General features: G+C 42.0%; 5 protein-coding genes and 2 long non-coding RNA genes across 12 annotated transcripts; 2 read left to right on the top strand and 5 right to left on the bottom strand.

Moving 5' to 3' along the window:
• Window positions 1–4,322: 4,322 nt before the first annotated feature.
• LOC103477544 (uncharacterized) lies at window positions 4,323–16,062 on the top strand. Its single transcript, XM_008430702.2, has 7 exons — window positions 4,323–4,482; window positions 6,832–6,902; window positions 8,493–8,612; window positions 10,443–10,889; window positions 11,960–12,114; window positions 12,224–12,333; window positions 15,887–16,062. The coding sequence occupies exons 2-7, from the start codon at window positions 6,833–6,835 to the stop codon at window positions 16,032–16,034; spliced, it is 1,050 nt and encodes a 349-aa protein (XP_008428924.1). The 5' UTR covers window positions 4,323–4,482; window position 6,832; the 3' UTR covers window positions 16,035–16,062.
• Window positions 16,063–19,978: 3,916 nt separating this feature from the next.
• On the bottom strand, window positions 19,979–30,517 carry LOC103477537 (uncharacterized). 3 transcript variants are annotated; one of them, XM_081616925.1, is made up of 9 exons: window positions 30,363–30,517; window positions 28,783–28,861; window positions 27,299–27,355; window positions 26,925–27,029; window positions 25,462–25,587; window positions 24,752–24,906; window positions 24,527–24,642; window positions 22,338–22,473; window positions 19,979–21,661 (listed from the first exon to the last, which is right to left on the bottom strand). In XM_081616925.1, exons 2-9 carry the CDS (start codon window positions 28,838–28,840, stop codon window positions 21,527–21,529), a joined length of 888 nt encoding a protein of 295 aa, XP_081473051.1. In that variant the 5' UTR covers window positions 28,841–28,861; window positions 30,363–30,517; the 3' UTR covers window positions 19,979–21,526. The 3 variants fall into 3 exon arrangements, with proteins under 3 accessions (XP_081473051.1, XP_008428918.1, XP_081473052.1); XM_008430696.2 differs by having other exon boundaries at window positions 22,358–22,473; XM_081616926.1 differs by having other exon boundaries at window positions 27,299–27,352.
• Window positions 30,518–32,716: 2,199 nt separating this feature from the next.
• LOC103477713 (dromaiocalcin-1-like) lies at window positions 32,717–63,412 on the bottom strand. Of its 2 annotated transcripts, none has more exons than XM_081616943.1 (7): window positions 63,264–63,412; window positions 51,484–51,554; window positions 36,199–36,297; window positions 35,020–35,145; window positions 34,379–34,533; window positions 34,155–34,270; window positions 32,717–32,886 (listed from the first exon to the last, which is right to left on the bottom strand). In XM_081616943.1, exons 2-7 carry the CDS (start codon window positions 51,551–51,553, stop codon window positions 32,745–32,747), a joined length of 708 nt encoding a protein of 235 aa, XP_081473069.1. In that variant the 5' UTR covers window position 51,554; window positions 63,264–63,412; the 3' UTR covers window positions 32,717–32,744. The 2 variants fall into 2 exon arrangements, with proteins under 2 accessions (XP_081473069.1, XP_081473068.1); XM_081616942.1 differs by lacking the exon at window positions 63,264–63,412 and adding an exon at window positions 56,732–56,886.
• Window positions 63,413–65,207: 1,795 nt separating this feature from the next.
• Window positions 65,208–88,997, bottom strand: LOC145555308 (C-type lectin domain family 10 member A-like). 2 transcript variants are annotated; one of them, XM_081616947.1, is made up of 7 exons: window positions 88,842–88,997; window positions 83,807–83,859; window positions 73,153–73,248; window positions 68,087–68,212; window positions 67,448–67,611; window positions 67,224–67,339; window positions 65,208–65,446 (listed from the first exon to the last, which is right to left on the bottom strand). In XM_081616947.1, the coding sequence occupies exons 2-7, from the start codon at window positions 83,856–83,858 to the stop codon at window positions 65,305–65,307; spliced, it is 696 nt and encodes a 231-aa protein (XP_081473073.1). In that variant the 5' UTR covers window position 83,859; window positions 88,842–88,997; the 3' UTR covers window positions 65,208–65,304. The 2 variants fall into 2 exon arrangements, with proteins under 2 accessions (XP_081473073.1, XP_081473074.1); XM_081616948.1 differs by lacking the exon at window positions 73,153–73,248.
• LOC145555311 (uncharacterized) lies at window positions 79,507–80,573 on the bottom strand. The gene is made up of 2 exons (XR_014091440.1): window positions 79,723–80,573; window positions 79,507–79,690 (listed from the first exon to the last, which is right to left on the bottom strand). It is a non-coding gene; the product is annotated as an uncharacterized LOC145555311 (long non-coding RNA).
• Window positions 88,998–89,505: 508 nt separating the features above from the next.
• LOC145555310 (uncharacterized) lies at window positions 89,506–92,533 on the top strand. The gene is made up of 3 exons (XR_014091439.1): window positions 89,506–90,134; window positions 91,090–91,351; window positions 91,497–92,533. It is a non-coding gene; the product is annotated as an uncharacterized LOC145555310 (long non-coding RNA).
• An 11,738-nt stretch (window positions 92,534–104,271) lies between these two features.
• Window positions 104,272–119,256, bottom strand: LOC145555307 (C-type lectin domain family 17, member A-like). 2 transcript variants are annotated; one of them, XM_081616944.1, is made up of 7 exons: window positions 119,110–119,256; window positions 114,082–114,134; window positions 109,809–109,904; window positions 107,092–107,217; window positions 106,453–106,616; window positions 106,229–106,344; window positions 104,272–104,456 (listed from the first exon to the last, which is right to left on the bottom strand). In XM_081616944.1, exons 2-7 carry the CDS (start codon window positions 114,131–114,133, stop codon window positions 104,315–104,317), a joined length of 696 nt encoding a protein of 231 aa, XP_081473070.1. In that variant the 5' UTR covers window position 114,134; window positions 119,110–119,256; the 3' UTR covers window positions 104,272–104,314. The 2 variants fall into 2 exon arrangements, with proteins under 2 accessions (XP_081473070.1, XP_081473071.1); XM_081616945.1 differs by lacking the exon at window positions 109,809–109,904.
• Between the last annotated feature and the right edge of the window lie 4,590 nt (window positions 119,257–123,846).

Genomic DNA, 123,846 nt, shown 5'->3' with positions numbered 1-123,846 from the left:
TTCAGAAGGGAGGCCCAGACTTCCCTCTCCCCAGCCACTTCTTCCAGCTCCTCTGGAGGAATCCCAAGGTGTTCCCAGGCCAGCCGAGAGACATAGTCCCTCCAGCGTGTCCTGGGTCTTCCCCGAGTCCTCCTCCGGGTGGGACGTGCCCGGAACACCTCACCAGGGAGGCGTCCAGGAGGCATCCTGACCAGATGCCCGAGCCTCAACTGGCTCCTCTCGACGTGGAGGAGCAGCGGCTCTACTCTGAGTCCCTCCCGGATGACCGAACTTCTCACCCTATCTCTAAGAGAGAGCCCAGCCACCCTGCGGAGGAAACCCATTTCAGCCGCTTGTATCCGTGATCTCGTTCTTTCGGTCATGGCCCAAAGCTCATAACCATAGATGAGGGTGAGAACGTAGATCGACCGGTAAATCGAGAGCTTCGCTTTTTGGCTCAGCTCTCTCTTCACCACGACGGACCGGTACAGCGCCCGCTTCACGGCAGACGCTGCCCCAATCCGCCTGTCGATCTCCCGCTCCCTTCTTCCCTCATTCGTAAACAAGATCCCCAGATACTTAAACTCCTCCACTTGAGGCAGGACGACCCCCCTGACCCGGAGAAGGCACTCTACCCTTTTACGGCTCAAGACCATGGCCTCGGATTTGGAGGCAATGAGCCTCAACCCGGCCGCTTCACACTCGGCTGCGAACCGCTCCAGTGAGAGCTGCAGATCACGTTCCGATGAAGCCAACAGGACCACATCATCCGCAAAAAGCAGAGATGCGATCCTAAGGCCACCAAAACGGATCCCCTCAACACCTCGGCTGCGCCTAGAAATTCTGTCCATAAAAGTAATGAACAGAATCGGTGACAAAGGGCAGCCTTGGCGGAGTCCAACTCTCACCGGGAACGAGCCCGACTTACTGCCGGCAATGCGGACCAGACTCTGACACCGGTCATATAGGGACCTGACAGCCCGTATCAAAGGGCCCGGTACCCCATACTCCCGGAGTACCCCCCACAGGCTCCCCAAGGGACACGGTCGAACGCCTTCTCCAAGTCCACAAAACACATATAGACTGGTTGGGCGAACTCCCATGCACCCTCCAGGACCCTGCTGAGGGTGTAGAGCTGGTCCAGTGTTCCACGACCAGGACAAAAACCACACTGCTTTTCCTGAATCCGAGGTTCGACTATCCGACGGACCCTCCTCTCCAGGACCCCTGAATAGACCTTACCAGGGAGGCTTAAGAGTGTGACCCCTCTTTAATTGGAGCACACCCTTCGGTCCCCCTTTTTAAACAGGGGGACCACCACCACAGTCTGCCAATCCAGGGGAACTGCCCCCGATGTCCGTGCGATATTGCAGAGTCGCGTGAGCCAACGCAACCCTGCAACATCCAGAACCTTAAGGAACTCCGGGCGGATCTCATCCACCCGCGGGGCCCTGCCACCGAGGAGCTTTTTGACCACCTCGGCGACCTCGTCCCCAGAGACTGGAGAGCCCAACCCAGAGTCCCCATGCTCAGCTTCCTTAACAGAAGGCATGTTGGTGGGATTGAGGAGGTCTTCGAAGTATTCCGCCCACCGGCCCACAACATCCCGAGTTGAGGTCAGCAGCACACCATCCCCACTATAAACAGTGTTGGTCCTGCACTGCTTCCCCCTCCTGAGACGCCAGATGGTGGACCAGAATCGCCTCGAAGCCGTACGGAAGTCTGTCTCCATGGCCTCTCCAAACTCCTCCCACGCCCGAGTTTTTGCCTCAGCGACAACTCGAGCCGCATGCCGTTTCGCCCGCCGGTACCCATCAGCTGCTTCTGGAGTCCCACAGGCCAAAAAGGCCAGGTAGGACTCCTTCTTCAGCTTGAATGCATCCCTCACCGAAGGTGTCCACCAACGGGTTCGAGGGTTGCCGCCGCGACAGGCACCAACAACCTTCCGGCCGCAGCTCCGATAGGCCGCCTCGGCAATGGAGGTACAGAACATATTCCACTCAGACTCAATGTCCCTCACCTCCCCCGGGACGTGCTCGTAGTTCTGCCGAAGATGAGAGTTGAAGCTCCGTCTCACAGGGGACTCCACCAGACGTTCCCAGCAGACCCTCACTACACGTTTGGGCCTGTCAGGTCTGACCGGCTTCCTCCCCCACCACCGGAGCCAACTCGTCACCAGGTAGTGGTCAGTGGACAGCTCCGCACCTCTCTTCACCCGAGTGTCCAAGACCTACGGCCGCAAATCCGATGAGACGATGACAAAGTCAATCATTGAACTGCGGCCTAGGGCATCCTGGTGCCAAGTGCACATATGGACGCCCTTATGCCTGAACATGGTGTTCGTGATGGACAATCCGTGATGAGCACAGAAGTCCAACAACAGAACACCACTTGGGTTCAGATCGGGGGGGCCGTTCCTCCCAACCACGCCTCTCCAGGTCTCACTGTCATTGCCCACGTGAGCGTTGAAGTCCCCCAGTAGAACAAGGGAGTCCCCAGGAGGGGCACTCTCCAGTACCCCCTCTAAGGACTAAAAGAAGGGTGGGTAATCTGAACTGCCGTTTGGCCCGTAAGCACAAACAACAGTCAGAACCCGTCCCCCCACCCGTAGGCGGAGGGAGGCCACCCTCTCGTTCACTGGGGTGAACCCCAACATACAGGCGCCCAAATGGTGGGCAACAAGTATGCCCACTCCAGCCCGGCGCCTCTCACCATGGGCAACTCCAGAGTGGAAGTACGTCCAGCCCCTCTCAAGGAGACTAGTTCCAGAACCAGAGCCATGTGTCGAGGTGAGGCCGACTATTTCTAGCCGGAACCTCTCAGCCTCGCACACTAGCTCCGGTTCCTTCCCCACCAGAGAGGTGACGTTCCACGTCCCAAGAGCTTCTGCAGCCGAGGATCAGACCACCAGGGTCCCCTCCCTCGGCTGCCGCCCATAGCACAATGCACCCGACCCCTTTGGCCCCTCGGACAGGTGGTGAGCCCATCAGAAGGGGGACCCACGTCTCCTCTTCGGGCTGAGCCCAGCCGGGCTCCGTGGGTAAAAGCCCGGCCACCAGGCGCTCGCCATCGTCCCCCACATCCAGGCCTGGCTCCAGAGTGGGGCCCCGGTGACCCGCGTCCGGGCGAGGGAAAACGAAGTCCAAAGTTTGTGTTCATCATAAGGGGTCTTCGGGCTGCGCTTTGTCTGGTTCCTCACCTAGGACCTGTCTGCCTTGGGTGACCCTACCAGGGGCATAAAGCCCCAGACAGCAGACAGCATAGCTCCTCCACCCCTCCACCACGATTAGGTGGCAGCCCAAGGAGAGGAGAAGATACAGTAAATATTATTCTCTTAATTGAAATATAAATAAAGTTCAGCGATTTCATTCAAACGGTTGCAGATCATTTTTTATTTAACTCATTGTTGCAAAACGTCAAGAAAATCTGTCATCTTTCTGGTCTGATGACAGTTTCCCACAACCAGGATAGCGGATTAAGCCGGGATTTTCCGCAAATCCTGGCTGAATTAAGCCTCGATTTGGTTTTCACAACAGCACTTTATCATGTGCAGCTAACCTGCTTCAGACAAGGCTAACAGCCAGGAAGCCTCCGTTCAGTCAGCGGTCAGAAACCATGTGTTTTTTTTCCGTTATTCCGTTTTAGAAAAGTGAGATTGGCAAAAGAAAAATATAAAATTTTCAAATTTAAAATAAAAATAATCTTGCATTAAATATAAATTTTTTCTTGCCATTATGCAGTTGAACTGATTAAAGGATAATTAAACGTTTTAATCAGTTGAGGTTAAATTTGAAATATAATTTGTCCATCAGAGCTATTGCCTTGCAGCAAGAAGGTTCTGGGTTTGATTCCCGGCCCCGGTCTTTCTGCATGGAGTTTGCATGTTCTCCCTGTGCATGGTGGGTTTTCTCGGGTACTCCGGTTTCCTCCCACGGTCCAAAAACATGACTGTCAGGTTAATTGGTCTCTCCAAATTGTCCCTAGGTGTGAGTGTGTGTGTGCATAGTTGTGTTTCCTGTGTGTCTCTGTGTTGCCCTGCGACAGACTGGCGACCTGTCCAGGGTGACCCCGCCTCTCGCCCGGTACGCCAGCTGGAGAGATACCAGCAACCCTCCCGACCCCACTGAGGGGCAAGGGTGCAAGAAAATGGATGGATGGATTTGTCCGTCTGACACTGAAGGATTCAATACGTCACAATGAGGGGCCGAAGAACGGCTTGAAAAGAGCGCCTACGTTGTGCACATCCACCTAGCGTGCGCAGCGGTCCGCTGTGTGATAGAACACTGTCTGGAGGCGGAGTGATCCGCTGGTCAGTACAGCGGTCCGCTGTGTGATGTCTGGAGGCGGAGTGATCCGTTGGTCAGTACAGCGGTCCGCTGTGTGATAGAACACTGTCTGGAGGCGGAGTGATCCGCTGGTCAGTACAGCGGTCCTGGCGGCTATTCCGCCCCGGAGTGCTCGGCTATCTGGGATCAGAGAAGAAGCTGATTTCTGTTTTCACAGGTGGGTCAAGTTCACAAGTAATATGTAGCACTATTAGAAGTGTTTGTTAGTTCAGGTCAGTTTTTTTGTTTTTACTTAAATCGATTGTATTTTGAGATATTTCTCTGCATTTGAAGTGTCTGTTTACTGGCGCTAGCCTAACTGCTAACTACCGTTAGTATAGGATTGCCAACTCAGCATCTCCAAAATACAGTTCAGCTCAACTGTGACATTATCCTACAATATTTGTTTATTTCGCCAACATTTGAGTTGAATCCATGTAAAAAAAAAATGTGTATATATATATATATATATATAGATATATATATATAGACATCTTTTCAGCTGGTGGTGACCTCAGTAAAAAGAAAGATGTTTGAAAAGCAAGATTGCAACTTCAAGTAAAGTGTAAATAGATTTAAAAACAAATGGAATACCAATCCGCATTTTTACTCAGAAGCATCTAATTTATTTATCATTAAGCTTTACTTAAATCTTAATGATCAATGAAGTTTTCAATAAGCTTATTTATTAAATACGCTTATTATAAGGTTAATCTCCACGAGAACGATTTCATGGAGATTAAATCACCCTTTTGTCCATTTGAAAACTTTATGGCATAACTACTAAAACCCTTAAACTATCATGTTCCCATTTCTTTTTGCAACTGCATCGTCTCATTTTCTTTGTTGGAGTGCCATCTAGTGTTTGTAAACACAAATTGCAGGCTGCAGTCAAACACGAAAAACTGAAGACTTCAGTTTGACTTAAAATACGGTACATGATGTTTAATACGGGACAGCTGGAAACTACGCCCGTTAACTGCCGCCAGCCTAAATTCTAACCGCTGTTACTCTGAATGCTACACCGTTAGCACATTTGTAGAAGAAGTTGGGCCGGAACTATTTGCTGCCGTTAGTATGAAAGCTAACGACCGTTAGCGCCTTTGTAGAAGAAGTTTGGGAGCTTTACGGTTAATCCGTCCTTGATTTTTAGGCTAGAAGATAGTTAGAAGGTATGTCGTATCTTATTTCAAACGATTTGATAATTATACGTTTAAAATTGCGATTTATTTCTATTATTAGTGTAAGCTAAGTTTATGTCTACTAATTAGCATGTTTTATTGTATTCATAATATGTAACAGTCTAGACAAACTGTAATTATTGACATTTTAGTCTAACCCACAAGAAGCTGAGTGTAACCGCCATTACTGAAGAAACGGATTCCAGTTTTCACTGAGTAACAGATACTTTATACCCAAATCAGTGGGTCTGCAGTGGGTAACAGAGACACTGACAGGCGGTCCGATCCTATTCGGTGCCCTGGGCGAACATGCTGTGTTGTATCAACCTTCCAGACGTCTCAGGTCTTCTGGTTCTGGTTCTGGTTCTGCATTCTCAGAACCAGAACCAAACATGGAGAAGCAGCACTCGGGTTTTAATGCGTCTCTAATCTGGAAAAACTGTAAAACAGCTGAAACGCTGAGTTCTTTTAAAGTTGCAGTATAGAACTTTTATAAAAATATATTTTTAAACATATTGGTTAAAAAAATACAAGCAATAAACATCACATTTTGTCAAATGAGTGTTCCAGTTATTATTAATCACAGACAACTCTAAACAGGTGGGTGCTTAGGACAGTCTGATTTTTAGACTGTTTCTGAGGTACATAAGATTGGTGGACAAAAACAACCCATCAGAGCCAGGAGGAAGGTCCTAGTGCTGTCAATAATCCTCATGTACTCGCTGCTCAGTGTGCTAATGGCGAAGAAACAATTTACCATTTTTCCACTGTCATTGGTGGCCATGCTAACTATACTGAGCATTCACAAAATTCTCTGCTAACTGCAGCTTAACAGAAAGCAAGTGGGGGAGAAGAATGAGCAACGCTACACAAGGTTGGGATTGACAGTACTAAGACACGGCTCCTGGTTCTGATGTTTTGTTCGTAGTTAGCACTCAGAGAAGGTGGAGATCAATTTCTTTCACAGGTTATCTGTCTCATGCTATACTGTTACAGCACAGTGACCCAGCGTTCTGGATCAGCTGCAACTGTCCAAATGATTTTATTTTTTTTAGTCAGACCTGTGAAGACACAGTTGCAGTAATCAACACAACTAAAGATAAATACATGGATGAGTTTCTCTAGATCTTGTTGCAATATTGGTCCCTTAAGCCTGGAAATGTTCTTCAGGTGATAGAAGGCTGACTTTGTAACTGTCCTTGTGTTGTGATGCTGCATCAAACGCTGACATCTTTTAAAAAGCAGAAGAGGAACCTGCCTGCTTCCCTATGAGCTACAGCTGAGATCATTCAAGCAGATGTTGGACATTTTCTAAAATCTGAATCTTTATGATTTTGCCTTTAAAGGATGGACGACAGTGGGGGCAGTGACTCCTATCCTACAGTCACGAGTAACAATCGCAAGTATTCTCGTGAAAGTAAGTGACTCCATATATATTCTATGAGTATTAAAAAGTAACAGTACTGCCCAAATGTATGTAATGCATTATTATTTCCTCTGCAAGAAGCTGCAGTGTTTTTTTTACATCACATATAAACCTTGAGGCTTAATCTCTTTGTATCATTGGAGAAATCTCTCGGCAAGGCAACAGTGCTACCAACTGCACCACTGTGCAGCCTAGGGGTGTAGTGATGCAATACAATATACGATATTCTGATTACGATACTATATATATATGGCAAATGATACAATTCGGTACTGTTCATTGCACTTTTACGATTTTCTGAAAGATTTTAGAGGTACGGAGTGATTTTGGTGACATTTTATATTCCATAGACTTGGATTTAATTAGCTGAACTGATTAAAGGTAACAACTACATAAAAACTGGCTGATTGGACAGAGACTTAGAATCTACAGCTGGACAAAATGAATCAAATATGCAGTGAGAAAATTAGTTTCTGTAATTTAATTCATGTGGATTTGACATAAAACTAACATTTTCAACAGTGGCCTTCGAGCTGAGTGGGGAGATTATCAGCCTCTGTAGACTCAATATGTAAATTATTGCACTTATGTTTTTTGTTTGGACACTGTGGCTGCATTTTGGACCTTGAGTCACAGAAAAACAAAACCCAATTTGGAAAAATGTTACGTTTTTTCCACTGTAAAACAAATATTCATAACAAATGGTTTTTATACTTTAGAATGACGATATATATCGTACATTTCTTAAACTGATGTAAAAATATTGCAAGCAGCACAATTTTTTAACATTAGCATGAAAATGAAGGGAATTTCTCATTCGTTTGTAATTTTTGACAAAACATCATGGGTCAAAACAAGATGCCAAAAAATTTATACTTGTGTGTTTGGGGATGGGGGTTAAAAAGGTCCTTTGGACTATAGGGAAAAGGCTTTTCTACCTGGGGTCCTGGAGTTAGCCGTGGCTGTAAGCTGTTTACTACTAGCTGCTGGGGCAGTGGCTCCACCTCACCCCGTAGTGATCGACTCCTGCCAGCTGCGCAGCGCCGCTATTCCCCTGCTTGGGTCTCTGAATAGCTGCCTCTCAGACTGCCAGGATCTCATCGTTCTCTCAGTCTCTGATACTGTTTGTCAGTTGCTAATATGAATGATCGATCCGCCATCGTCATCATGGCAATCCTCACAGCACTGCGGATTCCTGCTGTGGTTTCCCCTCTTCGCCTTCCAGCTCAAAACAGAGCGCCACTGAATGCTGCGCGTTCATTCTTCAGGTAATCCTTTATATACAGAACAGAAACCACTACGCTAAAAACAAATCACGAAGTGGATGCCACCGATCGCTCCGATATCCAAACTTTGCATTAATTTCACGATCTCACTGTATTTGGCACTACTCCATTCGCGCCGTCTGGTCCGGTCTGACTCAGCTGGTTGTGTTTACCTAAACCACTGAGTCACAGCTGATTTTCCATGTTTTCCTGTCCTGTTAAACCGGCATTAAGAAAATAACTCCCCTCTACAGGCCTCCAGGCCCCCTGGTGAAATACAACTCTTATACCTTAACAAGTTCATTGTTTCTTTCAGGTGAAACAGAAGAAGAAAGAGAAGAAGAAGAAGAAGAAACATCATCATCCCTTAAGTCTCGAATGTATTTGGCGGGTTTGGGGATTTTTTGTATACTGGTAGCTGGAACAGCTATCTACTGTGAGTTTCATTTCAGCTCAATATATTTTAACTATCTTCCTTTATGACGAGTTTTTAGAGGTTTAAACCAGTGGTCCCCAACCACTGGGCCGTGGACCGGTACCGGTCCGTGGACCAATTGGTACCGGGCCGCGCAAGAAATAATTAAATATTTCCGTTTTTTCTATTATTTGAGTCTGGAGGATCTTTTATTTTGAAAATCCTTTAACCGGATTCTCTCGGTTACTTGCGCGCCAACATTGAGCCCACAAGCAGCAAAATGAGTAGGAAACAGATCAGATGTCTTTGGAAAGTTTCTTTGCAAAGGGGAAAAGGCCCAGAGAAGAGACAGGAGAATGGATTTATCCCGGACCAGTGGGTGAGTCCCACATTACAAGCCGCTCTGCGTAACATACGGCGACCGGCTGCTAATGAGGCAATGAAGCTTCAAGCTGCTTCACCACGTAGAGACCAAGCAGGCTGTGGATATAAGCAACACTTTGGGTGTTATTGTCTCTCATCACTCCCAGATGGGACCGTCTTGTTGCAGAGAAACAAGCTCAGGCTTCCCGTTAGTCATTATTGTGAGTAAAATGTTCGTTTTTGTGGCGCATCTGTATCTTATTTTGAAGGGATATGTAAATGTTACCATAGCGACCAGAGTCAGAGCGTTTGGGCTGCGGTCGAGAGGAGATGAGTAGAGCTTGTGAGTCTTAAGTCTGGTTTAGATGGAAAGATTTAAGAATGTCGGCCGATTCTCCAAACCTCTGTGACCACAGAGCTGATAAAGTCCAACAGGTTCGAACGGTTCGTGTGTCCAAGGCAGGAGCAACACGAACCGATTCCAGTCACGAACATCCCGATTCCAGAGGATAATTCAGTAAAACCCCCAACATAGCGGGAATTTAGAATAACCAAACAGTGATTATTACTCTGTAGAAGCAATAGTGATAATTTGTGGAGTCATTTTAAGCGATAAACGACGTTAGAAAAAGAAAAGGCGGTGGTTGAAAGTCGAGAGCAGCCGCTCTATTTGCTGCACTGTGATTTGGAGGTGACTATGTTTTTTCGTAGTTAACATTTTTAACTGAATAAACATGACCAGACATAATTAACATATATAATAACGACCTTTACATATAATAATAAGCATTTTCACATATCACCTCCGATGTCAGCGATATGTCAGCTGTTTGGGATTCCCCTCTGTTCTTACGTCACCGCGCTTTCTGATTGGCTACCTGTCACAGTCAGCAGGCTGCATGCGTCCTCACTCCCAGTCAGGGAAAACCCCACAGGCTGCGGTAATTGATCCAAGATGATGACAATGTTGATGAATATGCCTGATTTTAGATCACATCACAAAGTAACACACCACACACTGCAGGACGTTGTAAGATTGTCGTAAAGGGAAAAGACTGACACCGACCCCCCCCGTCTGACATAAAAGCACCACACACGTATATACATAGCAATAAAATTTTAATAATAAATGTAAAATTATATAAAACATAGTATTACAAAATTAAACATCCAAACATTCACCGTTTAAACTTGGCTGTCAGTGCAGAGTTGTTGGGCAGGTTGATGTCGTATTTCTACTGGTCACTGGGCAAGAGTGTCCATTGGTAAGCTTTATGCATACAGACTCCAAGGATTCAAACCCTGGACCTTATTGCTGCAGGGCAACAGTTCTACTGTTGAAATATTAAATCAGTTTACTGCTCTTTGGTTCTAAACTGAGAATACTGTCTGACATCCTGAAAAGATCTGAGAGAGAAACTGAAAATGTTGATGCTCCTCTGATACAGATGGATTCACTGACTTTCTGACTAATTTGTGTTTTCATAGTGAGCGTAGAGATTAACAAGCAGCAAGAAAATATCAATGATCTTACAACAGAAAAAAAGAAAATAACCGAGCAAAGAAGGATAATGAAGAACCAGGAGCTGGGCCGAATGAGCCAAGTGGGAGAAGAGCTGTTTCGAAAGAAGGAGGAGCTGAGCCAGATGAGTACTACGCTGCAGCTAGTGAACGGAGACAGAGCGTTGCTGAGACGAGAGATGGAGGAGCTGAGCCGAGAGACGGAGCAGTTGAGCCAAAAGACAGATGAGCTGAACCAGTTGTACAAAGAGAAAGATGAGCTAAGCCACGCTAGAGAAAAGTTAACCCAAGAGATGGAAAGGCTGACCCAAGAGAGAGACGAGCTGAGCCAAGAGAGAGAAGAGCTGAAGGAGACTCTGGAATTCATCCAGAAGTTTGACACCTTTTCAGTTAAAGACAACTGCCCCAACAAAAGTGATTAGATTTATACACTACCTTTGAAACTCTGGATTATTCATTTTATTTTTTAAATGTTATAATCTTCAGTTATAAATAGCTGTTAAAAACATAGCTAACCATTATTATCACAGGTACAGTGCTGATGTCTGACAACGTGAGCCAGCGCCTTGGCTGGGGTGGAGAGAACTTGATTCATTAGTAACAGGTTTACAGTAAAGCTTTGATTTCAGAGAATACTGTTGTTTTTGAGAGAACCGAGCACCGAGCCCTGTGGTACGCCACTTCTACCTAGAATGGTAGCTTATCTTAATCACTCTCCATTATCTATCTGCACTTTACCTTTGAAATTTTTGTTTGAGCTATTTTGACTATAGAAACATTAAAAACACACACAGGGATATCTTTTGTGTGTGCGTGTATATATATATATGTATATATATATATATATACATCAGTCAGTCAAATTTTATTTGTGTAGCACATTTCAGCAGCAAGGCATTTCAAAGTGCTTTTCATCTTTAAACACAGTCATGCAACATTGAATAAACAATCTATTGCAATAGACAATATATTGCTATGCGGACAACGCTGCAGGGAAAAAAGACAATTCTTTTACATGCCATCCATAGCCGCACTGCCGCGGTTCAATAATTTTGTTTACTCAATGATGACACTTGGAAATTTAGAGAGTATTTTGTGCTATGCTCCACAGCAAAGTGGCAGAGTGGCAGCCGGTGCAGTTAGCTAGAGGTTGATCAATCCCAGGTGAGGCTCGGCTCGCTGCTGCCTCACCGGCTTCGCTTCTGAGCATTTGAATGGGAAAATTAGAAAATGCAGCGATTTTGTAGAAACAAATAATCAAAAAAAACTTTACAGTACAAACCACAGGGGGAAAAAAGCTATATTAATTATTCTGTCATATTTTTCCATTATGACAGGTGAGGCCCTGCCTCTGTTGCCAATCAAAGTGATTGGCAGTGATCGGCCCTCAAGGTTGATCAGAATCAGAGTTGGCAGTAGAAAACCTGATCAGAGCATCTCTTATTTATATCTTTCTGTTCTTTCCCCTTGTCTAATGGGTCCAGGGTGTAAGCCGTGCCTGCAAGACTGGATTCTCTTCAAGAAAAAATGCTACCAGTTTCATGACAAAAAAGCTCCTTGGAAGACCTGGGAACAAAGTCGAAGGTTCTGTCAGGACAGACGAGCAGATTTGGTTGTAATTGATGATCTGGAGGAGCAGGTAAAATCTAACGCCACCCACAGCAGCTTAAAGCTAATCTGGAAGTTTATGAAAATTCATGAATGGAAGTAAGAATGGTTATGATAATCAAAAAAAAAAACGTTCACAGGAATTTGTCAACAAACACATAGACCATGGTCAATACAATGGATACTGGATGGGATTACAAAATCTTAACAGCAAGTGGACCTGGGTTGATGGACGTGCAGACACTCTTGGGTGAGAATTATTACCTAAAAATACAATTCAAGTAGAAATGTAAATATATTTTGTCAAGCTTGTAGAAGAGTTAAATGTACTGAGTGACAACGACTCCAGGATTTCCAGGACTTCTTCTAAAACCAAACCTTGGTGGACTGTGAGACATGATTGGGTTCATTGTTCTGTTTGGACATCCAAACAGTCTAGAGTTATAGATCTAGAGTTGTAGATCTATAACTAGTGATAGACTCCGACCTGAACCTTCAGAGCCACATTAAGCCAAGCAAGGAGAAGCAGCATTCAGCTTCTATGTACCACAAATCTGGAACAAACTTCCAGAAAACTGTAAAACAGCTGAAACACTGAGTGGCTTTAAATCTGAACTAAAAACCCACCTGTATTTGAAACATAATCAATTTACAACTTTGACATCTTAATGTAATGTTTTTATTGTTGATTATATGTTACATCACTTTGTGTTTGTAATGATGTAAAACCTTTGAAATGCCTTGCTACTGAATTATGCTATAAAAATTAAATTTGATTGATTGTCAGTGGGTCACATGACATGTGAACTATTAAACACCAATTATATTTTTTTAAATATAAAATAATGTAAAAAATGTAAAAACATCTAAAATGGGGAAAAGTGAGTGTACCTCACCTGTACAGACTGGTAGAAGAATCTCACACTGATTTTGACTCAATAGGTCACATGAACTAGAAGCTATTGAAGAGAAATACTAAATTTAAACATAAAAAAATAGGTAACAAAAATAAAAATGTCAAAATGGAATAAAAATGCATGTATCTCATATATAGAGTTTGGTACAGCAATTACACACTGATCTCTACTCAATGTGGCACACAATATGGAAGCTATTGAAGAAAATATAGGGGAAAAAATTTTACATTTCTTGATGGAAACTCATGTATAAGAACAAGGAAAAACTAAATATATTTATGCTTTTATTTCTTATCATGTCCTTAGACTTGTTCTTAATCAAAGAAAGCAAACAAACCTAAGCTACTGGGGGTCTGCTTACTGGAACGTCCTCTGGAAAAGTGGGTTTGCAGCGCATAGGGGCGCTGCAGCAGAGGGGGCGTCAAAAGGGGCGCTGCAGCAGAGGGGGCATCAAAAGGGGCGCTGCAGCAGAGGGGGCATCAAAAGGGGCGCTGCAGCAGAGGGGGCATCAAAAGGGGCGCTGCAGCAGAGGGGGCGTCAAAAGGGGCGCTGCAGCAGAGGGGGCGTCAAAAGGGGCGCTGCAGCAGAGGGGGCGTCAAAAGGGGCGCTGCAGCAGAGGGGGCGTCAAAAGGGGCGCTGCAGCAGAGGGGGCATCAAAAGGGGCGCTGCAGCAGAGGGGACGTCAAAAGGGGCGCTGCAGCAGAGGGGGCATCAAAAGGGGCGCTGCAGCAGAGGGGGCATCAAAAGGGGCGCTGCAGCAGAACCCCGTCTGGAGGGGGTGGCGCGCCGATGATGTTTTCCCACACACTTCAGCACGCCTTACGCTCCTTCACCTCCTTCAGCTCCTTCACCTCCTTCACCTCGAGGTAAAGGTGGCAGGTTTTACCCTTCACCTTTCGTCGTCTCGGAGGGGGCGGGGCAGGGCGGGTAGAGCGAGCGTATGTTTTCCATGCTTCTTTAATCTTCCTATGTTTTCACATCCACCTGAATAATGTGTAGTTGCACCACTGACTGTAGAGCATTTATTAATCTGGCACTCTCCATTAAAATGCAACTTTTCATCTGAAGCCTTACACACTTACAGTGTTAACATAGTATAGCCAAATGATTCACATAATTGCTGCAACGCAGCGATCATGATCAAAAACTGTGTTTCCTGTGTAACTACTGCAGTCAGCAAACCTGCTGAGAGGTTGCCTGTCCTGCCGTTTAACACGTGATGCCACCCTCTGTTATTTTTGTTTGGTATTAAACCAAACAAAAAATAAACATATAAACTCTAAAAATATGTCTCTCATTGTTGGGTTTTATTCTTCCAGCTGTAACTCTATGAACGTTCAAGTCATTTGCCATCTTTGTGCTTCTCTTAATGGTAATGGGTTTCTCTGAACCTTCTGGAAGTTTCCTTGGACTAGGCCATTATTGTAGCATCCAATGAAGCATTGAGGTCAGTAATCAGGGCATTTGAAGTGTTCTTCCTCAAACAGGATGGGTGAGGGTCGTCATTGTTACATCAGGGGAGATCGAGACAAAACACCTGGTTTACTAACGCAGAAATCTGAAGAAATCTGTTCAGAGGGAGGAATAATTTTAATACTGCATCATTGAAAGAAGGATTTCATGTTGAATTTGGATCAAATATATTTTCATCCATCCATCAATCCACCCATCTTCTTCCTCTTATCCGGGGTCGGGTCACTGGGGCAGCAGCCTAAGAACGGAGGCCCAGACTTCCCTCCCCGGCCACTTGTTCCAGCTCCTCCAGGGGAATCCCAAGGCGTTCCCAGGCCAGGCAGTGCAACAACCAAACAGTTGTTGCACTGCTTCCCCCTCATGAGACGCCGGATGGTGGACCAGAATCGCCTCAAAGTTGTGTGGAAGTCTGTCTCCATGGCCTCTCCAAACTCCTCCCACGCCCGAGTTTTTGACTCGGCGACCACCCGAGCTGCATGCCGCTTGGACTGCCTGCAGCCATCAGCTGCTTCAGGGGACCCACAGGCCAACAAGGCCCAAAAGGACTCCTACTTCAGCCTGACAGCATCCCTCACCGAAGATGTCCACCAACGGGTTTGAGGGCTGTCGCCCCGACAGGCACCGACAACGCTGTGGCCACAGCTCTGATAAGCCTCGACAATGGAGGCACGGAACATGGTCCACTCAGACTCAATGTCCTCTACCTCCACGTTTTCAAATATATTTGTTGGAGTAATTTTATTTTAAGTGTTTATCTTGAGGGCTGCACAGTGTTGTAGTTGGTAGAGCTGTTTCCTTGCAGCAAGAAAGTCCAGGGTTCGATTCCCGGCCCCGGTCTTTCTGCATGGAGTTTGCATGTTCTCCCTGTGCATGTGTGGGTTCTCTCCGGGTACTCCGGTTTCCTCCCACAGTTCAAAGATATAACTGTCAATTGGTCTGTCTAAATTCGCCTGAGGTGTGAGTGTGTGCCTGGTCATTTGTCCTGTCTGTCTCTGTGTTGCCCTGTGAAGGACTGGCAACCTGTCATGGGTGACCCCGCCCTCTCGCCCCCTGACAGCTGCAAATAGGCACCAGCAACCCATCAGGCCCCAATCGGATAAGGGTGTAAGAAAATGGATGGACGGAAGTGTTTAACTTATTTTACATATTTATTTAAAGGAAAGTTTGTTTTGTCAAAAATTTAATTTTCTGTTTAAGATTAACAGTTTTAGATCCAATTGTGAAAACAAAAGACATCTTAAATCTTGCAAGTACATACAACTCCTTTAATTTAATCACTAGTCGGGCTTCTTTTTAAATCCGTCTCTATTTATATAGTGATAAAACATGTAGATGCTGACAGTTATCAGTTTGCTGTCAATGAGCTGCTGTGATTTTATTTTATGTTCTGAGGTTCATGTTTCTGTTTTAAAGGTTCTGGATGAAGCAGACGGCCGCCCCTCCGGGTTCAAAAGCTCTGGTGATTCCAAGACAAAACCCCTCAGAGAGCTGGAAGAAAGCAGATAATAAGTTTCTGAACAAATTCATCTGTGAGCATAACGCTCGACTGAGGTCCAACTGACTGCTCTCTTAAAGTTTCATGCAGGAAATCTCAACTGTGTCATCATTTCTATATACAAGTCATCATCATCACCTCAATAATCTGCTGGTCATTTTGTCTCTTCATTCTTAGTGTTCATGAACTCTCACCTAATGAACCTGTCTGGTTTACACAGCCAGGATGAGATGTTGTTTTTCTGCAGCTGCTCAGAGACCAGACTGTCTCTCCATTGTTCAGGATTCCTTCTCTTTGGTATAAAACCCACATGTGGACTCTGACTGACAGAGCAAATGCACATCATGTAATTAATTCAAAATGCAAAAATACTTTTATTGATCTGAAAGGGAAATTAAATGTTGTAACTCGTATTAATTCAAATTCTTCAGTTATTGTAGATAATGATGGCTGTTGGCAGGAAAGCTCTTATAGCAGTCTGTATTACAGCAAATTTGAAGAAGCCTCTGACAGAAGACTGTTTTTCCAAGAGCAACCTGTCATGAAGAGGATGGTCGGGGCTGTACATCATTTTCTTGATTTTATTGAAAGTCTCCTATTATGCAAAACTAATATTTTGCATGAAACCTCTAAATTGATGCATCACAACTTTATACCTAGCAAACCCCGAGCCAAACACAGTCTTTCACCTGGTAACCCAAGTGGTCCTCCACCCACTTCATTCCAAGCTACCGCAGCACAATGGCTGCTGGAGAAGGAAATGTTTTGCTGTTGGCTGCGGTACAGAACGTGGGTCCAGGCATTCCTCTAAAACTACCAACAGAACAGCAGGATTTACCACCATACCTGGACTGAAGGAAAGCTCTGTCCCTACGGTTGGTCACAAATCTGCAACCGTGTGTGCTTTGTATTGTTGTTCGGCATGAACATGATATGTAATTTAGCATAAGCTACGGCTGAACGGTAGCCTCTGCTAGTCCTGTGTCTGACGTTACTGTCGGAGTTGAACTGGAAGTGATGGTCTAGTTCAAGGGTGGGCAATCCTGGTCGAGGGCCGGTGTCCTGTAACTCTTAGATGTCTCCCTGGTAGAACACACCTGGATCCAACAGCTGAATCACCTCCTCAGTGCAGGCAGGTTCTCCAGAGTCCTGCTAACGACCTCATTATTTGACTCAGGTGTGTTGAAGCAGAGACGCATCTAAAAGTTGCAGGAGGCCCTCCAGGCCCGGAGTTGCCCATCCCTGGTCTAGTTTGAAAAGATACAGGGTCGCAGCTACATATTATTCAGGTGGATGCGAAAACATAAACCCCCTCCTCCCTCGAAGGAAGGTACGTCAGGGTGATGGAGCGTAGAAAACATAAGCTCGCTCTACCCCCTCCGCCCCGAGACGAAGACACGTGAAAGGTAAAACTCGCTACATTTACCCGGTTATGTGCGCGAGGTGAAGGAGCGAAAGGACGCGCTGAAGTGTGTAAGCCAAGACATCGGTGCGCTGCTCCCTCCAGACGGGGTTTTGACGCCCCTTCTGGTGCAGCGCCCAATGCGTTGCATGCGCTGCATACCCACTTTTTGCGCCACGATAGTGTTTGAGGTCAGCAGCGCACCATCCCCACTATAAACAGTGTTGGTGCTGCACTGCTTCCCCCTCCTGAGACGCCGGATGGTGGACCAGAATCGCCTCGAAGCCGTACGGAAGTCTGTCTCCATGGCCTCTCCAAACTCCTCCCACGCCCGAGTTTTTGCCTCAGCGACAACTTGAGCCGCATGCCGTTTCGCCCGCCGGTACCTATCAGCTGCTTCTGGAGTCCCACAGGCCAAAAAGGCCCGGTAGGACTCCTTCTTCAGCTTGACAGCATCCCTCACCGAAGGTGTCCACCAACGGGTTCGAGGGTTGCCGCCGCGACAGGCACCAACGACCTTGCGGCCGCAGCTCCGATAGGCCGCCTCGGCAATGGAGGTACGGAACATGGTCCACTCAGACTCAATGTCCCCAACCACCCCCGGAACGTGTTCGAAGTTCTGCCGGAGATGAGAGTTGAAGCTCCGTCTCACAGGGGACTCCGCCAGACGTTCCCAGCAGACCCTCACCACACGTTTGGGCCTGCCAGGTCTGACCGGCTTCCTCCCCCACCACCGGAGCCAACTCGTCACCAGGTAGTGGTCAGTGGACAGCTCCGCACCTCTCTTCACCCGAGTGTCCAAGACATACGGCCGCAAATCCGATGAGACGATGACAAAGTCAATCATCGAACTGCGGCCTAGGGCGTCCTGGTGCCAAGTGCACATATGGACGCCCTTATGCCTGAACATGGTGTTCGTGATGGACAATCCGTGACGAGCACAGAAGTCCAATAACAGAACACCACTCGAGTTCAGATCGGGGGGGCCGTTCCTCCCAACCACGCCTCTCCAGGTCTCACTGTCATTGCCCACGTGAGCGTTGAAGTCTCCCAGAAGAACAAGGGAGTCCCCAGGAGGGGCACTCTCCAGTACCCCCTCTAAGGACTCCAAGAAGGGTGGGTAATCTGAACTGCCGTTCGGCCCGTAAGCACAAACAACAGTCAGAACCCGTCTCCCCACCCGTAGGCGGAGGGAGGCCACCCTCTCGTTCACCGGGGTGAACCCCAACGTACAGGCGCCCAAATGGGGGGCAACAAGTATGCCCACTCCAGCCCGGCGCCTCTCACCGTGGGCAACTCCAGAGTGGAAGTACGTCCAGCCCCTCTCAAGGAGACTGGTTCCAGAACCAGAGCCATGCGTCGAGGTGAGGCCGACTATTTCTAGCCGGAACCTCTCAGCCTCGCACACTAGCTCCGGCTCCTTCCCCACCAGAGAGGTGACGTTCCACGTCCCGAGAGCCAGCTTCTGCAGCCGAGGATCAGACCGCCAGGGTCCCCTCCCTTGGCTGCCGCCCATAGCACAATGCACCCGACCCCTTTGGCCCCTCGGACAGGTGGTGAGCCCATCGGAAGGGGGACCCACGTCTCCTCTTCGGGCTGAGCCCGGCCGGGCTCCGTGGGTAAAAGCCCGGCCACCAGGCGCTCGCCATCGTGCCCCACCTCCAGGCCTGGCTCCAGAGTGGGGCCCCGGTGACCCGCGTCCGGGCGAGGGAAAACGCAGTCCAAAGTTCGTATTCATCATAGGGGTCTTCGGACTGCGCTTTGTCTGGTTCCTCACCTAGGACCTGTCTGCCTTGGGTGACCCTACCAGGGGCATAAAGCCCCAGACAGCATAGCTCCTAGGATCATTGGGACACTCAAACCCCTCCACCACGATAAGGTGGCAGCCCAAGGAGAGGAACATGGAGGGTTTGTGGAAACATGGACACTCAGATATTACCGACAAACATTGTCTGAATCTTTTTTTTTTTTTACATGTTGACAGAAGTGCGTCTCTAACCTGGCAAGTAAATAGTTTTTTAAAAAGTTGAATTTGGAGAGGCTGCGCAGTGGTAGAGCTGTTGCCTTGCAGCAAGAAGGTTCTGGGTTCGATTCCCGGCCCCGGTCTTTCTGCATGCGTGGATTTTCTCCGGTTTCCTCCCACAGTCCAAAAACATGGCTGTCAGGTTAATTGGCCTCTCCAAATTGCCCCTAGGTGTGAGTGTGTGTGTGTGTATGGTTGTGTGTCTCTGTGTTGCCCTGCGACAGACTGGCGACACGTCCAGGGTCCCCAGCTAACGTTCCGGCCTCTCGCCCGGAACGTTAGCTGGGGATGCACCAGCAACCCTCCCGACCCCACTGAGGGACAAGGGTATAAAGAAATTGGATGTATGAATTTGGAGATGAGGACGTTTTTTACTGCTGAATTGTTGTGAGCACCCCGCCGAAGCGACGCAGAGTCTTCAGAGTTTGAACTAATAATATAAATGTTCATCAAATCCGCAGCGTTTAATCCTTCAGCGTTTGTGTCTATGGATGTTCAGGAGACTCCACTTCTTCAGCCTCTGGGTCAGGATGTGTGTTGGTGTTTTCCTAACATTCACTTGTGAATAAAAACGTAGATCTGATGTTGAAGTTAGAAAACTTTATTTTTTGTAATTGTCCTGCAATAGCAGGGAAACCCTCCTTGCCCCCAAACACCGAAATGGTTCGGCTGCAGAGAAAACTTCAACTTGATCTGGCTGCTCCAGAGCTGCACTAAATGCAGCCCGAGTCGGTTCCACCGACGGATATGAAGAATGCCTGATTAAAGAAACTGTACCGGATTGTTACCGCAACACAGCTCAAAACCCCGTTACCACCTGCTCACTGTTCGCTCTGCTTCACCTTTACGTTTCTGCCAGGCGGGTTAAAGCCGCTGCTGATCTGGGCTGGAGGTGAGCGGCTGTGAAGAGAAGTTACTGCAGAACCTCAACTGTTAAGGGAAGATTCGGTCCCTTGCATGTGGAGCTCACAAAATATCATATAAACATCAGCAAAAAAATACTGTAGCAATAATTAGAACTGCAGCATAAAACCAAACATGCCACAATTAAAGAAATCTAAATGTCCCAAACGCATCGGCGGACTGACATCAGGGTCACCGGAGGATTCCTCTTCAAGCAGGGCCGGCCCAAGTTAATATGGGGCCTGGGCAGAATCATAATTTGGGCCCTGCCCCTCCTACTAAGAACCTCAGCATCACTAACATGTTTAAATGTAAATTTAGTGAAGTCTGTGAGAGGGAGCCCAGGTTAAGTGGCTGAGTTTAAAATCAATAACTGATTATTGGTTATTTTTTGTTGTGATGAATTTGTGAACAAAAGCAGCTCAAACACAAAGATTACACAATATTGTAGCCATGGTACCACAACAATTAAGATTATTCCTAATTAAATCCCAAATGTACTATTTATTTTAAATTTTCTTTGAATGCATCAAGTAAGATTTAATAGCATTATCATGCTCAATAAATGAATGCTGCAGGTTTATATCCATGGTCTGTGTTACAATTCAACCATGTATAAGAGCCCTGAACGTCTGGAAGACATGGAAGAAAAAGAAACAAAGACTTAACACAACTGTGTGAATATTGTCTCAGTGGCATCAGCAGGTATGCAGAGCAAAGGTTTTCCACATCTGTTCTATTAGAGGAGGCTGATATCAATGTAAGGATGAAGCTTTAAGGTCCAAAACGTTCTTTAATAGAGCTGAATGTGATCTAAAACAAAAAGAAAATAAAAATCAACGGAAAACTATTAGTTGACACATTGTAAAGTCATTTCTGATTTCTCCCAAACGCAAAACCAACCACGCCTTTCTGTAATCTGAACTCTTAAAATTACTATATTTAGGTTGCAGATTTACAGCCTCATTTTCAAACGTAAAGAAAACTTACTTCATCTTTACACATTCAGCCTCCAACAATTTTTTTTCTCCATCAACTTGATATCCCATAAACTTCATCTCCCATAAATCTAACTTACTACTAATGTATGTCTTTATGTATCTAACTTGTACACCTGTAGATTGAAAACTGTATTGCTATTTTTTTTTTTTAATAAAGCCTAACTTTTTATTTCCATGAACATCAAAAATATTTAGTTAATCTGTTTCTTTTGCATCCTGCTCCGTCACCTCAGACCTCCAGACTGTACTGAGCCTGGTTCTGCTGGAGGTTTCTTCCTGTTAAAGGGAGCTTTTCCTCTCCACTGTCACCTTGTGCATGAGATGCTGCTGGTCGTCTCTGACTCGATGCAATCCGCCGGGTTACCTTAGGAAACATTTAAAACACTTTGAATAATTAAGTGAGCTTCCTGCACTGAGAACGTGAATCAACTGGAATGTTTGGTATGACTGAACTAAAATTATTTTTTTGTAAAGTGCCTTGAGGCGATATTTGGTGTGAATTGACGCTGTGTAAATAAACTGAATTGAATTAGTGATTAGTTTACTTTTATTAAACTTATTGCACTTTTCCATTTTTAACTTAAATGTATGTATTTTGCATCTAATTTCAGAGTGAGTGTTTCTGGTCATTTTAGCTGGTTTAAATGTCCAAACTGTTTAGCGGCTCATAAACTCAGATTTATGTTTTCTTAAATGTATGTTTCTTATGTTAACTTAAATGTATTTAACATTTAACTATGACACTTCTATGCCCTTTTGGAAAGACTTTGTTACTCTGACGCTGGAAGTTGTTATTCTGTATTTCTGTTTCACATTAAGCCTCAGTTTTCATTTTAATGTTGACATTCTGCATAAAAATGTTTAATTTTTGTGTTGAAATGATATTCATTAGACTTGTTTTGTCTCTCCATTTAGAACAAGATAATATAAAATGACCATCAGATTATTAGAGTAAAGATGTAGTACCTTGTATACAGAAATTAATGACACAGTTAATATTCCTGCATGAATTTTTAAGAGAGCAGTTAGATAGATGAAACCTCGCGAGAGTGACGCTCACAGATGAATTTGTTCTGAAACTCATTATTTGCTTTCTTCCAGCTCTCTGTGGGCTTTTTTTTTGGAATCACCAGAACTTTTGGACCCACAGTGGCGGGCGCCTGCGTCATCCAGAACCTTTAAAACAGAAACATGAACCTCAGAACATAAAATAAAATCACACAGCAGCTCATTGACATCAAACTGATAACTGTCAGCATCACATAATTATTATTTTTTTAATCATAAGAACTACGGTTACATTATGTGGAAAAAGGAACCATGAATTCACCTTAATTTAGATAAAAGCTTTTTAATAACTTTTTCCAAGAAGAAAACTCAACAAAACAGGCATTGTGCAAATTGTCCTGCTATCAATAATACTATCTTTAACAGACTGATAACATATGGAGGCTCTGAAGAGGCTAAATAATGCAAAGAGCCAAAATAAAACCTCTCAACATTGCCAAAAAATTCAAGAATAAAACATTCAAAGGCAAATACAGGTTCAATAAACAATCCAGAGTTACTGAATGAAAACTTCCTGTTAGCATGGCGGCTAGCTGATTACTGCTAGTTCTGATTGGCTGTTTCTGATTGAGCGGAGTAATTATGCACAGCACGGAGGAGATCGATTATTTATTAGAGTTTATCTGTCTCATGTTAGGACAGCGAAAGTTTTAATACGTATGTAAAATAAATTTTTTAAGTTAGATGCTGCAGCTTTAAGCAGAGGTTCGGTGTGAGAGTCACTACCAGGTGGAGCAGAAGCGGCGCTCCGTCTGTGAAATATTACTACCTGTAGCGTAGCAGCGGTTCAACAGCAACAACAGAACCAGCGTCTTACATCGCAGCTCGAAGACTTAAATAATTTTGCGGGTTATTTGTTTAGCTTTCCGACTGTCATGCTAATCCGGGTGAGTGTTTGTAGCTGTGCGCTGCTTTACCTGCTATCTGATCCTCCATATGTCTTTTTTACTGCAGTGAGCCTCGATGTAGCCAAACTCCGTCTAGTATGTCATTGTTTTTATGTCGTATTAGCTTCGTTGTGTTGATGCATTGTGACGTGCTTCACCCCACGTGCTTCAATTTTCCACCGCAACACGCAAACTTCCCCATTCACTCAGTGCGTCATAGTTCCACATCGCTTAGGATTTGTTGCTGCGCGTTTGCGCAGTGTGAAGGAAAGAGGAGACCAGCTGCACAGGCAGGCTGTTGAGAAACTCTTATATATTTTTAACAAATTATCTAAAAAAAAAAAAGTCAAATTCTTAATCAGAACTAATCTAACAATATATTTTATCCAAATTCAACATGAAATCCTTCTTCCAATGATGCAGTATTAAAATTATTCCTCCCTCTGAACAGATTTCTTCAGATTTCTGCGTTAGTAAACCAGGTGTTTTGTCTCAATCTCCCCTGATGTAACAATGACGACCCTCACCCATCCTGTTTGAGGAAGAACACTTCAAATGCCCTGATTACTGACCTCAATGCTTCATTGGATGCTACAATAATGGCCTAGTCCAAGGATACTTCTTGAAGGTTCAGAGAAACCCATTACCATTAAGAGAAGCAAAAAGATGGCAAATGACCTGAATGTTCATAGAGTTACAGCTGGAAGAATAAAACCCAACTTTAAAGTTACAGGGACAAAGGCTACGCCCCCTGGTGGCAGAAACAGAAAGCCGCCAGATTCCTAAGGAGGCAGGTGGTCAAAAACCATTGACTGACTGCTAAAGACCAGCAGCAAGGATTGGTGGCATCAGACACAGAGGTTTCAGGTCCCACAGTGAGGACAGACTGAGGACTGAAGGTCTCCATGCCTGAACTCAACCACCTGCAGCACCACTGACCCAAAGGCACAAGAAAACCCAGCTGCAGTTGCTCATAGCTATAATAGGAAGATAAAGAACGTTTTTGTTTTTCCACAACTGGAACTTCTTGAGCCTGATCAGACGTCTGAAGCTTGTGCTGAAAAGAGGAAGCCCAGTAAGCTTTGACATCATTGGACGTCCAAACAGAACAATGAACCCAATCATGTCTCACAGTCCACCAAGGTTTGGTTTTGGAAGAAGTCCTGGAAATCCTGGAGTCGTTGTCACTCAGTTCATTTAACTTTTCTACAATCTTGACAAAATATATTTACATTCTTACCTAAATATGTATATTTTTAGATCGTAGTTCTTACCCAAGACTATCTGCACGTCCATTAATCCAGCTCCAGGTGTTGTTAACATTTTGTAGTCCTATCCAGTATCCGTGGTGTTCACTCTTGTAGTACTTGATGTTTTTGCCGACAAATGTCTATGAACAAATTTTGTGTACATCATCATAAGTCTTCTTACTTTAAGCCCTCAGCTTTTCATAAACTTCCAGATTAGCTTTAAGCTACTACAGATGCGTTACGTTTTACCTGCTCCTCCAGATTACCAATTACAACCAAACGTCCCAGTCTGTCCTGACAGAAAGTTTGACTTTCTTCCCAGGTCTTCCAAGGATCTGGTTCTTCGTAAAACAGGTAGCATTTTTGCATGTAGTGCATCCAGTGATCCGGGCATGGCCCACACTCTGGATCCATTTGACACGAAGACAGAGGAGAAAAAAGGGAAACTTTGGTAAAATAATATCAAATAAAGTGTACATTTTTAATGTTTAAATAGTCAAACTTTCTCAAGCAAAGAGGTAGAATGCAGATCAATATTGGAAGGTGATTAAATGAAGCTACCATTCCAGTTAGAAGTGGCATACCACAGGGCTCTATGCTCGCTCAAAACAAAACAAAAAATCTCCAGAATCAAAAGTTTGCTGTAACTCTGTTGCTAATAAATCACTTTTACTGGATCAGTTTGTTGTCAGACAAGTGGTCTTCTGTGCTCTACTGGTGATAATAATGATCAGGTAAAGTGGCTTGCAGAAATATTCATGCGCCTTAAACCTTTTCATATTTTGTCACATTACAACTACAAACATAGATAAATTAAATTGGAATTTAATTTGAATCCTGAGCACATTATGGGGTGTGAATACTTTTGCAAGTCACTGCAAGTATTGAAAATTGTTTGTAATTGAAGATTATAACAAAAAAAATGAAGAGTTCCAAAGGTAATATAGAAATCTAATCACTTTTGTCGATCTCTAGGTTGAGTGAGTTGATCTTGCTCTCCATCATCTTAGTTTCAATAACCAGCTCCTTTTTTGCTGCTGTAAGGTCACTGATATTTTCCAGCGCAGTGATCGTCCTTATACTCACTAAAGAAAAACACAAATTGGTTAGAGAGGCAGTGAATCCATCTGTATCAGAGACACATCAACATTTTCAGTTTTTCTCTCAGATCTTTTCAGGATGTCAGACAGTATTCTCAGTTTAGAACCAAAGAGCAGTAAACTGATTTAATATTTCAACAGTAGAACTGTTGCCCTGCAGCAATAAGGTCCAGGGTTTGACTCCTTGGAGTCTGTATGCATAAAGTCAGATTTTCTCAGGGTACTCCGGCTTCCTCTCGGAGACCAAACTCATGACTATCAGGCTAATTGGTCTCTCTAAACTGCTCTCAGTATGAGTGTGTGCATGGTAGCTTGATCTGCTGGTATCCGTGTTGCCCTGTGATGGACTGGCGGCCTGTGAAAGGTGTAACTTGTCTCTTGCCCAGTGACCACTAGAAGTAGAACCTGCCCAGCAAGCCTGAATTGACAAGCAGTGGATGGATGGATGTTTAATGTGCTAATATCGTGTGCTATACAATTTAATTGCTAATTATACTATTTTATACATGTGTGGAGCTTCTATGCTGGAAGTCTTCACTTTAATTGAACTGATTTTCCTCCACCATGAACAAGAAACCAAGATCCTTAAACTCCTCCACTTCAGGCAGAGACTACCGCCAACTCAGAGGGCAAAGTGCAGAGTCATGGCCTCAGACTTAGAGGAATTTACTGCCACCGTGGCCTGAAGAAACCAGCAGAAACGCATCGTCTATGAAAAAGAGGAGATCCTGAGGTTCACAGCCCAGACAACATCGTCATCTCCACAACTTTAGGTCTTCCATATTAAACTTTAACACCTTGACAGGTTTCAAGCTGGGCAGCATTAAGTTAAATTGATTCTTGGTGACACTTCAGTGTCCCTGACGTTTTAATCGACCTTCATAACTCCTCCTACCAAGCCGGCCCAAGGCAAATTAAGTGACTGCTTAGGGCCACTATGGTGCCCTCAAGTGGAACCGATTTATTTTTCAAGTTGTAACATAACCACTATGTTTGTTTTCTTTCCTGGATAAATATATTGAAGAGTAAATGTATCATCTGGTTTGTATAACAGCTGCTGTTATTTCATTGTAGAATTATTCCAAATTTCCACTTTAAAAACAGATTTTTTTGGGCAGGACATGCTGGGTTTTAGGTGTGGCTGATATTAGTGTATAAAAAGGGGCGTGTGCGGTGTGTGGATGATCTAATCATCTCACTGTTAGCAGAAAAGCCAAATTTGGGCCGGCCATGCCTCCTACTGTTAGACACTTTTATCTCAATGCTTTAAACTATAAACTCTTCATATAGGAAGATATATATTGTGTTGAAATGAAACTTACTGTAGATGAGTGGTCCAGCTACCAGGGCAACAAAAATCCCCAAACCCACCAAATACAGACGAGACTTCGTGAGAGCTGTTGTGTCGTCTTCTGCTTCTTCTTCACCTGGAAGAAACAAAGACGACTCCTTCTGGATTGTTCTGAACAGTGGCTAGACAATTTATATTGATAATACGGCTCATCAATGAAGTATCTATTTAGGACACCCACCACTTGGGTAATACCATGGATCATGCTATGCATCAGTGAGAGCAAGAAATAAGCACGTATCTAACAGAGGGGGTTTGATGTCATTCTAAGGTAAATAATTAACCTCTCAATGTTAGAACATGGCCTTCCTCCAGCCTGGGACTGTTCATCACTTGAACCTGTACCTGAACTCTGATGTTCCCGAATAAACGTCCAGATAGGAATCAGCCGTCTCTCGTCTCCTTAATCAGAAACAAACAGTTTTTAAAATGTAACAAAATCAGTATCATTGATGTCATTTTCAATCAGATTCCTTTTGACAACTTTACATTCTAACATGTTTTTTTTATTCTGCCAGGTTTATAAATAAATACAACAATTTTAGATTTAAGTTTGTACCTTAAAACTTTCCAGTAAAATTTTACCTCTCTGCTGAAAGTTAGATCAAAATTAAATGTAATAAGAGTATTTTGCCTGCTGCTGTCTGATGGCTCAATGCATAGCTACTTTGGGGAAAACGTGTGCATAAAACGGTAATAATCATCATTTTGTACTGGATAAGAAGTGCAGGATTCAGAGAGAGAAGGAATTATAGAAATGCTCATTTCTACTGGCTAGTCTGAAGGAGCTGCGTGGGGAAGTTTTCGCTCAGCTGAATGGTTGGCATGGGAGAGTAAAGGATTTCTCAAACATTCATGAAAGAATGAAAGCAACACTCCAGACATGTTTTGGATGAAGCAATAACTTTGTATTACTACTAATAATAATTGATTTTATTTATAATGCCCGTACATGTATCTAATTGAGATGTCAAAGGGCACATTCACATGCTGATGATGGGTAGCTACTGGGTTGTAGCCACAGCTGTCCCCGGGCAGTCTGACAGAAGCGAGGCAGCCATTTTGAGCCATCGGCCCTGCTGACCACCATCAGCAGCCGAGACTGGTGATGTGTCTTGCCCAAAGACACAAATGACAGGGACAGGCAGCCTGGGAATTGAACTGGCGAACCAACATAATTGGTTGCAGTGGGAGATTTTCGCTTCCTCTTCTTTGGGGCTTGTTTGTGTCAACAGGTAACTTTACAGTGGAGTTTAAAAAGCTCGCGATGTTCCATGTTCTGGACTCTTATTTAATATGTACATGCTCCCATAATTAATATGTTATAATCTGACCTCCGGTTGTAACAACAAGATGAGTTTCCATTACTATGCAGGTGATGCAGCTCTACATTACAATGTCACCAGGTGGCTGTGAACCAATGAAGCGCTGAGCAGATGCACAGAACAAATCAATGAGTGGATGTGCCATAACTTTCTTCAGCTGAATAAAAACAAAACTGAGGTCGTTATTTTTGGGCCAAAGGAGGATTGACCAAGAGTCAGCATACAGCCCAACATTGATTTAAGTCTATTATCCAAATCGTATTTAATTTCCTTTATTATGCCACAGCAGAATAGCTTCTCCACTTTTTATGTTATCATATGAAGGACTTTGAATTGTCTTAAACTTGATTTCTGTGATGACATAAAGACATTAAAGCTTATATGTGATGTAAAAAGAAAAAAAACACTCTAACGTCCTACATAGAAAAAATTATTAAGTGCATTTGGGTAGCACTGCTACTTTTCAGTCCTCATAAAACATACAATATATAGAGAGACACTTACTGCGACGTTTGCCTTTGGTGATGGCTGTAGAAGAGTCAGGGTTCACTCTGTGCCCCATCTTTCACAAATGTGTTTCTTCCTATTGAGCAGTGAAAATAAATAAAAGGTGCTGCATGTCTTTTGCTTTCAGTATTTACTTACTGGAGGGTTTTTTGTTTGCACTGCAGAGCCAATGCTGTTGTTGCTCCTCCTACACTTTGGACTAAATCATTATTCTAAGAGTGGCGGGGCAAAGGAAGGGGACAAAAAAAATATTTTTTTCTTTGATGAAAATGTCTGATTTATTTCGTTCTTCGTTTCTTTCACATTTTCATATTAATATTGTTTAAATTCAAGGTTTCTTGAATGATTTCTTTGGGAGGACAATTCTAGATTTTTCCTAGATTGAGTGGGTCCGGACTCACTAAACCCCCGGGATTTCTGCCCATGCAAAGAACATTTCCAGGCTTAAAGGACTAATGTTGCAGCAAGATTTAGAGAAATTCCCCCATGCATTTCATATTGATTACTGCAAGTGTCTGTCTAAAAAGAAATAAAGTCAATCCTCCAGCTGCAGTTGATCCAGAACACAGCTGGTGTTCTGACTAAAACCAGGAAGATAGAGCACATCACCTAGAAAGCTCTTACAATGGCTCCCTGTAGCTAAGAGAATAGACTTTAAAATAATTGTGTTAGTTTTTAAATTACTGAATGGCTTAGCATCAAATCTGGAACAAACTTCCTGAAAACTTCATAACAACTGAAACACTGAATTTCTTTAAATCAAGGCTTAACCACCACCTGTTGAGAGTTGCCTTTGATTAACAATAACTGGTATTAACCAAAGGCAGTGATATTCTGAACCTTCAGAGAGGTTGACTCATTTAACCACTAACATTTTAACCCATTTCTTTTTGTAGTTATAGAAATGAATTTATTTAGTAGATTTCTATAAATTAATCTTCAATGTAAAATGTTTCGAATTAGCTGCGACTTTGGTTGGAAAAGCCTTTTGCAGATGAAGCACTGCTACGCCGCGCTTTTTACTTCATATATATTTATCGATGCCTCGGTTTGTGAGGAGCGGAGCGCCATCTACTGTTTGTAAACACAAATCGCAGGCTGCAGTCGAACACGAAAAACAGAGCGTCCCGTACAGACGACTTGAATTTGGTTTAAAATACGGGACGTGACGGTTAATACGGGTCAGTTGGTAACCCTACATGAACTCCCGCAAGTCTAAATGCTAACTACTGTTACTCTAAATGTTAACCGTTAGCACATTTGTAGAGGAAAGAGGGTCGTAACTGTTGACTGTCATTAGTATGAAAGCTGAAACAGTTGTGTTAACATTTGGTTGGAGTTTCACAGCTCTCCTCGTGTGGGTGGATAATAAGCTAAATTTCTCTTTAGGTGATTCAACTCCCAACTCTTCTGCTTCTCCTGTTAACAAGTTACCATTCAGGCTAGCGGCAGTAAACAGACAATTCTAATACACAGAAATATCTCAAAATACAATCAATGTCAGTAAAAAAAAAAAACTATCCTGAACTTACAAACACTTTTAACAGTGGTACAAATTACTTGTGAACCTGACATACCTGTGAAAGCAGGAATCAGCTTCACTGACCCCCAACAGCAGAGGCCTGCGTGATGGATTCGCCGCCAGGACCGCTGTACTGACCAGCGGATCCCTCCGCCTCCAGACAGTGTTGTATCAAACAGCGGAACGCTGCGCACTATAGGCGGATGTGCACATCGTAGGCGCTCTTTTCAAGCCGATCTTCGGTTACAACCGCAGACAGCGAGATTTCCCCAGCGGAATAGAAATAGTCGCGTGAATTAAAAAACCCAAATAAAAGCAATGTGATCGTTCACGAACGATCAGATTCTTTTGAAAGGTTCTTTACTATGAACACAGGACTCGAGTATCAGTGAGAGCAGTTTCTTTTTGTTGTTTTAGTGAGTCTTTTCACACACTACAGTCAGGGGCGCCGCCAGGAATCGTGGGCCACCTGACAAAAAAATTGTTTGGGCAATCAATCTCCTTCACCTCCTACCTGAATTACTATTACTGGTTAAAGTAATGCACCGTTCTGACCAAAGCAACCAATCAGAACTAGTAGGACGCTCTTAGCACTGTCAATTAGCCTCATTCACTCACTGCTAAATGTGATAATGGAGGAGAAGCAACTTATCATTATCTGTCGTCATAGCTATGCTAACTAAACTGAGCATTCACAGTTTGTATCTTCACAGCTCTGTGCTATGCTAGCTGCAGCATGGCACAAATCGAGGGGGAGGAAGGGTGAGCAGCATCACATGAGATTGTGATTGACAGCACTAAAACTTTCCTGCAACTGACTGGTTGTTTCTAGCACCGGGAGAAAGTAGAGGAAATAGATTTTTTACAGATTATGATCTCATAATATCATACCATACTGTCACAACATAAGTTTTAAAAAAATATGTGAAAAAAATATTAATATAAAAGTTACATACTGCAGCTTAATTCCACTCAGAAGAGGATGGATCAGACTCAGGAGGGACATGTTTTAGAGCTGCTGCTGACTGACTCATCTGTTAAGTGGTAAAAGGTCCAAGGGACAAGTTACATTTATGAATATGTTGGTCATTTTTTCCTTAATTCATTAAATGCTAGTGAAATGGAGGCAAACAGTAGTTTGTAGCTAATTATGCTAAATGGTTGGTAATCTCACATAGTCTACTCACCTCTCGGAGAAAAACTGGGTTATAAATTAACACTCTTGCCTTTTTCTCTCTCTCCCTCTATTTTGTTTTTGAAAACCTGATTTTATAACTTTTCTTAGCAGCGTAGTAACTGCCACAGTCGTTCGTGGAAGCTGTATTCAACTGCAGCTTCTACTGACTGAGGCTGAACAGCGTCACGGTGAAGCGCTCCAAGCAAGAACGAACCATTTAAGGGAGATAGGGGGGTTCCGGGCAAATATGGATGTGTGTTTTTTGGTCTGGGAAGGGTAACATTTAATTTTTACTGCTAAAAAAAAATGTCTTTGAAAATACAATATGATTAATGTTGTATTTGACAGGACCCCGATTTTTAAATTTTTTTTTTATTTCTATGAACAAAAAATAGATAATTAAATTGTGGAGGGTCCCCTGTTGGTCAGGGCCCCTATAATGGTCATCACCTTTCCGCTCTATACCGCGTCCCTGGACGGAGGAGACCAGCGCCTGACAGAGGACCAGACAGAGGCGCAGTGGTTCCTGGGCGTATGTCAGTGTGTTTGTGCAACCGCCCACGTCCCCTAAACTTGTTTTTTAAGAATAAATGCCTCAAAAGGGCTTAAAATGGCTTTTGGTGTCATGTCAGCCCATTTTCTTGTTGCAGACTTCTGAACCGGGCCGTAAGTTTATTTTTAGATAAGCCTATAATTTGAAAACTTGTTACACTCAGTGAGCGTTTCACCAGAAAACAGAGGATTTACTTTGAGTTTGTTGATCGCAGCGCTGGAGCTGACGAGCCAGCCCTCTTCTCTCTGAAAGCCTCAGAGAGGTTTGAGGCTGCAGCTTTGTGCTCATTGGGTGTCCAGCCGTATTGTGGAAAATAATTAATTTCCAAACACTTTTTAAAAATGCATTTTTAAACAAGCACATGGTGTGAGAGCCACAAGATCTAACAGGTCAGATTAAAGCTCCAGGTCAGAGTACGCTCTGAGTTTGCTCTGTCAGGAAGTCCACACATGGGTTTTATACCAAAGATAAGGAACCCTGAACAATGGAGAGACAGTCTGGTTCCTGAGAAGCTGCAGAAAAACATCTAAACCTGGCAGTGCAAACCAGACATTCGGTGTCTAGTTTCATTAGGTTAATAAACACTTACAATGAAGAGACAACATGACCATCAGCTGAATAAAGTCATGATGAAATGCATAGTATATACACATTCATGACACAGTTGAACATTTCTGCATGAAACTTTAAAAGAACAGACAGTTTAATTAAATTTTGCGAGTGTCACGCTCACAAATACATTTGTTCCGAAACACATTCTGTTCTTTTGACCAGCAGTTGTTGGGATTTTGGTCTGGGAGCACCAGTGCATACGGTCCAACAGCAGAGATCCACTTCTTCGCCCAGAACCTTTAAAACAGAAACCAGAACCACAGAACATAAAATAAGCCACATTGACAAGAAACTTATAACTATCAGCATCAAATGATAGTTATCACCATCAATCAATCAAATTTTTTTTGCACATTTAAGCAACAAGGCATTTCAAAGTACTTTACATTATAAAAAAACAAAAACACAATGTCATGCAACAGAATAAACAATCAAAACATTACATTAAGTCAAGTGCCATCGTTAAATTCTTAATCGATTATGTTTCATAAGCAACTCTAAACAGCTGGGTTTTTAGTTTAGATTTAAGGGCACTCGGCGTTTCAGCAGTTTTGCAGTTTTCTGGAAGTTTGATTTGTGGATCATAGAAGTTTAATGCTACTTCTCCAGTGATTTATAAACTAACATCAGTGTCTAACATCTAAAGACCTAAAGACCAACCTGGAGTCATCTGGTGTGATTGTTTCAACAAGTACCATACGCCGCACACTAAACAAAGTGGGGCTTTATGGGAGCAATTTCTGCGTTAGTAAACCAGGTGTTTTGTCTTGATCTCCCCTGATGTAACAATGACGACCCTCACCCATCCTGTTTGAGGAAGAACACTTCAAATGCCCTGATTACTGACCTCAATGCTTCATTGGATGCTACAATAATGGCCTAGTCCAAGGAAACTTCCAGAAGGTTCAGAGAAACCCATTACCATTAAGAGAAGCACAAAGATGGCAAATGACCTGAATGTTCATAGACGAATAAAACCCAACAATGAGAGCCATATTTTTAGAGTTTATTTTTGGTTGGTTTAATCCCAAACAAAAAATCGACTGACTGCTAAAGACCAGCAGCAAGGATTGGTGGCATCAGCCACAGAGGTTTCAGGTCCCACAGTGAGGACAGACTGAGGACTGAAGGTCTCCATGCCTGAACTCAACCACCTGCAGCACCACTGACCCAAAGGCACAAGAAAACCCAGCTGCAGTTGCTCATAGCTATAATAGGAAGATAAAGAACGTTTTTGTTTTTCCACAACTGGAACTTCTTGAGCCTGATCAGACGTCTGAAGCTCGTGCTGAAAAGAGGAAGCCCAGTAAGCTTTGACATCATTGGACGTCCAAACAGAACAATGAACCCAATCATGTCTCACAGTCCACTAAGGTTTGGTTTTGGAAGAAGTCCTGGAAATCCTGGAGTCGTTGTCACTCAGTTCATTTAACTTTTCTACAATCTTGACAAAATATATTTACATTCTTACCTAAATATGTATATTTTTAGATCGTAGTTCTTACCCAAGAGTATCTGCACGTCCATCAAGCCAGGTCCAGGTGTTGTTAACTTCTTGTAATCCTATCCAGTATCCGTGGGACTTATCATAGTAGAACAAGATGTTTCTGTTGACAAATTCCTGTGAACAAATTTTTTTAGATTGTCATAAATCTTCTTATTTCAAGCTATCAATTTTCCAAAAACTTCCAGACTAGCTTTGGATTTTTAGCTTGGCGTTAGATTTTACCTGCTCCTCCAGATCATCAATTACAACCAAATGTGATCGTCTAATCTCACAGAACCTTTGACTTTCTTCCCAGGTCTTCCAACGAGGTGGTGTATCATGAAACAGGTAGCATTTACCCTTGTAGAGAATCCATCCAAGTGGACACAACTCGCACCCTAGTTCCATTAGACAAGGGGAGAGAGCAGAAGGAAGTGAAACTTTGGTAAAATAATATCAAATAGTACAACAAATACAAAAATATCAAAGAAATCATGGTGTGTATATTTAATGTGTCACTCGTCAAAATTGATCAAAGATTTCAAAGGTAAAGTGCAGATAGATAATGGAGAGTGATTAAGATAAGCTACCATTCTAGTTAGAAGTGGCGTACCACAGGGCTCAGTGATCGGTTCTCTCAAAAACAACAGTATTTTCTGTAAAGTTCTGAAATCAAAGCTTTACTCTAAACTTGGCGCTAATTAATACATTTTTCTCCACCCCAGCCAAGGCCCTGGCTCACGTTGTCAGACATCAGCACTGTACCTGTGATAATAATGATTAGTTATGCTTTGAAAAGCTATTTGAAGATTATACCCATATTTTAAAAGTAAATATAACACAAATAATCAAAAGGTTCAAAGGCAATGTAGAAATTGTAGCACTTTTGTCTTTCTCTTCTGTCAGATACTTGATGTCTTCATTCAAAGTCATCCTTCTCTCCATCAGGTTCTGTGTTTCTGTTGTAAGGTGTTTGATACTTTCCTGGTGTTCAGTCGTCTTTATACCCACTATAAAAACACAAATTAGTCAGAAAGTCAGTGAATCTATCTGTATCAGAGGAGCATCAACATTTTCAGTTTCTCTCTCAGATCTTTTCAGGATATCAGACAGTATTCTCAGTTTAGAACCAAAGAGCAGTAAACTGATCCAATATTTTGTTAACATTCTTATTTTTTGGGCTGCATCGCTGTTGGAAAACCTGGAGCGGCAGAGATATCTGAGGCTTATATGTGTATGTTTACTGGTATAAAAAAAAAAAAATGAGGTTGTGGCTTATAGTTCGGAAAATACGGACTATAATCCTTCCTGGATTTTTTCTGTGAAGAACCCAGAGAGGGTTATTTGATTGTGCTTTCTGGAAAACAATATATTTTTACATTTAGGCACTCCTGCAATCATCACATCTTTTCTGCTACAAACAGACTCCGGCCCCCCACAAGAGAAGGAAAACATTACGTGGCCCTCACAGGAAAAAGTTTGGGGACCCCTGATCTAGTTGATGTAAAAATAATGTTTGTTTTACATGCTCAGCAGAAAACAACATATCAGCAAGTACAGCTTAGAGTAGCTCATTGAAAAGTTAATGCAATGCAGCCTGATGCAAAAACATCTTGCTATTCAATGTCAAACTTTGAGAAGTTTTAATTATTGTTAACAAACATTGTGAGGCCAAAATTAGGCTCACTGACTGTAAGCAGTAAGCTCCTCAATGCTGAGTGCTTCACACTTAGCATTGAACCACTCCAGTGCACAGTGGGAGCGATGGCCTGGAGAAACCAACAGAAACACACCATCTATGAAAAGCAAAGATGAGACACTGAGGCTCACAAGCCAGACATCATCCTCTGCATGGCTTTAGATCTTCCATATTAAACTTTAACACCTTAATATGTTTCAAGCTGGGCAGCATTAATTTGAATTGATTCTTGGTAACGCTTCATTGTCCGTAACTTTTTAATCAACTTTCAGACCTGAGACATTTGCATCCTAATGCTTTTAACCTCTAAAAACTTGTCATATAGGAAGATAATTAAAATATATTGTGGTAATGTGAAACTCACTGTAGATAGCTGTTCCAGCTACCATGGCACAAAAAACTCCGAAAACCACCACATACAGACGAGTCTTAGTGAGAATTCTTTCTTCTTCTCCTCCTTCACCTGAAAGAAACAATGAACTTGATAAGGTATAAGAGTTGTAATTCATGAACTCTTAAAAATAACTCAGAGACCTGAAGGTCTCTGAGTTATTTTGGGTGTGAGTTATGAGTTATTTTCTTAATGCTGGTTTAACAGGACAGGAAAACATGAAAAATCAGCTGTGACTCAGTGGGTTAGGTAAACACAACCAGCTGAGTCAGACCGGACCAGACAGCCGATCTGCCTCTGAGCCGTACAATGGCAGAGAGAAGACGACTCCTTCTGGATTGTTCTGAACAGTGGCTGACCAGCGTTTCTCAACCTTTTTTGGGCCAGCGCCCCCCTAGCCTTTATCCAGGTCCCTCACCGCCCCCCACCAAACAATTTGTAGGCTACTTTTCACTGACTATTTTATTATTAATATTACTATAACTATTGCAGATGATTTGATTTTTATGCTTGTTTCTGTATTTATCATCAAAAATAATTTCCATCCATCCATCCATCCATTTTCTTCCGCTTATCCGGGGTCGGGTCGTGGGGGCAGCAGCTTCAGAAGGGAGGCCCAGACTTCCCTCTCCCCAGCCACTTCTTCCAGCTCCTCCGTGGGAATCCCAAGGCGCTCCCAGGCCAGCCGAGAGACGTAATCCCTCCAGCGTGTCCTGGGTCTCCCCTCCTCCCGGTGGGACGTGTCCGGAATACCTCACCAGGGAGGCGTCCAGGAGGCATCCTGACCAGATGCCCTAGCCTCAACTGGCTCCTCTCGACGTGGAGGAGCAGCGGCTCTACTCTGAGTCCCTCCCGGATGACCGAGCTTCTCTCTCTAAGGGAGAGCCCAGCCACCCTGCGGAGGAAACCCATTTCGGCCGCATGTATCCGTGATCTCGTTCTTTCGGTCATGACCCAAAGCTCATGACCATAGATGAGGGTGGGAACGTAGATCGACCGGTAAATCGAAAGCTTCGCTTTTTGGCTCAGCTCTCTCTTCACCACGACGGACCGGTACAGCGCCCGCTTCACAGTAGACGCTGCCCCAATCCGCCTGTCGATCTCCCGCTTCCTTCTTCCCTCATTCGTGAACAAGATCCCCAGATACTTAAACTCCTCCACTTGAGGCAGGACGACCACCCTGACCCGGAGAAGGCACTCTACCCTTTTCCGGCTCAAGACCATGGCCTCGGATTTGGAGGCACTGAGCCTCATCCCGGCCGCTTCACACTCGGCTGCGAACCGCTCCAGTGAGAGCTGCAGATCACGTTCCGATGAAGCCAACAGGACCACATCATCCGCAAAAAGCAGAGATGCGATCCTAAGGCCACCAAAACGGATCCCCTCAACACCTCGGCTGCGCCTAGAAATTCTGTCCATAAAAGTAATGAACAGAATCGGTGACAAAGGGCAGCCTTGGCGGAGTCCAACTCTCACCGGAAACGAGCCCGACTTACTGCCGGCAATAGGGACCAGACTCTGACACCGGTCATACAGGGACCTGACAGCCCGTATCAAAGGGCCCGGTACCCCATACTCCCGGAGTACCCCCCACAGGGCCCCCCGAGGGACACGGTCGAACGCCTTCTCCAAGTCCACAAAACACATGTAGACTGGTTGGGCGAACTCCCATGCACCCTCCAGGACCCTGCTGAGGGTGTAGAGCTGGTCCAGTGTTCCACGACCAGGATGAAAACCACACTGCTCTTCCTGAATCCGAGGTTCGACTATCCGACGGACCCTCCTCTCCAGGACCCCTGAATAGACCTTACCAGGGAGGCTTAAGAGTGTGACCACCCTGTAATTGGAGCACACCCTCCGGTCCCCCTTTTTAAACAGGGGGACCACCACCCCAGTCTGCCAGAGAACAAAAAAGTCATGGGAATAGAAATTTGGTGTCTTAAGAAAAATGCAATGAACATTCAAGTTAAAATTGGTAGGCCTAACAGCAGCCAAAGTGGAACAAATATTCTTATTCTTTGCCATTTTCTAGTTGTTAAATATTCCATAAAATGAGCAGATAAAAGATGTAAAACATGGCAGTTTAAACTTTGAACTATTTGCAAAACGACTGAACTCTGCAACTGTAGTGGCACTCTTTCTTCGGTTTTTTAAAAGAAACCACTCAGAGCTGCAGACACAATAACTTCTTCACTCGCACGACATGACGAGTCCTTTAGGTTTAGATGTCTTTACTTAAAAATAAAGAGGTTACAAGTCATTTGCACGCACGGTAAGAAAACTATATGCTCTCGTACAGCTCTGTCTAATATGGCACTGCACGTTCTCCATTACGTCACTACAAGGGAGCGTCAAGCATTTTTCATATCAATAAATTTCTTAGAACTAAAACTACATAACAAGATGAATTAAGAATTATATAAAATATAAACTGCAACTATAAAATGTACTTTTCCACATTCTATCTTTCCTGCTTTATGGCTCTTACATATCCGGCCCCTAATTGGGTATACTGTAAGATTACGCAATTATCAATTAACATAAAACTAAGAGCCATCAAAACCAGATTATGAATAAACTACAAATAAACAGTTCTTAAACAAAAAAGTCTCTCGTTTTTGTTCTTCTCTTTATATGGCTTCTTGCAATAAGCATAGCTTATGCACAGATCTCTCCAGGATGCTGTTTTTTGTTTGCAACTTCACACGGCGTACAGTTCCACTGGAGTCAGGTAGGGTTTGTACTACTCTTCCTATGATCCATGTGTTGCGCGGAGAGGAACTGTCGATTACCAGTACCACATCTCCAGGTTCAAAGTTCCTCTTCTGTTTCAGCCATTTCTGGCGTTCTTGGAGGAGGGGTAGATACTCACGAGTCCATCTGCGCCAGAATAGATCCGCAAGATACTGTACTTGCCTCCAACGCTTTCTTGTATACATATCATCTTGGTTGAAGATCCCTGGTGGCATGTTGGGCTGGACCTTCAACAACAACAGATGGTTGGGGGTCAGAGGATCTAAGTCGTGTGGATCATCTGACACACTGGTTATGGGTCGACCATTTATTATGCTTTCGACCTCACAAAGAAGTGTTTGAAGGCTATCGTCGGTGAGGGTCTGTTCCTTAAGTAGAGCATTGAGAATCCTGCGAACTGAACGGATCTGCCGCTCCCAAATCCCTCCCTGATGTGATGCCGCTGGACTATTGAAAATCCACTTGATGCCCTTCCTTTGCATCGTTTTCTCAATTTCTGATTGATTCAGGTTTTCCAATGCCTCTCTCAATTCCTTCTCGGCACCAACAAAGTTGGTGCCATTGTCAGATCGCATGATAGAGACCTGTCCTCTTCTACTAACAAAGCGACGGAGGACATTGATACAGGCACTTGTATCCAGACTATAAGCCACCTCAATGTGTACTGCCCTGATAGTAAGGCAAGTAAACATCACACCATACCTTTTGACAGTGCCCCGGCCCTGTTTCACGTCAAAAGGGCCGAAGTAATCTATTCCAACATTAGTGAATGGGGGCTTGTCTGGTACAAGACGATCTTCAGGCAGAGGTGCCATTTTTTGTTCACCAGCTCGTCCTTGTAATCTTCTGCAAACCGTGCATTTGGATATGAGCTTCCTAATGGCGGAGGTTGCTTGTGGGATCCAAAACTTCTCTCTCAACTGTGATAACATGTAGTTGCGCCCGCTGTGACCGATCTTCTCATGGATGTCACGTAGAATGAGAAATGCAACTCTTGAATGTTTGGACAGTATCGCAGGATGTTTTGTGTCTGCTGGCATGGCAGCTTTAACTAACCGTCCTCCTACCCTTAGAATGCCATCCTTTAGCATGGGATCGAGTCTGTACAGCTGGCTGCTCTTCTTGACAGACTTATTATTGCAGAGTGCACTAATCTCCTCAGGAAAGCATTGGGCTTGGCTGTATCGGATGATTTCCGCTTCTGCTGTTGTCAGCTGTTCCAAGGTAAGTTCTTTCTTTTCCATGGTACTCCTGTACATGTCCATGCTTTGCTTCACAAACAACCTTTGCTTCTCTGTATCATTTTCGGTTTGACTGATTTCACTTTGAAACTCTTTTCTTTTGTTTTTCAAGTTGGTCAGCAGCTCTCTAACTTTCATAATCCATGCAGTCGCCCTCTTCAGCCGGTTCCAACTGTCGTAGTACTCAAGTAACTTGTTCATACAATCAAGCTTTTCTTCACTTGTGATGGTGTTTACTGTGACACTTTTCACCTCTGGGTCATCCTGTATGCTGTGATTCAGGTTGTCTGGTCTCTGTGGCCATTCACTTTCTGGTTGTGAAAGAAATTCTGGACCATTTATCCAGTTCTTATCTTCCATCAACTTTTTTGCTTTCATGCCTCTAGTTGCTTTGTCAGCCGGGTTCTGCGAAGTTCTGACGTACCTCCACTGAGATGTTTTAGTTGCTTCTCGTATGAGTGTAATTCTATTAGCCACAAAGGTCTTGTAACGAGCAGTCTCATTTTCGATGTACTTCAGAACCGTCGTGCTGTCAGTCCAGAAGATTGACTGCTGAAGTGGGATCTGCATTTCCTCTTGCAGCATTCTGTCCACCTTAACTGCGACAACTGCTGCAGTCAACTCTAGTCTTGGAACTGTGACCTGCTTGAGTGGAGACACTCTAGACTTCCCCATCATAAGAGAACAATGGAATCTGCCTTGGTTATTCACCAGAACGAGGTAAGATGCTGTGCCATAGGCAACCTCACTTGCATCAGAAAAATGGTGTAGTCTGGCCACCACTGTGGTTCCAAAGGCCTGCGGTTTGATACATCTTCTGATGCTGAAGCCTGAAAGGAGAGTGAGATCCTCCAGCCACTTACTCCACTGTTCTGCACGCGAGTCACTAATCTCTTCATCCCATCCTAACTTTTCTTTACAGAGGTCCCTCATTAGAAGCTTAGCAGGGAGTATCAATGGTGCCAGGAAGCCAAGAGGGTCGTAAGTGGAATTCACGACAGAAAGAACACCTCTTCTTGTCTTGGGCTTGTCCTGTGTCTTGATGCTATATGTGAATACATCATCCTCTGTACACCATTGTACACCGAGAGCACGTTCTATGGGTAAAGCATCCTGTGTAAGATTGAGGTCTCTCAACTCAGTGGCTCTGAGTTCTTCAGGAATGGAGGACAAAACTCTCCTGCTGTTGCTGACCCACTTGTTGAGAGTAAAACCTCCCTCAGCACACAGGTTTTGAAGACTCCTCACCAAGAAGACTGCTTCCCCCTCCTTCGCCACTGATTTAAGACAGTCGTCTACATAGAAATTACGTAGAATTGTTTCCACAGCTTCTGGGGCAGTTGTGCCTCTTCGATCTTCTGCCGTTCTTCGTAGTGCATAAGACGCAATGCTGGGGGAAGACGTTGCTCCAAAGATATGCACCATCATCCTATATTCCCTTACAGGTGCGCCAAGATCACCAGCTGGCCACCACAGAAAACGCAATAGGTCAGCATCTGACTCCGGGACTCTCACCTGATAAAACATGGACTCTATGTCCGCCATCACAGCTATTGGTTCTTCACGAAACCTCACTAAGGCACCAATAAGTGTGTTGGTGTGGTCAGGTCCCTGCATCAACTGACCATTTAGCGACACATCCTGGAAGCTGGCATTGCAATCAAAAACAACACGAATTTTGTTTTTCTTTGGGTGGTATACACCGTGGTGCGGGACATACCAAACCCTACCGTCATCACGGTCAAGCTGTTCTTGAGGAACTTCCATGGCGTAACCTTTTCCCAGGATACTTTCCATAAAGCCTTTGTAGTCCTCTAGAAAATCTTGATTCCTTGCCAGTTTTCTCTTAAGACCAGCAACTCGCTGTTCAGCCACACAGCGGTTGTTGGGCATTTTCACATGCTTGTCTCTCAGTGGGAGCCCCACACTGTAATGTCCATCTGTGTACTTGATTGTGCTTTGCACAGATTCCATGAACAATTTGTCCTCTTGTGACATTTCCTCTTTATCATCATATAGACGTTCTGGAAAATCTGTGTTATATTGCTGTATAAGTAGCTGTTCCACTTCCTCAACTGCAATTCGGTTAACACTGTAACCAGCTGTCTTGCTTCGGACAAGCAGATTTTCATTCATTACAGGACCATACACCATCCAGCCGAGAACAGTCTTTACAGCATAGGGTCCTTCTTCTTGACTGTTAATTACATGCCAGGGCTCCATTGCTTTAGAGTTGTTGGAGCCAATGAGAAGACCTACACTCGCATCAATATGTGGTAAATTCACCTCATTCAGGTAGGGCCACTTCTGTAAATGTTGCTGACTGGGGATGTTTTCTCTCTGCACAGGAATGTTACTGTGTGTGAAAACTTTGGTTAACTGCAAGTACTCTTCTCCATCAAGACTACACACCTCAAGGTCTGTGAGCAGGTAGCTGTTGATCAACCTATGTTTCTCTGCTTCATTCTGACCCATAGTACTTAAGGATATCTGAGTCGGCTTTCCCTTCTCATTCAGCCTCCTTCTAAGGTCCTCTGTACAGAACGTGGCTGTACTCCCAGTGTCCATAAATGCATAAGTGTTTATGGATCTTCCACTGCTGCGGGACTTCACCTTCACAGGCACCACGGGTAGTAGACAGTCTGTTTCTCCGGCCCCAGTGTAGCCACACACTTCTTCCTTGACAGGACTTGAAGTCGCAGACATCTCCTCCTTATGAGTATTACCTTGTTCCGGCACATAAGTTGTGTTTTTAGTTTCTTCGTTCTGATGAAGAATGTCTGGGTGTTTTCTTGAGCACTGTTTGCATACTGTCTTCTTCTTACAGTTCTGACTAATATGACCTTGTCTCAAACACCCAAAACACAGTCCCTTTGACTTTAAAAAGTCAATACGTTCCTGGTTCATTTTCTCTTTGATCTTGTTACAAGATTCCAAGGTGTGGTTTCCTTGACAATATAGACATGGAGTTTCAAAAGAAGTTCCTGTCTTGGATGAGCTTACTTGATTTAGTGTTGAAGCTGCATTTTTCTTTCCCACCACAATATTAGTGGCGAAGCTTGCTCCTTTTGATCCACTCTTGACTGCTTTCAGATTGTCCTTAATTCTTCCTGTTGGTGGGGGATTTTTGCCTTGGAGGTCTCCAAAGAGTGGATCTGTGGCTACCTTAGACTGGCGGTCAATGAAGGCGACCAGGTCAGCAAATCTTGCTCTGAGCCCTCCTTTCTCCTTGATTTTAAATGCTTCATTGCGCCAACTTTCTCGCATCTTATAAGGCAATTTAGATACCACCATCCTCATGTTTGTGGGATTATCCATTTCCTCCATCAATTCAACATCTTGCATCGTGTTGCAACAACCAGTTAGGAATAAAGCATATGTCTTCAGCGCCTTTCCATCTTCAGCCTTGATTGGCGACCACTTTAAAGCCTTATCAATGTAAGCGCTTGCAATCACCAACTCATCCCCATAATGTTTCTTTAACAGTTCTTTTGCTTCTTTGAACCCCTTGTGTGATGGCCTGTGTTCGCAGCTTCGAACAAGCTCCTGTGGTTCTCCTGCAGTAAACTGTAATAAGTAGTACAACCTGTCTTGTTCACTGTCCGTTTTCTGTTCAATGGCTCGTTCGAAAGCTCTAATGAACGATATATAGGTAAGTGGATCACCCTTGAACACCGCAACCTCTTTCTCAGGAAGTTGTGCATATTTCTGTTGCTTAACAAGCATCTCTGTAATGGTGTTTTGGTTTTCCATTACTTTCAGAAGGCCACTCATGCTTCCATCATGCTGTTGCACTGCAGTGTTTACTGTAGCAACCTGACGTCTTACATCTGGCCTGAGTGATGCATGGCTTCTGTAAGGCTTGATCTGAGAGAGAGGGATGGAGTTTTCTTCTTCCTTCACTCTTGCGCCACCTGTTGGCTGAGAGCGCATGTAGCTGCTCATGCCATCTTCTGATTTCTCATACTGTTTCAAAATTCTGATCTTTGCTCTCCTTTCTGCTATAGCTGCATCTAGTTCCAACTTTTCTTTAGCTGCTTTGATACGTGCTTCCTCCATTTCCAACTCTTGTTTTCTTTCCAGAACAGCAGCACGTTCTACAAGACCATAGAGCTTGGCTTCTTCAATAGCACGAACTGATGTATGAGAAGACACCACAGTCAAGCGTCCAACGTGTGAGCCCTTGCTTACCAGCTTATTGGATTTATGGCTCACTTGTGACACACTATCATCAGGATCTATCTCTTCATCAGCTTGTGTTTCTTGGTATGTTTGTTGTAAGCTCATTGTCTCCTCCATCCATTTTTCAGTATCTTCAGTAAACTGTCTGATAATTAACATTTTAGGCTCAAACCAGTTGTTAATATCTGCATCTTTCTCATCTTCAGGTAGAAGATCTCCTAATTGTCCAGTAATGTCAATAAAATCTTGGAGAATTGGATGAAATTCTTCATGCATTATCTCCTTCACTGTTGGCAAATTATCAGCTAATGTGATTAAACTGGTAACTTCCCTCCTTAAAGTTGTGAGTCGAGATAAGTATCCTCTCCTGGTGCCAAGTAGCCTGTGCAGTTTGTCCTCAATTGCCTTCTCAGTTAACTTGACTGGCCGTTTGGTGGCTATTTCTTCAGTGCAAACTATTTCAAGATCACCTTCCTTCATATTTCTTCTTACTCCTTCTTATCAATAAAGCTGTGCATAAACTGTGTGCATATGAGTAAAAAGTATTCCAATAACACTTTTCCTCATCCAATAAAATGCTTCACAATTCCCAAACACACGGAGCTTTCAGTAATCTTCGGTTTCAGGCTTCTAACAACAAGTTAGCATGAATCTGCAAGTCACTGAGTAGTTAAATAGCGTTAGCTTCCTGGCTAATTTAGCTTCAAACTAGCACAGCTAGTGGCATCTTTCCATCCAGCAAAACGAGTCTTTAGTCGTCTTTCCAGAGACGGTCATTATTCATATGTTAATTCAGAACGTTTACCACCTCGTTCTCTCCAGAATGTTGCTCCAATCTGCCACACCACTCGGAGTTGTTAACTGCGGGTTAGCTCATTAGCATCCAAAAGGTCCAGTGAGCAGTTTTCTTACTAATGTAGTGGCACTCTTTCTTCGGTTTTTTAAAAGAAACCACTCAGAGCTGCAGACACAATAACTTCTTCACTCGCACGACATGACGAGTCCTTTAGGTTTAGATGTCTTTACTTAAAAATAAAGAGGTTACAAGTCATTTGCACGCACGGTAAGAAAACTATATGCTCTCGTACAGCTCTGTCTAATATGGCACTGCACGTTCTCCATTACGTCACTACAAGGGAGCGTCAAGCATTTTTCATATCAATAAATTTCTTAGAACTAAAACTACATAACAAGATGAATTAAGAATTATATAAAATATAAACTGCAACTATAAAATGTACTTTTCCACATTCTATCTTTCCTGCTTTATGGCTCTTACAGCAACATTAAAACATGGATAGAACTGTAACTACATTAATCATAACTCTTCTTCTCTTCAGTGTTTCTGTCAGTTTCTGGTGGTGCAGCTCTGTGCTGCCTTCAGGAGAATGGGACATCAGAGTATCATCCATAAAATTTCACCCACATGGCATTTATTGTGCAAACCAGAGCTTTCAGTGGAAAAACAAAAGTTCCAGGTCCTTTTAATGCCATACAAATATGAGACAGAAACATGGATTATATCTTTATATAGACCTGACTATTGATTATAGATTAATAGTTTTGCTGGACAGAAATTACAAAGAACAAATCTGGTTCTCAATCAAACCCTAATGAGTCAAATGGAAAGTGTCATGGAGTCATCAGCCTCATGACATTAACACTGACATGAAAAATAATATTGAAGAAATAAGTATATCAAATCTAATTAAAAACATAAATAAGTGATCAGTTCTTTACTGTTATGGTGTGTAATATATATTTATTCTCAATACTAGATATGGTCTCAACAAACCCATGACACTTCAACAATATTCTTTTACCTTTTATCTGGAAATAGAGTCTGTTTATTCTTGCCATACAGTCAGTCTCTGTATTAATTATTGCTCGAAAGGTCTTGCCATTCCAGTTTATTCCTCTGTATTTACTTTAGTTTCTTAGTTTATTGTTGCATTTTGTTCTTCATTCATTTCCATTTAGTTTCCTTTGATTATTATTATCCTCTCTTGGTTTATTAATGTCCACTTTAGTTTCTTTCCTGTTGCTACATTTATTTTATCGTTTATTGACCATCAGTCATCTTCACTCATCACCTGCTGCGCCGCCTAATCGTCATGTGTTTCACATCATGTGTTGATTTTTTCACTGTTCAGCGTCGGATTCTGTTTTTATGCCATAATTCACATCTAGTTCGTCGCTCCGTTTTATGTCCCGCTACTCCTGTTTTAGAAAAAACCGCAATGTGTGCGTCGTTTTTTTTTTTTTTTAACCCCCTAAGGTGCAGGGCGTATCGATGGGGAAAAGGCAAACTGACATAAACCTTTTAAAACAACGGAAACAATTTCGGTATTTTGATTATTGAAATTTAAAAGTTCTTGGTACCGTTGTTCTATCACCCCCGTTTCATACCGGACCACTTCAGCTCCGGTGTTAACGCCATAAAATGAACGCTCTCTGTCGTGGCATCACCCATGGAGGGATTTCTTTATTTGAATGGGTTCATTTTTCAGAGGGATACAAAGTCAGGGTATCGTGATTTTAGTAATTACATGTTTACAAGAGAGATTTTCTTTTGTCCTTCCGTGGAAGCGTGCAGCTTTCAAACGGAAATAAAACACTTTTTAATCTAAGTTGCTGCTTAACATAATCACAGAACTGGCAAAACATATGTACAAAAATACCAGACAAAGTGAATCTCAGCAACGTCATCAGCCGGTGAAACTACCGGTAGCAGGAGCGAAGCTGCGCCAGAAGCTAACAGAAGCTACAAACACTGAAGAGAAGAAGAGCTGCCATCGATACAGTTGCAGCCAAGCATGATGGAAATATTTACAAAAAGGGGAAGCTGTGTTTGGTAGAAGGTAAAGTTTATACCAAAGATGCAAAACAATAGCAGTTTAAAAGTTGAATCACTTGAGAAAAGCTGGTCCACAACATGCATGGCTGCAACTGTATCGATGTAACTCTTCTTCTCTTCAAGGTTTCTATTAGCTTCTTAGCGCTCCTGCTTGACTGCTACCAGTGTCAATGAAACTAAATGAAATTTGTATTTATTTCAAACACGTACAATATAAGAGAAAAATAAATAAAATCCCTATATGTACATATCATAACAATAATCAAACATAAAAAAACTAAATTTTCATATCCAGTTCAAAAAGCAGGAGGATATTTCACATATATTTTTACTGATCTCAATTTCTACACTTTCTAAATTATATCTATTATGCAGTCTTCACCATGCAACAAACAAAAGATTAAACATTTTCTGTTATATATAATCCATCTGGTGATCCAGTAGCTCGCCATCCTGGGTTGAAACAGGGGGTGGAAAAAACCCTGACCTAAACAAGGTCATAAATAAAAACTAAAATTAGCATTCACATTTAAACAGGGTTAAACTGTTATCCAAAACAACTAAACATTCATCAATGAAATAATTGCTATATTCCATATTTTTCAAGTTAAAGATCAAATTGAAGTGCACTTTCAACTTGTATTTAAGTTTAATTGACATTAGAGTCAATTAAACTTAATTGACTTAAGTATTGTTTCATTAAACAATGAATTGTTTTTTTGTTTTGTTGCGTAATTCCAAATAAATGAACCAATTCCAGTTCTATAGGCCGTCAAGAAAATCAATAAAAAGTAACTAAAAGTATCTTAAAAACGACAAGTATACAAAAATCAAAGGATTTATTTAATACTTTGAGGATATATCTTCTATTCGGCTCTAAAATTAACAAAAGAGAATGATCTTTTAATCTATAAGACCCTTTTAGTCACCAATACATAGACAAAGTATGTAAAATAAACAACTCACCGTTGAGTGGTTGCCAGAAAACACACAATATAATCCTTTGGCTGTGTTAATTTGGCTCGATCCAGCAGCATTCTTCAACGATTTTAGAAAACGCCAAGCACAAACAGCTAACCACAGCATAGGGTTGCCACCTTTCAGAAATCAAAATAAGCGACACGCCCACCACGGCGTGTCGCTCGACTCTCATGGGGTGGGATGTCCGCTGCAGTGATAGACAATATTTTATGGCAGTGTTTTTTGTCTTTAAAAAGTGATTCATAGAGCAGTGTTTTTCAACCACTGTGCCGCGGCACACTAGTGATTGTGAGTGATCGTCAGGTGCGCCGTGGAAATTATCCAATTTCACCTACCGTATTTTCCGGACTATAAGCTGCTACTTTTTTCCTACACTTTGAACATGCTGCTTTTCTGTGTATTTTTCTTCAACCACGAGGGGGCTCTTTAGCAGGAAGTGAATCATTGGAAGTAAAAATTGGAAATCAAAGAAGAATGCGCTAATTTTCATTTAGAACAAGCACATGCTAGCAGCCATGCTAGCAGCAGGCACAACAGAGAAATGTTTTCAAACTCATATGATGCAGCTTCTAAGTTGAGGAGTATCGGTCTGGCAGTACAGGAGGGAAATGAAGCCGCTGCACGTAAACTCAGCGTGAACAAAACCGGATTTGGAGACGGAGAACTACGTCCTTAATATATCCAGCAGTTATTAGGACACAGCCCTCTGCTGGGTCCTTATGGGAAACCAAGAGCGGCAGAGATAACACCGGCGTGTAGTCCGGTGCGGCTGATATATGTACGTTTCCGGGAAGAAGGGGGGGAGGGCGGGTTCAAAAAATTTGAAGGTACGGGTAGTATGGTGCGCTCATAGACCGGAAAATATGGTAATTGGTCTTAAAAGATTTTTTGAAAACGAATTGATTATCTTCAAATAATGCCATCTTTGAGTGTCTCTGCTGTAGTGGCTAGCAGCATAATCATGTAATTTTATTATCACTAGATGACAGTAGGTACAGAGCATTTTACATTAAAACAAGAAAATTAGTGATGCATGAATGTTACTACATTCATACATCACACACGACAGTCGTGTTGTGGCTCTGTTCAGGTGTATGTTTGAAGTGGACATGTTAAGTGCAATTTGAAATAATTAATGTAAATATGATAAAAATACATTTTTGTGTTTATTTGACTCCTATTCAAGACACTTTGATAAGAATGACTATATGTGTAATATAGGCAGCTACAGAGTATCTTTGTTTACATTTTTGGTTGGTGGTGTGCCTCGTGATTTTTTCAATTAAAACAATGTATCTTGGCTCAAAAAAGGTTGAAAAACACCGCCATATAGCAATCGTTCATGCATAGAGGTCGGTTAGAGTACCCCAAAACTGTACTCCAATCAGAGTAGTATACTTTAAATATGTTTAATTAAGCAAGTGTAAAAAGTATTTGGTAAACTGAGTAACTGATCGTAACACCTGATTTAATATTCAAAATGTGTCCTCAGACAACTAAAAGTATAAACGTTATGTGAACATTATGATATTTTATAGAGTATTACCAAAATATTTATATAAATAAGGAGTTAGGTTTGGAGGCTGGTTCTAGACCATATTTACCACAGCGGCCAGGTTAGTCTGTGTTTTTTTGTGGCAACACTTGAAAAAGAATGAAACAAAAAACAAAACAAAAAAACCCAGCAATATTTCATTATTTGATATAATAAGTGAGCCAAAGAGCCAGATGCGTCTCCAGAAATCCAGGCTGCAGATCTCTGGCAGATGGAAAGTGTGATCCTATCTCCATACAGCAGCTAAAAATGCAGCACTGTAATTTTTAATTCATGGTTAAAGTCAAATTGTGAAGGTAAAATTAATTCCACCACTGAGTATCAACATAAGACATTTATTTAGTATAACTTCTTTGGTACCCTGTTGGCCCCCATCTAGAACCGCCCCTGGGCTGCAGGTCTGTGTCTGGTGCATTAATGACCACTGAACAATGAATTCATAAAATATGTAAACATTTCAAAATAAAACATACAGAAAGCACTAAAAATCCTTTTCAAGTAGGAAGCATTTATGTATTTACTGTTAAGCTAATCTATGATTTGTACTTCAATTGATCATTTGTATTATTTTGACTGATATTACACATTAAATAATCAAATAATCAAACCAATATAGTCTAATAAAAGCACAATAAGAAACTTAATCATAGCAAAAAGTTACCATATAGTCTAATATATATGGTATTTAGACTATATAGTCTGCTGTGTTCCTCTCCTGATCTGTTCTGTCTGGTATCACACTTCGCCACAATGGACACATTTTCTTTTAATTGCCTGTGTTCATCCTCACCAACATTATTCAGCCTGGGATTGCGTCTTCCTTCTCACGTTTGTATCTTTACGAGAGGTTTTGCTTCTAAGGATGGTGGAGAATCGGGTCAAGGATGGTTTAAAAGGACACGGGTTGATAGCACCTCACCGCGTCTGCGTAGTGTCCGTCTCTAGGCAACCGTGACAACAGCGTCGGTCCGTAGCGTTCAGGGATGTTTTAGCTCCCGCAACCATAGACCTGAATACGTAGACGCCTCATGGAGCGCTGAGTCCTACGTTATGTCACCGCCATCTTCTATGTGGCAGCAAAGGGACCGGAGCTCCTTAAGTCCTGTGCTGTGTGGACTTATTTCAACCGTTTTACGAAACAAACTGGATTCATTGGCATTACCTTTCACAGGTAAGGATTAAAGATCAGAATTACTTGACTTTGCAGCCAGAAATTAGCTTCTAAACAACAGAGAAATATTTCCTATGTAGCTAAATTGGCCCGAAGTAACCGCTGATTGTTAGCGTAGCAGCTAACGTTTTCATACTGTTATCTAATGAAAGAGAGCTGATGAGAAACCGCTGTTAGAGGAGAAGTTCATTAAAGACCAGGGGATTTTGTGAGGAAAGATCAGTCAGGATCAGAGCTGGACCTGCTGGTCTTCAGACTGTTCAGTCTGAATCCCTCAGGCTAAAGCCAAGGGGGATTCATCTATGAGACCATTCGGATCTGTAGGTTCTGGTCTACTCTGCATCTCCACTATCAGAACCACACATGTAGAGGCAGCATTGAGTTTTTATACTTCACTAATCTGAAAAAACACAAGAGCTTCTTACAGAGAAAATGAAAATGTATTAAGTGCATTTGGATAGTATTGTTACTTTTCAGTCCTCATAAAAACATATAATATATATATGGAGTCACTTACTTTGATGAGGACTTTGTTCACTGGTGACAGGGACTGTAGTATCGACGTCTTTGTCACCGGTTTCCCCCATCCTTTACAGAGAAAATAATAAAGATTAGAAAATGTCCAACATCTCCTTGAATGACCTCACAGGAAAGCAGGCAGGTTCCTCTTGCACTTTTTAAAAGACAGTAACAGTAATATTTTAGTTTATTTAGCCTGTCACAGAGGAAATAAATGCAGGAATTCACTTTTCAAAGTCATATTTTCACCATGTTTTTCAAAATGTATAAATGTAGGAGTTCCAAACTAAATATTTAATTCACAAGCTAAATATTAAGTTTGCAAACAACATATTTAGTTTTCAATTTAAATATTTAGTTTGGAACTCTAACCTTTATGAATATATTAGACCACATCTGTCAAACAGAAGGCCTAGGGGCCAAATCTGGCCCGCCATAGCTTTTTATGTGGCCCTCACTCCTGAGGTATTGCATATCAGTTAAGATAACAGTTGTGAGCTGAAATATTGTTTTATTAACCAAATCAAAGCATTTTTTGTCTGCTTACTGCCAAATTATATTAGTCAATAATTCCAGTTTGATTGTGATCACGGATATTGACACAAAATCAACAAATCACTTTTTTTTTTTTGTGATTGCGCATAATGGAGTTTCTTAAAAATCTTCCAGAAAAATTGTCAAATCATTGGTGTTAAGTGATGCCAATTCCCACCTGCAGTTAAATAGCATTGAGGGGAAAAAGAAGATTTTTTGTATTTTAAGTAATACTGGGATCATTATGAGAATTTGAGGTATAGATATTAGGATCCAGTAGATGGCAGTAGTGCAACAATAATGGATGCAAGCTGCTGTTGAAATCTAAAGAAGAAGAAGAAAGCGCCCATTTTCATTTAGCACATGCTAGTAGCAACACGAAGGATCAGCACTTTTACTGTTACAGTTTCCGTTCGGAAACTACCGTAATCAGTTGAGTTAAATCTAAACTTGGCAACTTTTTCTTTTTGAACCATAATAAATGTGATATTCAATTGACCTGTTATGACTCAGATTTTGGGTGTCCATCCCCCTTTACTGCTGCTGCATCATTGTGGAAAACCTGGAGCGACAGAGATATCTGCGACTTATAGTCCGGAAAATACGGTATTTATTTCATAAAAAGTGTTATTTACTGGAATTTTTCTGTGAAGAACCCAGAGAATGTTATTTGATTGTGCTTTCTGGAAAACAATAAATTTTTACATTTAGGCACTCCTGCAATCGTCACACTTTTTCTATTACCGCTGATCCGGCCCGCGGGCCGTAGTTTGGGGACCACTGATAAAAATGCTAAAATAAAATTAGCATCAGGAAAGAAACTAAAGAGAACACAACAATAAACCAAGAGATAATACTAATCAAAGAAAACCGAATGAAAATGCATGAAGAACAAAATTCAAGAATAAACCATCTCAATTAAATACAGAGGAATAAACTGGTATGGCAAGACCTTTTGTGCAATAATTAATACAGAGGACTGTATGGCAAGAATAAACAGACACTGTTTTCAGATAAAAGGCAACATTTTGTAAAGATATATATTATATTGGAATATTTTTTCCACTCTGATTGGCTGCTGTTAGGCCTACCGATTTTAAGTTGAATGTCCATTACATTTTTTTGTAGACGCCTGTAAAAATAATTTCTATCCACATGGCTTTTTTGTTCTTTGGGAAATTATTTTTCATGATAAATACAGAAACAACCATAAAAATCAAAACATCAACAGTAGTGAAAGTAATATTAACAATTAAATAATATTCAGTGCAAAGTACAATTCAATTTCTTAAATGGGGGGCGGTAAGGGAGCAGGATTATGGATAGGGGGGGACGCTGGCCCAAAAAAGGTTGAGAAACAGTGACTTAGACAAAATAAAGCAATGTAGCTGTGCCTCATCTGCAAAGACATTTCCAGTCTGAAATCGCGGCTAATTCAAAAATGTTATTTTAATGAGATGAGAACAATTTTGATTTTTTTAGATAGATTTTATAACAAACTCAAAGTCCAAATTACATTAAAAAAAGAAAACAAATACAATAAAAGAATAAAAAGTACAATAAAAAAGGCTCCTAACCATTCAGGAGGCAATCATACCAATGTCTCCAAAGTACAGATGAGTATTTTACTGCACTATATTTACCGTTAGTCAACAGTAGGATATTAGACTCGTTTAAACAACAAATAAATTTATACATAAGCTTTCTTAAAGCAGCCATCAAAGTCCTGACGCGAGCAGATACAAACAGTTCACTGGCGCTGGTCCGTCTGGGCTTATTTAACAGAAGCCTTAATGCATCATTATAAGCCACCTTCAATCTTTGAAGACTGGCTTTTTTTAAATTGCACCACAAATGTGCAGTATACTATGAGAGGCCCCAAGGGAAAAACCTACAAACTCTCTTACACGTACTGTCAAACTCTCTTTCATTCGCTAACTAATATTTTAAATGACATCGTTAGCGTTCCTACAGTAATGTCAGCATTATCAGAAGTGTTTAGAAGCCAACAGCCAACATCGGAAACCCCATCTATCAGTGGGATAAAGCTAGCCGCCTCTAAGGAAATGACAGTAAAGCCAGCCTGCACTCGATTTTAATGTGCGCTACAGCACAAGTTATGACGCTCTCTTTTCAAAATAAAAGTGGATCTCCGGTTTATGTTTGATTCACATGTCAAGTTTCTCTCCGGCGGCTATAAGAGGTTAAAACTTTGTGTTAATTAATTAGCAAAATGACATTATGTATCTGAAAAAAAAAATCTATACAGTGGGGCAAAAAAGTATTTAGTCAGCCACCAATTGTGCAAGTTCTCCCACTTAAAAAGATGAGAGAGGCCTGTAATTTTCATCATAGATATATACCTCAACTATGAGACAAAGGGAGAGAAAAAAATCCAGAAAATCACATTTTCTGAGTTTTAAAGAATCTATTGGCAATATATGGTGGAAAATAAGTATTTGGTCAGCTACAAACAAGCAAGATTTCAGGCTCTCACAGCCGTGTAACTTCTTCTGTAAGAGGCTCCTCTGTCCTCCACTTGTTACCTGTATTAATGGCACCTATTTGAACTCGTTATCAGTATAAAACACACCTGTCCACAACCTCAAACAGTAACACTCTAAACTCCACCATGGCCAAAACTAGAGAGCTGTCAAAGGGCACCCGAAACAAAATTATAAACCTGCACAAGGCTGGGAATACTGAATCTGCAATAGGTAAACAGCTTGGTGTAAAGAAATCAACTGTGGGATCAATTATTAGAAAATGGAACAAGACCACTGATAATCTCCCTCGATCTGGGGCTCCACGCAAGATCACACCCCGTGGGGAGCTGGGTCAAAATGATCACAAGAACGGTGAGCAAAAATCCAGAACCACACGGGGGAACCTAGTGAATGACCTGCAGAGAGCTGGGACCAAAGTAACAAAGGCTACCATCAGTAACACACTACGCCGCCAGCGACTCAAACCTGCAGTGCCAGACGTGTCCCCCTGCTTAAGCCAGTACATGTCAAGGCCCGTCTCAAGTTTGCTAGAGAGCATTTGGATGATCCAGAAGATGACTGGGAGAATATCATATGGTCAGATGAAAGCAAAGTAGAACTTTTTGGTCAAAACTCTACTCGTCGTGTTTGGAGGAGAATGAATGCTGAGTTGCATCCAAAGAACACCATGTCTACTGTGAAGCATGGGGGTGGAAACATCATGCTTTAGGGCTGTTTTTCTGCCAAGGGACCAGGAAGACTGATCCGTGTAAAGGAAAGAATGAATGGGGCCATGTATCGTCACATTTTGAGTGAAAACCTTCTTCCATCAACAAGGGCAATGAAGGTGAAACGTGGCTGGGTCTTTCAGCAGGACGATGATCCCAAACACACCACCCGGGTAACGAAGGAGTGGCTTCGTAAGAAGCATTTCAGGGTCCTGGAGTGGCCTAGCCAGTCTCCAGATGTCAACCCCATAGAAAATCTGTGGAGGGAGTTGATAGTCCGTGTTGTCCAGCGACAGCCCCAGAACATCACAGCTCTAGAGAAGATCTGCATGGAGGAATGGGCCAAAATACCCCTTTTGTCTCTCATAGTTGAGGTACATCTATGATGAAAATTACAGGCCTCTCTCATCTTTTTAAGTGGGAGAACTTGCACAATTGGTGGCTGACTAAATACTTTTTTGCCCCACTGTATATTGTGTAGGCAAAAAATCCTGTAAAGCACATATGTGCAACCTCAATTAAAATTGGTCTTATAGATGTCCCTGTGTCATCCTGAAGTGAGAAAAGTATTGTTTATGTAATCTGAAAGATTTTTTGCATGTCAAATGTCAGCAATTTTGATAGAGGTAGTAGCACATATGTGGTTACAGAATATTTTGCCCACATATGTTTGAATTCCTTTTCAGATATACGATTTCCAATCAGAAACTAAAATTTTTAGTTAACTTCCGTTGCAATCAAACTCTGTAAGAGAGTTTGATAGTGAATGTAAGAGAGTTTGTAGGTTTTGGCCCTTGGGCCTCTCATAGTATACAGTGATGTACAATATGACCTAAACAAGTTCAGTTTTACTTCATCAGAACAGAATCCAAACTTGCGGACAAGGATATTTGCCTGTCAGTAAATGTCCTCATCATCAGACAGACGGTCTGTCAGCACATGACCAAAATATTTTACTTCATTTGAGACATTCAATAATATTCCAAATAGCTTGAAATTTGGAAATACCCTCTTATCTGATTTATCCCAGCTGTTTAAATAAAGCTTGAAGATAAACAAGTCATATGATTTTGAATAAAAATCCAGGTTGGTATTCCATTGATTTTTAAATCTACACTGTCTTTGAAGTTGAAATCTTTCTTTAGAAACAACATCCTTCTTTTCACTGAGGCCAACCACCAGCTGAAAAGATGTAAGGAAAACTATAAAAGCATTGTGTTGATTAAAGCCCTCTATTAATCTATTATTTTGTATTGAAATAGCAGAAATATTAAATGTTGATTAGTTAGACGATGTGATGACGTCACAGTTGAACTGCCCTGTATTTTGGAGACGCTAAATTGGCAACCCTACACTAACGGTAGTTAGCAGTTAGGCTAGTGACAGCAAACAGTTACTTCTAATACACAGAAATATCTCAAAATATAATCGATGTCAGTAAAAAATTGTTAGTGAACTTAACAATGGTGCCTATCTATTATTGGTAAACTTCACCCACCTTTGAAAACGGAAATCAGTTTCTTCTCGGATCCCCCATAGCCGAGGATTCCGGGACGGATTCGCCGTTAGGACCGCTGTACTGACCAGCGGATCACTCCGCCTCCAGACAGCGTTCTATCAAACAGCGAACCGCTGTACTGACCAGCGGATCACTCCGCCTCCAGACAGCGTTCTATCAAACAGCGAACCGCTGTACTGACCAGCGGATCACTCCGCCTCCAGACAGCGTTCTATCAAACAGCGAACCGCTGTACTGACCAGCGGATCACTCCGCCTCCAGACAGCGGTCTGCCGACCAGCGGACCCATCGTGTGGTTCTTTTCACACCGTTCTTCTGTCTTGTCTGTTAACCGCAGTCGGAGTTCGGAATATAAATAGTCAAATTGAAGACAAAAGCATAATAATAATTGTTCACCCATAATCCGATTCTTTAGAACGGCTATGAACATACGACTCCAGTTTCAGTCAAAAGCCGTTCTTTAGTTTTGTAATGTACTACACACACTGCAGTAGCTATGATTATTCTAAATAAATTAAGAATTCTATTTATTTGATCGACAAATAAAATGCAAAACGTAGGAGGACACAGAACGCATGCTGAGGAGGGACTAACTTTTGATCATTTCTGTCTGTATTTGATGTTAGGGCTCCCGCATTTCCTGTATTTATGCCAATTCAGCCTTTACAACTCTTTAATTATTAATACATTAACACGTCACAACGTGTGTTTGGGGAAGTCGAGCGGTTTCATTAATTTCAGTAGAAGGTGATATGAGCCAGCAACGCCACCTAGAAGTTAAAAAGAGGTAACGAATTGGAAGATTGAGTAAGCAGTTTCAAAAACCAACCTGTCAAAGTTTTCAATAATTTATTACAATGAATTCATTTTTAAAAATACAATCAGTCAAGGGCGGAGCCAGAGGGAGGTCTGGGGGCAGTGCCCCCCCCTGTCATCTGATTGGCCCCCCCAGATGATTGACATGTAACAGCACCAGGTCATTCCTGCACATTATTTGGAATCATTCTGAGCCAACCTAATATCTAAAGAAGAAAAACAATAATACATGAAAAGAAAATGTATAAAACTTTATATAAGTCCATGTGATGACATAAATAAATAGATTTATATCAGGCGCGATACCAGCCTCCTTTATACTTGTACTCATAACAACAAGCTGAAATTGTTCTCCTGGATGTTTCAGTTGCTGCGCTGTGGTGCAACTCAAAGGCTAAAGCACTTCATACCTGGTGATGGTAAAACACCACTAAGTCATTTACTGATCCTCCGCAAAAAAAAGAGAAAAAAACCGAAGAGGGGCCCACAATGTTGGAGCAGAGGTTGCGCTACAGTTTTTTTGTTGTCCGTCAAAGAAAAAAACCTTTTTATTTCCAATTTGTAGTCATCAAACGAAACATTTAGTATTTCTCTGCTAGAACGTTTTTGAAATCAGGTAACATTTCACGAAATGACGTGATTAGCAGACGGCAGAACTCTGATCGTTTCCTGATCCCGCATCACTTCCCTCAGCGGGAGAAAAACCAGCAGAAGCAGATCAGCTGCTGGACGCTCCAAAGCCTCTGGTCCGTTAAAGCGTCCAGATCAGAGATGATTCTCTGACAGATATTGTTCTTAGTCTGATTAATAATGAGCTCCACGATGTTCTCTGTGCGTAAAGTTGAAACTGTCTGCGCACCAAGTGGTCAGCTGATCACAGTCTGGACAGAAGACGAACGCGAGGAGAGAATCTGACATATTAACTAGTTTAAGTTTTTACTGGTTTTGTTTTTAAAACACCATTAACTTAAGCAGTGTAACTATATATTGTATATTTGGCGTTTGTCATGTCGTGTGATTAATTGGAGTGTAACCGTGGAGCATTTATGCGCATTTATTGCCCAGCGCACTGCGCTTGTTTCTAACAAATCTGCACTTTAATTTCTTTCCTCCCTCAACAGTCAGCTGCTATTCCTCTATTTAAACTACAATAAGTAGATCATAACATTCTCTTTAGGTTTTCTCTGTGTGCTCCAAGCTCATTAAATGTAAACTCATGGGAAGCCCGTAACCACCATCAGGCAAATAATTCTGGTCCCACCCGGACTATTTTTACCTGTCAAATTACCTGTCAAAACATATTAACATAGACTATTTAGCCGCATTTTTATGCAGTTGTGTTAATATTCACCTAATTGAATCCAGATCCCATCACACATAAAGCAGATAAATGCATTTAACTTTTTCTCCGTAGTGACACAAACCACTGACTGAGTCTCCAATAACTTATAACAAATGAAATTAAGCGACTCCACTTAAATTACCAGCACTTCACTTGCTGAGATCTGAACGCTCAGCTTCACAAATTCTTCCTGGTCGCATCTGCAGAGAAACTTGCGCTGGTTCATTGACAGTTGGATCTGTCTGACCCAAATCGAATAATTGAACTCTGCGAGATTTTTCCTTTTGTTCTTTTTTTTTAACCTTGTCCACAGTTCAGGTGTGCGTTTTTGCCAGGATTTATTTTATGTATTTTTTATTTTTTGCATGGTTTCGCTTCTCCAAAACGGACAGGTGTTACGTCTGCCGCGCTCCTTCTGAGCATCGCTCTCCTTCTGGGTGCGGGAGGGTAACATCTTCATTTCCATTTGTTAAAACTGCAGGGCGAGTTAAGTTTAATTCTTCGCAGCGGCCACATTGGTTGTGTAGCACACTGGGCATGGATCTAATTAACTTCTGCACCTTAATTTATTTCCTCAAAGTAAACTGCAGGCTCCTCTGTTTATACTGTAAATGGATAGCTCTACGTTGCATTCTCTTTAGTTTTCTCTGTTCTGTACTGGAGACTGGAGTTAAAGGCGCCGTTTCAACTAAAGGTTTGCAATGAGCTTCCTAACCAAGGTATCCGGTACATAACTCTTCAACACGCTGTCAACTCCCGGTGAGAAAGACGCATTTAGTTCACAGTCCATGAGATGATATTCAGAAAGGATTTTTTTATTGATTGATTTTAGTTGCCTCTGTGATGAACTCTTTGCGTAAAGTCTGTCATGACTCCATGTGCACCAGTCAAAGGTGTTAATTATAACCTGTCAAATGACAGAGGGGCTTAAAAAAATAACCAAATATTCAGTTTGGCTATTTTTTAAAAATATTATATATATATATATATATTAGAGGTGTGCCGATCGATCGGCCACCGATCATAATCTGACAATTTCCGTGAAAAAGTGCATGATCGTTGATCGGCAATCATTGGCTCTTGTTGCCGATACCGATCACCTGCATCTCATTTCTCAGCCTGCCTGTGCAGCTGGTCTCCTGTTTCCTTCACACTGCGCAAACGCGCAGCACCAAATCCTAAGCGATGTGGAACTATAACGCACTGAGTGAATGGGGAAGTTTGCGTGTTGCGGTGGAAAATTGAAGCATATGGGGTGAAGCACGTCACAATGCATCAACACGACGAATCTAATACGGCATAAAAACAATGCCATACTTGACGGAGTTTGGCTACATCGAGGCTCACTGCAGTAAAAAAGACAGATGGAGGATCAGATAGCAGGTAAAGCAGCGCACAGCTACAAACACTCACCAAGATTAGCATGACGGTCAGAAAGCTAAACAAATAACCCGCAACATTATTTAAGTCTTCGAGCTGCGATGTAAGACGCTGGTTCTGTTGTTGCTGTTGAACCGCTGCTACGCACTACAGGTAGTAATATTTCACAGACGGAGCGCCGCTTCTGCTCCACCTGGTAGTGACTTTCACACCGAACCTCTATTTAAAGCTGCAGCATCTAATTTAAAAATAAATTCTACATACGTTTTAAAACTTTCGCTGTCCTAACATGAGACAGATAATCTCAGAAAAAAATAATCGGTCTCCTCTGCCTCCTCTCTTTTCTGCATAATTACTCCGCTCAGAAACAGCCAATTCTTATTAGCAACAGACAAAGAGTATCAGAGACTGAGAGAACTTTGAGATCCTGGCAGTCTGAGAGGCAGCTACTCAGAGATCCAAGCAGGGGAATAGCTGCGCTGCGTAGCTGCAGGGAGTCGATCACTACGCAGTGAGGCGGAGCCACGACTTTAGCAGTTAGAAGAAAGCAGCTTACAGCCACGGCTAACTCCGGGAGCCAAGGTAGAAAAGCCTTTCCCCCCATAGTCCAAAAGACTGCATTTGTGGCTGCATTTTTACTCCAAAATGCAGCCACAGTGACCAAAAGAAAAAACATGCAATTATTTGCATATTGAGAGTCTACAGAGGCTGATAATCTCCCCACTCTGCTCCTGGATTACCGTTTAAACTTTTGAGTTTTATGTCGAATCCACATGAATTAAATGACAGAAACTAATTCTCTCACTGCATCTTTGATTCATTTTGTCCAGCTGCAGACTGTTAGACTGTCCAATCAGAGTCAGGTATCGTGTAGTTGGTGCTTTTAATCAGTTTTCTGTTAAGTAAATTCAAGTCTATGGAACACAAAATGTCACTAAAATCACTGTCCTTCTAAAATCTTTCAGAAAATCGTAAAAAAGAACTGAATCGTATCGAATTGTATCGCTCAACAAATATTGTGATACATATCGTATCGTGACCAGAGTATCGTATCGTGAAATTATTGTATCACTACACCCCTAATATATATATAGATGTGCACACACACTTTTAAAATTTTGCCGCCCCAGAGGAATTCCTGGCCCCCCTTTAACCCCCCCCCTCCCCCAACTTTAAAAGTCTGGCTCCGCCACTGCAATCAGCTCTAAATCTTAGAGCAGTCCGCAAAAATAAGATTAAACAAGGGGTATCAATAAAAGTCTTCAGGACAAGGAAGAAGCAGATCTGAGCTAGAAGGGGTGTGGTCCTCTCGCCCTCTGCACTCCTTGGCGGCCTCGACCTCAAGCGATTCTCAACGTTCAGTCATCCACCCTCGACACCAGAACTGGACGACTCCGTACCTCCCAGCTGTTCACAATCCACAGCAGCTAATGGACCTTACCAAGCTACACCCAGAAACACCCTCTAAAATCCCACATGGCTGCATGTCTCACAAACAAAGCCTCGCGGTGCTTAGTTTCTACATAAACATGATGTCTTTCATTTCGACTGACTCTCTGCAGAGTATTTCTGAGTCGAATAGTTTAGCATATCTGCCGGATTTTCACAAAATATCAGCCACGACAATGGACAGGGGAACCAACATCTTTTTTGGATGACATCAAGACGTTTGAGCCACGCAATGCCTCCGCATTGTGCGCGTCACAGTGAAATGCTATAGGTCGATGAGGAAAACAGCAGTTCCTCACACCCTCAGCATAAATATAGCTGTGGACAAGATCACTGACGCCTATTGTTCTTGCAAGACTGGGTAAGTCGGGCAATCGTGGTTTTGAGGGTTACTTTTGAAACCCTGATTTCTGTTGTTGGTAAATGTTTGAGTGTTCCTAGGCCTGATGGTAGCGTGGCTAACACAATTACAGTTTAGTAAAAAGCCTTTTCAGGTAAAATAAAATATTTAATGTATGTCAGATACGGTACACATTGCATATTGGATCTGTTCAGCTAATGTAAGACTGTGTAACAGACAGGCTTCAAGGTGTAGAAGATGTATCGGTACTGCCATTATGCTGTACTTAGCTAAAAGGTTTTCATAATGGATGTTTATTATTGACTTTCTTTTTTTCATTCACTAAACACAAAGAAAGCAAAGCAATAATACTTATACCAGCACACAATCTTTTGTTCTTATTGATCCTACAAATGCGGTTGTGCACAAGCTTTGATCCAAGCTTCAGATTTTGGAAATCTGTGAATTTTAGTTCCACAAATACGATCGGGATACCTGACATCGCCTGTACAGATACCCCCAATGATGGTGGAGAACCATTCTTTTTAGAGTCTTGACGCAAAAACTTTCTGCCGGTCTGCTAGTCCATGTACAATGTACATTAGCATGTGTTTATTACTGTAGCTTGTGTTTGTGAGATGGTCACTCACGTAGTAGCTGCGCTGTGATGTAAAATGGGCATTAGCCAATAAAACGAGGCCCCTGTGGTTAGGTCCATTACTTAACAGAGCGTCCTGTACAGACGACTTGAATTTGGTTTAAAATACGGGACGTGACGGTTAATACGGGTCAGTTGGTAACCCTACATGAACTCCCGCAAGTCTAAATGCTAACTACTGTTACTCTAAATGTTAACCGTTAGCACATTTGTAGAGGAAAGAGGGTCGTAACTGTTGACTGTCATTAGTATGAAAGCTGAAACAGTTGTGTTAACATTTGGTTGGAGTTTCACAGCTCTCCTCATGTGGGTGGATAATAAGCTAAATTTCTCTTTAGCTGATTCAACTCCCAACTCTTCTGCTTCTCCTGTTAACAAGTTACCATTCAGGCTAGCGGCAGTAAACAGACAATTCTAATACACAGAAATATCTCAAAATACAATCAATGTTAGTAAAAAAAAAAAACTATCCTGAACTTACAAACACTTTTAACAGTGGTACAAATTACTTGTGAACCTGACATACCTGTGAAAGCAGGAATCAGCTTCACTGACCCCCAACAGCAGAGGCCTGCGGGACGGATTCGCCGCCAGGACCGCTGTACTGACCAGCGGATCCCTCCGCCTCCAGACAGTGTTGTATCAAACAGCGGAACGCTGCGCCCTCTAGGCGGATGTGCACATCGTAGGCGCTCTTTTCAAGCCGTTCTTCGGTTACAACCGCAGACAGCGAGATTTCCCCAGCGGAATAGAAATAGTCACGTGAATTAAAAAACCCAAATAAAAGCAATGTGATCGTTCACGAACGATCAGATTCTTTTGAAAGGTTCTTTACTATGAACACAGGACTCGAGTATCAGTGAGAGCAGTTTCTTTTTGTTGTTTTAGTGAGTCTTTTCACACACTACAGTCAGGGGCGCCGCCAGGAATCGTGGGCCACCTGACAAAAAAATTGTTTGGGCAATCAATCTCCTTCACCTCCTACCTAAATTACTATTACTGGTTAAAGTAATACACCGTTCTGACCAAAGCAACCAATCAGAACTAGTAGGACGCTCTTAGCACTGTCAATTAGCCTCATTCACTCACTTCTAAATGTGATAATGGAGGAGAAGCAACTTATCATTAACGAAACCGTTTATCTGCCGTCATAGCTATGCTAACTAAACTGAGCATTCACAGTTTGTATCTTCACAGCTCTGTGCTATGCTAGCTGCAGCATGGCACAAATCGAGGGGGAGGAAGGGTGAGCAGCATCACATGAGATTGTGATTGACAGCACTAAAACTCTCCTGCAACTGACTGGTTGTTTCTAGCACCGGGAGAAAGTAGAGGAAATAGATTTTTCACAGATTATGATCTCATAATCTCATACCATACTGTCACAACATAAGTTTTAAAAAATATGTGAAAAAAATATTAATATTAAAGTTACATACTGCAGCTTTAATTCCACTCAGGAGAGGATGGATCAGACTCAGGAGGGACATGTTTTAGAGCTGCTGCTGACTGACTCATCTGTTAAGTGGTAAAAGGTCCAAGGGACAAGTTACATTTATGAATATGTTGGTCATTTTTTCCTTAATTCATTAAATGCTAGTGAAATGGAGGCAAACAGTAGTTTGTAGCTAATTATGCTAAATGGTTGGTAATCTCACATAGTCTACTCACCTCTCTTGGAGAAAAACTGGGTTATAAATTAACACTCTTGCCTTTTTCTCTCTCTCCCTCTATTTTGTTTTTGAAAACCTGATTTTATAACTTTTCTAAGCAGCGTAGTAACTGCCACAGTCGTTCGTGGAAGCTGTATTCAACTGCAGCTTCTACTGACTGCAGTAGAAGCTTCTACTGCAGCTCTAGGGGGCAACCGTCCCCTAAACTTGTTTTTTAAGAATAAATGCCTCAAAAGGGCTTAAAATGGCTTTTGGTGTCATGTCAGCCCATTTTCTTGTTGCAGACTTCTGAACCGGGCCGTAAGTTTATTTTTAGATAAGCCTATAATTTGAAAACTTGTTACACTCAGTGAACGTTTCACCAGAAAACAGAGGATTTACTTTGAGTTTGTTGATCGCAGCGCTGGAGCTGACGAGCCAGCCCTCTTCTCTCTGAAAGCCTCAGAGAGGTTTGAGGCTGCAGCTTTGTGCTCATTGGGTGTCCAGCCGTATTGTGGAAAATAATTAATTTCCAAACACTTTTTAAAAATGCATTTTTAAACAAGCACATGGTGTGAGAGCCACAAGATCTAACAGGTCAGATTAAAGCTCCAGGTCAGAGTACGCTCTGAGTTTGCTCTGTCAGGAAGTCCACACATGGGTTTTATACCAAAGATAAGGAACCCTGAACAATGGAGAGACAGTCTGGTTCCTGAGCAGCTGCAGAAAAACATCTAAACCTGGCAGTGCAAACCAGACATTCGGTGTCTAGTTTCATTAGGTTAATAAACACTTACAATGAAGAGACAACATGACCATCAGCTGAATAAAGTCATGATGAAATGCATAGTATATACACATTCATGACACAGTTGAACATTTCTGCATGAAACTTTAAAAGAACAGACAGTTTAATTAAATTTTGCGAGCGTCACGCTCACAAATAAATTTGTTCTGAAACCTATTGTGTTCTTTTGACCAGCAGTCGGTGGGATTTTGTTCTGAGTGCAGCAGTGCATACGATCCAACTTCAGAGTTCCACTTCTTCGCCCAGAACCTTTAAAACAGAAACCAGAACCACAGAACATAAAATAAGCCACATTGACAAGAAACTTATAACTATCAGCATCAAATGATAGTTATCACCATCAATCAATCAAAATCTTTTTGCACATTTAAGCAACAAGGCATTTCAAAGTACTTTACATTATAAAAAAACAAAAACACAATGTCATGCAACAGAATAAACAATCAAAACATTACATTAAGTCAAGTGCCATCGTTAAATTCTTAATCGATTATGTTTCAAAAGCAACTCTAAACAGCTGGGTTTTTAGTTTAGATTTAAGGGCACTCGGCGTTTCAGCAGTTTTGCAGTTTTCTGGAAGTTTGATTTGTGGAGCATAGAAGTTTAATCCTACTTCTCCAGTGATTTATAAACTAACATCAGTATTTTAAAGTTTATTCTCTGAGCTACAGGGAGCCAGTGGAAGAACTGTAGAACTGGTGTTATGTGCTCCATCTTCCTGGCTTTAGTCAGAACACCAGCAGCAGCGTTCTGGATCAGCTGCAGCTGGAGGATGGAGTTTTTTAGCTAGACCTGTAAAGACACTGTTGCAGTAATCAATGCGACTAAATATAAACGCCTGGATGAGTTTCTCTACATCTCACTGGAACATCAGTCTCATTAGACACTCAATGAATGAAGACTTAAAAAGAAGCCAGACTAGAAAATAAAGGAGTTGTAAGAATTTGCACAATTGGATTTTCAATGTTTCCACAAATGGATCTAAAGCTGTTCAACTTAAACAGAAAGTAATGTTTTAAGCAAAACTGAAAATGTCTTATATTTTTTTTAATAAACAAATTATCTTGAAAAAAGTTAAACACTTAAGTAGAACTAATCCATTCATCAATCTTCTGTACACATTTTTCCCTTGGTGGGGTCGGGATATAACTAATCTAACAAATATATTTTATCCAAATTCAACATGAAATCCTTCTTTCAATGATGCAGTATTAAAATTATTCCTCCCTCTGAACAGATTTCTTCAGATTTCTGCGTTAGTAAACCAGGTGTTTTGTCTTGATCTCCCCTGATGTAACAATGACGACCCTCACCCATCCTGTTTGAGGAAGAACACTTCAAATGCCCTGATTACTGACCTCAATGCTTCATTAGATGCTACAATAATGGCCTAGTCCAAGGATACGTCCAGAAGGTTCAGAGAAACCCATTACCATTAAGAGAAGCACAAAGATGGCAAATGACCTGAATGTTCATAGACGAATAAAACCCAACAATGAGAGCCATATTTTTAGAGTTTATATATATATATATTTTTTTGGTTTCATACCAAACAAAAAATCGACTGACTGCTAAAGACCAGCAGCAAGGATTGGTGGCATCAGCCACAGAGGTTTCAGGTCCCACAGTGAGGACAGACTGAGGACTGAAGGTCTCCATGCCTGAACTCAACCACCTGCAGCACCACTGACCCAAAGGCACAAGAAAACCCAGCTGCAGTTGCTCATAGCTATAATAGGAAGATAAAGAACGTTTTTGTTTTTCCACAACTGGAACTTCTTGAGCCTGATCAGACGTCTGAAGCTCGTGCTGAAAAGAGGAAGCCCAGTAAGCTTTGACATCATTGGACGTCCAAACAGAACAATGAACCCAATAATGTCTCACAGTCCACCAAGGTTTGGTTTTGGAAGAAGTCCTGGAAATCCTGGAGTCGTTGTCACTCAGTACATTTAACTTTTCTACAATCTTGACAAAATATATTTACATTCTTACCTAAATATGTATATTTTTAGATCATAGTTCTTACCCAAGAGTATCTGCACGTCCATCAAGCCAGGTCCAGGTGTTGTTAACTTTTTGTAATCCTATCCAGTATCCATGGGATCTTCCAAAGTAGAACTTGATGTTTCTGCTGACAAATTGCTTTGAACAAATTTTTTTAGATCGTCATACATCTTCTTACTTCAAGCTATCAATTTTCCAAAAACTTCCAGATTAGCTCTAGATTTCTAGCTTGGCGTTAGATTTTACCTGCTCCTCCAGATCATCAATTACAACCAAATCTGCTCGTTTGTCCTGACAGAACTTTCGACTTTGTTCCCAGGTCTTCCAAGGAGGTGGACTGTCGAAAAACAGGTAGCATTTTTGTCTGAAGATCATCCAGTTGTCTGCGCATGGCTTACATATTGGATCCTCTAGACAAAGGGAAAGATTAGAAAGAAGTGGAGCAAGAGAAAAATAACATCAAAAAGAACAAATAATAAATGTATCAAAGAAATCATGGTGTGTATATTTAATGTTTCACTCGTCAAAATTGATCAAAGATTTCAAAGGTAAAGTGCAGATAGATAATGGAGAGTGATTAAGATAAGCTACCATTTTAGTTAGAAGTGGCGTACCACAGGGCTCAGTGATCGGTTCTCTCAAAAACAACAGTATTTTCTGTAAAGTTCTGAAATCAAAGCTTTACTCTAAACTTGGTGCTAATTAATACATTTTTCTCCACCCCAGCCAAGGCCCTGGCTCACGTTGTCAGACATCAGCACTGTACCTGTGATAATAATGATTAGGTATGCTTTGAAAAGCTATTTGAAAATTATAACCATATTTTAAAAATAAATATAACACAAATAATCAAAAGGTTCAAAGGCAATGTAGAAATTGTAGCACTTTTGTCTTTCTCGTCTATCAGATACTTGATGTCTTCATTCAAAGTCATCCTTCTCTCCATCAGGTTCTGTGTTTCTGTTGCAAGGTGTTCGAGACGGTCCTCTTGCGTAGTCGTCTTTATACCCACTATAAAAACACAAATTAGTCAGAAAGTCAGTGAATCTATCTGTATCAGAGGAGTATTAACATTTTCAGTTTCTCTCTCAGATCTTTTCAGGATATCAGACAGTATTCTCAGTTTAGAACCAAAGAGCAGTAAACTGATCCAATATTTTGTTAACATTCTTATTTTTCGGGCTGCATGGCGGTAGAACTGTTGCCTTGCAGCAATAAGGTCCAGGGTTTGAATAACTAGAGTTCATATGCAGAGTTTGAATGTCCTCAGGATTTTATGCTAATTATACTATTTTATGCATGAGTGCAGTTTATGTTGGAAGTTTTGAAATAATTGTGCTGATTTTCCATCCATCCATCATGAACAAGACACAAAGATCCTTAAACTCCTCCACTTAGAGATTTAAAATCTTTCTCTTTCACATGTAAATTATTCACTTATGTAAAGTAGAACTGCAGCGCTTTGGTCTGAATTCCTTGCAGCTCCACAGACTCCATAGCGCATTTTAAAGCAACTTGTTTTAATGCTGTCTTTTTAAATGTGAAGCATTTCACGCCCCGTCCCCTCCAGGTCACATAGTGTTCTTCTCCACCTAATTAAGCCACTTCTGTAGTGTGATACTTTTATCTCCAAAGTTTATTAAAAATGTCAACAACTGAAGACTTTGCATGTTGGAGCCGCCAGAGTTTGACCCAGAACAGGAGAAGGAAGATGACAAACCTACAGAGCCATGCATTCAAATTAACGCATCACAATGGTGTCATTATTGTTTTTACACCTTTTCCATTCATACCAACTACCCAAGCTTCCATGGGACCTCAAGTGAAATTTGGCTTTGAGGCCCTCTATTTCTGCTCAAAATGTGGATTGCTGCGATCAACAGTCAGACTATTAGATCACCCACACCTGCTATAAACTCAATGCATCTCTGATACTGCTGTTTACATCCATCCATCTATTTTCTTGCACCCTTTTTCCCTCTGCTGTTTACATTACATCCTATATGCATGTATCATCTAGTTCAGTGGTCCCCAAACTATGGCCCGTCCATATTTGGTCCGGTCCCCTGAACAATACCAGAGAGCATTCAGATTTTTTTTCATATATCGTATTTTCCAGACTATAAGCTGCTACATTTTTCCTAAGCTTTGAACCATGTGGCTTATATGTGGATTTTTCTTCCACCACCAGGGGGCTCTTTAGCAGGAAATGAATTATTGGAAGTCAAAATTGGAAATAAAAGAAGAAAGCGCCCATTAAAACGGAATTAAGTTTTAATAGGGAATTAAAATTTGAGAATGTTGTTGATCAGTTAAATAGCATTGAGGGGAAAAAGAAGATTTTTTCGTTTTTTAAAAAAAATAATACTGGGATCATTATGAGAGTTTGAAGTATAGATATTAGGATCCAGTAGATGGCAGTAGTGCAACAATAATGGATGCAAGCTGCTGTTGAAATCTAAAGAAGAAGCAGCAGGAGAAGAAGAAGAAGAAGAAAGCGCCCATTTTCATTTAGCACATGCTAGTAGCAACACGGGCTGCACAGTGGCACAGTTGGTAGTTGGCTTATTATCCACCCACACGAGGAGAGCTGTGAAACTCCAACCAAATCTTAACACAACTGTTTCAGCTTTCATACTATTGACAGTCAACAGTTACGACCCTCTTTCCTCTACAAATGTGCTAACGGTTAACAGAGTAACAGTAGTTAGCATTTAGACTTGTGGGAGTTCATGTAGGGTTACCAACTGACCCGTATTAACCGTCACGTCCCGTATTTTAAACCAAAGTCCTCTGTACGGGACACGGCTGCACAGTGGCGCAGTTGGTAGAGCTGTTGCCTTGCAGCAAGAATGTTCTGGGTTTGATTCCCGGCCCTGGTCTTTCTGCATGGAGTTTGCATGTTCTCCCTGTGCATGCGTGGGTTTTCTCCGGGTACTCCGGTTTCCTTCCACAGTCCAGAAACATGACTGTCAGGTTAATTGGCCTCACCAAATTGCTCCTAGGTGTGAGTGTGTGCGTGCATGGTTGTGTGTCCTGTGTGTCTCTGTGTTGCCCTGCGACAGAATGGCGACCTGTCCAGGGTGACCCCGCCTCTCGCCCGGCACGCCAGCTGGAGATAGGCACCAGCAACCCTCCCGACCCCACTGAGGGGCAAGGGTGCAGGAAAATGGATGGATGGATAGTAGCAACACAAAGGATCAGCACTTTTACTGTTACAGTTACCGTTCGGAAACTACCGTAATCAGTTCAGTTAAATCTAATCTTGGCACCTTTTTCTTTTTCAACCATAATAAATGTGATATTCAATTGACCTGTTATGACTCAGATTTTGGGTGTCCGCCCCCTCTGCTGCTGCTGCATTGCTGTTGGAAACCTGCAGCGGCAGAGATATCCGAGGCTTATATGTGTATGTTTACTGGTTTAAAAAAACAAAAAACTTTGAGGTTGTGGCTTATCGTTTGGAAAATACGGACTATAATCCTTCCTGGATTTTTTCTGTGAAGAACCCAGAGAGGGTTATTTGATTGTGCTTTCTGGAAAACAATATATTTTTACATTTAGGCACTCCTGCAATCGTCACACCTTTTCTGCTACAAACAGACTCCGGCCCCCCACCAGAGAAGGAAAACGTTACGTGGCCCTCACAGGAAAAAGTTTGGGGACCCCTGATCTAGTTGATGTAAAAATAATATTTGTTTTACATGCTCAGCAGAAAACAACATATCAGCAACCAGTGGCGGAGCTAGACTTTTAAAGTTGGGGGGGCCAAGTGGGGGCCAGGACTACCTCTGGGGGGGGGCAACATTTTAAATGTGTGTGCACATATATATATATATTATATATATATATATATATATACTGACTGTAAGCAGTATATATATATATATATATATATATATATAATTTAAAAAAATAACCGAACTGAATATTTGGTTATTGTTTAAGCCCCTCTGTCATTTGACATGTTATAATTAACAGCTTTGACTGGTGCACATGGAGACATGATAGACTTTACGCAGAGTTCATCGCAGAGGAAACTAAAATCAATCAAATAAAAGATCCTTTCTGAATATCATCTCATGGACACTGAACTAAATGCGTCTTTCTGACTGGGAGCTGACAGCGTGTTGAAGAGTTATGGACACCTTGGTTAGGAAGCTCTGTTGTGACAGGTAATTTGACAGGTAAAAATATTTCGGGTCGGACCAGAATTATTTACCTGATGGTGGTTACGGGCTTCTAATGAGTTTACATTTAATGAGTTTGGAGCACACAGAGAAAACCTAAAGAGAATGTGATCTACTTATTGTAGTTTAAATAGAGGAATAACAGCTGAATGTTGAGAGAGGAAAGAAATTAAAGTGCAGATCCGTTAGGCAGAAACAAGCGCAGAGCGCTGGGCAATAAATGCTCCAATTAATCACACATGAGACGACAAACGCCAAATATACAATATATAGTTACACTGCTTATGTTAATGGTGTTTTAAAAACAAAACCAGTAAAAACTTAACCTAGTTAATATGTCAGATTCCCTCCTCACCCTCATCTTGATACTGAGAGCAGTTCGCTGGTTTCTGTCCAGACTGTGATCAGCTGACCACTTGGTGCGCAGACAGTTTCAACTTTACGCACAGAGAACATCGTGGAGTTCATTATTAATCAGACTAAGAAAAATATCTGTCAGAGAATCATCTCTGATCTGGACGCTTTAACGGACCAGAGGCTTTGGAGCGTCCAGCAGCTGATCCGCTTCTGCTGGTTTTTCTCCCGCTGAGGGAAGTGATGCGGGATCAGGAAACGATCAGTTCTGCCGTCTTCTAATCACGTCATTTCGTGAAATGTTACCTGATTTCAAAAACGTTCTAGCAGAGAAATACTAAATGTTTCGTTTGATGACTATAAATTGGAAATAAAATGATTTTTTTCTTTGACGGACAACGAAAGAACTCCAGCGCCACCTCTGCTCCAAACTACGAACATTGTCGGCCCCTCTTCGGTTTTTTCTCTTTTTTGCGGAGGATCAATAAATAACTTATTGGTGTTTTACCATCACCAGGTATGAAGTGCTTTAGCCTTTGAGTTGCACCACAGCAGCACAACTGAAACATCCAGGAGAAGAATTTCAGCTTGTTTTTATGAGTATAAAGGAGGCTGGTATCGCGCCTGATATAAATCTATTTATTTATGTTATCACATGGACTTATATAAAGTTTTATACATTTTCTTTTCATATATTTATTATTGTTTTTCTTCTTTAGATATTAGGTTGGCTTAGAATGATTCCAAATAATGTACAGGAATAACTTGGTGCTGTTACATGTCAATCATCTGGGGGGGGCAACTAGGGGGGCCAATCATATGACAAGGGGGGGGGGGGGTCAGTGGCCCCCCTGGCCCCCCCCTCTGGCTCCGCCACTGTCAGCAAGTACAGCTTAGAGTAGCTCATTGAAATGTTAATGCAATGCAGCCTGATGCAAAAACATCTTGCTATTCAATGTCAAACTTTGAGAAGTTTTAATTATTGTTAACAAACATTGTGAGGCCAAAATTAGGCTCACTGACTGTAAGCAGTAAGCTCCTCAATGCTGAGTGCTTCACACTTAGCATTGAACCACTCCAGTGCACAGTGGGAGCGATGGCCTGGAGAAACCAACAGAAACACACCATCTATGAAAAGCAAAGATGAGACACTGAGGCTCACAAGCCAGACATCATCCTCTGCATGGCTTTAGATCTTCCATATTAAACTTTAACACCTTAATATGTTTCAAGCTGGGCAGCATTAATTTGAATTTGAATTTGAATTGATTGTTGGTAACGCTTCATTGTCCGTAACTTTTTAATCAACTTTCAGACCTGAGACATTTGCATCCTAATGCTTTAAACCTCTAAAAACTTGTCATATAGGAAGATAATTAAAATATATTGTGGTAATGTGAAACTCACTGTAAATAGCTGTTCCAGTTACCAGGGCACAAAAACACCCCAAAACCACCAAATACAGACGAGTCCCAGTGAGAGCTGTTTCTTCCTCTTCTTCACCTGAAAGAAACAATGAACTTGATAAGCAGTTTCCCCCAGTGTATTATAAGCCAGGGGGCCGCCATGCTTTACTAGTCCCGCCGCCAGGCTAAGCATTGCTTGTTTACGTTTCTGGGAAAATAATAAGAATAATAAAAATAAAAAAATATATATATTTTTTTTAAAGCCGGGCTGCAAGCGTCTCTGTTGCTCTTAGCATTTCACTAGCGGAGCAGATTTATTCCTAAACAATAGGTTTATAATAGATAGGTTGATAGTTTATGCATTTAAAGCCGACAGCACGCGGACTAATCACACTGCCTCGCGCACTGCGCCCTTGAAACCCTTGGGGGCCTGATGGAGCCGCTGACTTAATTTGGATTAAACATAAGTGCAAATTTTTTGTTTTTAGACTAGTTGTGGATTTAAATAGCATTTCACTGGAGATAGTTTCCCGTAACATATAATTACATAGAAATACTTTTACATTTCCCGTCAACTTAACATCTTTTAATACAAAAACACGGTGGACTGCCTCGATGCCCCAACCACCGGGCTTAGCAAGATTTCTGGGGGAAACCCTGATAAGGTATAAGAGTTGTAATTCATCAGAGGGCCTGAAGGTCTCTGAGTTATTTTGGGTGTGAGTTATGAGTTATTTTCTTAATGCCGGTTTAACAGGACAGGAAAACATGGAAAATCAGCTGTGACTCAGTGGTTTAGGTAAACACAACCAGCTGAGTCAGACTGGACCAGACAGCCGATCTGCCTCTGAGCCGTACAACGGCAGAGAGAAGACGACTCCTTCTGGATTGTTCTGAACAGTGGCTGACCAGCGTTTCTCAACCTTTTTTGGCCCTGCGCCCCCCTAGCCTTAATCCAGGTCCCTCACCGCCCCCCACCAAAGAATTTGCAGGCTACTTTTCACTGACTATTTTATTATTAATATTACTATCACTATTGTAGATGATTTGATTTTTATGCTTGTTTCTGTATTTATCATCAAAAATAATTTCCCAGAGAACAAATAAGCCATGAGAATAGAAATTATTTTTACAGGTGTCTATGAAAAATTTAATGGACATTCAAGTTAACCCACACCATGAAATAACTGACAGAAAATTCCAATTCTTTGAAACTGGGGCCTTTATTGGTCCCTCTGAACAAACAAAAAAAATATTTTTCAAATATCATTTTCCATATATGAGTTTCATTTTGTATCATATTTGATACATCGGGTCACAATGCTTAAAGATTATTTTTTCTTGAACAAACAAAAACATAATAAAACACAAATAACTCAGATAAATTGTTAATTCCAAACATAAAATGTGCTACAACAATGCAGCAATAACAAATCCACCAATGGAACTGGCAGGGTGGCAGTCTCGAGAACATAACATTTCAGTTATTTTCTACACATATTGTGGCTCACAACCTTTTTATTTTGCATTATGATAGGCTTGGAAACAGTTTCGGTCCTTGTTCAGACAAAGACGCACTTTGCATTTCTCACAGGACACATGGGCAAAGTGGCCCACACAGTGCTTGCATCTCTGTCGGGTTTCCCATGTTGGGAAATGATTGAGGCCATCCTTTCTCACATCAGGGGGCAACTCAGTGGTTTTCCTCCTCTTAGGAGGAGTTGGTGTTACGGAGTGAAGCTTCTTCAAACAAAACGGAGGCTCGTATGTCTTTGACTGAACCTTTCTGTTCAGTTTTTTATTGAAGAGAGAAAACGGCGACAGCTGATAACGGCAACAGCTTTTCGTTACCAAGACAACCAAAATATCAACAAAGCAAGATAGTAACAAAACAGAACCAGATACTTAAGCATTCTTCAAAATAAAAGACTTCTTCTATTCAAATAAATCATGTCTTGCACTTAAATATATTTCACTTCATCCTTGTAATTATATACAATCATGTTCAATTCAATTAAAAATAATCATGTAATCTATGCTTAACATATAATTGTAAATCAGTCACTTATCATACTGAACAACATATAAGTGTAAAAAAGTCACAACAGTTGGCATTGCTTCCGGAGAGGACAAAGGTCTGCCACACTTTTTGACCTTTCGTGCACTTTCGTGAGGGCAGTGGCAACAGAGGCCTGAAACCTTCTCAGGGGCAGGTGTTTCTGCCTGGGATGCAGTTTCTCCAGGTCTCTTCTGTAGCGGATCCATGCATTGATTACTGCCACTGTGATGGTGTGCCACCAAATGTAGACGTACCTTCTTCGGGATCTGAAGCTGAACTTGTACAGTGCAGAAAGCATATCAAGAAGGTCAATGCCTCCCATGAAACTGTTGTAAGTGGCAACAATGGCCGGTCTGGGAACCATTATGTGGGTTTTGGCTTTTCGATCCCAACGCTTCACACTGCCCAGTGGTTCAACACCAACAAAAGAAGAGAGCAGGTTCACAGCTTTGTTGTCATACCATCTCACAATGATGCTGTTTTCCTGGTTTACTCTGAAATCCAGTGACCCTCTTCCCTTTTTCTTCAGTTCTTTCTCATCCATCAGATGGCAATTTTTCAACCTGTTCATTCAGACTGTGCCTATGTAGTAGATTCCTCTTTGTTTCAAGTGCTCTACTTTGGTGTTTTGTCCGTTGGGATTTCTGGTGCTTCATCATCATCATCCTTATCTGGGTTTTCCTCTTCTTCATCATTTCCGCTATCTGGGTGTTCCTCAATCCTTGCAGGAGTCCATTCCTCATCCTCCCTTAGCTGCTTGATATCACTTGAATTCCCATTCATAATCATATTCAGAATATCTTCAACAGTGTATGTCTTTGCCATCTAAAAAAACACACAGGCACAAAAAACAGAGTGTTTATTTTATCTTTGAATTGGTCAGTTTTCAATGAAAATAAACAAAAGGTGCAAGTTGCATATCTATTTTTAAGCTATAAATGTACCAAATTATGAACATGCAAACATGTCATTAGTTTCTATGAAAAAAGACTGTACATTGCTTGACGTAATGTAAAATACATGAAGTACAATAAAAAAGACAATTGACTGATTTTCCGAGTTAACTGACCCACTGTATCAAATTTCATACATCACTTTTCAACACGGTTTTACAAAGAAATGATGATAAAATACTTAGTAATTTTACATTGCATCAACTCAGTAAGTGTTCCTATTGATAGTTCACCCGAAAACAATTTTTTTTTCTTACCTTCTAAAATTGGCAAAGTTTTCCTGCTGAAACCGCATGTGTCCCAGTCCTTTGACATGGCAGTCTTGTAGTATCAGTGGAAAGGCCTCTGGTGAGAAAGTTACTACCCCCTGTTGGATTATCAGTGCACTACATGTGTCTAATTGTATACATTGGGTTTTTTAGGGAAAAAAATGTCACACTGCTCATTTGGAGGTCTCAAAAACTCATGTATCACATATGATACGTTTGGCGTTATAGGGTTAAAATTGGTAGGCCTAACAGCAGCCAGTCAGAGTGGAAAAAATATTCTTGTTCTTTTCCATTTTCTAGTTGTTAAATATTCCACAAAATGAGCAGATTAAAGATGTTCAACATGCCAGTTTAAACTTTGAACTATTTGCAAAACAACTGAGCTCTGCAACATTAAAACATGGATAGAACTGTAACTACATTAATCATAACTCTTCTTCTCTTCAGTGTTTCTGTCCGTTTCTGGTGGTGCAGCTCTGTGCTGCCTTCAGGAGAATGGGACATCAGAGTATCATCAATAAAACTTCATCCACATGGCAGAGCTAATACAGTCCCCTTATTAAGTATTGGTCTAAAGGTCTTGCCATACCAGCTTATTCCTATGTATTTACTTTAGTTTCTTAGTTTATTCTTGTATTTTGTTCTTCATTCAATTCCATTTAGTTTCCTTTGATTAGTATTATCCTCTCTTGGTTTATTGCTATGTCCACTTTAGTTTCTTTCCTGCTGCTAGATTTAATTTATTGTTTATTGACCATCAGTAATCTTCACTCAGTCTGCTGCGCCGCCTAAACCTCACTGTTCAGCGTCGGATCCTCTGTTTTTATGCCATAATTCACATCTAGTTCGTCGCTCCATTTTATGTCCCGCTTCTCCTGTTTTAGAAAAAACCGCAATGTGTGCGTCGTTTTTTTTAAACCCCCTAAGGCGCGCAGCGCTCGGGAAGCGTATCAATGGGGAAAAGGCAGACTGACATAAACTTTTTAAAACAACGGAAACAATTGCGGTATTTTGATTATTGAAATTTAAAAGTGCTGTGTTACCGTTGTTCTATCACCCCGTTTCATACCGGACCACTTGCAGCACCATGTTAACGCTATAAAATGAACGCTCTCTATTGTGGTATCACGCATGGAGGGATTTCTTTATTTAAATAGGTTCATTTTTCAGAGGGATACTAAGTGTACTGGGGTATCGTGATTTTAGTAATTACGTGTTTATAAGAGCGATTTTCTGTTGTCCTTCCATGGAAGCGGGCAGCATCCAGACGGACAATAAAACACTTTTCAATATAAGATGCTGCTTTGACATTATCACAGAACTGAGAAAACATATAAATACAAGACAAAGTGAATCACAGCAACGTCATCAGCCGGTGTAATGCCGGTGTAAGGGACAATGCGGTGAAGCTAGTTACAGCGGAGCTGCGCCATGAAGCTACAATCACTGAATAGAAGAAGAGCTGCCATCGATACAGTTGCAGCCAAGCATGATTTAATGTTACACAATACAGTTTTACCAAGTGTCTCAAAGACTAAACTGGTATTGTTGTGCATATAAGGTGTAAATTTTACCTTCGACCAAACGCCCCCCAAAGGTATCCCAGCGCCCCCCTTTTATAAAATGTCCGCCAGCGCCCCCTGCTGTCCTCTGAATGCCCCCTGGGGGGCGGTACCGCCCACGTTGAGAACCGCTAGTTTAGAGGGTAACAGGGGTCGCTGACGGAAATATTTACAAAAAGGGGAAGCTGTGTTTGGTAGAAGGTAAAGTTTATACCGAAGATGCAAAACAATAGCAGTTTAAAAGTTGAATCACTTGAGAAAAGCTGGTCCACAACATGCATGGCTGCAACTGTATCGATGTAACTCTTCTTCTCTTCAAGGTTTCTATTAGCTTCTTAGCGCTCCTGCTTGACTGCTACCAGTGTCAATGAAATTAAATGAAATTTGTATTTATTTCAAAACATGTACAATATCAGAGAAAAAAAAATAAAATCCCTATATGTACATATCATAACAATAATCAAACATAAAAAAACAAAATGTTCATATCCAGTTCAAAAAGCAGGATATTTCACATATATTTTACTGATCACAATTTCTACACTTTCTAAATTATATATATTCAATCAATCAATCAATCAATCAAATTTCATTTGTATAGCACATTTCAGCAGCAAGGCATTTCAAAGTGCTTTACATAATTAAAATAAAAACAGCATGCGACATTCAATAAACAGTGAGAAAGAGATTTTGAAAAAGAATAAAAAAGATAAAAACATTAAAACCCCTTTAGGACTTCAGTTAAACGTCATTTAACTGGGACTCTAACCCTCTGGGACTTTAGTCAAAAACACCGTTTGACAAGGACTCCAACCTCTAGGTTTTTAGTTGAAACGCCGTCAACTGGGACTCTAAACCCCATGGGACTTAAGTTAAACGTCCTTTAACTGGGACGTTTTCCGGGGGGCTTTAGATCATTAAAACGTAAACAGTGAGAAAGAGAAACAAAAAGAAATTAATAAATAGATAAAAACTAAAAATAAAAACATTAAAAACATCGAAGACATCAAAAACCCGCACTGTAATTCTTATTTAGCCATAAGCAACTCTAAACAGGTGGGTTTTAAGTTGAGATTTAAAGGCACTCAGTGTTTCAGCTGTTTTACAGTTTTCTGGAAGTTTGTTCCAAATTTGTGGTGCATAGAAGCTGGATTCTGCTTCTCCTCGTTTGGTTCTGGTTCTGGGGATGCAGAGCAGAACCAGAACCAGAAGATCTGAGGGGTCTAGACGGTTGGTACAGTAATAACAGATCTTTAAGGTATTGTGGTGCTAAACCGTTCAGTTATTTATAAACTAACATCAGTATTTTAAAGTCTATTCTCTGAGCTACAGGGAGGCAGTGTAGGGACTTTAAAACTGGTGTTATGTCTCTATCTTCCTGGTTTTACTCAGAACCCAAGCAACAGCATCTGGATCAGCTGCAGCTGTTTGATTGATTTATTAGTCAGACCTGTGAAGACGCTGATAGGTATTTTCCTAGAACCTACATAAAAGAACCACAGACAACGTATATGAATTTATGACTAAACTTCTGCAAGCAAAAGGAGAAGACTCTGTCAACTGCTTCTCAGAGCTGTTCACAGAGCGTTCTGCCAATCTTTGGATACAGCTTGTCTTTTATTATCAAACTTCAAAGAGGGAGGATAGGCAAGATAGACAGCAGAGAAAAAACAGCAAAGGTCGTAAAACATTTTACCTAAACAAAGCAAAGGTCGTAAAACAATTTACCTAAACAACTAGCAACCCAGTTCCAGATGCGATATCTGATTTACGGCCTGAGCCCGGTTCAAATCTTGGTCAAACTGTTTCACCTGAAGATAACAGGCAGCTGTGACTTCTAGGTCGGTTCACACATACAGTTTAAAGAGGAGAACACTTTAAACTGAAAGTAACAACAAAATGATAATACCAAAAATCCCTATCATTCCCCCCTGTTTATCATTTTACCATGTGTACAAACCGTAGTCAAAAGCCAAGCATAGAAAAGAAAAGAAATAAAATAGAACCAAGAAATGCAAAATATATACATTTTTTGTCCTAGTCTAAACATAAAAATTACACAATGAACATAATGAATAAATGAAATAAACAAAAACAAAAGAAAGAAACAGCAAAAAATCAAATGCAGTTTTCACATCCCTAACACCACTTGTTTTCACATTTTTTGGTGTAGGAATCATTCAGCAAATGAATTAATCCGTTCAGTGATTACAGAACATCATCATTGTTCAGAAAATCGTCAGAATCTCAAAACAAGTCATCTTCATTCGTCTCATAGGATGCCTTTGCTAGCTGATAACTGACAACAGTTGTGTTACTTGTCTTAAACATCATACTTCGTAGGTATGGAATAATGCAACCCTTAAAAGGACAGAACAGAACCGAAACAATCAGAATAGGTGTCACGAGCTTCAACAGTAAAGTCCACCATGGACCAGACATGAACCATGAAAACAAATCAAAAAAGAAAAATGTGATCCTTGCGTAGCACCGTCTACACAATGTTTAAGTTCCTCCAGGCCATGTAGAGCATCAGAAATAGTTCCACCAGTTCCTGTTTCGTCAGGAACACGCTGGGCCAATGAGAGGGAGGATAGGCAAGATAGACAGCAGAGAAAAAACAGCAAAGGTCGTAAAACATTTTACCTAAACAAAGCAAAGGTCGTAAAACAATTTACCTAAACAACTAGCAACCCAGTTCCAGATGCGATATCTGATTTACGGCCTGAGCCCGGTTCAAATCTTGGTCAAACTGTTTCACCTGAAGATAACAGGCAGCTGTGACTTCTAGGTCGGTTCACACATACAGTTTAAAGAGGAGAACACTTTAAACTGAAAGTAACAACAAAATGATAATACCAAAAATCCCTATCAGACGCTGCTGCAGTAATCAATGCGGCTAAAGATAAACGCATTGATGAGTTTCTCTAGATCGCGCTGAGACATCAGTCCTCTAATCCTAGAGATGTTCTTCAGGTGATAGAAGGCCGACTTTGTGACTGTCTTAATGTGGCTCTGAAGGTTCAGGTCAGAGGTCATCACTACTCCCAGGTTTCAGGCCTGATCGCTGGTTTTCAGTTGTAATAACTGAAGCAGTGCGTTGATTCGGGTTCGCTCCTCTTTAGGTCCAAAGATAATAACTTCAGTTTTGTTTCTGTTCAGCTGGAGAAAGTTTTGGCACATCCACACATTGATCTGTTCTAAGCATCTATTCAGTGATTGGATGGGGTCAAAGGTCACCTGGTGACATCGTGATGTAGAGCTGTGTATCATCCGCATAATTATGATAGTTAATCCTATTTCCTGTTATAACCTGAGCCAGTGGGAGCATATAAATATTGAAAAGAAGGGGTCCCAGGATTGAACCTTGGGGTACCCCACGTGACCTTTGACCTCTCTGATGAGAAGTTTCCGATTGAAACAAAGAAATCCTTGTTCTTTATGTAAGATTCAAACCAGTTGAGCACTGGACCAGAGAGTCCGACCCAACTCTCCAGTCGATTCAGTAAAATGTGGTCAACAGTGTCAAAAGCTGCACTGAGGTCCAACAGAACCAGCACTGTGGTTCTCCCACAGTCTGTATTTATATGGATGTCATTGAACACTTTTACAAGGGCCGTCTCCGTGCTGTGGTGAGCACGAAAACCAGACTGGAAGGAGTCAAAGCAGTTTGTTATTGTTAGGAAGTTATTTAATTGTTTAAAAACAGCTTTTTCAATAATTTTGCTGATGAATTCTGCAGTAGTGATTTGTCCAGATTGTTCTTTTTTATCAGTGGTTTGATAACTGCTGTTTTCAAAGCCTGGGGGAAAACACCTGATGAGAGCGATGAGTTACTATTTGGATCAGATCAGTAGCAACGACAGGCAGGACTTTCTTAAAGAAATGTGTGGCCAGGACATCCAGACAGCAGGAGCTTAAAAGACTTATAATTTCTTCTAGGGTTTTATAATTTAGTAACCAAACCAAACCAAACCAACTTTATTTATAAAGCACTTTAAAACAACCACAGCTCATACAAAGTGCTGTACATTAAAACACAACATAATAAAAAAATTTAAAAAATGTAAAACTTACAGTTTAAAAACAAAAACATACAATTTAAAACTAGATCCCGCTGGTGTTGAAAGCCAAGTAAAATAGATGGGTTTTAAGACGAGCTTTAAAAGTAGTAGTAGTTGAAATTGGGTCATTTTTCCTGCATTTGTTTTGTTTGGGCACAGCATTGGTACTGTCTTTGGAGTGGATGTGCAGATTAATCCTCTGATCTTTTGAATTTTCTCTGAAAAGAAACTGGAAAACTTGTTGCAGGCGGCATTAGATTGGAGTTCAGGTGGCAACGTCATTGGAGGATTTGTGAGCCTGTCAACAGTAGCAAATAAAGCTCGAGCGTTGTTAGTGTTTCTGTTTATGACATCTGCAAAGAAAGCCTCTCTTGCATGTTTTAGTGTTGTGTGATAGTTACGTAGTCTTTCCTTGTAGATGTCATAATAAACATGCAGTTGAGTTTTACGCCATTTCCGTTCGGCCCTACGGCAGAGATGTCTTGCAGATTGAACTGTTTGTGCATTTCTCCATGGAGATTTCTTCCTACCAGTCACAACCTTCACTTTAGTGGGGGCAATGTAATCAATGATATCTGAAAGTTTGCACTGAAAATCATCCACCAACTTATCTACGTCACTAAGGACGAGGAAGAAAAGTAGATTTGATTAAATGTTTCTGCTGTGTTTTCTGTGAAAGTACGTTTTGTGATAGTTGCTTTTTGTCCAAGTGGGTTAACGGATAAAGAACTGTCAAAGAAAACAGCAAAGTGGTCCGACAGGGAGACATCAGTTAAAGAAACATTGGAAATATTCACACCCTTACTGATAACCAGGTCCAGTGTGTGTCCCTGAGTGTGTGTTGCTTGTTTGACATGTTGTGTTAAACCAAAACTCTCTAATATATTACAGAGCTTTATAGCCCCTCGGTCTTGGGGGTTGTCAACATGAATGTTGAAATCACCAACAATTATTAAACAATCATAATCAATGCACATGAGAGATAGAACCTCATTCAAGTCCGCAAAGAAATTTTCCACATATGTTGGGGTATTGTATAGAGTTAGTGTCAAAGTTTGTTTCTCGCCTTTTACCTCGATTCCAAGATACTCAAAAGACATAAAATTACCCAAAGAGATTTTACTACAGTTCATGGTATTCTTAAATACTGAAGCCACGACTCCTCCTTTTTTGTGTTTTCTATTCTCACTTAAAGAACAAAACAAAACCCAGATGACACCCAAGAGTTTTTTTTTCTCTTATTCAAGTCCGTTCTTTTGTATGCAGGATGATTAATCCTCCATCAGTCAATAATCCAAATGTTTTTAGTCCATGATCCAAGGGCAATAGGTCCAGAAAAGAAAAGTAGTTTGGTTCAATAAAATGTGGTGATCCAGTAGCTCGCCATCCTGGTTTGAATTAGGGGGTGGAAAAAACCCTGACCTAAACAAGGTCATAAATAAAAACTAAAATTAGCATTCACATTTAAATAGGGTTAAACTGGAGACTTCCGGTTATGGCGTCTCAGTGAAAGGTGAATGTGCATATGGCTCGCTGCTAGATCCTCTAAATTAATCCGTAAGTCAGACCAATATTGGCAATTTCAGAACCACACATGTAGAGGCAGCATTGAGTTTTTATACTTCACTAATCTGAAAAAACACAAGAGCTTCTTACAGAGAAAATGAAAATGTATTAAGTGCATTTGGATAGTATTGTTACTTTTCAGTCCTAATAAAAACATATAATATATATATGGAGTCACTTACTGTGATGATTGGTGAAAGCGACTGTAGTATCGACGTCACCGGTTTCCTCCATCCTTTACAGAGAAAATAATAAAGATTAGAAAATGTCCCAACATCTCCTTGAATGACCTCACAGGAAAGCAGGCAGGTTCCTCTTCCACTTTTTAAAAGATAGCTTCAGGGTTTGATGCAGCATCAGAACATAAAGACAGTTACAAAGTCGACCTTCTGTCACCAGAAGCATAATTCCAGGATTAAAGGACTAAAACCAGGAAGACAGCGCACATCACCCCAGTTCTAAAGTGTTGATACAAAAGGTAAAATAAAACAATATTCAAGCAGACAACTGGAAGAACCACATGGCAACATTTATTTTTCATCAGAAGGCATCTCCTTCTCTGAACAGGAACAACTCACATCTCTTGTGCACTACAAGAGCGCCCACCAATGGCTTGTTGCTGAAATGTGCTCATAAAAGAATAAACTTTATTCAGTTGTTTGTTTAACCAGAAGTGCATTTCCATGACTTACTAGCAGTATTACTGTGTCTGGTGAATGAGGTTATGCATTAAATGCAGTTGGAAAGCTGCAAGTTTATGTAGCATGTAATTATTTTTGCAGTGAATCGAGTTCATCATAAGATTGCAGAGAACAATTGTAGTGTTTTACGCAGGTTTGTCCGCCTGAAATGGTGTTTTAATTCGGGCCGAATATTACTGGATCAGAGTGGATAAAGTTAAAAATAAATACTCTTAATCAACTTTGTTCTCTGTTGCTGATTATTACCTTTCGACTCAGCGAAGCCATAATGTTAAAAGTCCGTCCGTTCAGCACTACATTACCCATGATGCATCTGTTCATTTTGTAGTTCCAATTTCATGTAGCTGAGCAAGTTGTTTTCTGTGCTTCTCTGAGGCTCGGTGGCATAAAAATAGCATCCACCATCAATCCTTCCTTAATCCCGTGTATATGAGACCTGTGTGCGCTTTTATTATGCAAGTATACATTTTTCCGCCCGATATTTGGGTTTATGTCACGACATTAGTCGACATATGTCACGACATTAGTCGTGACATAAAGTTACACAGTTAAAAATTAACAGTAATATTTTGGTTTATTTAGCCTGTCACAGAGGAAATAAATGCAGGAATTCACTTTTCAAAGTCATAATTTCACCATGTTTTTCAAAATGCCGCTAGTCTAAATAAATACTCCTAAATATAGGAGTTCCAAACTAAATATTTAATTCACAAGCTAAATATTAAGCTTCCAAACGACATATTTAGTTTTCAATTTAAATATTTAGTTTGGAACTCTAACCTTTATGAATATATTAGACCACATCTATCAAACAGAAGGCCTAAGGGCCAAATCTGGCCCGCCATAGCTTTTTATGTGGCCCTCACTCCTGAGGTATTGCATAATATAAATTAAGATAACAGTTGTGAGCTGAAATATTGTTATATTAACCAAATCAAAGCATTTTTTGTCTGCTTACTGCCAAATTACATTAGTCAATAATTCCAGTTTGATTGTGATCACAGAAATTGACACAAAATCAACAAATCGCATAATTTTTTTTTGTGATTGTGCACAATGGAGTTTCTTAAAAATATTCCAGAAAAATTGTCAAATCATTGGTTTTAAGTTATGCCAATTCCCACCTGATATTGTTTAAATACAAGGGTTTCTTTCATGATTTATTTGGGGCGGGATTCTAGACTCTTCCAAGATTGGGGGAGTCTGGACCCCCGACAGTTACGCTTAGAGCATCAATAAAAACCAGGGGTCCCCAAACTTTTTCCTGTGAGGGCCACATAACTTTTCCCTTCTCTGGTGGGGGGCCAGAGTCAGTTTGTAACAGAAAAAGTGTGACGATTGCAGGAGTGCCTAAATGTAAAAATTTATTGTTTTCCAGAAAGCACAATCAAATAACATTCTCTGGGTTCTTCACAGAAAAATTCCAGGAAATAACACTTTTTATGAAATAAATACCGTATTTTCCGGACTATAAGTCGCAGATGTCTCTGCCGCTCCAGGTTTTCCACAACGATGCAGCAGCAGTAAAGGGGGATGGACACCCAAAATCTGAGTCATAACAGGTCAATTGAATATCACATTTATTATGGTTGAAAAAGAAAAAGTTGCCAAGTTTAGATTTAACTCAACTGATTACCGTAGTTTCCGAACGGGAACTGTAACAGTAAAAGTGCTGATCCTTCGTGTTGCTACTAGCATGTGCTAAATGAAAATGGGCGCTTTCTTGTTTAGATTTCAACGGCAGCTTGCATCCATTATTGTTGCACTACTGCCATCTACTGGATCCTAATATCTATACCTCAAATTCTCATAATGATCCCAGTATTACTTAAAATACGAAAAATCTTCTTTTTCCCCATAATGCTATTTAACTGATCAACAACATTCTCAAATTTCAATTTCCTATGAAAACCTAATTCCGTTTTAATGGGCAATTTCTTCTTTTATTTCCAATTTTGACTTCCACTTCCTGCTAAAGAGCCCCCTGGTGGTTGAAGAAAAATCCACATATAAGCCGCAAGGTACAAAGCTTAGGAAAAAAGTAGCGGCTTATAATCCGGAAAATACAGTATATGAAAAGAAATCTAAATGCTCTCTGGTGTTATTCAGGGGGCCGGACCAAATGTGGAGGCGGGCCTGATCCAGCCCGCGGGCCGTAGTTTGGGGACCACTGATAAAAACGCTAAAATAAAATTAGCATCAGGAAAGAAACTAAAGAGAACACAACAATAAACCAAGAGATAATACTAATCAAAGAAAACCGAATGAAAATGCATGAAGAACAAAATTCAAGAATAAACCATCTCAATTAAATACAGAGGAATAAACTGGTATGGCAAGACCTTTTGTGCAATAATTAATACAGAGGACTGTATGGCAAGAATAAACAGACACTGTTTTCAGATAAAAGGTAACATTTTATAAAGATATATATTATATTGGAATATTTTTTCCACTCTGATTGGCTGCTGTTAGGCCTACCGATTTTAAGTTGAATGTCCATTACATTTTTTTGTAGACGCCTGTAAAAATAATTTCTATCCACATGGCTTTTTTGTTCTTTGGGAAATTATTTTTCATGATAAATACAGAAACAACCATAAAAATCAAAACATCAACAGTAGTGAAAGTAATATTAACAATAAAATAATATTCAGTGCAAAGTACAATTCAATTTCTTAAATGGGGGGCGGTAAGGGAGCAGGATAATGGATAGGGGGGGACGCTGGCCCAAAAAAGGTTGAGAAACAGTGACTTAGACAAAATAAAGCAATGTAGCTGTGCCTCATCTGCAAAGACATTTCCAGTCTGAAATCGCGGCTAATTCGAAAATTTTATTTTAATGAGATGCAGGGCTTAAAGGAAAAAAAAAATCCTGACCCTGAAACTTATAGTTAAGATAGAAATTTACTATAGCGTTGCTATTGCCACAGTTTAATAAAAGATATCTTTGAATAGTGCAAACAATTGCTTCTAACAATAATATTGACAAGCTAAGCACTCAAACTTAAATAAGACTTCAGTACATTTCAACTCAAAACAAAATGTAAAATGTCTTTGCCTTGCAGGCAACAATCCCTCAACATTAAATAAGAGCCTTTCAGTCAATGTTTCTGCAAGTAATTTAGAACATGCAACATTACCAACTAGATCAGTGTTTCTCAACCTTTTATGGGACAGCTCCCCCCTAGCTTTTATCCAGGTCCCTCACTACCCCCCACCAAAGACTGTGTAGGCTACTTTGCAGTGACTATTATTTTATCATTAATATTACCATCACTATTGCAGATGTTTTGATTGTTATGCTTGTTTCTGTATTTATCATCAAGATAATTTCCCAGAGAACAAAAAAGCAATGTGAATAGAAATTATTTTCACAAGTGTCTATGAAAAATTTTATGAACATTCAACTTAAAATTTGTAGGCCTAACAGCAGCCAGTCAGAGTGGAAAAAATATTCTTGTTCTTTGCCATTTTCTAGTTGTTAAATATTCAACAAAATGACCAGATAAAAGATGTAAAACATGCCAGTTTAATCTTTGATATATTTGCAAAACGATGAGGTTGGGGACCACTGGTTTAGAGGGCTACTTTTGAAATGACTGATTTCTGTTGTTTCCAAATGTTTCAGTGTGCCTAGGCCTGATACTCCGTACTCGGTGCTAGCGTGGCTGACACAATTACAGTTTAGTAAAAAGCCTTTTCAAGTGAAATACAAATCTTTAATGTATGTCTGATACGGTACACATTGCATATTGATCTGTTCAGCTAACGTAAAGCTGTATAAGACAGGCTTCAGGATGTAGAAGTTGTATCGGTACTGCCATTATGCTGTACTTGGCTAAAAGGTTTTCATAATGGATGTGTTTATAATTGACTTTATTTTTTTCATTCACTAAATACAAAGAAAGCAAAGCAATAATACTTACAGCAGCAGACGCTTTGTTCTTATTGATCCTACTACGGTTGAGCTGCAAATGCGGTCGTGCACAAGCTTTAATCCAAGCAAGGCTTTCAGGTTCAGATTTTGGAAATCTGTGAATTTTAGTTCCACAAACACGATCAGGATACCTGACATCGCCTGTACAGATACCCCCACTGATGGAGAACCATTCTTTTTCGAGTCCTGACGCAAAAACTTTCTGTCGGTCTGGTAGTCCACAATGTACATTAGCATGAGTTTGTGAGCCGGTAACCCACGTGATAGCTGCGCAGTGACGTCAAATGGGCATTAGCTAATGAAACGCAGACCCTGTGGTAAGGTCAATCAGCTTACTGGCAGATATTCCACATTCAATATGGCGGACGCTGTTACATATCGCAGCAACGGGCCGGCCCGCTCCATGAGGCGTCTACGTATTAATGTCTATGAGCAAGCCTACACTAACGGTAGTTGGCAGTTAGGCAAACATTTACTTCTAATACACAGAAATATCTCAAAATACAATCGACGTCAGTAAAAATTGTTAGTGAACTTAACAATGGTGCCTATTTATTATTGGTGAACTTCACCCACCTTTGAAAACAGAAATCAGTTTCTTCTCGGATCCCTCATAGCCGAGGATTCCGGGACGGATTCGCCGTTAGGACCGCTGTACTGACCAGCAGATCACTCCGCCTCCAGACAGCATTCCATCAAACAGCGAACCGCTGTACTGACCAGCGGATCACTCCGCCTCCAGACAGCGTTCTATCAAACAGCGAACCGCTGTACTGACCAGCGGATCACTCCGCCTCCAGACAGCGTTCTATCAAACAGCGAACCGCTGTACTGACCAACGGATCACTCCGCCTCCAGACAGCGTTCTATCAAACAGCGAACCGCTGTACTGACCAGCGGATCACTCCGCCTCCAGACAGCGGTCTGCCGAACAGCGGACACATCGTGTGGTTCTTTTCACACCGTTCTTCTGTCTGTTAGCCGCAGTCGGAGTTCTACAGCCAAATTCTCTAGCGGAATATAAATAGTCAAATTAAAGACAAAAGCATAATAATTGTTCACCAATAATCCGATTCTTTAGAACGGCTATGAACATACGACTCCAGTTTCAGTCAAAGGCCGTTCTTTAGTTTTGCAACGTACTACACATACTGCAGTAGCTATGATTATTCTAAATAAATTAAGAATTATATTTATTTTATTGACAAATAAAATACAAAACGTAGGACACAGAACGCATGCTGAGGAGGGACCAACTTTTGATCATTTCTATCTGTATTAGATAGCATAAATGCATTTGCTGCATTTATGCCATTTGTCCTGCGCACATTTTTCAGCCTTTACAACTCTTTAATACATTAACACATCACATTAACAGCTCTAAATCTTAGAACAGTCCGCAAAATAAGATTAAACAAGCGGCATCAATAAAAGTCTTCAGGACAAGGAAGAAGCAGATCTGAGCTAGAAGGGCTGTGGTCCTCTCGCCCTCAAGCGATTCCCAACGTTCAGTCATCCGCCCTCGACACCAGAACTGCAGTGGAAAAAGTGTAGCACAGAGTTGTTCATTCAAGCTAATAACTACCATTGAATACAATGTAAAATAATGGACTTGGTTGTGAAAGTCTATTTTTTTGCATTCTGAGGTGTCAATTTTGATTCAGACTGAATTAATAACACTTCTGAAGGGAAGAAAGCAAATATTTTGGTTCCTCTCAAAACATGCTGAAAGGAAATGATGTCATATTTTCAATCTGAGTCACGTGAGAAGAAGTTGGGGAGAAAAGTGCTTGGAGAGCTTCGTCCGTTTCGGCATGGGGAAGAAGGAATGATTAACGTCGGAGCACGTCATCAAAGAATAAACCTGCGGTAAGTACTAAACTAAGTTGATGTAAACGTGTCTTAACAAGCCTACAATTGTATTAATGCAAAAGACTGAGTTAATGTCACCTGGTTAGCAAGCTGAAAGTCCCGCCTAAATGTGGGTATCCCAGTAAACGCTTTCTTTTTCGCTGGGTTAAATGTGGTGTAATTTCTGAACTTACACGTATTTCACGAGAAATATAACTATGTGTACATTGTTCGGTTGTAGCTGGAATTAATCAAGGTGGGCATAATTCGTTACCAATCAATAGCTTCCACCACGGTTAGCTCGGCTACACGGTGAACTTGACTAGCTTAACCCATGTAAAGCCATGTTAGCAATTAGTTAGTCTAGTGTGTTTATACCACTATGATTGTAAAGTCCCAGTTTGTTAATGGTAGCGAGGCCCGTTGAAAATTAATGGTGTTTTGTGCATGCATTATACTTGTATGGTCGGTGATGTTTCCCAGTGTTCGCCATGCTGGTTTGTCCAACTGTTAAAACGGTTTCACAGGATATGCTCTCGGTAAGCGAATCTCCTTGTTAAGCTTTAAACTTTTTGTTCGGCTCTACAACTGGTTTTCATGCATTTTGTTCACGACACTGCCCCATTTACTGTAGGTTAAGAACTTCATTTTCCGAATGCATTGTGTTTTCAGAGATATGTCATGGCATGCTGGCAGGTATCTTATGAAGTGTGATTTCAAACAAATACATAGACTAACCTTGAGGGGCTGACATACTGTGACAATGGACTAACAGACAGGGGCACTTGTACTGATAGAAAAGGAGTGCATACGCATTGTTTTATATTAGATTAACTTAAAGGGGCACTGATGCACCTTACTTATTACAACTCAAAGCTTTCATCTCATCTGTATGTTGACACAAGGTGGTTGTGAATGTGAATTAATAATTTCTCTTTCCTTCTGTCTTTCGTTTTATTCTCCTGCCACCCAGGTTTTGACTCCAGCTTCCTGAACGTCACTGACTGTCAGGGCATCTACATCAACAACTCGAGGTCCAACTTTGCAATATGGCGACTCCCGTCCGACTCCTCATCTTGTTGGGTGACGAAAGCGCTGAGAGGATGAAATTATCAAGGGTGCCGTTTTGATTGTCCCTAAAGGGTGCTGATGCAGATTTCCGAAGGGAGTGTATCCTCAAAGCTCTCATCATCTACCTGGGAGAACGTGTTGAGGACCTTCTAAAGGAATACATGGTATGTCCAGATATTTTCTGTCACAATGATGATTCAACTTTATTCATCACGGGAGACCACCTATGCCATTATACAGTATATAGTGATTAATGAGGTGTGCCAGACTGCAGTTGTTCAGTTGCATATTTCGTATATTTTGCCTCAGGTCTCCCAGAAAGATCAAGCCGAGCAGGAGCTGGAGAGGACCATCATGGCAGTCTTCGTCTTCAGAGAGAATTCAAGCCTTCTACAGCAGCCCCAAGACGTTGGGATTGTCATTGATGGTGTGGAAATCCTCAATGAGTTGCCTTCTCTTGCAGCTGGAGTGGCAATGCTCTTTGGACTTTGCTATGCTCTTAACATGGAGTATCCACAGGGTTTCAGGTTCACCTTTGAGGCCCTTCAGAAGATCCTGATGGAGCTTGGTTCCAACAAGATGACTTCCAAGATTCGCAAACTCAGTGGTGAACTCAAAACTGCACAGTAGTGTATATTTGTGTGTGCTTAATGTGTGCATGTAGTTGCCACTGGCATCTATTTAAGAGGTAGACCACCTCACAGCACTTTGTTATACAGGCTCACGGGGTCACTTTCATGGAGTGCTTTTGTTGGAATTTTAGTTCTTTGATGATGTTTACAGATGCAACATTCCTTCAAGTTCAGATGTGTTTGAACAGTACAACAACAGTGAATGCTTTCTGTCCATTTAATTTTGCTTGATAGGCCATATTGTCTTTATTTCATTTCTCTGATGTAGAGCAACAATGACATGTTTATATTTGTTTGTCTGAAAATCCAACTTTTTTTGTCCTTTTTTACTTGAGGAATAAATGGCTTAGAAAAAAACTGTTGCTGGAGTGTGTTAAGTGTGATGTGAGTGATGCAAATTGTTTATGAAACCAAGTTTATGAAATATTTAAAAAAAAGAATTTCATGGTGCCAATGAATTAATTAATGCAATATATATATTTGATGGGTTCAATTTAAATATATTAGTTTGGTTCCAAAACTAAAATTTAAATAATTTAACTTGGATAAAGGTGAAGAATTAATATTGGGTCAAGTAAAGTAATATGGTTTGAGTCAATATTAAATAGTCATGTTGTACCAAACCACTTTATTTAGATTCTGTGAAGTCAAATATATTAGATGCAACAAATGGACATCAATTTTTTTAATTTAAGCTGGGCCACACTTTTTCCAGTGAAGGAGGGGAAGCCTGTCAAAAATTATCGTGGAGAAAATCAGTTAATTCGGCTAGACAACTGTTTGTCTCTGCCTGTCGATTACCCAGTTCTTGAAGTGCGGCATCATGGCTCTGGATTAAAGTTTGTTGGTGGAGAAGAGCTCTCTGAATTGCTTCTGCTGGGTCCTTTGCTTGGTGGGTGGGTGGGTTTGAGGTTCTTGATCCACATGCAGAAACACTCAGAGAGGAATTGGATAGTAGGAGGTTTATTACAGCTCAAACACCACAAAAACAGTCAACTTTAGATCTACTCCGGTCCGGGGATATTGTACTTAACTGGAGAGCAAGCGGGGGTAGGCAAGCAGAACCAGGGAGGCGAGGCTTTTCCTAGGTTGTTTGCAGGTCGGGTGGTTCAAGGGGCTTGAGGGCGGACAGGTGCGTCTTCCTTGTGTGATTGAGAGGGAACAGTGCAGTGGCGGCACGAGAGGATTCTTCCAAAACTCAGGTAAGTCAAAAGGTCCAAGTGGAACTCGAAACGTCCAATGCTGGCAAACACTCTGGCAAGGAGGAACTGGCCGCCTGCTGCTCATATACTCCTCTCGGTGATGATTATTTCTTGCAGGTGCGTCAGCAGGAGACCTGCTGGCCCACCTTCTGGAAAGATGCAGCCACGAGGCGCCCTCTGGTGGATAAACCTGGAAAAAACACAACTACCCCGGCCTGGTCCCCAACAATGTGTACCATATCTGACATACATTAAAGATTTTATTTGATCTGAAAAGGCTTTTTTCTCAACTGTAATCGTGTTAGCCACGCTACCATCAGGCCTAGGAACACTCAAACATTTACCAACAACAGAAATCAGGGTTTCAAAAGTAACCCTCAAAACCACAAATGTCCGACTTACCCAGTCTTGCAAGAACAATAGGCGTCAGTGATCTTGTCCACAGCTATATTTATGCTGAGTGTAGTGGCGATTGTTTGTTAAACCAAACATCCAACAAAGTTCCATTAAGCCACTGAGGCACTGGATTCAGTTCTCTTTAACGCAGGCAAAAGAAGGTTCAATATCCAAACGTGTAAGTTGTTCTTCATTATTTATTTCTTGACATCTTTGCAAAAGAAAACAATTACAGAGATAACTTTTCCTTCTACCTCTCTTGCACTGGTAAAAACCATAGGCCCCAAACCCAAATGCCTGTTGGTCCTTTACCAGGCTCCTACACTTATAGAAAGTGGACCAACCCACCTCACTTCCTGTTTGCTTAGAAAAACAACAAAAAAATAATAAAACAAAAGATAAATAAAATCAACAATTATTAACCTATAAGTTCTGTAAATAATACAACAAATATAAATTTAAGGATAAGCTAACAAAATTCAAATGGATAAAGAAAATAAAGAATAAATAGCTCCAACACTGAGGGTGTGAGGAACTGCTGTTTTCCTCATCGACCTGTAGCATTTCGCTGTGACGCGCACAATGCGGAGGCATTGCGTGGCTCAAACGCCTTGATGTCATCCAAAAAAGATGACATGAACTTGTTGGTTCCCCTGTCCATTGTCGTGGCTGATATTTTGTGAAAATCTGAAATGCTAAACTATTCGACTCAGAAATACTCTGCAGAGAGTCAGTCGAAATGAAAGACGTCATGTTTACATAGAAACTAAGCACCATTAGGCTGTGTTTGTGAGTGCAACAAGGCAGCCTTTTGCGGTTGGATTTTATGGTGAGGAAGACTATTTGAGGCAGATTCAGGTGGAAAACAGCAGTGGAAATATTCACAGCATCAACACACAGCACTCAATCTCAAATCCCAATCCCCTTTCACAGGTGAAACTGCAGGCTTAAATAGTCTCGGCTGTGTTGGACTCAACCTCCTCCAATTCACAGGGGGATCTCACTTCCCAAATCTCCACCTATTTCAATAAACTACATTTTATTAAATACAAACATTAAAATGCACTTTTTATAAATATTTTATATTTTATCTTACACCAAATGAAACACCACAAAAAACCCATAAACGATTTCCTCCCCCCACTTTTCAATGGCCTCTCCCGGTACCTATAAATGGTATCTGGACCCCCGGGGTAGAATTTGTCCAAACACCCTGGAGAGGACACAGAAAAGACAGGTGAGTCACTCAATATCAGCACTCCACACCTAACAGATTATGTACAAACATTTGCTCAGTTTTACCCACCAGTAGCTTATTGCTGAGTAACAATTATCCTCCCTTCACAGGCAACCACCTCACTTGTCAAGGAGCAGCTGTGCAGAGCCCAGAACAAAAGGCTACATGCTAATTACTAAAATCCTCAATAAATACAATTAAAATTTCTTGTGTGCAAATTCTTATTTATGTGCAAATCTCTGTTTAAAGTGCAGTGCTAAATAAAGTGCTATACAGAGACTTAAGTAAAACAGTCCCAGTAATGAAGATCTCTTCTGGGTGTAGCTTGGTAAGGTCCATTAGCTGCGGTGGATCGTGAACAGCTGGGAGGTACGGACGACTCCGAACAGTGCAGTGGCGCACTGTTCGGAGTCGTCCGAACAGTGCGCCACTGTTCGGACGAACAGTGGCGGAGGGGAAGCCTCCGCCACATGGACGGAGTCGTCCATGGACGACTCCGTCCATGGACGACTCCGTACCTCCCAGCTGTTCCTTCTACCTCTCTCTGCAAGAGAGGTAGAAGGAAAAGTTATCTCTGTAATTGTTTTCTTTTGCAAAGATGTCAAGAAATAAATAATGAAGAACAACTTACACGTTTGGATATTGAACTTTCTTTTGCCTGCGTTAAAGAGAACTGAATCCAGTGCCTCAGTGGCTTAATGGAACTTTGTTGGATGTTTGGTTTAACAAACAATCGCCACTACACTCAGCATAAATATAGCTGTGGACAAGATCACTGACGCCTATTGTTCTTGCAAGACTGGGTAAGTCGGACATTTGTGGTTTTGAGGGTTACTTTTGAAACCCTGATTTCTGTTGTTGGTAAATGTTTGAGTGTTCCTAGGCCTGATGGTAGCGTGGCTAACACGATTACAGTTTAGAAAAAAGCCTTTTCAGATCAAATAAAATCTTTAATGTATGTCAGATATGGTACACATTGTTGGGGACCAGGCCGGGGTAGTTGTGTTTTTTCCAGGTTTATCCACCAGAGGGCGCCTCGTGGCTGCATCTTTCCAGAAGGTGGGCCAGCAGGTCTCCTGCTGACGCACCTGCAAGAAATAATCATCACCGAGAGGAGTATATGAGCAGCAGGCGGCCAGTTCCTCCTTGCCAGAGTGTTTGCCAGCATTGGACGTTTCGAGTTCCACTTGGACCTTTTGACTTACCTGAGTTTTGGAAGAATCCTCTCGTGCCGCCACTGCACTGTTCCCTCTCAATCACACAAGGAAGACGCACCTGTCCGCCCTCAAGCCCCTTGAACCACCCGACCTGCAAACAACCTAGGAAAAGCCTCGCCTCCCTGGTTCTGCTTGCCTACCCCCGCTTGCTCTCCAGTTAAGTACAATATCCCCGGACCGGAGTAGATCTAAAGTTGACTGTTTTTGTGGTGTTTGAGCTGTAATAAACCTCCTACTATCCAATTCCTCTCTGAGTGTTTCTGCATGTGGATCAAGAACCTCAAACCCACCCACCCACCAAGCAAAGGACCCAGCAGAAGCAATTCAGAGAGCTCTTCTCCACCAACAAACTTTAATCCAGAGCCATGATGCCGCACTTCAAGAACTGGGTAATCGACAGGCAGAGACAAACAGTTGTCTAGCCGAATTAACTGATTTTCTCCACTATAATTTTTGACAGGCTTCCCCTCCTTCAACTCCAGATCCGGCCCCGGAATCCACTCAGTCCTCAGCCCCGATCCAGACCACATTTTCCGAATGCCAGCTGCCAAGTCCGCCAAGGTTTGACGGAGATCCCAGAAGATGCAGGGGACTCTTAATGCAGTGCAGTATTCAGTTCAACCACTCACCTTATAAGTATCCCCATCATTCGGCTAAAATTTAATATATCATATCTCATCTGTCCGGCCGCGCCCTAGACTGACCAGAAGTTAAGTTCACGGCCATTCCCCAATATGGTTGCACTTTTGACGAGTTCATATCTGAGTTCAAACAAGCCTTTAACCAAGAAACAGACAAGTCGTTAAAAGTTCCAGAACTCTGAGACTTAAACAGGGTCAGAAATCTGTAGCCGACTTCTCGATTTTCGCATCCTGCCGCCACGGGTTGGAACGACTCAGAATTAAAGAGCTTGTATTTAGACGCTTTGAACGACTCTTTAAAAGATGAAGTAGCCACACTAGATGAACCAGAGTGTTTTGAAGATTTAGTTAAGCTATCTACCAGGTTGGATAACAGAGTTCGAGCACGAGCCAGAGAAAGAAGTAATAGAAATCCGCCACGCTGACTGCAACTCATTACCCACAGTGCGGTTCAAACAGAAATGGTACTGAGCCCCACAGATCCAGAGCCCATGCAAATTGGCTGAGCCAGACTTTCTCCCGAGGAAACTAAACTCTGCTTCTATTGCAGAGAGGCAGGACACTTGCTGTCACTTGCTGTCAAAAGCCAAGGTCCATCAGTGAGGATAAGGGAGCTGGCGGACTATCAAATCTGTTCTGACTCACCTCGTCTATTATTACCTGCTACCATTCTCTGTCATAACCGCACTATGCCTGTTTCAGCACTACTCGATTCTGGTTGTGAACATAACCTCCTTGACTCCAATTTAGTCCAGCAGTTGGAGATAGAAACCGTTCCTCTTCAAACTGCTCTCGACGGTAAAGCACTTCCACAGATTACTCACCAGACCAAACCAGTCCAGCTAGTAGTCTCAGGTAACTACACCGAAACCATATCTTTCTATGTCTTTCCTACAGTAAATTCTCCGTTAATTCTAGGTTTTGAATGGTTACAACAACACAATCCCAATATCAACTGGTCAGACCGACACAGAATTATGGTCAGTATTTTGTCATTCAACTTGTCTCCGCTCCGTCGTTCCTCCAGGTCCGACTCCGGCAGAAAGTAATGAGGCTGATCCTCCTAATCTTTCCGGTGTGCCCGCAGAATACCATGATTTAGCTCAGGTTTTCAGTAAATTCAAGGCATCCTCTCTCCCTCCCCACAGACCATATGATTGCGCCATAGATCTCCTGCCGGGAGCCCCTCTACCCAACACTAGACTTTATAAAATTTCTAAACCAGAGAGGAAGACGATGGAAAAATACATTAAGAATCCTCGGCTACAGGGATTATTCGACCGTCCTCCTCACCTCTGGGTGCGGGATTCTTTTTTGTCGGCAAAAAAGACGGGTCTCTCAGATAGTGTATTGACTATAGAGGTTTAAACCAGATAATGATTAAAAACAAGTATCCTCTACTGCTTCTCTCTTCAGCTTTTGAGCCGCTCCAAGGGGCTACGTTTTTTTTACTAAGCTAGATCTGAGAAATGCGTATCATCTGCTTCGTATCAGAAAAGGGGATGAGTGGAAGAACGCATTCAAGACCCCCTTAGGTCATTTTGAGTATCTGGTGATGCCTTTCGGGTTAGCTAACGCTCCAGCATTTTTTTCAGGCCTTAGTAAATGACGTCTTAAGAGATTTCCTAAACGTGTTTGTTTTCGTCTACTTAGATGATATCCTGATTTATTCTAAGAACTTACCCGAGCACAGGAGTCATGTCCGCCAAGTTCTGCACCGTCTTTTGGAGAACAAACTGTTTTGTAAAGCAGAGAAATTTGAGTTTCACAATCAGTCACGTTCCTGGGTTATGTTCTAGAGGGCGGACAGGTCAGACCTACAGAGGAAAAAATCAAAGCAGTCTTGGATTGGCCCATCCCAGAAACTAGAAAACAGTTGCAAAGGTTTCTCGGTTTTGCTAATTTTTAGGCGGTTCATTCGTAACTACAGTCTAACACACAAGCCCAACCATTAACAGCTCTGACCTCCACCAAGGTTCCTTACATTTTGTCCCCTGAAGCTGAGGCTACCTTCACACAGCTCAAGGTCCTGTTTGCAGATGCGCCCATCCTCATACAACCTGATTCCACTAAGCAGTTCATCCTAGAGGTTGATGCCTCCGAGACAGGGGTGGGAGCAGTTCTCTCCCAGTTCTCCAATAACGATCACAAGACCCACCCTTTTGCCTTCTTTTCTCCTAGACTTTCTCCAGCCGAAAGAAATTATGATGTGGGTGACAGAGAGAATCAACCACCATTTCTGGTGGCCATCCATACAAAAGGACGTCAGGGAATATGTGTTGGCCTGTTCTGTTTGTGCCAGAAACGAGGCTTCCCACCAACCTCCCTCCTGCCTGCTGCAACCCACATTGACTTTGTCACCGGATTACCCATGTCAAAAGGTATGTCCATCATTTTAACCATCATTGATCGTTTTTCCAAGGCCTTGGAAAAAGGCCTTGGAAAAACCATCTTGTCCCTTTAAAGAAGCTTCCCTCTGCCCTTCAGACTGCTCTGCTACTTGTGAAACACGTTTTTAAACTGCATGGTATCCCACAGGAAATCCTTTCAGATCGAGTTCCACAGTTTTCCTCCCAAGTGTGGAAACATTTTTGCTCAGCTCTTGGTGCCAAGGTTTCGCTTAGGTCAGGTTACCACCCCCAATCTAATGGCCAAGTGGAGCGTTTGAATCAAGAGTTGGAGGCCACCCTGAGATGCCTCACATCTTCAAGCCCCACTGACTGGAGCCTTTATTCAACCTTGGGTTGAATATGCACATAACTCTCACCGCTCGTCTGCTACAGGTTTTTCCCCGTTTGAGGTCTCACTTGGTTATCAACCCCCATTCTTTTCTGCCGAGGAAAAGGAGATCTCTGTAACCTCTGTCCAACATCACATTCGCCGGGTTAAGACCACAGGGCCATCATCGCCCTCAACCGCACGACAGAGCAGAATCGTCGTTGGGCCGATCGCAGGAGGCGTTCTCCCACGTTCCCTCCTGGCCAGAAGGTTTGGATCTCCGCCAAGGATATTCCGTTGAAGTCCATGTCGAAGAAATTGTCTCCTCGCTTCATTGGGCCCTATGAGGCTAAGCGGCTCGTCGGTCCGTCTGCGCCTGCCTTCCTCACTTCGCATCCACCCTTTCACGTTTCTCAGGTCAAACCAGTCCATTCCAGTCCCCTGTGCCCCCCTGCTGAGCCCCCCACTCCCCTTGACATTGATGCCCACCCCGCCTACAATGTCCACCGGATTGTGGACTCCCATCGGCGTGGGCGGGGTTGGCATTACCTGGTGGACTGGGAGGGTTATGGGCCAGAGGACCGCATGTGGGTACCCGGGTCCTTTATTTTGGATTCCTCCCTCATTTCTGATTTCTGTTCCTCCCAACCTTCTGCTTCTTCTGGACCGCCGAGTGGCGGTCATTGAGGGAGGGAGCGGGGGGGTACTGTTGGGGACCAGGCCGGGGTAGTTGTGTTTTTCCAGGTTTATCCACCAGAGGGCGCCTCGTGGCTGCATCTTTCCAGAAGGTGGGCCAGCAGGTCTCTTGCCCCGGACCAGAGTAGATCTCCAGTTGACTGTTTTTGTGTTGTTTGAGCTGTAATAAACCTCCTACTATCCAATTCCTCTCTAGAGTGTTTCTGCATGTGGGTCAAGAACCTCAAACCCACCATGACACACATTGCATATTGGATCTGTTCAGCTAACGTAAAGACTGTAACAGACAGGCTTCAAGGTGTAGAAGTTGTATCCGTACTGCCATTATGCTCTACTTAGCTAAAAGGTTTTTATAATGGATGTGTTTTATTACTGACTTTCTTTTTTCATTCACTAAACACAAAGAAAGCAAAGCAATAATACTTACACCAGCACACAATCCTTTGTTCTTATTGATCCTACAAATGCGGTCGTGAACAAGCTTTGATTCAAGCAAGGCATTCCATTTCAGATTTTAGAAATCTGTGAATTTTAGTTCCACAAATACGATCAGGATACCTGACATCGGCTGTACAGATACCCCCACTGACGGTGGAGAACCATTCTTTTTTGAGTCCTGACGCAAAAACTTTCTGCCGGTCTGCTAGTCCACAATGTACATTAGCATGTGTTTACTACTGTGGCTTGTGTTTGTGAGTCGGTCACGCACGTGGTAGCTGCGCTGTGACGTAAAATGGGCATTAGCCAATGAAACGCGGCCCCTGCGGTAAGGTCCATTACTTGGATCCACGTGAGGAGTGGAGTGCCTGTAAACACAAATTTCAGGCTGAAGTCGAACACAAAAAACAGTGTCCCGTACATCCATCCATCCATCCATTTTCTTGCACCCTTGTCCCTCAGTGGGGTCGGGAGGGTTACTGGTGCCTCTCCAGCTAACGTTCCGGGTGAGAGGCGGGGTCACCCTGGACAGGTCGCCAGTCTGTCGCAGGGCAACACAGAGACACACAGGACAAACAACCATGCACACACACACTCACACCTAGGGGCAATTTGGAGAGGCCAATTAACCTGACAGTCATGTTTTTGGACTGTGGAAGGAAACCGGAGTACCCGGAGAAAACCCACGCATGCACAGGGAGAACATGCAAACTCCATGCAGAAAGACCTGGGCCGGGAATCAAACCCAGAACCTTCTTGCTGCAAGGCAACAGCTCTACCAACTGCGCCACTGTGCAGCCGTGTCCCGTACAGAGGACTTGAATTTGGTTTAAAATACGGGACGTGACGGTTAATACGGGTCAGTTGGTAACCCTACATGAACTCCCGCAAGTCTAAATGCTAACTACTGTTACTCTAAATGTTAACCGTTAGCACATTTGTAGAGGAAAGAGGGTCGTAACTGTTGACTGTCATTAGTATGAAAGCTGAAACAGTTGTGTTAACATTTGGTTGGAGTTTCACAGCTCTCCTCGTGTGGGTGGATAATAAGCAAAATTTCTCTTTAGGTGATTCAACTCTCCAACTCTTCTGCTTCTCCTGTTAACAAGTTACCATTCAGGCTAGCGGCAGTAAACAGACAATTCTAATACACAGAAATATCTCAAAATACAATCAATGTCAGTAAAAAAAAAAAACTATCCTGAACTTACAAACACTTTTAACAGTGGTACAAATTACTTGTGAACCTGACATACCTGTGAAAGCAGGAATCAGCTTCACTGACCCCCAACAGCAGAGGCCTGCGTGATGGATTCGCCGCCAGGACCGCTGTACTGACCAGCGGATCCCTCCGCCTCCAGACAGTGTTGTATCCAACAGCGGAACGCTGCGCACTATAGGCGGATGTGCACATCGTAGGCGCTCTTTTCAAGCCGATCTTCGGTTACAACCGCAGACAGCGAGATTTCCCCAGCGGAATAGAAATAGTCGCGTGAATTAAAAAACCCAAATAAAAGCAATGTGATCGTTCACGAACGATCAGATTCTTTTGAAAGGTTCTTTACTATGAACACAGGACTCGAGTATCAGTGAGAGCAGTTTCTTTTTGTTGTTTTAGTGAGTCTTTTCACACACTACAGTCAGGGGCGCCGCCAGGAATCGTGGGCCACCTGACAAAAAAATTGTTTGGGCAATCAATCTCCTTCACCTCCTACCTGAATTACTATTACTGGTTAAAGTAATGCACCGTTCTGACCAAATCAACCAATCAGAACTAGTAGGACGCTCTTAGCACTGTCAATTAGCCTCATTCACTCACTGCTAAATGTGATAATGGAGGAGAAGCAACTTATCATTATCTGTCGTCATAGCTATGCTAACTAAACTGAGCATTCACAGTTTGTATCTTCACAGCTCTGTGCTATGCTAGCTGCAGCATGGCACAAATCGAGGGGGAGGAAGGGTGAGCAGCATCACATGAGATTGTGATTGACAGCACTAAAACTCTCCTGCAACTGACTGGTTGTTTCTAGCACCGGGAGAAAGTAGAGGAAATAGATTTTTCACAGATTATGATCTCATAATCTCATACCATACTGTCACAACATCAGTTTTAAAAAATATGTGAAAAAAATATTAATATAAAAGTTACATACTGCAGCTTTAATTTCACTCAGGAGAGGATGGATCAGACTCAGGAGGGACATGTTTTAGAGCTGCTGCTGACTGACTCATCTGTTAAGTGGTAAAAGGTCCAAGGGACAAGTTACATTTATGAATATGTTGGTCATTTTTTCCTTAATTCATTAAATGCTAGTGAAATGGAGGCAAACAGTAGTTTGTAGCCAATTATGCTAAATGGTTGGTAATCACACAGTCTACTCACCTCTCTCGGAGAAAAACTGGGTTATAAATTAACACTCTTGCCTTTTTCTCTCTCTCCCTCTATTTTGTTTTTGAAAACCTGATTTTATAACTTTTCTTAGCAGCGTAGTAACTGCCACAGTCGTTCGTGGAAGCTGTATTCAACTGCAGCTTCTACTGACTGCAGCTGAACAGCGTCATGGTGAAGCGCTCCAAGCAAGAACGAACCATTTAAGGCAGATAGGGGGTGTAGCGACTGCCAAACAAAGTCGCTGAGCGGCTGAGTAGGGAAGTGGTTGTTGACGCGCCAGCTGATCAAAACGTAAATCCAAACTGCAGTTGCAATGATTTTATTGTCAATATCCAAAAAGCAAACAGTGTTCAAAGGCAGCATAAAAACTGATCCGTAGAATTAAACAGTCATCAAAAACAAAACATAGCGGTCAGCAAAAAAGTAGACCTCCCCTATCACCCACTCACTGAAGTCACCAGCTGAGCAACAGGTGATCTACAATCACTAATAACACCACGTGATCCCGTGCTACACCTATCCACAACAGGGGGGTTCCGGGCAAATATGGATGTGTGTGTTTTGGTCTGGGAAGGGTAACATTTAATTTTTACTGCTAAAAACAGTTTTTGAAAATACAATACGATTAATGTTGTATTTGACAGGACCCAAATTTTTTATTTTTTTTTTATTTCTATGAACAAAAAATAAATAATTAAATTGTGGCGGGTCCCCTGTTGGTCAGGGCCCCTATAATGGTCATCACCTTTCCGTCCTATACCGCGTCCCTGGACGGAGGAGACCAGCGCCTGACAGAGGACCAGACAGAGGTGCAGTGGTTCCTGGGCGTATGTCAGTGTGTTTGTGCAACCGCCCACGTCCCCTAAACTTGTTTTTTAAGAATAAATGCCTCAAAAGGGCTTAAAATGGCTTTTGGTGTCATGTCAGCCCATTTTCTTGTTGCAGACTTCTGAACCGGGCCGTAAGTTTATTTTTAGATAAGCCTATAATTTGAAAACTTGTTACACTCAGTGAGCGTTTCACCAGAAAACAGAGGATTTACTTTGAGTTTGTTGATCGCAGCGCTGGAGCTGACGAGCCAGCCCTCTTCTCTCTGAAAGCCTCAGAGAGGTTTGAGGCTGCAGCTTTGTGCTCATTGGGTGTCCAGCCGTATTGTGGAAAATAATTAATTTTCAAACACTTTTTAAAAATGCATTTTTAAACAAGCACATGGTGTGAGAACCACAAGATCTAACAGGTCAGATTAAAGCTCCAGGTCAGAGTACGCTCTGAGTTTGCTCTGTCAGGAAGTCCACACATGGGTTTTATACCAAAGATAAGGAACCCTGAACAATGGAGAGACAGTCTGGTTCCTGAGAAGCTGCAGAAAAACATCTAAACCTGGCAGTGCAAACCAGACATTCGGTGTCTAGTTTCATTAGGTTAATAAACACTTACAATGAAGAGACAACATGACCATCAGATGAATAAAGTCATGATAAAATGCATAGTATATACACATTCATGACACAGTTGAACATTTCTGCATGAAACTTTAAAAGAACAGACAGTTTAATTAAATTTCGCGAGTGTCACGCTCACAAATAAACTTGTTCTGAAACCAATTGTGTTCTTTTGACCAGCAGTTGTTGGGATTTTGGTCTGGGTGCACCAGTGCATACGATCCAACATCAGAGATCCACTTCTTCGCCCAGAACCTTTAAAACAGAAACCAGAACCACAGAACATAAAATAAGCCACATTGACAAGAAACTTATAACTATCAGCATCAAATGATAGTTATCACCATCAATCAATCAAAATTTCTTTGCACATTTAAGCAACAAGGCATTTCAAAGTACTTTACATTATAAAAAAACAAAAACACAATGTCATGCAACAGAATAAACAATCAAAACATTACATTAAGTCAAGTGCCATCGTTAAATTCTTAATCGATTATGTTTCAAAAGCAACTCTAAACAGCTGGGTTTTTAGTTTAGATTTAAGGGCACTCGGCGTTTCAGCAGTTTTGCAGTTTTCTGGAAGTTTGATTTGTGGAGCATAGAAGTTTAATCCTACTTCTCCAGTGATTTATAAACTAACATCAGTATTTTAAAGTTTATTCTCTGAGCTACAGGGAGCCAGTGGAAGAACTGTAGAACTGGTGTTATGTGCTCCATCTTCCTGGCTTTAGTCAGAACACCAGCAGCAGCGTTCTGGATCAGCTGCAGCTGGAGGATGGAGTTTTTTAGCTAGACCTGTAAAGACACTGTTGCAGTAATCAATGCGACTAAATATAAACGCCTGGATGAGTTTCTCTACATCTCACTGGAACATCAGTCTCATTAGACACTCAATGAATGAAGACTTAAAAAGAAGCCAGACTAGAAAATAAAGGAGTTGTAAGAATTTGCACAATTGGATTTTCAATGTTTCCACAAATGGATCTAAAGCTGTTCAACTTAAACAGAAAGTAATGTTTTAAGCAAAACTGAAAATGTCTTATATTTTTTTTAATAAACAAATTATCTTGAAAAAAGTTAAACACTTAAGTAGAACTAATCCATTCATCAATCTTCTGTACACATTTGTCCCTTGGTGGGGTCGGGATATAACTAATCTAACAAATATATTTTATCCAAATTCAACATGAAATCCTTCTTTCAATGATGCAGTATTAAAATTATTCCTCCCTCTGAACAGATTTCTTCAGATTTCTGCGTTAGTAAACCAGGTGTTTTGTCTCGATCTCCCCTGATGTAACAATGACGACCCTCACCCATCCTGTTTGAGGAAGAACACTTCAAATGCCCTGATTACTGACATCAATGCTTCATTGGATGCTACAATAATGGCCTAGTCCAAGGATACTTCCAGAAGGTTCAGAGAAACCCATTACCATTAAGAGAAGCACAAAGATGGCAAATGACTTGAATGTTCATAGACGAATAAAACCCAACAATGAGAGCCATATTTTTAGAGTTTATATATATATTTTTTTTTGGTTTCATACCAAACAAAAAATCGACTGACTGCTAAAGACCAGCAGCAAGGATTGGTGGCATCAGCCACAGAGGTTTCAGGTCCCACAGTGAGGACAGACTGAGGACTGAAGGTCTCCATGCCTGAACTCAACCACCTGCAGCACCACTGACCCAAAGGCACAAGAAAACCCAGCTGCAGTTGCTCATAGCTATAATAGGAAGATAAAGAACGTTTTTGTTTTTCCACAACTGGAACTTCTTGAGCCTGATCAGACGTCTGAAGCTCGTGCTGAAAAGAGGAAGCCCAGTAAGCTTTGACATCATTGGACGTCCAAACAGAACAATGAACCCAATCATGTCTCACAGTCCACCAAGGTTTGGTTTTGGAAGAAGTCCTGGAAATCCTGGAGTCGTCACTCAGTTCATTTAACTTTTCCACAATCTTGACAAAATATATTTACATTCTTACCTAAATATGTATATTTTTAGATCATAGTTCTTACCCAAGAGTATCTGCACGTCCATCAAGCCAGGTCCAGGTGTTGTTAACTTTTTGTAATCCCATCCAGTATCCATGGGATCTTCCAAAGTAGAACTTGATGTTTCTGCTGACAAATTGCTTTGAACAAATTTTTTTAGATCGTCATACATCTTCTTACTTCAAGCTATCAATTTTCCAAAAACTTCCAGATTAGCTCTAGATTTCTAGCTTGGCGTTAGATTTTACCTGCTCCTCCAGATCATCAATTACAACCAAATCTGCTCGTTTGTCCTGACAGAACTTTCGACTTTGTTCCCAGGTCTTCCAAGGAGGTGGACTGTCGAAAAACAGGTAGCATTTTTGTCTGAAGATCATCCAGTTGTCTGCGCATGGCTTACATATTGGATCCTCTAGACAAAGGGAAAGATTAGAAAGAAGTGGAGCAAGAGAAAAATAACATCAAAAAGAACAAATAATAAATGTATCAAAGAAATCATGGTGTGTATATTTAATGTTTCACTCGTCAAAATTGATCAAAGATTTCAAAGGTAACGTGCAGATAGATAATGGAGAGTGATTAAGATAAGCTACCATTCTAGTTAGAAGTGGCGTACCACAGGGCTCAGTGATCGGTTCTCTCAAAAACAACAGTATTTTCTGTAAAGTTCTGAAATCAAAGCTTTACTCTAAACTTGGTGCTAATTAATACATTTTTCTCCACCCCAGCCAAGGCCCTGGCTCACGTTGTCAGACATCAGCACTGTACCTGTGATAATAATGATTAGGTATGCTTTGAAAAGCTATTTGAAAATTATAACCATATTTTAAAAATAAATATAACACAAATAATCAAAAGGTTCAAAGGCAATGTAGAAATTGTAGCACTTTTGTCTTTCTCGTCTATCAGATACTTGATGTCTTCAATCAAAGTCATCCTTTTCCCCATCAGGTCCTGTGTTTCTGTTGCAAGGTGTTCGGCACGGTCCTCTTGCGTAGTCGTCTTTACACCCACTATAAAAACACAAATTAGTCAGAAAGTCAGTGAATCTATCTGTATCAGAGGAGTATTAACATTTTCAGTTTCTCTCTCAGATCTTTTCAGGATATCAGACAGTATTCTCAGTTTAGAACCAAAGAGCAGGAAACTGATCCAATATTTTGTTAACATTCTTATTTTTCGGGCTGCATGGCGGTAGAACTGTTGCCTTGCAGCAATAAAGTCCAGGGTTTGAATAACTAGAGTTCATATGCAGAGTTTGAATGTCCTCAGGATTTTATGCTAATTATACTATTTTATGCATGAGTGCAGTTTATGTTGGAAGTTTTGAAATAATTGTGCTGATTTTCCATCCATCCATCATGAACAAGACACAAAGATCCTTAAACTCCTCCACTTAGAGATTTAAAATCTTTCTCTTTTACATGTAAATTATTCACTTATGTAAAGTAGAACTGCAGCGCTTTGGTCTGAATTCCTTGCAGCTCCACAGACTCCATAGCGCATTTTAAAGCAACTTGTTTTAATGCTGTCTTTTTAAATGTGAAGCATTTCACGCCCCGTCCCCTCCAGGTCACATAGTGTTCTTCTCCACCTAATTAAGCCACTTCTGTAGTTTGATACTTTTATCTCCAAAGTTTATTAAAAATGTCAACAACTGAAGACTTTGCATGTTGGAGCCAGAGTTTGACCCAGAACAGGAGAAGGAAGATGACAAACCTACAGAGCCACGCATTCAAATTAACGCATCACAATGGTGTCATTATTGTTTTTACACCTTTTCCATTTTCCACAGCGTGTTGAAGAGTTATGTACATCTTGGTTAGGAAGCTCTGTTGTGACAGGTAATTTGACAGGTAAAAATATTTCGGGTCGGACCAGAACTATTAGCCTGATCGAGGTTCGGGCTTCTAATGAGTTTACATTTAATGAGTTTGGAGCACACAGAGAAAACCTAAAGAGAATGTGATCTACATATTGTAGTTTAAATAGAGGAATAACAGCTGAATGTTGAGAGAGGAAAGAAATTAAAGTGCAGATCCGTTAGGCAGAAACAAGCGCAGAGCGCTGGGCAATAAATGCTCCAATTAATCACACATGAGACGACAAACGCCAAATATACAATATATAGTTACACTGCTTATGTTAATGGTGTTTTAAAAACAAAACCAGTAAAAACTTAACCTAGTTAATATGCCAGATTCCCTCCTCACCCTCATCTTGATACTGAGAGCAGTTCGCTGGTTTCTGTCCAGACTGTGATAAGCTGACCACTTGGTGCGCAGACAGTTTCAACTTTACGCACAGAGAACATCGTGGAGCTCATTATTAATCAGACTAAGAACAATATCTGTCAGAGAATCATCTCTGATCTGGACGCTTTAACGGACCAGAGGCTTTGGAGCGTCCAGCAGCTGATCCGCTTCTGCTGGTTTTTCTCCCGCTGAGGGATCAGGAACCGATCAGAGTTCTGCCGTCTTCTAATCACGTCATTTCGTGAAATGTTACCTGATTTCAAAAACGTTCTAGCAGAGAAATACTAAATGTTTTGTTTGATGACTACAAATTGGAAATAAAATTATTTTTTTCTTTGACGGACAACGTAAAAACTCCAGCGCCACCTCTGCTCCAAACTACGAACATTGTCGGCCCCTCTTCGGTTTTTTCTCTTTTTTGCGGAGGATCAATAAATAACTTATTGGTGTTTTACCATCATCAGGTATGAAGTGCTTTAGCCTTTGAGTTGCACCACAGCGCAGCAACTGAAACATCCAGGAGAACAATTTCAGCTTGTTTTTATGAGTATAAAGGAGGCTGGTATCGCGCCTGATATAAATCTATTTATTTATGTTATCACATGGACTTATATAAAGTTTTATACATTTTCTTTTCATATATTTATTATTGTTTTTCTTCTTTAGATATTAGGTTGGCTTAGAATGATTCCAAATAATGTACAGGAATGACCTGGTGCTGTTACATGTCAATCATCTGGGGGGGGCAACTAGGGGGGCCAATCATATGACAAGGGGGGGGGGGGGGGTCAGTGGCCCCCCTGGCCCCCCCTCTGGCTCCGCCACTGTCAGCAACTACAGCTTAGAGTAGCTCATTGAAATGTTAATGCAATGCAGCCTGATGCAAAAACATCTTGCTATTCAATGTCAAACTTTGAGAAGTTTTAATTATTGTTAACAAACATTGTGAGGCCAAAATTAGGCTCACTGACTGTAAGCAGTAAGCTCCTCAATGCTGAGTGCTTCACACTTAGCATTGAACCACTCCAGTGCACAGTGGGAGCGATGGCCTGGAGAAACCAACAGAAACACACCATCTATGAAAAGCAAAGATGAGACACTGAGGCTCACAAGCCAGACATCATCCTCTGCATGGCTTTAGATCTTCCATATTAAACTTTAACACCTTAATATGTTTCAAGCTGGGCAGCATTAATTTGAATTTGAATTGATTGTTGGTAACGCTTCATTGTCCGTAACTTTTTAATCAACTTTCAGACTTGAGACATTTGCATCCTAATGCTTTAAACCTCTAAAAACTTGTCATATAGGAAGATAATTAAAATATATTGTGGTAATGTGAAACTCACTGTAAATAGCTGTTCCAGTTACCAGGGCACAAAAACACCCCAAAACCACCAAATACAGACGAGTCCCAGTGAGAGCTGTTTCTTCCTCTTCTTCACCTGAAAGAAACAATGAACTTGATAAGCAGTTTCCCCCAGTGTATTATAAGCCAGGGGGCCGCCATGCTTTACTAGTCCCGCCGCCAGGCTAAGCATTGCTTGTTTACGTTTCTGGGAAAATAATAAGAATAATAAAAATAAAAAAATCTTTTTTTTTTTTTAAAGCCGGGCTGCAAGCGTCTCTGTTGCTCTTAGCATTTCACTAGCGGAGCAGATTTATTCCTAAACGATAGGTTTATAATAGATAGGTTGATAGTTTATGCATTTAAAGCCGACAGCAAGTGGACTAATCACACTGCCTCGCGCACTGCGCCCTTGAAACCCTTGGGGGCCTGATGGAGCCGCTGACTTAATTTGGATTAAACATAAGTGCAAATTTTTTGTTTTTAGACTAGTTGTGGATTTAAATAGCATTTCACTGGAGATAGTTTCCCATAACATATAATTACATAGAAATACTTTTACATTTCCCGTCAACTTAACATCTTTTAATACAAAAACACGGTGGACTGCCTCGATGCCCCAACCACCAGGCTTAGCAAGATTTCTGGGGGAAACCCTGATAAGGTATAAGAGTTGTAATTCATCAGAGGGCCTGAAGGTCTCTGAGTTATTTTGGGTGTGAGTTATGAGTTATTTTCTTAATGCCGGTTTAACAGGACAGGAAAACATGGAAAATCAGCTGTGACTCAGTGGTTTAGGTAAACACAACCAGCTGAGTCAGACCGGACCAGACAGCCGATCTGCCTCTGAGCCGTACAACGGCAGAGAGAAGACGACTCCTTCTGGATTGTTCTGAACAGTGGCTGACCAGCGTTTCTCAACCTTTTTAGGGCCAGCGCCCCCCTAGCCTTAATCCAGGTCCCTCACCGCCCCCCACCAAAGAATTTGCAGGCTACTTTTCACTGACTATTTTATTATTAATATTACTATCACTATTGTAGATGATTTGATTTTTATGCTTGTTTCTGTATTTATCATCAAGATAATTTCCCAGAGAACAAAAAAGTCATGGGAATAGAAATTATTTTCACAGGCGTCTAAGAAAAATGCAATGAACATTCAAGTTAAAATCTGTAGGCCTAACAGCCAATCAGAGTGGAGAATATATTCTTATTTTGTGCCATTTTCTAGTTGTTAAATATTCCACAAAATGAGCAGATTAAAGATGTTCAACATGCCAGTTTAAACTTTGAACTATTTGCAAAACAACTGAGCTCGGCAACATTAAAACATGGATAGAACTGTAACTACATTAATCATAGCTCTTCTTCTCTTCAGTGTTTCTGTCAGGTTTCTGGTGGTGCAGCTCTGTGCTGCCTTCAGGAGAATGGGACATCAGAGTATCATCAATAAAACTTCATCCACATGGCAGAGCTAATACAGTCCCCTTATTAAGTATTGGTCTAAAGGTCTTGCCATACCAGCTTATTCCTATGTATTTACTTTAGTTTCTTAGTTTATTCTTGTATTTTGTTCTTCATTCAATTCCATTTAGTTTCCTTTGATTAGTATTATCCTGTCTTGGTTTACTTTAGTTTCTTTCCTGCTGCTAGATTTAATTTATCGTTTATTGACCATCAGTAATCTTCACTCAGTCTGCTGCGCCGCCTAAACCTCACTGTTCAGCGTCGGATCCTCTGTTTTTATGCCATAATTCACATCTAGTTCGTCGCTCCATTTTATGTCCCGCTTCTCCTGTTTTAGAAAAAAACGCAATGTGTGCGTCGTTTTTTTTAAACCCCCTAAGGCGCGCAGCGCTCGGGAAGCGTATCAATGGGGAAAAGGCAGACTGACATAAACTTTTTAAAACAACGGAAACAATTGCGGTATTTTGATTATTGAAATTTAAAAGTGCTGTGTTACCGTTGTTCTATCACCCCGTTTCATACCGGACCACTTGCAGCACCATGTTAACGCTATAAAATGAACGCTCTCTATTGTGGTATCACCCATGGAGGGATTTCTTTATTTAAATAGGTTCATTTTTCAGAGGGATACAAAGTGTATTGGGGTATCGTGATTTTAGTAATTACGTGTTTATAAGAGCGATTTTCTGTTGTCCTTCCATGGAAGCGGGCAGCATCCAGACGGACAATAAAACACTTTTCAATATAAGATGCTGCTTTGACATTATCACAGAACTGAGAAAACATATAAATACAAGACAAAGTGAATCACAGCAACGTCATCAGCCGGTGTAATGCCGGTGTAAGGGACAATGCGGTGAAGCTAGTTACAGCGGAGCTGCGCCAATAAGCTACAATCACTGAATAGAAGAAGAGCTGCCATCGATACAGTTGCAGCCAAGCATGATTTAATGTTACACAATACAGTTTTACCAAGTGTCTCAAAGACTAAACTGGTATTGTTGTGCATATAAGGTGTAAATTTTACCTTCGACCAAACGCCCCCCAAAGGAATCCCAGCGCCCCCCTTTTATAAAAATATCCGCCAGCGCCCCCTGCCGTCCTCTGAACGCCCTCTGGGTGGCGGTACCGCCCATGTTGAGAACCGCTATTCTAGACCATATTTACCACAGCGGCCAGGTTAGTCTGTGTTTTTTCATGGCAACACGTGAAAAAGAATGAAACAAAAAACAAAACAAAAAAACCCAGCAATATTTCATTATTTGATATAATAAGTGAGCCAAAGAGCCAGATGCGTCTCCAGAAATCCAGGCTGCAGATCCCTGGCAGATGGAAAGTGTGATCCTATCTCCATACAGCAGCTAAAAGTGCAGCACTGTAATTTTTAACTCATTGTTGAAGTAAAAGTGTGAAGGTAAAATTAATTCCACCACTGAGTATCAACATAAGACATTTATTTAGTATAACTTCTTTGGTACCCTGTTGGCCCCCATCTAGAACCGCCCCTGGGCTGCAGGTCTGTGTCTGGTGCATTAATGACCACTGAACAATGAATTCATAAAATATGTAAACATTTCAAAATAAAACACACAGAAAGCACTAAAAAACCTTTTCAAGTAGGAAGCATTTATGTATTTACTGTTAAGCTAATGTATGATTTGTTCTTCAATTGATCATTTGTATTATTTTGACTGATATTACACATTAAATAATCAAATAATCAAACCAATATAGTCTAATAAAAGCACAATAAGAAACTTAATCATAGCAAAAAGTTACCATATAGTGTAATATATATGGTATTTAGACTATATAGTCTGCTGTGTTCCTCTCCTGATCTGTTCTGTCTGGTATCACACTTCGCCACGATGGACACATTTTCTTTTAATTGCCTGTGTTCATCCTCACCAACATTATTCAGCCTGGGATTGCGTCTTCCTTCTCACGTTTGTATCTTTACGAGAGGTTTTGCTTCTAAGGATGGTGGAGAATCGGGTCAAGGATGGTTTAAAAGGACACGGGTTGATAGCACCTCACCGCGTCTGCGTAGTGTCCGTCTCTAGGCAACCGTGACAACAGCGTCGGTCCGTAGCGTTCAGGGATGTTTTAGCTCCCGCAACCATAGACCTGAATACGTAGACGCCTCATGGAGCGCTGAGTCCTACGTTATGTCACCGCCATCTTCTATGTGGCAGCAAAGGGACCGGAGCTCCTTAAGTCCTGTGCTGTGTGGACTTATTTCAACCGTTTTACGAAACAAACTGGATTCATTGGCATTACCTTTCACAGGTAAGGATTAAAGATCAGAATTACTTGACTTTGCAGCCAGAAATTAGCTTCTAAACAACAGAGAAATATTTCCTATGTAGCTAAATTGGCCCGAAGTAACCGCTGATTGTTAGCGTAGCAGCTAACGTTTTCATACTGTTATCTAATGAAAGAGAGCTGATGAGAAACCGCTGTTAGAGGAGAAGTTCATTAAAGACCAGGGGATTTTGTGAGGAAAGATCAGTCAGGATCAGAGCTGGAGCTGCTGGTCTTCAGACTGTTCAGTCTGAATCCCTCAGGCTAAAGCCAAGGGGGATTCATCTATGAGACCATTCGGATCTGTAGGTTCTGGTCTACTCTGCATCTCCACTATCAGAACCACACATGTAGAGGCAGCATTGAGTTTTTATACTTCACTAATCTGAAAAAACACAAGAGCTTCTTACAGAGAAAATGAAAATGTATTAAGTGCATTTGGATAGTATTGTTACTTTTATAGTCCTAATAAAAACATATAATATATATATGGAGTCACTTACTGTGATGATTGGTGAAAGCGACTGTAGTATCGACGTCACCGGTTTCCCCCATCCTTTACAGAGAAAATAATAAAGATTAGAAAATGTCCCAACATCTCCTTGAATGACCTCACAGGAAAGCAGGCAGGTTCCTCTTCCACTTTTTAAAAGATAGCTTCAGGGTTTGATGCAGCATCAGAACATAAAGACAGTTACAAAGTCGACCTTCTGTCACCAGAAGCATAATTCCAGGATTAAAGGACTAAAACCAGGAAGACAGCGCACATCACCCCAGTTCTAAAGTGTTGATACAAAAGGTAAAATAAAACAATATTCAAGCAGACAACTGGAAGAACCACATGGCAACATTTATTTTTCATCAGAAGGCATCTCCTTCTCTGAACAGGAACAACTCACATCTCTTGTGCACTACAAGAGCGCCCACCAATGGCTTGTTGCTGAAATGTGCTCATAAAAGAATAAACTTTATTCAGTTGTTTGTTTAACCAGAAGTGCATTTCCATGACTTACTAGCAGTATTACTGTGTCTGGTGAATGAGGTTATGCATTAAATGCAGTTGGAAAGCTGCAAGTTTATGTAGCATGTAATTATTTTGCAGTGAATCGAGTTCATCATAAGATTGCAGAGAACAATTGTAGTGTTTTACGCAGGTTTGTCCGCCTGAAATGGTGTTTTAATTTGGGCCGAATATTACTGGATCAGAGTGGATAAAGTTAAAAATAAATACTCTTAATCAACTTTGTTCTCTGTTGCTGATTATTACCTTTCGACTCAGCGAAGCCATAATGTTAAAAGTCCGTCCGTTCAGCACTACATTACCCATGATGCATCTGTTCATTTTGTGGTTCCAATTTCATGTAGCTGAGCAAGTTGTTTTCTGTGCTTCTCTGAGGCTCGGTGGCATAAAAATAGCATCCACCATCAATCCTTCCTTAATCCCGTGTATATGAGACCTGTGTGCGCTTTTATTATGCAAGTATACATTTTTCCGCCTGATATTTGGGTTTATGTTGTGAAATAAAGTTACACAGTTAAAAATAACAGTAATATTTTGGTTTATTTAGCCTGTCACAGAGGAAATAAATGCAGGAATTCACTTTTCAAAGTCATATTTTCACCATGTTTTTCAAAATGTATAAATATAGGAGTTCCAAACTAAATATATAATTCACAAGCTAAATATTAAGTTTGCAAACAACATATTTAGTTTTCAATTTAAATATTTAGTTTGGAACTAAATATAAATGACGACTATGGGCGGCAGCCGAGGGAGGGGACCCTGGTGGTCTGATCCTCGGCTGCAGAAGCTCTTGGGACGTGGAACGTCACCTCTCTGGTGGGGAAGGAACCGGAGCTAGTGTGCGAGGCTGAGAGGTTCCGGCTAGAAATAGTCGGCCTCACCTCGACGCATGGCTCTGGTTCTGAAACCAGTCTCCTTGAGAGGGGCTGGACGGACTTCCACTCTGGAGTTGCCCACAGTGAGAGGCGCCGGGCTGGAGTGGGCATACTTGTTGCCCCCCGTTTGGGCGCCTGTACATTGGGGTTTACCCCGATGAACGAGAGGGTAGCCTCCCTCCGCCTACGGGTGGGGGGACGGGTTCTGACTGTTGTTTGTGCTTACGGGCCAAATGGCAGTTCAGATTACCCACCCTTCTTGGAGTCCTTAGAGGGGGCACTGGAAAGTGCCCCTCCTGGGGACTCCCTTGTTCTACTGGGAGACTTCAACGCTCACGTGGGCAATGACAGTGAGACCTGGAGAGGCGTGGTTGGGAGGTACGGCCCCCCCCCGATCTGAACTCGAGTGGTGTTCTGTTATTGGACTTCTGTGCTCGTCACGGATTGTCCATCACGAACACCATGTTCAGGCATAAGGGCGTCCATATGTGCACTTGGCACCAGGATGCCCTAGGCGTCTGCTGGGTGAGACGGAGCTTCAACTCTCATCTCCAGCAGAACTTTGAACACGTTCCGGGGGAGGTTGGGGGCATTGAGTCTGAGTGGACCATGTTCCGTACCTACATTGCCGAGGCGGCCTATGGGAGCTGCGGCCGCAAGGTTGTTGGTACCTGTCGCGGCGGCAACCCTCAAACCCGTTGGTGGACACCTTCGGTGAGAGATGCTGTCAAGCTGAAGAAGGAGTCCTATCGGGCCTTTTTGGCCTGTGGGACTCCAGAAGCAGCTGATGGGTACCGGCGGGCGAAACGGCATGCGGCTCGGCTCGGGTGGTCGCTGAGACAAAAACTCTGGAGTGGGAGGAGTTTGGAGAGGCCATGGAGACAGACTTCCGTACCGCTTCGAGGCGATTCTGGTCTACCCTCCGGCGTCTCAGGAGGGGGAAGCAGTGCAGCACCAACACTGTTTATAGTGGGGATGGTGCACTGCTGACCTCAACTCGGGACGTTGTGGGCCGGTGGGCGGAATACTTCGAAGACCTCCTCAATCCCACCAACATGCCTTCGATTGAGAAAGCTGAGAATGGGGACTCTGGGTTGGGCTCTCCAATCTCTGGGGACGAGGTGGTCAAAAAGCTCCTCGGTAGCAGGGTCCCGGGGGTGGATGAGATCCGCCCGGAGTTCCTTAAGGTTCTGGATGTTGCAGGGTTGTGTTGGCTCACACAACTCTGCAATATCGCATGGACATCGGGGGCAGTTCCCCTGGATTGGCAGACTGGGGTGGTGGTCCCCCTGTTTAAAAAGGGGGACCGGAGGGTGTGCTCCAATTACAGGGTGGTCACACTCTTAAGCCTCCCTGGTAAGGTCTATTCAGGGGTCCTGGAGAGGAGGGTCCGTCGGATAGTCGAACCTCAGATTCAGGAAGAGCAGGGTGGTTTTCTTCCTGGTCGTGGAACTCTGGACCAGCTCTACACCCTCAGCAGGGTCCTGGAGGGTGCATGGGAGTTCGCCCAACCAGTCTACATGTGTTTTGTGGACTTGGAGAAAGCATTCGACCTTGTCCCTCGGGAGGCCCTGTGGGGGGTACTCCGGGAATATGGGGTACCGGGCCCTTTGATACGGGCTGTCAGGTCCCTGTATGATCAGTGTCAGAGTCTGGTCCACATTGCCGGCAGTAAGTCGGGCTCGTTTCCGGTGAGAGTTGGACTCCGCCAAGGCTGCCCTTTGTCACCGATTCTGTTTATTACTTTTATGGACAGAATTTCTAGGCGCAGCCGAGGTGTTGAGGGGATCGTTTTGGTGGCCTTAGGATAGCATCTCTGCTTTTTGCGGATGATGTGGTCCTGTTGGTTTCATCGGAACGTGATCTGCAGCTCTCACTGGAGCGGTTCGCGGCCGAGTGTGAAGTAGCTGGGATGAGGCTCAGTGCCTCCAAATCCGAGGCCATGGTCCTGAAAAGGGTAGAGTGCCTTCTCCGGGTCAGGGGGGTCGTCCTGCCTCAAGTGGAGGAGTTTAAGTATCTGGGGTTCTTGTTCACGAATGAGGGAAGAAGGGAGCGGAAGATCGACAGGCGGATTGGGGCAGCGTCTACTGTGAAGCGGGCGCTGTACCGGTCCGTCGTGGTGAAGAGAGAGCTGAGCCAAAAAGCGAAGCTCTCGATTTACCGGTCGATCTACGTTCCCACCCTCATCTATGGTCATGAGCTTTGGGTCATGACCGAAAGAACGAGATCACGGGTACAAGTGGTCGAAATCGGTTTCCTCCACAGGGTGGCTGGTCTCTCCCTTAGAGATAGGATGAGAAGCTCGGTCATCCAGGAGGGACTCAAAGGAGAGCCGCTGCTCCTCCACGTCGAGAGGAGCCAGTTGAGGCTCGGGCATCTGGTAAGGATGCCTCCTGGACGCCTCCCTGGTGAGGTGTTCCGTTCACATCCCACCGGGAGGAGGCCTTGGGGAAGACCCAGGACACGCTGGAGGAATTAAGTCTCTTGGCTGGCCTGGGAACGCCTTGGGATTCCCCCGGAGAAGCTGGAAGAAGTGGCTGGGGAGAGGGAAGTCTGGGCCTCCCTTCTGAAGTTGCTGCCCCCGCGACCCGACTCCCGGATAAGCCGGATAAAAGAATAAAAAGTACAATAAAAAAGGCTCCTAACCATTCAGGAGGCAATCATACCAATGTCTCCAAAGTACAGATGAGTATTTTACTGCACTATATTTATCGTTAGTCAACAGTAGGATATTAGACTAGTTTAAACAACAAATAAATTTATACATAAGCTTTCTTAAAACAGCCATTAAAGTCGTAGCGCGAGCAGATACAAACAGTTCACTGGCGCTGGTCCGTCTGGGCTTATTTAACAGAAGTCTTAATGCATCATTATAAGCCACCTTCAATCTTTGAAGACTGGCTTTTTTTAAATTGCACCACAAATGTGCAGTACAAAATGTGATGTACAATATGACCTAAACAAGTTCAGTTTTACTTCATCAGAACAGAATCCAAACTTGCGGACAAGGATATTTGCCTGTCAGTAAATGTCCTCATCATCAGACAGACGGTCTGTCAGCACATGACCAAAATATTTTACTTCATTTGAAACATTCAATAATATTCCAAATAGCTTGAAATTTGGAAATACCCTATTTTTTCCTCTTATCTGATTTATCCCAGCTGTTTAAATAAAGCTTGAAGATAAACAAGTCATATGATTTTGAATAAAAATCCAGGTTGGTATTCCATTGATTTTTAAATCTACACTGTCTTTGAAGTTGAAATCTTTCTTTAGAAACAACATCCTTCTTTTCACTGAGGCCAACCACCAGCTGAAAAGATGTAAGGAAAACTATAAAAGCATTGTGTTGATTAAAGCCCTCTATTAATCTATTATTTTGTATTGAAATAGCAGAAATATTAAATGTTGATTAGATAGACGATGTGATGACGTCACAGTTGAGCTGCCCTGTATTTTGGAGACGCTAAATTGGCAACCCTACACTAACGGTAGTTAGCAGTTAGGCTAGTGACAGCAAACAGTTACTTCTAATACACAGAAATATCTCAAAATATAATCGATGTCAGTAAAAAATTGTTAGTGAACTTAACAATGGTGCCTATCTATTATTGGTAAACTTCACCCACCTTTGAAAACGGAAATCAGTTTCTTCTCGGATCCCCCATAGCCGAGGATTCCGGGACGGATTCGCCGTTAGGACCGCTGTACTGACCAGCGGATCACTCCGCCTCCAGACAGCATTCCATCAAACAGCGAACCGCTGTACTGACCAGCGGATCACTCCGCCTCCAGACAGCATTCCATCAAACAGCGAACCGCTGTACTGACCAGCGGACAGAGCTTAAAGTAAAAAAAAAATCCAGAGCCTGAAACTTATAGTTATGATAGAAATTAACTATACCGTTGCTTTTGCCACAGTTTAATAAAAAGTGTCTTTGAATAGTGCAAACAATTGCCTAAACACTCAAACTTAAATAAGACTTCAGTACATTTCAACTCAAAACAAAATGTAAAATGTCTTTGCCTTGCAGGCAACAATCCCTCAACATTAAATAAGAGCCTTTCAGTCAATGTTTCTGCAAGTAACTTAGAACATGCAACATTACCAACTAGATCAGTGTTTCTCAACCTTTTTCGGACCAGCACCTCCATCCCATATCCAGGTCCCTCACCGACCCCCAACAAAGAATTTGTAGGCTACTTTGCACTGACTATTATTTTATTATTATATATATATCTACTATTGTAGATGTTTTGATTTCATGCTTGTGATCAAGATAATTTCCTAGAGAATAAAAAAGTCATGGGAATAGAAATTATTTTCACAGGCATCTATGAAAAAAATTATGAACATTCAACTTAAAATCGGTAGGCCTAACAGCAGCCAGTCAGAGTGGAAAAAATATCCTTGTTCTTTGCCATATTCTAGTTGTTAAATATTCCACAAAATGACCAGATAAAAGATGTAAAACATGGCAGTTTAATCTTTGATCTATTTGCAAAACGACTGAACTCTGAAACATTAAAACATGGATAGAACTGTAACTACATTAATCATAGCTGTTCTTCTCTTCAGTGTTTCTGTCAGTTTCTGGTGGTGCAGCTCTGTGCTGCCTTCAGGAGAATGGGACATCAGAGTATCATCCATAAAATTTCACCCTCATGTCATTGACTGTGCAAACCAGAGCTTTTAGAGGAAAAACAAAAGTTCCAGGTCCTTTTAATGCCATACAAATATGAGACAGAAACATGGATTATATCTTTATATAGACCTGACTATTGATTATAGATTAATAGTTTTACTGGACAGAAATTACAAAGAACAAATCTGGTTCTCAATCAAACCCTAATGAGTCAAATGGAAAGTGTCATGGAGTCATCAGCCTCATGACATTAACACTGACATGAAAAATAATATTGAAGAAATAAGTATATCAAATCTAATTAAAAACATAAATAAGTGATCAGTTCTTTACTGTTATGGTCTGTAAGATATATTTATTCTCAGTACTAGATGTGGTCTCAACAAACCCCTGACATTTCAACAATATTATTTTACCTTTTATCTGGAAATAGTGTGTTTATTCTTGCCATACAGTCCTCTGTATTAATTATTGCTATAAAGGTCTTGCCATACCAGTTTATTCCTCTGTATTTACTTTAGTTTCTTATTGTTGCATTTTGTTTTTCATTCATTTCCATTTAGTTTCCTTTAATTAGTATTATCCTCTCTTGGTTTATTAATGTCCACTTTAGTTTTTTTCCTGTTGCTAGATTTATTTTATCGACCATCAGTAATCTTCACTCATCACCTGCTGCGCCACCTAATCATCATGTTTCACATTGTGTTGATTTTTTCACTGTTCAGTGTCAGATTCTCTGTTTTTATGCCATAATTCACATCTAGTTCGTTGCTATGTTTTATGTCCCGCTTCTCCTGTTTCAGAGTTTTGCACAATGTGCGCCTCGGTTTTAAAAAAAATATTTTTTTTACCCCGTATGGTGCAGGACGGTCGAAGCGTATTGTTGGGGAAAAGGCAGACTGACATAAACCTTTTAAAACAACGGAAACAATTTCGGTATTCTGATTATTGAAATTTAAAAGTGCTGTGGTATAGTTCATCTGTCACACCTGTTTCAAACCGGACCACTTACAGCACCGGTGTTAACGCTATAAAATGAACGCTACGAAACAGTTTTAGCAAGTTGTTCAAAGTCTAAACTGGTATTGTTGTGATTGTAAGGTGTACAGTTTACCTTCGACCAAACGCCCCCCAAAGGAATCCCTGTGGAATTCCTTTGAAGTTGGCATTTCCGCAAACTTTCCGTCCTGTCCCCTTTCCTCTAACAATGCCCAGCGCCACTTGTTTTTAATTCCTTTCTCAAGTAAACTTGTTTCTTTACCGGGTAAGACAAACCATCTTCTTTCATATCGCATTTGATTTAACCGCAGAACCGAACGTATGCGCTTCTTTTCTACAAACCGTTGTACAGTCATTGGTCAAGAACACCGAAGCTAGAATTCTGATTGGCAGACATCTTTGTAGACGGAACTCTTTAAGCCCGGAGACTACAGTTTGGTCAAAAGCCGAAAATCCGGACTGGCCAGAGCTCTTTAAGCCCTGCCAGCGGATCACTCCGCCTCCAGACAGCGTTCTGCCGAACAGCGGACCGCTGTACTGACCAGCGTATCACTCCGCCTCCAGACAGCGTTCTGCCGAACAGCGGACCGCTGTACTGACCAGCGTATCACTCCGCCTCCAGACAGCGTTCTGCCGAACAGCGGACCGCTGTACTGACCAGCGGATCACTCCGCCTCCAGACAGCGTTCTGCCGAACAGCGGACCGCTGTACTGACCAGCGGATCACTCCGCCTCCAGACAGCGTTCTCCCGAACAGCGGACCGCTGTACTGACCAGCGTATCACTCCGCCTCCAGACAGCGTTCTATCAAACAGCGGACCGCTGTACTGACCAAAGGATCACTCCGCCTCCAGACAGCGTTCTCCCGAACAGCGGACCGCTGTACTGACCAGCGTATCACTCCGCCTCCAGACAGCGTTCTATCAAACAGCGGACCGCTGTACTGACCAAAGGATCACTCCGCCTCCAGACAGCGTTCTCCCGAACAGCGGACCGCTGTACTGACCAGCGGATCACTCCGCCTCCAGACAGCGTTCTGACGAACAGCGGACCGCTGTACTGACCAGCGGATCACTCCGCCTCCAGACAGCGTTCTATCAAACAGCGAACCGCTGTACTGACCAGCGGATCACTCCGCCTCCAGACAGCGTTCTGCCGAACAGCGGACCGCTGTACTGACCAGCGTATCACTCCGCCTCCAGACAGCGTTCTATCAAACAGCGAACCGCTGTACTGACCAGCGGATCACTCCGCCTCCAGACAGCGTTCTGCCGAACAGCGGACCGCTGTACTGACCAGCGTATCACTCCGCCTCCAGACAGCGTTCTATCAAACAGCGAACCGCTGTACTGACCAGCGGATCACTCCGCCTCCAGACAGCGTTCTGCCGAACAGCGGACCGCTGTACTGACCAGCGTATCACTCCGCCTCCAGACAGCGTTCTGCCGAACAGCGTATCACTCCGCCTCCAGACAGCGTTCTGCCGAACAGCGGACCGCTGTACTGACCAGCGGATCACTCCGCCTCCAGACAGCGTTCTGACGAACAGCGGACCGCTGTACTGACCAGCGGATCACTCCGCCTCCAGACAGCGTTTTATCAAACAGCGAACCGCTGTACTGACCAGCGGATCACTCCGCCTCCAGACAGCGTTCTGCCGAACAGCGGACCGCTGTACTGACCAACGGATCACTCCGCCTCCAGACAGCGTTCTGCCGAACAGCGGACCGCTGGTACAGCGTATCACTCCGCCTCCAGACAGCGTTCTGCCGAACAGCGGACCGCTGTACTGACCAGCGTATCACTCCGCCTCCAGACAGCGTTCTATCAAACAGCGAACCGCTGTACTGACCAGCGGATCACTCCGCCTCCAGACAGCGTTCTATCAAACAGCGAACCGCTGTACTGACCAGCGGATCACTCCGCCTCCAGACAGCGTCCTGCCGAACAGCGGACCGCTGTACTGACCAGCGGATCACTCCGCCTCCAGACAGCGTTCTGCCGAACAGCGGACCGCTGTACTGACCAGCGGATCACTCCGCCTCCAGACAGCGTTCTGACGAACAGCGGACCGCTGTACTGACCAGCGGATCACTCCGCCTCCAGACAGCGTTCTATCAAACAGCGAACCGCTGTACTGACCAGCGGATCACTCCGCCTCCAGACAGCGTTCTGCCGAACAGCGGACCGCTGTACTGACCAGCGTATCACTCCGCCTCCAGACAGCGTTCTGCCGAACAGCGGACCGCTGTACTGACCAGCGGATCACTCCGCCTCCAGACAGCGTTCTGCCGAACAGCGGACCGCTGTACTGACCAGCGTATCACTCCGCCTCCAGACAGCGTTCTGCCGAACAGCGGACCGCTGTACTGACCAGCGTATCACTCCGCCTCCAGACAGCGTTCTATCAAACAGCGAACCGCTGTACTGACCAACGGATCACTCCGCCTCCAGACAGCGAACGCATCGTGTGGTTCTTTTCACACCGTTCTTCTGTCTGTTAGCCGCAGTCGGAGTTCTACAGCCAAATTCTCTAGCGGAATATAAATAGTCAAATTAAAGACAAAAGCATAATAATAATTGTTTACCAATAATCCGATTCTTTAGAACGGCTCGTTACTATGAACATAGGACTCGAGTTTCAGTCAAAAGCCGTTCTTTAGTTTTGCAACGTACTACACATACTGCAGTAGCTATGATTATTCTAAATAAATTAAGAAT

The sequence above is a fragment of the Poecilia reticulata genome, chromosome 16 (assembly GCF_904066995.2).
Source record: "Poecilia reticulata chromosome 16, P_reticulata-male-v2, whole genome shotgun sequence".
Classification (NCBI taxonomy): domain Eukaryota; kingdom Metazoa; phylum Chordata; class Actinopteri; order Cyprinodontiformes; family Poeciliidae; genus Poecilia; species Poecilia reticulata.
The sequence above is the reverse complement of the archived record's forward strand: the minus strand, read 5'-3'. Positions and strand labels throughout refer to the sequence as shown.

Bases quoted from the DNA above. Each gene is read 5' to 3' on its own strand.
- LOC103477544 (XM_008430702.2), top strand. From the start codon at position 6,833: ATGGACGACAGTGGGGGCAGTGACTCCTATCCTACAGTCACGAGTAAC. The intron at 10,890-11,959 runs GTGATTAGATTT...TAATGGGTCCAG, and splicing joins AGACAACTGCCCCAACAAAA to GGTGTAAGCCGTGCCTGCAA. The intron at 12,115-12,223 runs GTAAAATCTAAC...AAACGTTCACAG, and splicing joins TTGATGATCTGGAGGAGCAG to GAATTTGTCAACAAACACAT.
- LOC103477537 (XM_081616925.1), bottom strand. From the start codon at position 28,840: ATGGGGCACAGAGTGAACCCTGACTCTTCTACAGCCATCACCAAAGGC. The intron at 27,356-28,782 runs GTAAGTGTCTCT...TTTCTGATTAAG, and splicing joins CACCAAAGGCAAACGTCGCA to GAGACGAGAGACGGCTGATT. The intron at 27,030-27,298 runs GTACAGGTTCAA...TGTTTCTTCCAG, and splicing joins TCGGGAACATCAGAGTTCAG to GTGAAGAAGAAGCAGAAGAC.
- LOC103477713 (XM_081616943.1), bottom strand. From the start codon at position 51,553: ATGGGGGAAACCGGTGACAAAGACGTCGATACTACAGTCCCTGTCACC. The intron at 35,146-36,198 runs GTGAGTTTCACA...GTGTTTTTATAG, and splicing joins AGCTGGAACAGCTATCTACA to TGGGTATAAAGACGACTGAA. The intron at 34,534-35,019 runs GTGCTACAATTT...TAATGGAACTAG, and splicing joins GACAGAAGAGAAAGACAAAA to GGTGCGAGTTGTGTCCACTT.
- LOC145555308 (XM_081616947.1), bottom strand. From the start codon at position 83,858: ATGGAGGAAACCGGTGACGTCGATACTACAGTCGCTTTCACCAATCAT. The intron at 68,213-73,152 runs GTGAGTTTCACA...GTGTTTTTATAG, and splicing joins AACTGGAACAGCTATTTACA to TGGGTATAAAGACGACTACG. The intron at 67,612-68,086 runs GTGCTACAATTT...CCCTTTGTCTAG, and splicing joins GATAGACGAGAAAGACAAAA to AGGATCCAATATGTAAGCCA.
- LOC145555307 (XM_081616944.1), bottom strand. From the start codon at position 114,133: ATGGGGGAAACCGGTGACGTCGATACTACAGTCGCTTTCACCAATCAT. The intron at 107,218-109,808 runs GTGAGTTTCACA...GTGTTTTTATAG, and splicing joins AACTGGAACAGCTATTTACA to TGGGTGTAAAGACGACTACG. The intron at 106,345-106,452 runs GTAAAATCTAAC...ATTTGTTCAAAG, and splicing joins TTGATGATCTGGAGGAGCAG to CAATTTGTCAGCAGAAACAT.